Below are 144,179 nucleotides of genomic sequence, written 5' to 3'. Positions count from 1 at the left end.
GTACTAGCACACCCGTTCTACAACTAGTACCTAATTAACCTTGAATTATCCCTAAACTAAATCTAATGGTCTTTAATTAAATACTTTAAAATAAATAAATAAATTTTAAATTTTAAAAGAAATGTAAAATAAGGTGCGATTTAGGAATGTCTAATAAGACCTCCAAAGGAGGGGATCTTATTAGATAAACACCCCTCAGAACTAATATAGATGAAGTTTGAAATACATTTTACCATTTGTTTATTTTTTGGGACGCACACACACAAAAATAGAATATATAGAGATAATAATTAAAAAATTCATCAAATTTGATCAAAAAGAATCTTTAAAACATTCCAAGATTTTTCCAAAAATTTTTAGAATTTTCTAAAAATTTTCAAACATTTTTCTGCTATTTTCTGGAATTTTTAAAGACTTTTTCCTTCATTTTTGATATTTTTATTTTTCAAAATTTTAAAAAATTAAAAATTAATTTTTAAATTAACTAAAATGAATCAGTCCAAACCGAGTCAATTGTTGACCCGAGTCAAACTAAATTTGATCCGGTTGGGGAAAAGTGGCTATGTGTCAGCCAGCGATGGCCAGACGTGGCACTTCTTATTTTGTTTATTATTATTTGTTTTAAATTTTCTGCAACAGGGGTGATGTCACCCTCTACGTGGCAAATTTCAGTTGGTTTTAAGAATTTGACATGAATTGCTAACGTGGCAGTGATCCAACCGCCCAAAGAAAACACAAATTGGATGGCCAGGATTGTGTCACATTGCTCCTAAATGTGCGATCCTAAGGGTGCCACATGTCACCATTCGTAGCGTGACTTGTAACAACCTGCTATTTAACTTGGGTTTTTTTTTTTTATACTATAACATTTATAAAGCTCTGATACCAAACTGAATTAAACCCAACCATTAACCTAAGCAGCGAGAAGCAAAAATCAAATAAACATAACCATATAAAATTATATACAATACCAAAGTGCTAAAAGGTTCCTCAAAATATACATATATGATTGCTTCTCAAAAATACCCTTAACTAGGCTAGGGCTATACAAAAATACTCCCAAAAATACTCACTCTATTGTCAAGGCAATACTAAGGCCCGTCTATCTACGAGTCTGATCTGCTCGCTTACCTGGGTCACTTGAAAAATGTTAAAGTAATGGGATGAGCCAACACTTAGTAAGATAAAATATGCTATTGCTAGTGTGTGGCAAATGAGTTACCATACCATAAAAATCTGTTTCCAATAATAGTCATGTCTAAATGAATATGAGAATACAAGTACAAATAACGTATAAAGCTACCACATGTACCCATGTTGCTTAACATATTTTGCTTTTATAGGTTTTCCATTCATGATACTTCTACTATACATAGGTACACCCAATGCTACTGTAAAACTGTATATACATATAATAACTGAAAACTTCCCTGTGGACAACTGTGTGTCATGATTTAACCCCTCATGACAGGGTTGTGCGGCCCGTAGGTAGGATCTACCCTGGCTGGCCGACCAGGATAAACCAATATACTCCATCAATCTGATCAGCCCTCCTCAACCCATATTTGATGGGGAGCCTGTCCACTCGTGGGTTCTAAATGATCGACTGTTATACCACGTATATCTGAATAGGTGGTTGCACTCTATGCTGTATGTAGCTATGGCACCATGTTCTGTAAACTATAATGGTCCAACAGGGTCTGATACTATATAATACATTTTTGTATATAACTATCTGTTTTACCATGATTCTGTAATAATTGTATTAACCATGACGCTGTGCTAAATTGTATCTGTATCAACTGTATTTCTAATAGGAATTGTAAAACTGTATGTCATGATACTGTAAATTGTATCTGTATCAACTATATAATCATGGTATTATGTAATTACTATAAAATATTTCCTCTGTCTATATATATTCTGTAAAACATAACTCTGAAAAATATTGTAGAGCATGTTTCTGTACAATATCTTTATTCTCAAGCCACACAGTAATTTTAAAGCATATTAATCATACTTGATAAACTGTATAAATTTTTTTTGTAAATACTAATATGGTAGAATATATATAATTTTATACTGAAATCATACTCGAATAACCTAGCATAGCATATTTCCCTTACCTCACTATTAAAAAGCCCTTATCGTATACCGGTCCTATCCCCGCAGGGCTTCCTACACGACACCCTGAAAACAACATTCGCTAGAACAGAATATCAATATTTCTTTACCTGCATCATTTCCTACAACTGCCAGAAGGCCAAAATTTGGCTAAAAGGCCTTACCCTGATTCTGGGGAGAAATTTGACTTGATCCCATCGATGATCCGCGCCCAGCAGACTTGAAGAGAACTCCGCCAGGAGCATCGTGGTGGCCTCAGATCGTCGATCTGGCGACTAACAGGGCTGAAATTGAAGAAAGAAGGGGTAAGGGCCGTAAAGGAGAGAGAAGAGAAGGTTCGGTGAGTTTTCTGAGCAAGAAAACTAAGTTTAGCACTATTAATTTATACTGCAGGATTCATCGACGAACCACGTCACTTCGTCGACGAGTCCTGTAGAAAGTTCGTCGATGAATTTCAGACTTCCGAAAATCCCTCTCGGTATCTTCTCGTCAACGAGACAAGACCTCATTAACGAGATCCTGAAGAACCCTCGTCGACGAAACCCCTATGTTCGTCGACGAGGCCTGGAAAATTTGTTGGAATTATCACCTCCAAAATGCAATGTCGTCGACGAAGTTGACTGCCTCCTTCTGTTACTGTTTCCATTTACCTTCCTCTTTATTATTTAAATATCATTATTCTTTGAGTCATTACATGACACATGTCTCGTTTGTTTATATATAAAAACCCCACTTTTTCCTCTCTTTCTTTTCTTTTCTTTCTCCACTTTTGTTCTCTCTCTTTCCTTCTCTCCCTTCTTCTCTGCTTTCCCCAAATCTCTTTATTTCTCTCTCTCTCTCTCTCTCTCTCTCCATCTCTCTCTCTCTCTCTCTCTCTCTCTCACACACACACACACACACACACACATTCCCTTTTCTACTTTTTCCCTCCTTTCGCATGAATCTCACTCACTCTCTCTCTCTCCCTGCCTCCCCCCCCCTCTCTCTCTCTCTCTCTCTCTTTCACTCCCTTTTTCTCTCTGTTTTCATATGAATATCAGTTTCTCTCTCTCTCCTCCCTCCTCTCTCTCTCTCTCTCTCTCTCTCTCTCTCTCTCTCTCTCTCTCTCTCTCTCTCTCTCTTCTCTCTCTCTCTCTCTCTCTCTCTCTCTCTCTCTCTCAATTTTCTTTTTGTAGATCTTGATTCAAAAACAAGAACAAAGAGCTTCGATTTCTCTAACGCTCTCCCTGATATTCTTTTTGCAGGTCTTAATTCAAAAGTAGGAGCATAGAGCTTTGAACTCTCCACCAACAGATCCTAACCTATAGAGATGAGTATCCACCCCCTTTTTTTTATCCCCTTTCTCTTCTTGTTCTCTCAATCTTTCTTTTTGTTTTGCTTTTCTTTTTCTTTTAATTTTCTTTTCTTCTTTTTTTCCCTATGTTTTCTCTCACTATCCTGCCAATTAAACAAGGGAAATCGAGGTTAAGGTTAACCAAGGTTAGGTTTAGGATTAGGCTACGAGTTTAGGGTTTGGTTAAGTTAGGCTGACTGGGTTAATTTAAGTGATTGGGGTTGAGTTAAGCCAGGGTTAAGGTTGAGCTCAAATTGAAGCAAAGCCCAATTGGGCCTTAATGGTATTTAGGCTTTAGTTGGAGCTGGGCTTCGATTAGACACTGGGCTTTTAGAAATAGGGCTTGAGTGGATAGGGTTAGACCCAGGTCAAGTTGACCTATATCTTTTGGGTCAAATCTAGGAGTATTCGAGTATGGGTATTTGGATCTAGGGTAATCAAGGATGGGTATTTGGATCTAGGTTAATTGGGGATATTTGGATCTAGGGTAATCGGGTATGGATATTCCAAATTCGGGTTAAATACTTGAATCCTACTTAATATATTATTGGGGGGGGGGAATTATTGACTTTTGTTCTGTTTGAATTTAAACTCTAATTATAGAATCAAAATTTAGCATTACCAAAAATTGACTTAAAAAATTAAGCACAAAATTAACAAGTACCTACCTCTGTTCCTGAATCCCCCACTTTGCAATCTTCTCCTCATTTTGTCCAAGCCTCTAGAATCCTTTTCTACAAAACTTTTGCAGTCTAAAACCTTTTGTTCCTCTACTTCTCTTCACTTTCCGATCTCAATCACTCAAACTCTCAACCTTTCTTCTTGCAACTCTTTCTCAAATTTTTAATAAAACAATTCCTTTCTTCCTTTTCTGTTTCTTTATGTCTGTGAGCTTCTTCTGTGTGTCTCTCATTCTTTCTGAAATCCTCTATTTATAGGCCCGATGAGCAACTAGATTTTTATTTGATTAATCAATCAATTTTAAATTGATCAATCAAAATTTAAACTAATTGGCTAAGTAGATTGATTAATTAATTTAAATTGTTCAAATACATTTAGAACCCCGATTGGCCTTTATTCCAATTTCAAGCACATTTAAAAAAGAGATCCTGCATTTGATTCCCTACTAAGTCACCTCTACATTACCTAGTTTCCTAGTGCCACCCAGATACCAATCATAAAAAATAATAATATTTAAAGAAGAGACAAGTTACTTCTTAGCACTTCAACCTTAAAAGTTATAAATGCTAAAAACGAGTTACCTTGCAAATTGAAAGCAACAAAAAGAAATTTATAGTATTTAAATATTTGGTAACTTAAAACCTTTCCCCCATAAACAATAAATTCCTTGCCCATGTAATAAAAAATATTACAAATTTCATAATTATTTGCAAGTAATTCATGACTAACCTATATTTGGTTTGCTAGAAAAAGATAAATAGCCTATACTTACAAATAAATTTCATTTATATCTCTACTTTTAAATATTTTTAAATATTTGTACATAAATTTTTTAAAAAATTTACTTTTAAGTGCATATGTTTGTTCAACAATTTAAAAAATTTTGAACTAGGTCAAAGAGAATTTAGAAAAAAGAAAAGTACATTAGAGAGTAAAAGTAAAAATAGTTAAATTATAAAAATAAATATAAATTAATTAAGTTCATACAAAATTAAATTAAAATGTATGACTTGAGGATTGAAGGGATTTAACGGCTAGTTTAAGAATACATTGTCCCTATATTTGGCAACATGAAATTGTGATCTTAAATTTGGATTTGTCTGGATTTAGATAAAACATAATACAAAATTATATTAACTTTCTATCAAATTCACACAAATTTAAATTAAAATCCTAAAATTTATGCTCCCAAACACTACCTGTGGGTGTTTGATTTGAAAAATGTTACACGCACTCCTGAAATTATTTTTCAGAATATCTCATACATAGGAATATAATTACTATTGCAAAGAATTTTTTTTTTTTCTAATTTTTTATATATTCTAGTAATATAAGATTATAGTATTTGATAAAATATGAGTATCTTAATGTTATTGGAAAAAGTTTAATTCCATGTTCCAAAGCTTCAAATTTGGATATTGATTTTTGATTTATGTAAATTTGAATAAAATGTAGTACAAATTGTATCAAGAGTTTCGTCTAAATTCAGTCATATTAAAACCTAATTCGAGACTTAAAATTGATTGACATCGCAAATACAACATGGTAGAGTGTCCTTTCTGTTGTTTGGCGATATGGTATTTGAACACTGTATTTGGATTTTTTTATGCAAACTTAAACAAAATACATTAGAAAAATATACTGAGTTCCATTAGAATCTACAAAAATCTAAATCTAAGATCCAAAACTTATGATATCAAACATAACTAATAATATCACATATAATCTTGTAATATTGTCAAATTTTTATTAATAATAATTATTATTAATAAACAAGACTAATCTTATTGAGATATTTTTCTTAAAAAATTTTTAATTTTCATAAATTTTTTTAGAAAATTGCATAAATCTGCCAAACTACAAATCACATAATAATTTTATTGTGATTACTAAACCCTTCTATAATTTTCAAAATTATATAAAAGTATGACCGTGTTAAGCCTATTAACCAATGTTTGAAAATATTAAAGTACCGACACATAATAATTAATTAAAATAGAAGCTATTAAGTGTGAATGTACTCAACTAAAAAGTGTAACATAATTTACAAGTTGCTTTATTTTCTCACTTTTTGTGGAACCATGTTAAAATTGATGAGGTGTTAAGATTAATGCAAATTTTATTAATCTTTTTGTACACATACAACTGTACAAGATCATCCCTTTTATAGGAGAAGGAGGCATATAAGGGTATAAGGGTATTTTAGAGAGATATGCTAACATTCCCCCTCAAACTCAAGGTGGTATCGAAGATGACATCTGGAGTTTGCAGAGTAAAGCACGATGACGACCAGGTGGATGAGCTTTCTTGAAGATATCAGTCAACTGATCAACCGAAGGAACTGACAAGAGGCGAAGTGTCCCGTCCTGAAGATGATGACGCACAAAATGACAGTCGATCTCAATGTGTTTGGTGCATTCATGAAAAACATTGTTGTGAGCAATCTGGACAGCACTATGATTGTCACAATAAAGTGGAGTGCTCGAGGGCTAAGGAACACCCATATCTTGGAGAAGCCAAAGAAGCTCAGAAGTAGTATCAGCGAAAGCTCGATACTCAGCCTCGTGCTAGAGCGAGCAACAACAGTCTACTTTTTGCTCCGTCAAGAGATAAGAGAGTCACCAAGTAAAAAAAGAAAACCAGTGGTAGACCAACGATTAGTAAGGTCCCCTTCCCAATCAGCATTTGAATAAACTTGTAACGTCAAGGATGAGGAAAAGGAAAAAAAAAAAAAAAAGTCCATGAAATAATATGCCCTTCAAATATCACAAGATGCGAAGAATAGCTGCATAGTGAACGGAACGAGGAGCTGACATAAATTGGCTAACAAGATGCACAGCATAGGCAATGTCTGGTCGAGTGACAGTGAGATAAATCAAGCTACCAACAAGCTAGCGATAACGAGTGGCATAGGGAAGAAGCTCCCCATCAGTAGGACGAAGCTCGATGTTGGGCTCCAGCAGACTATCAGTTATCTTACAATCGGTGAGACCAGCATGTGTAAGAAGATCAGAGGCATATTTGGCTTGGGTCAAGGAGTAGCCATCAGAGGTAGAGGACACTTCTAAGCCAAGGAAGTAGCGAAGAGAACCAAGGTCTTTCATCTCAAACTGCTGACATATAAATTGCTTAAGCTCATGAATACTAGAAGTATCATCACCGGTAATAATCATATCGTCAACATAAAGTAGTAGAATAGTGATGCCAGTAGCAGTGTGACGGGTAAAAAGGGCTGAATCGTAGGGGCTAGAAGCAAACCCAAGTTGTGCAACAGTGGAGCTGAACTTGGCAAACCAAGCACGGGGAGCTCGCTTAAGCCCATATAGAGCACGGCGGTGACGACAGACCTTACCAGGAGAATGAGGATACCTAGGAGGGGGCTGCATATATACCTCCTCAGCCAAATCACCATGTAAGAAGGCATTCTTGACATCCATATGAAATAACGGCCATCGTTGGGTAGAGGCAACAGCCAAAAGGAAGCGAACGGAGGTAATACGAGCAACATGGGCAAATGTCTCCTCATAATCAATGTCATATTCCTGAGTAAAGCCCTTTGCCACTAAACGAGCTTTATGTCTTACTTCAAAACCGTCGGAGTTTGTTTTCCATTTATACACCCATTTGTTCCCAACTACAGTCTTACCAGGAGGCAGGTAAACCTAGTCCCAAGTATGTGTTTTGTGAAGTGCATCAAGTTCTTCAGACATAACTTGCTACCAAGCAAGAACATAACAAGCTTCGCGATAACTGTGAGGCTCGTGAAGGGATTCAAGAGTAGAAAAATAGTGATAATCACTAAGATAGGTAGGAGGTGCCCTTACCTGACTAGAACGACGGACATCCAAATCAGAGGACTCAGGCGAAGACGAAGCGATGGCATGATCATCAGACGGGCCAGGTTTAGGAGCGGCAGACACGAAGGGATCACTTGATGAGTTTTCATGACCTGCATTAGAAGAGAAAGTGGGAGAGGGATCTATGGTAGGATCAGTGAAAATGGGAGAGAATGAGGGACAATCGGAAGAAAATGGAGAGATACTAGTGAACATTTTGTGTTCCCAAAATCGAACATGCCGAGAGACTCGAAGACACTTGGCTATGGGATCGTAGCACCCCTATCCCTTGTGTTCAATGCCATAACCAAGAAAGTAACAAAGACGAGAGCAAGGTTCAAGTTTGGTATGTTCATGAGATGGGAGCAAAACAAAGCAAGCACAACCAAATACTATGAGAAGATAATAATCAGGTACCTTTCCATAGAAAGCCTCATATGAAGATTTATTGGAAAGAATAGGGGTGGGAACCCGATTAATAGTGTAAATAGTGGTAAGAGCATCTTCACCCCAAAAGGAATTTGGGAGGGATGCAGAGACGAGTTGAGAGCGAACAGTGTCAAGAATGTTGTCGCGACGTCCCGGACCCGACCCAGAGAACCAATCTCTGGTTTAAAAATGGGTTCGGCTTGCGAACTGGGAAAAATGAATGTGTATTTTGAAAATGTGAATTTTCGTGGAAAACGATGTGTGGTGGAGTCGCCACTAACCTTTTGAAGTGTGGTTAGAACACTTGATTGCTACCCCGTTAGGGGTAGAATCGGTCTGCGTCACCAAAGTTAGGCTCGGGAGTATGGTTACGCAAGGGGAAGGTATTAGCACCCCCTACACGCCCGTTCTTACGAATGGTACCAGATTAATAAAGAGTTTTCCCGAAATAAATGTAATAAGCCTTTAAAGATTACTCCCTTTCAAAAGTCAAAAACAAAATGAAAATACTATATAGGTATTCCCTCAGAACCGGGGCAATCTAGTACTCCGAAGAGTCAATGTTCTCGTTTGCAATCATCGGGAAGGAAAATCGAAAATAGGATACAAAATACGCTCCCGAGGATTTTGAAATCTATAGGTTTTTTTTTTTTTTTTAAGTATCAAAAATACTATTTCGGGAGGTTTTTGAGATTGGTTCGGGATTGGAATGAATTTTTCTTGTGCCTAAAAAGATATTTTTGTGATTTTTCCTAAGTGTGAAAATGATTTTTGATATTTTTCCCGAACTTTCAAAATAACACAAATGAAATCAATTGAAACCAAAATGTGAAAATACTTTTGGAATTTTTGAAAATTTCATGATTTTTGTGAATTTTATGGATACAACAACAATATACAAGCGAAATGGAGAAAACTGGGGTGAACCAGTTTGGGAATGGTGAGCCGGTCAAACGTTGACCGGTGTGGGGGGGAAAAACCAGTTTAAGGTCTTGGTCGAGACCAATGATTTTTCGGAATTTTCCAATGTCCTTCCGAATACAACAGAATTTTAGACAACAATCACGAAAGTCATGGTTTTAAAGATATGCCTTTAGAATGTATTTTTGAAAATCTTGAATGTAGGGAAACAAATCTAACCTTTGCCAAACATGTTAGAAACTTTCTTGGATTTTCTTCAAAAATTTTCAAAGGTAAATAAGTTTCAAAGCTTTAAAAATTTTTGAATTTTCTTTGAAAATTTTTCTGAATTTTTGTATCTTTTATGAAAATTTTTTTGTTTTTTTGTTTTTTATGAGTTAAAAGGAAGCTATTTAAAGTAAAGAAAAGTGAAATAAAGTCAAATAAACCAACAGAGGCCGATTAGGGAAAGGGGGACGGAAATGTAACATAGGAAGAGAAAGTTCATTGGTCTTACCTATCGTCTTTTTCTCCTTCGGTCTTCTTCTCCTGTTGATGAGTCTACTAGGGCCGCTCTACAACGTCTTCCCGAGAGTTGTTCTTGAGCTCTGATTTGAGGCACTACGGGGTGCCTTCTTCAAATGGGGTGACTCAACACCGATAGGAAACGGGATTAGTCGACCTCTTGATTTTTACTCAAAAAAAAGACTAACTTCACAAACTCGTGATAGAAAACTTCAATATTTGAAATCTTCTCCTTACCACCACTAAGAGCTCTCCCCTTGTGCTTGAAATGAGAGGGCTATTTATAGGCTTAGCTTGGGGCAAGCATAGGAAAGAAGACATAGGGGAGTCATGATGGGGGGAACCAAGTATGGGAGGAAGAATGATGAAGGGAAATTAGCATGGGAAGAATGATAAAAGGAGAAAACATGACATGTGGTGAGTGATGATGGAGGGAACAAAGTATGGGATGAAGAATAATGAAGGGAATATAGCATGGGAAGATTGATAAAGGGAGGAAACATGACATGTGGTGAGTGATGATGGAGGGAACAAAGTATGGGATAAAGAATAATGAAGAGAATATAGCATGGGAAGATTGATAAAGGGAGGAAACATGACATGTGGTGAGTGATGATGGGGGGACAAGTATGGGATGAAGAATTATGAAGGGAATATAGTATGGGAAGATTGGTAAAGGGAAGAAACATGACATGTGGTGAGTGATGATGGGGGAACAAAGTATGGGATGAAGAATTATGAAGGGAATATAGTATGGGAAGATTGGTAAAGGGAAGAAACATGACATGTAGTGAGTGATGATGGGGGAACAAAGTATGGGATGAAGAATTATGAAGGGAATATAGTATGGGAAGATTGGTAAAGGGAAGAAACATGACATGTGGTGAGTGATGATGGGGGAACAAAGTATGGGATGAAGAATTATGAAGGGAATATAGTATGGGAAGATTGGTAAAGGGAAGAAACATGCCATGTGGTGAGTGATGATGGGGGAACAAAGTATGCTTGCATTTGACAAATTAAAATAAATAAATAAATAATAATAATAATAATAATAATAATAATAATAATATGAGGGTTCTAGAAGCTGTGTGGAGCCCATCGGAGATGTGTGGGTCCCACGCGCCATGTGGGGTCCACAAGCCGTTTGAGGGTTACAAAAGCCCGAGCTAGCAAGGCACCGGATATGTGGATCCGGACTAGCATACCAGAGGGGGTAACGTGCACCGGATGTAGGAATCCGAGCTAGCGTACCAGGAGAAGTGGGGCCCACAAACCGTGTGGGGCCCAATTGAGATATGTGGGGCCCACAAGCCATGTGGGACCTAAAAAGATGTGTAGGGTCCACAAGCCATTTAAGGGTTATAGGAACCCGAGCCAGTAGACACAAGCATGCCAAAAGAGGTAACGTGCATCGGATGTAGGAATCCGAGCTAGCGTACCAGAGCAGGTAACGTGCATCGGATGTAGGAATCCGAGCTAGCGTACCAGAGGGGGTAACGTGCACCGGATGTAGGAATCCGAGCTAGCGTACCAAAGAGGGTAACGTGCATCGGATGTAGGAATCCAAGCTAGCGTACCAGGAGAAGTGGGGTCCACAAACCATGTGGGGCCCAACTGAGATATGTGGGGCCCACAAGCCATGTGGGACCTAAAAGGATGCGGGGTCCACGAACACCATGGGACCTATAAGAATGTGTGGGGTCCACAAGCAGTGTGGGACCTACAAGGGTGTGTGGGGTCCACAACCAATGTGGGACCTACTAGAATGTGTGGGGTCCACAAGCAGTGCGGGACCTACAAGGGTGTGTGGGGTCCACAACCAATGTGGGACCTACTAGAATGTGTGGGGTCCACAAGCATTGTGGGACCTACAAGGGTGTGTGGGGTCCACAACCAATGTGGGACCTACTAGAATATGTGGGGTCCACAACCAGTGTGGAAAGGTTTTGACATGAGGTCTCCTCGGAAAGGCCTGGTTAAAATTGGGGTGTCGACAAATGTGATGACGCTTACGTTGTGCACGCCCATTTTGTTGGGAGGTGAAGGGACATGATCGATGGGATAAGGTGCTAGCCTCTCGAAGTTCTTCAATGAAAGAGGTAGAAGTATATTCCAGGGCATTATTGGACTGAAAGAATTTAATGGTGCAATCAAACCGAGTTTTAATCATCTGCTTAAAGTCACGAAAAGCAATAAGTAACCCAGTGCAATCATGCAAAAGATAAATCCATGTATACCGAGAGTAATCATCGATAAAAATGGCAAAGTAACGAGACCCGCCCTGAGTAAGGATAGGAGCAGGTCCCCAAATATCAGAATGAACCAAATAAAAAGGTGCAGAAGACAAAGAATTACTTTCATTAAAAGGTAAAGCTTTCTGTTTCCGAAGTTGACAAGGCATACAATCAAAATGTTCAAATTTAACATTTCCTAAGCAACCACTAGAAGCTAAATACTGAACATAAGACAACGAGATATGACTGAGACGAGAATGCCAAACATTGGAAGACACTGCAGTAAAAAGAGACAGAGAAGAACACGAATGAGGCAAATGCAGAGATGTGAGCTCGAAAAGGCGACCAATTTTACGCCCAGTCCCAACAAGCTGGCCCGTCTTCGGATCATGCACATCACAACCTTTATGAGAAAAGGTTAAGATCAAACCACTTTCAACAAGTTGACCAACAGAAAGGAGATTAATAGATAAGTTAGGCACAACATATATGTTAAGTACAAAAAAAGTAGGAGTAGAAACATGACCAAGATGACTAACAGACATATGCAAACCATCAACAATATAAATTAAGGGAACAGGAGTTAAAGACTGCTTATGCGTCACTAAAGAGGAATCAGATGTCATATGATTGCAACAAGTAGAGTCAATAAACCAAGATGTAGAGGTACCTATGGAAACCGATAAGGCAGTAGAAGTGCGGGATAGAACCTGGGTGATAATTGCCTCAAGGTCAGCTGCAGAAAGACACAACAAAGGAGGTGCAGAAACTGAGGAGCTGGTAGAAACAGCAGCAACAAGCTTGGAAGAGGAAGATGCCTTAGCCTTGAGAACATCCCTAGCATCCTTGGCCTTCTTCTTAGGACAATCGGAAATACGATGACCGTCTTCCTTACAATAGTGGCACTGGCCATGGAAACGGTGCGGTCTAGAAGCAGCAACAATTGCAGTAGAAGTAGAGGAGCTAGTCGGAGCGGTACCCAAGACCATATCTGGAGAATGAACTCGACGAGTCTGTTGTCGTGTCTCCTCAGAAATGAGCTCCGCAAGAGCAACCTCAAGTGTAGGAAGAGGAGGGCGGTGTAACAAAGAAGCTTGAGTATTTTCAAATTCATCTCGGATATGCATAATAAAGTATAGGAATTGACGACGATCCCAATAGGCAGTAAAAAGCTTAATGGACTGTTCATCAGAAAAAGCAGGGTCAGCTTGAGAAAGCTGATCCCAAATGCCACTAATCTGAGCATGAAACTCGGCAATAGACTGTCCAGGTCCCTGACGCATATGCGAAAGCTTAGTTTCCAACTGAAACTCGAGCTCAACATTAGTGCCACAGTTGTATCGTTTTACCAAAAAATCCCAAGCAAGTTTTGCATTACGAAACTTAGGAAGTAAACTCTGAATAGTAGGAACTGATGTATTAATAAACCAAGAAAAGATCTTACAGTGAGTACTTTGTCATTCATCAATAGCCTCATCAAACTCCTCTATGGATTGCGTGGTAGTTTTGGTTTTGTACCAGTGACAAAACGTCATAATCGCTAACCAATCAAAAAAATTGACATTTGTTGAGCCCAAGTATTGTAGTTAGAGCCATTTAAAACAATCTCGATGGGGCGAGCAACATCAATTAAAGACACCATGAAATGAGTCTCAAAGATACCACCCCAATCTCTTAACCAACTTCTAAAAACTGAAATACCAAAAAAAAAAAATTGATTTTTTTTTTTGTGGACTCCTATACCCTACGCGGAGAATGCTCCTCACACTTAGTGCTGATAAAAGGAACAAATCAATGTAACCGACAGAAGGCTTTCAAAATCAACGAAGCTATATAAACTCAATGGGCAAGCAAAAAATCCATAACATGAACTCATAATTGAAAATCTAAATGGGCAATTTCTGAACAAACCCAATGCCGCCGATTCTTCAAACCCAAGTTCAAATTGGAAAACTCATCGATGGCCATATCATCGCAGCCACTTTTTCGTCTATGTCCGATGCTAGTCTTCAACAAAACAGAGTGAGAAAAAATTTTAATAATTAACCCAGAAGGAAGAAAAAAAAAAAAGGAAAACCAGAGTGATAAATGAACGCAAGGCCCCCAAATTTAAGATGGATAGTGGCTGCTGCCCTTGCAGCACGACGGACGGCTACTGCTGCTCTCGTCGAAGAAGACGACCGAGACGATGAGGGGAGGAGACCGCAAAGAACCACTAAGCACTGCGAACAGAGATAGGGAGAACAGACGGGGAAAACAAAGACTCTCTGCCCCGGGGTGTTGTGCGCCGGACAGAAATGGGGGGCGGTGGACAGAAACGGGGGGCAGGATGGGGAGCTTCAGACGGAGAGCAACGATGGAGAGGCTGAAGCAAATACCAATGATGATGGTGGCCTTGGATTCCGGACGGAGACCAAAGGGAGACGGGACCAGAGGGATGTCGACCAGAAGCGGTTTGGGGGAGGAGATACGATGACAATTGACGCCAGACGGAGACCAGAGGGAGACGGGACCATAGGGATGTCAACCAGCAGCAGTTTGGCGATGATGATGGCGTCCGGAACGGCAGCGAGCAGGAGGTTTAAGAAAAAGAAATTAGGGTTAACTTGGCTCTGATACCATGTTAAGATTAATGCAAATTTTATTAATCTTTTTGTACACATACAACTGTACAAGGTCATCCCTTTTATAGGAGAAGGAGGCATAGTAGGGTATAAGGGTATTTTAGGGAGATATGCTAACATGAGGTATATAAGCATTAGGTGCATTCTTTGGAATTCATTCATAAATTATTCATAATCATAAGAGCTATGTAAAGTAATGAATTCGAATGTTATTTAAGGATATATTTTTTATAAAATAGCACATGCATTTAATATATTATTTTTGTTAAAAAAAGTTAAAAGTTCATAATTTTCTTTTTTGTAATTTTGAAAATTAAAAAATGAACAAAAAATATTGATCTCCATTGAGGTTTGATAAAAATATAAGGACATCTCCTGAGATTTCAAAATTTTAATAAACCTCACTTGAGATTTTAAGTGTCATATACTTTCTTTGATATTTGAATTTTAGGATATTTACACCCTTCAAAAAACTTATCTATTTACAAAAGAAAAAAAAAATAAGGGGAAATTTATGTCTTTTGACAAAACTTTCAGAAAGTTTGTGAAATTTTTGAAATTTTAGGAAAGTTTTAAAATTTTTTAAAACCTTAGAAGATGTGAGTATTTTTGTTGCCTAATTTTAAGAATCGGTGTGATTTGCCTTAAAAAATTAATAATCATAATAAAAGTATTAGATGACTCTTCATTTTTGATTTAATTTACAAGTGTTATGAAATATAGGTGGATGTTCCCCATGTCAATCATGAACTTTCCTCATATATCTACACTAATTCATGTCCCTATGAATCTGTTTCATATGTCTGCACTAATTCATGTCTCTATGAACCTGCCACATATGTCTGCACTAATTATATCCCTATGTGAACTTACCCTATATGTTTGCACTAATAAAGTCAAGATGAGCTAGCTTGTGAAGGTTAAAAGTATACCTCCTCCCACATAGCCAATGTAAAGACCTAGAAAATAATAATAATAATAATAATAATAATAATAATAATAATAATAATAAGGGAAATTTGGTTTGGTATAAGACCAAACCGTCCACAGTTTTTTAAGCTCAGGGGAAACCATTTCTGAGTCCGAACTTCGAGCCTCGGTGTTTTAACCGGAATGGATTCGTCATTTGGGCATCATAAGCACTGCCCTAGAGATAAGATAAGGGAAATAGATTATGTCAGTTATTTTTGGAGTTAACCGATTAAAATGAAGCATGAGATTACAGGAATGTTGTCTATGATTTTCTAAATAATTGGGCATATGAAAATGATGATTTTGGGTTTATTATATATATATATATATATATATATATTATAGTAACCCGAACCCGAAAAATAAAAGAAAATAAATAAAAGAAAAGGAAAAATAAATAAAGGAAAGGAAAAATAAGAAAAAGGATGGAGACAGTTTGGTTTAACACCAATCCGTCAACGGTTTGAGGGGCTCTTAGAAAAACCATCGATAGTTTAATCTTCTGAGGGCATGTTAAGAGCCAAACCGTCCACGGTTTCATCAAGCACAGAAAAACCATTGATGGTTTCCTGCATGGCAACTCACCTATAAATAGAAGTTCACTCATTTTTTTTAAGAAAAATCATTTCCTCTCTCTCTCTCCTCTCTCTCTCTCTCTCTCTCTCTCTCCCCCTCTCTCTCTCCCTCTCCCTCTCTCCCTCTCTCTCTCATCCCTTACGTGACTCTCTCTCATTTATACACACACTTGAAGCTATCCTCACTCCTAGATCACCTCTCTCTTCTCTCTCAAGTTGCCGGTTTAGTTTCGATGGCGAGTGCAAAAAGCTACAGCTTCGCTTTCTCGTTCATCTTAGGGCATTTTCAGGAAAAAAAAAAAAAAACAAGTCAAGGGAATAAGTTATAATAGCTTTTTATTAAATTTGAACTGGTAAAATTCGAGTATGTAAATTTATATATATGAGTATGATTTTCTGAACAGTTCAAGCATTTGAAAAATGATGGTTTTGAATATAATTTATAATTGGGAAAAAACTGAGTATAACCCTCCATAATTAATCGGTTGTGAATATTGCTTGGTTGTGAATACTACTGGATTGTGAATACTATTCGAATGTGAATACTATCTGTTTGTGACTACTGTCTGTTTGTGAATACCGTTCGGTTGTGAATACTGTCTGTTTGAGAATACTGCTAGTTGTGAATATTGTCTGGTTGTGAACATAAATGTGTATGTGAGGTTTGTTTGTGAAAGCTTACTAGGATATACGTAGTAGCCCTATATGGGCCACGTACTGGGTAGTACGCAGTAGCTCTATATGGGCCACGTATTGAGATATACGCAGTAGCCCTGTGTGGGCTACGTATTGAGAAGTATGCAGTAGATTTGTGTGGGCCACGTACTGATAATGGTGGTGGTTGGGGAATGAAGTGAGTAGAATCTTGTGTGGATGTGAATTGAATGGAACGTTTTGTATCCTGTGTGGATGTGTATCATGTGTGGATGTGTATCTTGTGTGGATGTGAATCCTATGTGGATGTGTATCTTTTGTGGATGTGAATCCTGTGTGGATGTGTATCTTGTGTGGATGTGTTGTGATGTATGTATATATGTGGATCTCTAGAAGATAATTAATGTTGGATGTGCATGGGACATGTGTGGGAATTTAATTGCATGAATATTTATGGCGAGGTAAAACTCCCCACCCGAGGGCTTACTAAGTAAGGTGAGTGCCTTGATAAGTATTAGTTATAGTCACACCCGAATTAAATCAGGCAAGGTTGTAAACGGAATCAGAGCAAAGGTGTGATACCCCATGGAAGAAAGACTTAAAAAGGATTTGATATTACTACCCATATCAACAAAGTGCACCTTTCTTTTAGGGAGCCTTCCTATAAGAACTCTACAGTTAAGCGTGCTTCTCTTGGAGTAATCTTGGGATAAGTGACCTTCTGGAAAGTTTTCCCAGGAAGTGTGTGAGTGAGGACATAACACACTGAAAAGGACATGTGTTGGTTTGTAGGGCTAATCATTAGTCTAATAAGGCCCGCCCCCTATTGTCTAGTCTAGGTAGAGGAGGAAAGACACAGTGCTCCCTAGCAGACCCAGGTTGGGACGTTATAAAATGGTATCATGGGTTTGGAAATGTGGATTCGCAATGAGGACGTTTTGTTTAGTAAGTGTGGGAGAATGTGATATCCTGTGGAAGAAAGGCTTAAAAAGGATTTGATGTTACTACCCATATCAATAAGGTGCACTTTTTTTTTCAAGAGCCTTCTTATGAGAACTCCACAGTTAAGCGTGTTTGGCTTAGAGTAGTCTTGGGATGGGTGACCTTCTGAGAAGTTTTCTCAAGAAGTGTGTGAGTGAGAACAAAACACACTGAAAATGACATGTGTTGGTTTATAAGGCCAGTCATTAGTCCGATAAGACCCGCCCCCTTGTTGTCTGGTCCTAGAGGAGGAGAAGAGACACAGTGCTCCCTGGTAAACCTAGGTTGAGGCATTACAAAAGGGGTGTTACATGTATGTGCGTGTAATCTCCCCAATCCTTGAGAACCTTCACTAATAAATAATTGTTGAAAATGGAATCAGAGCAAAAGAGCATTATATGTATGGGCGTGTAATCTCCCCAATCCTCAGGAACCTTCACAAATAAATAATGGTTGAAAATGGAATCAGAGCAAAAGAGCGTTACATGTATGGGCGTGTAATCTCCACAATCCTCAGGAACCTTCCCTGATAAATAATGTTTGCAAAATTGTGAGTACAGTTTGCTTGTGTTTTGTCAGTTGCTCTTGATTAACAAACAACTATATTTTGTATTTACTAAAATCTTCTACCACACATTGTTATAGTTTATTCCATCCTTACTGAGAAGTGTCTCATCCCAGCGAATTATTCATTTTTTCAGGTCCTTCTGGTGATCGAACTTAGAAAGCTCAAGGGGCAGGGTTTAGTTTTGTGTATGTGAGTGGTTGTAAGAACTATTATATGTACAATTTATGTTTTAAATACTGGTTGCGTATTGTGGAGTGAATTGATGCACTTTTTGGGATCTATAGAATAGAACTCTTTATTTGAGGTAGTTATTTATTATTTTTCACTGTGTGATTGATATTATGGTATCAAAGATGTGGTTATATACTAAGCATGGATTTTATACTAGGTACTCAAAACAATGTGAATAATGTAGAGATTGTGAAAATCATGGTGATATACGGGTTTTCTGGAAGTGTTGAAAATGGGTTGAAATATAACATTGGCAAGAAATGAGGAGGTCGTTATATTATCTATCCTGTATGTTGCAATATAACGTTGGCATAAAATGAGGAGGTCGTTATATTGTTTATTACGTAAAGTATAACGTTGGCAGGAAATGAGGAGGTCGTTATATTGTTTAGTATGTAATTTGCAATATATCATTGGCAGGAAATGAAGAGGTCGTTATTTTGTTTATTACTCGCAGTAAGATGTTGGCATGAAATGAGGAGATCATCTTACCGTTTGTTATGTAAATTTATGTAAATGGGACTATTTGTTGAAACAGAGTTATATTTTGCAGGTAAATGTGTAATTTACAATTATGGGTATGAGTTACAGTTATAAATGCAGTATTATCTAAAGTTAAATTAACAGTTTTATTTTGTCTACACTAAAACTCATTTGCCACACACTAATGATAATATATTCCGTCTTATTGAGAGGTGTCTTTAAAACTAAGGTGTGGTCCCAATAGGGGGTGAATTGGGTTTATAAAAGTTTCTTTTAAATCTCTTTACAAATTCACAACCTTTTGTAAATTTAGGAACACACAAGAATGATTTGATTTTTAATTAAACCAACCATAATCCACACTCAATATCAACACAAGCCAAATACCTTCAACAATATCAATCAATCAACCAATTTACCAATCAACAAGTTACCAACACAAAAGTTGCAACAGCACTTCCTTGATTCAAAGTTTGCAAAACGCAGCGTAGAGTTTGATTAAAGCCCTGTATTTATGGATCTTATGCACTTCCTTTTAACAAAGGTTTTCGCAAACGATTGATCAACGTACTCCCTCTAAGGTTTTTGCAAAAGATCAATCAACATACTTCCTTAAATTAAAAGTTTTTCTCAATCTCAATTATTTCAACTTCTTGCACTCAGATACACAACCATGCAATTTATATATATTGAAAAATAAAGAGTAAGGGTAGAGACTCAGATTGAGTTTTTACGAGTTTTGACTTATATCAGCCTACGTCCTCACCTTAGGCAAGACCACCTAAGGATTCCACTATAATGTTCCTTTACGGGCAAAAAAAACTATTACAATCCCTCCTTCAATTAGGGTGGAGCCCCCTCTCCAAGCGATACCCCACACTCGGTACAACGATTCAACCAACCTTGAACTGTCAAAAACTACAAGAGAAACAAGAAATAATTTGATGTACAATGACACTCTCAAAAGAGTAGATTAGTACAATTGAAATCTATATACTTAAATCAAAATCACAATATAGAAAGACGAAACTCAAGAAGATATTACCGGGGTTCTTTCTTAGATTGTAAAACTCAGTTAAGAACACAAGAACCGTGGCCTTTAAATCAGCAAAATCTCATCAAGAGTATGAGCAAGAGTATTCAATGAGAAAGCTTTGAAAATATGAGAATTGAGATTGATTTTCTCGTTAGGTTATTTTAATTCTTCAAATCAACATGTATTTATAGAGTTAAAAAAGTATATTTTCGTGTTGCCCAAGTTGCTTGGAGTGTTTCCCAACTATTAAAAGAGTTTGGAGTCCAAGAAATCTATTTTGTAAATATTCCCTCGCTATTTTAAATTTGAAAAATCGAAGGTCAGTCGCCTGAGGGGTTGGGTCAATTGCCTGAGCCTTTAATTCAGCGTATTTTTGCAACAAAGTATAGGGTCAGTCATCTGACCCTAAGAGATTAGTCGCCTAACCAGGTTCTGTGTGCTTGTCAGTCACCTGAACAAACAAGGATCAGCCGCTTGACAACTTTGACCACCTTTCAGTATTTTGGTCATAACTTTTTCTATACAACTCCAAATTAGATGTTCTTGGTATCAACGGAAACTAAGAGAAAATCCCACAACTTTAAAGTTGAACACTTTTTAAGATAAGGAGTGTTTGATAGAGAAAAATGCACATTAATGCAGATATAGAAAAAATAACAGAATTTGGAAAATCATGTTTTGGTGCTTTTCATTCCAAAAATAATTTTAACCTTTTTGAAATAATTTTTGACCTTATAAAAATATTTTCCAAGTATTTTAAATGGTATATAGGTCCAAGTATTTCATCTAAGAGCTTCATAAAATCTTGTAGCATTAAGTTCGAGCTTTTAACACTCTTGTCAAACACTTGATATTGATCATAATCACTTTGAGTCACTTGATCTTGGATACTTGAGTCCTGAATCATCACTTAACCAAATATGTTAAGTTCCTTTGATTTGTTATCATCAAAACAAGATTTTAAGCCTTATAAGGCCAACATGTCTCACCCCAATAATTACTTCCATTTTTTAGGACTTACAGGGAATCGAGCCTAGTGAGCTTCGGGGCTAGGTTTAGATTTTGTAGTTATTGTAAGTGTAAGCGAGACACTAGTTTATCATGTTTTTTTTTTTTTTTTTTATGTTGGGATGTAATATAAAACATGGAAATACATATGTGGCTATGGTAGTTTTAGTACTCTGGTAATGTATTGGAGTTTTAAATGGTTTTCGCTGCTTGTATGATAGTTGTGGTATCAAAAATTTATTTAAAATAACACTCTGGACCCCAGTTGCGGGTTCGGGGCATTATAGCCAATGAAAGGAAGAAAAGTGGAGTAGATAAAGAGAAGAGAGATATCTTGTACAAGGTCAGTTTCAATATTTAGTACAAGACTAGTTCCAAATCATCTTATAATTCCGCCCATGATAATGAAGTTTTTGATCTCATCTGCCCGTGGAGTAGGCATAGCTGAACCACATAAAATATTTTTCTCGTCTTCATTTATTTTTCTGCTTATCTCTATCTTTGAATCATTTTATAACACATTATTAGCACGAGACTCTAACCAACTAACATATTTCTATATATTTATACCGCTTTAATGACAGTTTTATTTCTGTACCTCATATATATATATATATATATATATATAATACCTATCTCCAAAAGAGATGGTAAAATAGTCCTCTTGAAGAGGCTATATATATTTAATCTCCAAAAGAGATGCTATATATTTACATTTCTCGTCTACATATTTAATCTTCCAAAAAGATAGACCTCTTGAAGAGGGTATATTTTTAACCTCCCGAAGAGATGTTCAAATCAACCTCCTGAAGAGGTGAAATATAGTGACCCAAAGTATTATAGTATTTAAATAATAGAAGAGGGAGAAAAAGGAAATTAAAAAGCGGGCACAGCAGATCCTCACCGAAACGCTTCGCGTTTGTCGACGATATGGCATATTAGGCTCGTCAATAAGAAGATACCGAGAAGCTATTTTCCCATCTCTGAAATTCATCGACGAGGAACAATCATTTGTCGACGAACTTCCTTTGTGACCTTGTCGACGAGGTGGTGTGGCTCGTCGATGAAGGCCAGTGTATAAATAGCCCTAATTCGAATTTTAGTGCAGATTATTCAAGAAAAATCATATTTTCTCTCTCCTCTTCGGTTTCTCTCCCTTCTCTCTAGCTTTCTGGGTCCATTCTTCACCGGATCGACGATTCGAAGCAGCCACGACACTCTTGGGGAGGTTCTCTACAAGTCTGCTGGAGTGGATCGTTGGTGGGGTTAAGTTGGAATTCATCCCAAATTCAGAGTAAGTCTTTTATTCAGTATTTGGCATTCCATATAGTTGTCGAAAACGTAGTACGCGTAGAAATACTGAATTTCTGTTCTGGGGGATATTGTTTTCAGGGTATTGAATGGGGAACCCTGCGAGTGCAGGACTGATTATTTTAGGGGCTTTTTAGGAATCAGGTAAGATAATAAACTAAGCTAGTTGTTTTCGTGAAAATGTATGTATAATTTTACAGTATTTATATTCGGAAATATATATGTATATATATATATATATATGCATTATGTTTGGGAAAATACAGCTGTAAATGAGAATATATTTTGAATATGTGTAATACCCATTTTGTGTGGCATGAGTAGAATTTATTATGACTTACTGATTTTTGGGAATATGATAAATGATACAAAGTTTATTATAATAAATCGGCGTACTGGCCGAGAGTTGTTATTATGATATACTGGCGTACGGGCCAAGAGCTTTGATATGATATACCGGCGTACGGACCGAGGGTTTATGTGATATGTCGGCATACGATCTAAGTTTTGAATATGATATGACGGTGTATGAACCGATAATTAAATATGATATGTAATACGGCGTACAGGCCGTGAATGGAAAAATATGAAATGCTGGCGTACGAGCTGATGATTTTCACGATATATATATATATATATATACACAAAATGATATGATGATATTAACGTGGCAATTGTTATTACAAAATAGCCATGTATTACTGTTTGAAATATGTTATATGTTACTAGAACCTGGTTGGCTTGGTTTAGGCCTACACGTGCACGATACCGTAGTTATGTGTTCATGATCATCATGATATTGAGTTATCGATGTCGTACGGGGTAGTGTGAGGATGGATAGTCGATGTGGTTTATTGAAGTGTTGGCGCCCCTAGTGTACGGACCAGGTCTGGCAGACCCATCGTACTTACAGACATTTATTTTGACTTGGCAGTGGTCGGCCACCCACTGTCAGGTTCTACCTTCGGGCCACATAACCCAGTCATGTGGGGGTAAGACATGACACCAGTTAGCTAACCTTCCAGAGTTGTTTTTGTATTATTATTATATGAGATGAATTATGTTTATGGAAATCCAGTACGTTCTATCATGATATGATTATATATGTTTCCCAGATATGATATAGACAGTTTCACTAAATACGTTTATGTATGGTTTTATGTATAACACGGAAATACTCATGTTGCCACACATCGGTATTAATTTATTTTCCTTTACTGGGAGGTTTCTCACCCCAAAATTATACAACATTTCAGGAGCCCCAGTAGGAGAGCGGATAAAGCTCCGCAGCATTAGAGTTCCACCATTTTACCCTTTCTAAAGGGTAAGTCTGTTACTAGGGTCTGATAGATTTGTGGGTGGCGACCCTATGCCACTTTTGGACATTTTTGGGTTATGTGTATTTTTATGATGTATGTAGTAAACTCTGGTATTGTACTGATTTGATGTTGTGGTATGTATATGACGTTATGTTTCCTACTGCTTAGGCTTCCATGTTGTGTTTCTAATGTATCCCTGGTACCCATAGGTTCAGGTTGATTATGATCTGTTAGATTTATTATGTCAGTTTTATTATTATGGAAAAAAAAATGGCAAAATAAGCAAGTCGTTACATGAAACATTTATGCTCCATATGAAATAACATTTTTAACCTCTAGAAGAGGTGTTAAATTATTACCCAATTTAATATTATAAATTGGGATCATACTTCTGAAGAGTATAAATTGAGAAAAATAAAATAATGTTCCTAAAGAAAGATATTTAAATACCCAGAAGGGTGAAAATAATATTATATTATTATCTTAGTTTTAGTTCAGTTTTTACATTTTGTTTTCTAAATTGTCTTATTATTGTTAATTTATTTAGATGTTGAACCTAAGAAAAGTTGAAATTGTTCCCCTTGATATCAAAGGCAACGATTATTTATCATGGATTATATGATGTTGATATCCATCTAAATGTAATGAATTTGAAATATACTATTTTAGATGAAAATATCGCATCCCTCAAGATCACGTAGAAGCCACGATCTTCCTCACACATGTATGTATGATGGTGAGTGGAAGGTGCATAGATTAAACAGCTTATTAAGAAAATATTATATATATATATATATATATATATATAATCATGCATGAGCTCAAATGTATTTGTCTCTTTTATTTTATATTCAGCTCCCCATCTAATTAATAATTCTTCTCTCTCATTAGAGGAAGAATTAAAGACTGAATACCTCACTGTTAAAAACTCACTTATCCTATGGAAAAATTTTGAAGCATATATTCGACCATCAAATTTTACCAAAAGTTCGATATGAATGGTTGCACCTGAAGTTGCAAAATTTTAAAACAATCAGTAAATATAATTCAACTCTACATAAAATTAGCTCAAAAGTAAAACTATGTGGTGAAAATATTACTAACGAAGACATGCTTGAAAGGACTTATACTACTTTCCATTCCACTAATATGCTCCTGCAGCAGCAATATAGGGATATGAAATTTAGTAAATTTTCTAAATTCATATCATGTCTTGTTGCTGAGTAAAATAACGAGCTTTTGATAAAATATTACCAAACTCATCCAACTGGTTCGACCCTATTCCCTGAAGTGAATATGAACACGTTTCATGGTCAAGGACGAGGTTGCATGTATGGTCGTGGGTATAGTTTTGGTCGTGAAATTATCACTGGCGTCGAGACGTGAAGTTACAATTCCCCAAAAGAAGAATAACCCCCAGAAGAGAGATGACCCCAAGAAGTGGGATAATCAATAGATATCACGTTGAAACTACAAGTGAAGGTAGTAAAGAATTTCTTTATATTACTTCTACTGTTTCTGGAAAGAAACAAATTTTAGAAAAACTGCCAACTTTATGTTCTAATTTGTATTATACAAAAAATTAAAACAATTGAATCAAATAATGTCTTACACCAGAAGTGAAATGACCTAAAGTTATTTACACTTTGACCTGAATATCTTAGACATCTTGGAGATGTAACAATGCGAAGAATATTTGAAAATTCATATGGTCATCCACTAAAGAACAAAATTCTTTTATTAAATGATTTAATGCGTATTGCTTGTTCTTAAAGGAAATTAATTGTCACTTTAATGAAGCAGTATTCCCTACATTATAGGGAGCAAAATCAGTGCCTGAAGCACAACATGAAATCACATAGAATACCAGGAGTTTATCTCATTTAGATTCTCGCACAAATCAAAGTGAACTTGAAGTTCATAAGATTATATATTTGTAAGGGATTGCAAATCAATTACCAAATTCTTTTATAGATACCAAAACCATATTAAAATCTCATATACCTGCTACAAATATTCCAGCACGTATTGATGTCCCTGAAGGACAACAACCAGCTAATGAACCTAAACCACAAGTTAAGCATGGAAGGTTTGTTGGTGCAAAAGCTAAAACTCTCAGAAAGAGAATATTGAAATCTTTAAACACTCCATAAGAGGTTACAGAGGTGGATAATCTATTCGACATTCACAAACTCATTTCTCCTGAAAATGAAATCCCTAATGTGGAACCTCCTGAAGAGGAATCTCCTGAATAGAAAACTCCTGAAGAGACATCCCTTGAAAAGGGATAAGTACCTGAAAATAATAATGAGATCTCAATTCATATAGGTATGATGTTACTACGTCCATAAAAAGCATGCTTAGTCGTTCAGCGACTGTTAGCCCAATTAAGAATCTGAAAAAAAATATGAAAATCCTTTAAGGATTTAAATTTCCTGAAGCAAAACCCAGAAGTTTGCATTTAATTAAACTCCAACATTTTTTTATTTTGGACTAAAGCAATCTGGATGCATGTGGTACAATCGATTAAGTGAGTACCTTGTGAAAAAGGGATTCATAAATGATCCAATTTGTCCATGTGTTTTTATTAAAATATCAGAATCCGAATTTGCTATAATTGTTGTTTATATTGATGATTTGAATTTAGTTGGGACTCCTGAAGAGCTCACTAAAGCTGCTAATAATTTAATGACAGAATTAGAGATGAAAGATTTGGGAAAGACAAAATATTATCTTGGCCTACATATTGAACATGTAAATGGTAGAATTTTTGTTCATCAATCTAAATATACCAAAGAGATATTAAGAAAATTTTATATGGACAAAATTCATCCTTTGGGATCTCCAATGATGGTGCAATCACTTGATGTTAAGAAGGATCCATTTCAACCTCATGATGAGAGGGAGGAATTACTTTGTCTTGAAATACCATATTTAAGTGTTATCGGCTCTCTAATGTATCTGCCCAATTGTACAAGACCTAACATTACATTTGTTGTAAATCTACTAGCAATATACAACTCTGCTCCTACTCGGTGACACTATAATTAAATTAAGCACATTCTACGCTATTTGAGTAAAATAGACGATTACAACAATATCCTCTAATCATTCTGAAATACCAGCTATCCATGTAGCTAGTAGAGAATGTGTGTGACTCAGATTAATGATTTCTTATATCCAAACAAATTGTGGTCTTCAATCAATCAAGTATATTCCAACAGTTTTATATGAAGACAATGCTGCGTGTATAGCTCAACTAAGAAAATGATACATAAAGGGTGACAGAACAAAACACGTCGCTCCAAAATTCTTCTATACAGATGAACTCTAGAAGAATGGTGATATAGATGTTCAGCAGATCTTATCAAGTGATAATCTAGCAAATTTGTTCACTAAAACTTTGCCTACTACAACCTTCAAGAAATTGGTTTATCTCATCAGAATGAGACATTTTAAAGATCTTAGCAAAAGGAGTTAATATATGAGTGATATCTAAGGGGAAGTGTTATGAAATATAGGTGGATGTCCCCCATATCAACCATGAACTTGTCTCATATATCTGTACTAATTCATATCTCTATGAACCTGCTCCATATGTCTGCACTAATTTATGTTCGTATGAATCTGGCTTATATGTCTGCACTAATTATATCCCTATGTGAACCTACCCTATATGTTTGCACTAATAAAGTCAAGATGAGCTAGCTTGTGAAGGTTATAAATACCTCCTCCCACATAGCCAATGAAAGGAAGAAAAGTGGAGTAGATAAAGAGAAGAAATATATCTTGTACAAGGTCGGTTCCGATATTTAGTATAAGGTCGGTTTCAAATCATCTTATAATTCCGCACATGATAGTGAAGTTTTGATTTTATTCGCCCGTGAAGTAGGTATGACCGAATTACGTAAAATCTCTCTCTTGCCTTTATTTATTTTCCTACACATCTTTATCTATTTTATTATTAATTCTTGCAACATTTTGTAACAAAAAGGAAAATTTCTGTAATTTTTTTCTATTTTAATATTACTAAAATTTGAATATTCATGCTTAACGTTCCCAAGCAACTCAATTTCGGGATAATTTCCCGACTGAAGTCCAAGATCTGCCCCGACTCCATCTAGGCGTCAGCGCCTCGCTTTCTCTTCCAAGCCCCGCGCGACGACTCAGCTGCCACCAACGGCAGAAAACGGCCCTCCTTTCTTCTCACTCCGGCAGTAAAAGGTCTCCCTCTCTCTCTCTCCCCCCAGCGCCCTCTTTGGGCACTGAGCTCTTTTGCATTTCTCGAATTTTTTGATCCAGGCAAAGTCAATCAACTTCCCAATACAAAGCATGCTCCACTGAACGATCTCACTTCGTTTACTGTTCTATAATAATTTTTGTTCTCTGACACTTCACCAGGGCCATATGTTGCCAATCGTGCACAACCTAAGATCTGTGTCTTCTTGTTCAAAAACTTTTTTGGGTTTTAATTTCAATCTAACTTCTGGGTTTCATTTGCAGCTTCAACGCTCATGGCTTGGAGAGGACAATTGTCTAGGAATTTGAAGGAACTTAGAATCAATTTCTGCCAAACGTCCCCTGCAAGTTCGCACGCTAGGTATTTTTCTCATTACCCTTTTCCCATATCATTAAAATCACTAGCCAGAAACCCTTCTTTAGTTTTCTCCTACGCTCCTGTCCATCCTGGGATAATAATTCTATGTTAAAAATGCTGATTGTCATTTAGTTAATGTGAATTTTTAGAGCGTTCGTTGAGAGAAATTACAAGGATCTGAAGACACTGAACCCCAAATTTCCAATTTTGATTCGTGAATGCAGTGGGGTTGAACCTCAGCTCTGGGCTAGATACGGTAAGGAATATCAGGATATTGACTCTCACTGCTCGTTTGCTCTCTTGCACCTACCTAAATCATGTCTGTCTTTAGCATTTACCATTTGCATTGGAAGTATATCTGAATGATCTTCTTAAAAATGCAAAAAGTTTCGTTTCGTGACTGGATTATAATCGTTTTTACTAATCTGCAGTATGCTTGCAAATATCCCCAGTGATATACGAAAATTTCTTTATTTGAGTGCACTTGGTGAGTGTTTTCTTGTGGTATCTACAAAGTAATAGAAGAATTCCTGGCATATGGTATAATCTTTCCTTCTTGAAGGCTTAAAAAATCCTTGCCTTTTAGCAGGGACACAAAACTTCTTCCTTGCTTTTTTCCTTTTTTGACTATTATGGTTTTGCGAAAACAGCATGGTATGGAAAGATGCATGGATTTCATCAATCAAATGCATTTCAGGTTTGAGGTTGTATGTGAATAGGTTGCCTATGTTTGGATCTATGTAATTCATCATTGCAACAATTTGAAAATTAAATTCAACTCTAGCCCAAAGTTCAATGTTTACAAAATCTAAGAAATATTCTAAAAATTTAATTTTTGTGGGAAATTATTGTGATTTTATACTTTTGGGTATTTTCATAGGCTTTTTGAATGACATTTTATATGATGGCCTAAAGTATCATGAGACTGTTGTTAGAATTTTAGAAATCTTATGTTTCCTTGTTAGATTTCTGGGAAATTTTGCTTGTGTAACAAGTGTAAGGGAATTTATAAATATGGGGTTGTTAACACCCATGAGATTTATGGTTGTCTATTGTCAATATTATAGGTCAACTATTTATCATGATTGGTTTAAAAAAAAATTATCCTCTCTAGTTCTTTCTATTCTCCTATTATTTATTATATTTTCAAACTCTTCTTCCTTTCTCACTCCTTACTTTCTTCTTTTACAATATTATGGATCAATTATTTATCATGATTGGTTTAATTTTTTTTTTTATCCTTTCTAGTTCTTTCAATTCTCCAATTATTTATTATATTTTCAAACTCTTCTTCCTTTCTCACTCATTTATTCTTTCTTTCCTAAAGTAGGTGATAAGGCTTGGTATACATTGTTGGCTCACAACCTAACATCTTAAGCTTTTAGGTGAAGTGGTAATTTGACATAGTATCAGAGCTGGTAACAAAGAGGTCCTAGGTTTTAGTTTTATTGCCTGTGTTTATTATGTGGTATTTAAAAATTATTGTCTTCCTCGTAATTGGCATTACTTATCGTTTGTTTATCTTTGTACATGCTGTCGGGCTGCATGTGTAGGGGAATGTTAAGGCTTAATATACATTGTTGGCCCACAACCTAACGACTTAATCTTTTAGGTGAAGTGGTAATCTAAGAACAGATATTATCTTCAACCATCATTTTGCTAGAGCTTAGGTTCTATTTCCTTTCTTTCCTTTTTATTTTCTAGGTATAGGGTTAGGGGAAGAGGGATAAAGCTTGAACACAAGACTTAATTCTTGGTACGGACTACCTTTGCTAATTGTGTTGGTCCTTAACTTTGCATTGGATCTCATTCCATCCATACCCGATCATCACCTTTGCATTCAAAGGTTAAAGTTGTTGTGTGGATGGCCTTTCTTAATAGAGTGAAGGCCTTGTAAAGCTTTGGCTCCTGATGTATGTGATCTGTTATGGAAGTGGCGAGACACATGCTCATTTATTTCTCCATTTTTTGTGGAATAAGCTTTTTGTTCTATTTGGAGGGTGTTGGGTGTGTCCTTGCACTTTGGAGGATTTTTCACTTGATTTTTAGAGGATTTGGAAGGTGTATGAATGCTAGGATATTATAGTGTTTTTGTTGTCTTGTGAGGGCTTTAGCTGGAGGAGAATGCTTGTATTTTCTGCTATAGGTTTCATTTTTTTTTTTAATTTGATTTGGGACCGGATTGTCTTCTTTGCTTCACTGTGTGAAGTTTTGCTAAGTTACTTTGTGATTGTGGGTTTCTAGATATATAGTGAGATTGGTTGGCTTTAGTAGTTTTATTTTGGTGTTAATTTTTTTTTCTGATTTGTTTTAGTTTTCTTCTTTCTATCGTGCTTCCTTTATGAGCATTTCTTATCCTCCTTGGGCATGCTTTCTTGTCCTAATAAAGTTTCTTTTTTCCATTTAAAACATTTGAAAAATTGAAAATTCCACCGATTATCACTCAATATCTTTGGGAAAACAAATTTCCATTGATTAGGCTTTAGTGAGCCTTGATAACCATTCACTTAGGGCTTGTAGGTTGTTGCCTTTGTAGCATTGGTGTTTCGATAGGGGTGTTATGTTCGTTTCATGTCCGTGTTCAACAACAACACTCATCAAACACACTTCCAACATGTATTCCACACTTCATGAATGTGTCGACAATTTTAAATTGAAAATTTAGTGTTATGCGCTTCTTCAACAATTCTTAGACACTCCTTTGATGCTTTTTTTAACATGCTTTGGACATATAATAATACATTGTAATTGTTAGAGGTTATTTAAGTCTTTTAGTATTATTATTATTTAGTGTGTTAGTATGTTAATTAGTGAGAGTTAGTAAGGGTATTATTGTCATTAGAATGTATTTGATTTGTATTATAAATAGAGGGAGATACCTATCTTCAAGTTAGGTCATTCATTTTAATCAAATTTCAACATGGTGTCAGAGTGTGATCCAACCTAACCCCTATCATACCCAGTCGTCGTTGGAAAACACATTCTTGTTGCCGCCTTTCTCAGATCCACCTCCACCCTTCATTATTTCACGAAACCAACCATATAGCCAAAAATAGAACCCTTCGAAGCCTACCCCCACAAAACCCCATTGCTGGAGACAGCCCTATGCACCCGCCAATTGCAAACAGTGCCGACCCTATGCGTCGGCACGTGAGAGAGTTTCTGGCCACCTTTTTTTTTTTTCCCTCCTTTACCATGTTCTGATTCCTTCTCTAGACAATATTATCAAGCTATTGGGCATGTTTTTTGCTAAAAAAATTCAACCTTTTTCGAACATGCACTCGCAGTAATCTGGTAATTTATGCTTGGTGTTTGTAAAGGATTCTTTGTGAGTTTCTTGGAGCAGGGGTAATGTTTGCAAGTTAAGTTGTGAGGTTGTGGTAGTGCTATATCAGTAGGTGAGTTGTTCACCTCGTCCGTGATTGTGTCGGTGCTTCAGATAGTTTGTTATTGTGCCAATTAGTTTTGATTGTTCTTTGTATTTGACCTCGTTCACCTCATCCGTGATTGTTTCGGTGCTTCACATAGTTTGTGAGTGTGCCAATTAGTTTTGATTGTTCTTCTTATTTGACATTGGTGTGGTTGCAAGTTTTTTAGTGTTAGGATGGAGTCTATGAATCCCACAAATATGTTTCCTACATTGCTGCGACATAGTACAACTCAAAAGTTGGATGGAAAGAATTATGTTCAATGGTATAAAGTTGGTTGAGTTTATTTAGCAGGATTAGGAAAATCTAACCACTTACTCCCATCTAATCCATTTGATGAGAAGAGAAAAGAAGTGTGGATTCAAGAAGATGCCTTGATTGTTTCCCTCATGTGGAATTCGATGGAGCCACATGTTGCACGGATGTATATGCATCTTGATACGTGCAAGGAGATTTGGGATTATGCCAAGCTTCTATACTCTAGTAACATTACACATGTATGTTTTATCCTAAAAGTACTTTTAGTTACAACAAGGAGATAGGATCATTGTAGATTATTTTGGAGAGATGAAGCATATTCATGAAGAGCTCAACGTCATGCAATCTGTGACTGCCAACGTTCATGAGATGCAAAAGCAGAGGGAGCAGATGACAATCCTTAATGTTCTAGAGGGCTCGAGACCCGAGTTTGAGGCAACTAGTCCTAGATATTTAATAGTGCTGAGTTGCCATCATTTGCCAATGTTTATTCTCTTGTTCTTCGCGCTTCTTTTAGCACACATTCTCCTGCTCTTCCATTTGGCTCTGAGGGAACAACCTTTGCTACACAAGGTGATTCTAGTTCCTTATTAGACAATTGCTGAAGTTATCGAGGTGGTTCTAGGCATCCAGCAGTTGTGGTGGTAGATATGGACGAGGTAGAGTTACTCCTTACAAGTGCACTCATTGTGGACGGAGTAATCATACTATTGAGCAGCATTGGGATCTCCATGGTAGGCCTTCACATGTTGCCAATGCAGCCACCACCAACTTCACACCTATAGGGGTTGCCAATGCAGGCACCATCGACTCTACACCTTTGGGGCCAAGTGGGGGTTAACGTATTATATCCATGTCAAAGGAAGAGTATTCATAGTTCTAGCAGTATCAAGCGTCACACTTCCCTTTGCATCTCTTGCCCAATCAAGTAATCCCATCAAGTAATCCCATAGTATGCCTATCATCTAGTACTTTTAGTCCTAGTCCTTGAGTCATAGACTCCACTACCGCTAATTATATCACAGAAATATCTAATTTCTTCTCTACTCTTTAATATTCTGCGAATTTACCTTGTGTTATTCTTGTTGATGGATCCACCACTACATTCAAGGGAATTAGGACTATAAATCCCATTTCTTCTATTTCCCTTCCTTCAGTTTTGTATTTTCTTAAGTTTCCTTTCAATCTTATGTCCATTAGCTAGATTACTAAATCCATGAATTGTTTACTAACATTCTTCCCTGATTCTATGGTTATTCAGGATTTGAAGATTAGGAAGATGATTGGCAGAGGGCATGAAGCTCGTAGACTTTATCAGTTTGAGGCGCTATCTCCATTTACTGCCTACACTGGTACTGCCAGTAGCCACACCTCTCCAAATTCATTGCCGTCTTATCATCCTTCACTAGACAAGTTGAAACGTCTTGTTCCTTATTTGAGTCCTGTGTCTAGTCTTGATTGTGAGTCTTGTTAGTTGGGAAAGCACCATCATGTCCCTTTTTCTTCCCAAGCCAATAAACGAGCTACAAGCCCTTTCATGTTAGTCCATTATGTTTGGAGTCTTAGTAGAGTTGTGTCCAAGTTGGGTTTTTGATACTTTGTAACCTTTGTGGATGATTATTCAAAAATGACTTGGCTATATTTAATAAAAGATTGTTCTAAATTATTTCATATATTTTGTGCCTTTTGTTCTGAAATAAAGACTCAATTTGGTTTGTCAGTTCGAATACTTCAAAGTGATAATGCTAAATTGTATTTTAGTTCACAATTTGTTACTTTATGACTCAGTTTGGTATTTTCCATCAATCATCCTATGCCCACACTCCTCAACAAAATGGGGTTGTAGAGAGGGAAAATAGACATATCTTTGAAATCACTCACACCTTACTTTATCAAATGCATGTACTTAAAGTGTTTTGGAGTGATGTTGTACTTATTGCTTGCTATCTAATCAATAGGATTTCATCTTATGTTCTTAGTGGTAAAATTCCCTATTCCATTCTCTTTCCTAATTCACCTTTATTCCTCTTCCTCGTATATATTCGAGTGTGTGTCCTTTGTTCATCAATTAACTCCTGGGGTGGATAAGTTGGATCCTCGTGCTTTAAAATGTGCCTTTCTGAGCTACTCATATGCTCAAAAGGGATATCGTTGTTATAGTCCTATGTTGCATCGCTTCTTTGTTTCTGCAGATGTTACCTTCTTTGAGTCTACACATTACTACACCCAGTACCTGGGTGCTTCTGAGCTCAATAAGTCTCTTTCTTTGCCTAATCTTCTATATTCTATTTTGTTGTCCTTGCCCAACCATCTGAGTCTCCATGTAGTTGCAGTTCGTCTTATCGTCTTGATCATCCTAATTTGTAGGTGTATTCACAATGGCAGCTTCAAGGAAGAGAGTCCCCTCTAGCTTTTACTACCATGCCTTTTGTTTCCTCGTTTGATGATCATATTTCCCATGATGTTGATCCTTCCATTGTTGTTTGGAAAGGTAAACGTGCATGTACCCAACATCCCATTTCCAACTATACGTGTTATGACTTCCCTTCCTAAATCTGTTTTTGAAGCCTTAGTCTACTCTGGGTTATGACTTCTTATCACCCTCCTATTATTGTTTTGTTATTGCTCTATCATCTACTACCCTACCTAAATTTGTTTCTGAAGTCTTAGCCCCACTCTGGGTGGAGGAATGTTATGGTTGATGAGTTGAATGTTTTACAGTATAATGGCACTTGGGACTATGTATGTTTTTCCTCCTAACAAGTCTGTGGTTGGTTGTCACTGGGTATACACTATGAAAGTCAACCCTCATGGTTATGTGGCTCTTCCAAAGGCCTGTCTTGTTGCTAAGGGGTATACTCAAGTGTATGGTTTGAATTATTTGACACCTTTTCTCCGGTTGCCAAACTTACATTAGTACGTCTGTTCATCTCCTTGGCTACTACTTGCCACTAGCCTCTGCATTAGTTAGATGTGAAGAATGCCTTCTTGCATGGTGATCTAAGGAGGGGGTCTGTGTGGAGCAACCACCTGGGTTTGCTGCTCAGGGGGAGGTAGGCTTAGTGTGTAGGCTTAAGAAGGCACTATATGATTTAAAACAGTCTCCTAAAGCATGGTTTGGTCGTTTCAGTGTTGTAGTACTTGAGTTTGGTCTTCGACGGTGTGCTATGGATCATTCTATTTTATCGTCATACTATATCGGGTAGAATCCTTCTTGTTGTTTATATGGATGATATTGTTATAATAGGTGATGATGATAAAGGTATTTAGAGTCTCAAACTTTTTCTACAAACTAAGTTTCAAACCAAATATTTGGGACCATTGAAATATTTCTTGGGTATAGAAGTATGTAGATCTCATATGGAAACTGTTTTGTCATAGAGGAATTATGTTCTTGACCTATTAGATGAAACTGGATTGTTGGGATCCAAACTTGTTAATACACCCATGGATCCTAGTAGCAAGTTAATTTCGGATATGTGTGATTTGCTGCGTAATCCTGGACAATATTAGAGACTTGTTGGAAAGTTGAATTATCTCACAGTCACTTGGCTAGATATATCTTTTGCAACAAGTGTTGTGAGTCCGTTTTTAGATTCTTCGAGGATAAGTCATCGGGACACAATCATTCGCATCTTGAGATATCTCAAAGGTGCACTTAGGAGAGGTCTTTTATATCATAATTAGGGTCACACTTATTATATTCATGGATATACAAGTGTAGATTCAACTAGAATCGCTGTTGGATTGCCTTCCGACAGGAGATCCACAATCGGGTGATGTATCTTGGTTGGTGGTAATTTGGTTTCTTGGAATAGTAAGAAACAAACTGTGGTGGCTAGGTCCAGTGCTAAATCAGAATATAGAGTTATGACTCACACTACTAGTGAACTTGTCTAGTTGAAGAACATGTTGGAAGAATTGGGTTTTTCACATTATCAGCCTATGAAATTGATGTGTGATAATCAAGTTGCTTTTCATATTGTCTCCAACCTTGTGTTTCATGAGCGAACGAAACACATTGAAGTTGATTGCCGCTTTGTTCAGTAGAAACTTGTGCAGAAGCTCATTACTACCGCTTATGTGAAGTCTGATATGCAGCTTGCTGATTTGTTTACCAAAGCTTTGGGGGGTGTTTGTTAAATTTATTTGTAACAAGCTAAGAGCATACGACATTTATGCTCCAACTTGAGGGGGAGTGTTAGAGGTTATTTATATCTTTTAGTATTATTATTATTATTATTATTATTATTATTATTAAGTATGTTAGTATGTTTGTTAGTGAGAGTTAGTAAGGGTAGTCATTAGAATGTATTTGATTTATATTATAAATAAAGGGAGAGACCTATCTTCAAGTTAGGTTATTCATTTTAATCAAAATATCAACACTAATATAGCTTGTAGTTATTTTATTCATGAAAATCATAATTATAATAGAAGAAAAACCACAATGTTGGGTTTTTTTGAAAAAAAAAATTATAATAAATTTTTTATGAATATTTAGAAATAATGTTTTGTCAAACTTAAGATATTTTAAGCATAATAGAAGGAGTTGGGTGTTGAATGCTTCTCAGAACTTACATTAATATGTCTGTTCATCTCATCTCCTTGGCTACTACTTGCCACTGGCCTCTGCATTTGTTAGATGTGAAGAATGCCTTCTTGCATGGTGATCTTGAGGAGGGGATCTGTGTGGAGCAACCATCTGGGTTTGCTTCTCAGGGGGAGGTAGGCTTAGTGTGTAGGCTTAAGAAGACACTATATGGTTTAAAAGTCTCCCAGAGCATGGTTTGGTCATTTCAGTGTTGTAGTACTTGAGTTTGGTCTTTGACGGTGTGCTATGGATCATTCTGTTTTATCGTCATACTTCATCGGGTAGAATCCTTCTTGTTTATATGGATGATATTGTTATAATAGGTGATGATGATAAAGGTATTTAGAGTCTAAACTTTTTCTATAGACTAAGTTTCAAACTAAAGATTTGGGACCATTGAAATATTTCTCAGGTATAGAAGTATGTAGATCTCATATGGAAACTGTTTTGTCATAGAGGAACTTTGTTCTTGATCTGTTGGATGAAATTGGATTATTGGGACCCAAACTAGTTAATACACCCATGGATCCTAGCAGCAAGTTAATGTCGGATATGTGTGATTTGCTGCCTAATCCTGGACAATATTAGAGGCTTGTTGGAAAGTTGAATTATCTCACAGTCACTTGGCTAGATATATCTTTTGCAACAAGTGTTGTGAGTCAATTTTTAGATTCTTCGAGGATAAGTCATCGGGACACAATCATTCGCATCTTGAGATATCTCAAAGGTGCACTTAGGAGAGGTCTTTTATATCATAATTAGAGTCATACTTATTATATTCATGGATATACAAATGTAGATTCGGCTGGAATCGCCGCTGGATTGCCTTCCGACAGGAGATCCACAATCGGGTGATGTATCTTGGTTGGTGGTAATTTAGTTTCTTGGAAAAGTAAGAAACAAACTGTGGTGGCTAGGTCCAGTGCTAAATCAGAATATAGAGTTATGACTCACACTAGTGAACTTGTCTAGTTGAAGAACATGTTGGAAGAATTGGGTTTTTCACATTCTCAGCCCATAAAATTGATGTGTGATAATCAAATTGCTTTTCATATTGTCTCCAACCTGGTCTTTCATGAGCGAACGAAACACATTGAAGTTGATTGCCGCTTTGTTCGGTAGAAACTTGTGTAGAAGCTCATTACTACCTCTTATGTGAAGTTTGATATGTAGCTTGCTGATTTGTTTACCAAAGCTTTGTGGGGTGCTTGTTAAATTCGTTTGTAACAAGCTAAGAGCATATGACATTTATGCTCCAGCTTGAGGGGGAGTGTTAGAGGTTATTTATTTCTTTTAGTATTATTATTATTATTAAGTATGTTAGTATGTTTGTTAGTGAGAGTTAGTAAGGGTATTATTGTTATTAGAATGTATTTGATTTATATTATAAATAAAGCGAGAGACCTATCTTCAAGTTAGGTTATTCATTTTAATCAAATTATCAACACTAATATAGCTTGTAGTTATTTTATTCATGAAAATCATAATTATAATAGAAGAAAATCACAATGTTGGGTTTTTTTGAAAAAAAAAAAATTATAATAATTTTTTTTTGAATATTAAGAAATAATGTTTATCAAACTTAAGATATTTTAAGCATAATAGGAGTTGGGTGTTGAATGCTTCTCTTTTTTTTTTTTTTTTTTTGAAAATTTTATTAGAAATAGGCATCAAGAGGATGCCACCCAAGTACAATGGAAAACAACAAGAGAGAAACATACCTTACTAAAAGGTGTCAAGAAAATCAAGGATTACAAAGGGGTCATTCCCCACCAGCCCATAATGCCAGCTTGAGATCATAGCCATCCACTGGTCCATGATGGACTGAATAGGAGAAGTAGTTTCTGAAGCTCTTTTGTTCCTTTCTCTGCACACCTCCCAAAAAATAGAAAGGGGGATAAAGGAGAGAGATCTTCTTCCTTATTTTATCTGATTCCTTTCTAAGCCCATAGCTCATCTTTCACTGTTGCTACAATGACCCGCTTATGATTAACGAGAGAGATGGCTAAGTTCCATAATTTCTTGGTCCATGAACAATGCAAAAGGATGTGATCAACCGATTCCTCCTGCTCCAAGCATAAAAAGCATCTATTGACAAGAGAAACCTTTCTTCTATGGATTGTCCATGGTAAGGAGTTTTCTAAGAGTAGCTTCCAAATGAAAAGGGCAACCTCTGAAGGGGTTTCCATTTTCCAAATCAGCTTCCAATGGAAGTTAGTGTTGCTTTAGCCAAGGGACAAATGTGTTTGTAGAAAGAGCTGATAATGAATTTCCCATCTTTGCTCGAAGCCCGTTAGGCTCATCTAAATTAACCTGACAATGAGTCTTATAGAAGCTGCTGAAAAAATCTGTAAAAGTATCAAGTTCCCAATCCCAAGCATTTCTGTTCATGGGAATATCCCAAAGAATACCTTGACTAGGGAGTTCCTTGTGTTTGCAAGTAAGGGCATCTTTGCCAAACGCAAACCTAAAGATGGAAGGGAAAGAGGATTTGAGTTGGGATTTGCCACACTAAATGTCATGCCCAAAGAACACATCCTCTCCATTCCCCACTTGAAAGCAGATGGGAGGGAAGAAAATCTCCTGTATTTTTCTAATATATTTCCGAACACTTGTATCGTGAGTTTCCTTAGAAATTTTTGAGATCCCACCATTGTGATGGAGGCCATACTTGACAGCAATAACATCCCTTCAAAAGTGATTTTTCTCTATCATGAATCTCCAATGCCGTTTGCCCAAAAGAGCCCTATTAAAGATAATAAGACTGAGGCCAAGGCTGCCCTTTTGTGAAGGTTGTTCAACCATTCCCCACTTAACAAGATGATAATTGAAAACCTCACCCATGTTTCCACAAGGGAATCTTCTTTGGATGCCCTCCAATTGCTTGGCAACTGCGCAAGGGATGGGGAAAATAGACATGAAGTATACTGGGAGGTTAGACTTAGTACTTTTTATGAGAGTGAATCTGCCACCTTTTGACAAAAAAGTTCCTTTTCTAACCACCCAGTTTCTTTTCAAACCTGCCGACAATGGGATCCCAAATACCCTTATCTGTTAACTTGGCTTCTAAGGGGAGGCCAAGATTGGAAATAGGGAAGACTCCGAGCTTACAGCAAAGGACCACTATCACAAATCCCTATTAGAATGATTTCATTTTTTCCCAAATTTACTTTTTAGCCTGAAACCACTCAAAACCAAGGAGGACGTATCTTAAATTAAGAATTTGCAACAGCTCATCCTCACAAAAGATAATAACATTATTTGCAAAAAGGAGGTGGGTGATTTCCATAGAGTCTTTAAGCCTTTGAATGCTAAGTACCTTAAGAAGACCGCCTTCATTTGCATTAGTTAGCATAAGACTCAGCACTTCCATGACCATGATAAATAAAATAGGGGAAAGGGGGGTCACCTTATCTTTGACCACAAAACGATTTGAAGAGACCAAAAGGGCAACCATTCACCAGAATCGAAAAAAATGAGGTTGAGATACACGGACGGATCCATCTGCACCATGAATCCCCCAAACCCATTTGTTTGAGAATGTACAGTAGAAAGTTCATATAACATGGTAAGGCCTTCTCCATATCTAGCTTGCACATCACTCCTCTTTTCCTTTTCTCTAGTTCTTTTAATTTGGAATATTAAGATGCTTTATAAGATGAAAGCTTTCACTTGGACTACAATCTTCAGTAGGATTAATATTAATGATTGGATTCAGAGATAAAGCACTTTCCCCTAATACATGTGTGCTTTGTTATGGGAGTTGGATATTTGTTCTCATTTTTCCTTGCATTATTAACTTTTCTGGGTATTTCAAACAACTTGTTTAGCATTTTTGGGAGCATGGGTTTGCCTGCCCTCATTGGATTGGATAGGTTTTTACCACCTTCATTTTAAGGGATTTGGGAAGAAGATGGATAAAAGGTCGACTTTCTCAAAGTGTGCTAGGTTAGCACTTATTGAGGATATATAAAACAAGCACCCTTACTAATAAAGCGGCAACAAGCACCTTCTTTCTCAAAGTCAAGTTCTATTTCTACTTTGCTTTGATACTCTTATCAAATTATTGTTGGATTCTTTAGAGGAGTATCTTAACTTTTGAGTAACTTGTAGCGAGATTGGGAACGTTTCTCCCGTTAGTTTTTGGTGTTACGAAGATTTTTGCTTTTATCTTAATTTAGAGGATACCTTATCCTCTCTATATTTCCTCTTTATTTTCTCAATAAATTTCTTACTGAAAATGAAAAAATAAACATTTAGATGCAGGAGTATAGTCGCACGTTGTTGGAGAATATTTTCTCTAGTGAATATAAGGTCATTGCTAGAGGTATTATTTGTTAGTCTGGAAATTTGTGCTCTATTCTAACAACCAAACACTACACATAAGAAATTGAGTTTTAGGCATGCTAAGTGGGTAAAAATCTTGAATGAGTACACCATTTTCTCAACATTAGGTGTTGAGAATAAGATTTCTTGTGGTCCTAGCTGAGTGGTAACTATTCATTTGACGAGTGTTGAGGTCACAAGATTTGAGAGGTTGAAGGATAAGTATTTGACTTGTCATGATTTCAAGGTCGTCTTTTCATAAGCAAGTATTTGTAATTGTACTAGCTATGTTGTTTTTTTCATCCATAAGGGTTACCTATTTAAGGGCACTAGACTATGCATCCCGCACTTCATTTAGAGATTTTTGGTTTGGAGTTGCAAGTTGTTTAGCTGGCCGTTTAGGTAGAGATAACATCATTGTCCTTGTTGAGGATGGCTTTTATCGATCTTCTTTAGAAGTGAAGGATCGCTAGGATGGTTTCCTATTGTCTCACTTGTTGCTTAGCAAAAAGTAGAAAATAAAACACTCAACTTCATACAACTCTTCCTTTGCCACAAATGCTATGGAAAGACCTGAGTATGACTTTTATCCTACGAGTGCCTAAAACAATGTGAGGTCTGACTCCATTCTTGTAGGAGTTGATTGTTTCTCTAAGAGGACATATTTTATTGCTTGCAATAAGACTTTTGATGCTTTGTGTGTTGTCTAGCTATTCTTTAGGAAGTTATCAAACTACATGGTTGGCTTAGCTTTCTCATAGAAATCTAAAGTCTATAAGTTACTTTTGGAAGTTGTGTTGCACTAAATGATTGTTTTTTCTTGGTATTTCACCCGGAAATTGTGGTCAAATTTGGGCTGTTAATCATAATCTAAGTGATTTCTTAGGCATGCACTTTGATTTTGTATTGGCATATTGCCTATTGTAGAGTTTCCTTATAACAATTTAATGAATAGGGTCTATAGGTAAGAGTCCACTTGGGTGTCTTGAATACAGAGCCCCATGTTGATAATGTTCCTTTACCACCTAATGCTTGAGCCTGTTGAGTCTTTTGTGCGGCATTTCCATTGCATGTTGAGGTTTGCACAAACTTTCCATGAGTAATGTAGATTATAAGTTGAGTCTCCGTGCTTCTGTCTATGAAACAAAATTATGGGTAGCCCCGGTATCAACCATAGCCTGAGTGCTCGTCCTATTAATCCATAGATCCATAAACATGAACACTTTAACCTAGTTAACTTTTGGTTCTTTCATCTGCCTCTCCAATGCATTGACTAACCACATCGCGCCCATCCTTGGGCTTTCCTCCACCTCATCATCATCATCATTTTGCAAAGCCCCCTTTGCGATGGAAGCTTGTAGGGCATTGAGTGATGACTTATAAGGGCACTCGACAACTCTGTGAAGACCCGGACATAAGAAGCATGCCATCTTACCCTAACCATTGGGAATGATCAAGAATGTGAAGCTTCTTTTGAAGTTGATGTCATGGTGTAGGCTCCCTCATTTTTGGATTTGTCCTTGAAAGACTTTCGTTTATTTCCACCCATGCCACTCTCTTTGAATGTTATGGAAATCTCTCTAGCATAGTCAATCCAATGTTCTGCAACAGCTTGTGTGGTAGGCAAGTCCTAAACTCTTTGTCAATGAAGTTTTGTCCTTGCTCACAATTTCAACCCCTTAAGAAAATAGAACTTGTCTTTCTCTAACATGTCCTTGATACCCAATATCAATGAAGAAAACTATTTCACATACTCCCTATTTGAACCATTGTGCTTAAGGTCCCTTAGCTTAAACATTCTTAAGAAAGAATTGGGCCTTGAGTTCACTCTTCAAGTATGCCCAACAACTGATTACACAACGTCTATTCTCAATTTCATCATACTTGGTACGTCATCACAAATTAGTGTCACCAACTAAGTACATTATTGAAGTGGTTATTTTCACCTATTTTGAGTCGGTCCTCATTGCATGTAAGTACTGCTCCATATCAAATAAGAAGTTCTCCAACTCCTAGCATCAAGTGCACCTAATAGTTTGAACACTGGCACCTTGGTTCCTTTATACTCCATAACATTGGAGTTTACCATAGAAAGAACTATCTAGTTCATTTTGGTAGTCATTTTTGTCATTTGAGCCTATGAAGTTTCTACAATATGGTGAAGGTCCTCCAATGTTTCCATTATAAAATTTTGTTGATGTTTTTGTGATCCTTCCAAAGCATCAAAACATTCAACAAGCTTGACCATCTCCATGGCCACATTGTTGGTTGTATTAGCTTGCGCTTCTAGCACTTCAATTCTCTCGGTATTGGTTGGCATGCTCTCTTACCAATGCTTAACACAGTCCCACAATGAAGGCTACTAAATTCACATAGCAAGTAACCAAGCTCTGATACCGTCACAGGCTAAATATTTCACACCTTGAGAAGGGTCACGCGGCACTAGCTAAATCACTTGTGCTTAACTAAACTAGTCAGCCAAAAATTACCGCGGTTTATCACATGAACACATTTTTACAGAACTTGAATAAAAATTAAGCGGAAGTAATAAGCAATTCATTAAAGCAGATGACAAGCAAATGGTAAACATTAAAGTGACGTAATTCATTAATGAACACCTCTATAAGCAATTTGTGTTTAGCGAGGGAAGTAAGTAGGCTAAACATGTTTACAAAAGCTGGTGGGTTTTGCAAGATTGATGAAACTCGCCCTCCTCCATCCTTCCCTTTTACACTAAGTCTTAAACCTACTCAAAGCGTATACTAGAATTTACATGATGGTAACCCATCCCGTTCATACAAGACAAGCAGTCACGGGCAAGCATACTGCCCTGAACAAGCTTTGCTCATGACGTTAGGTGGCGAGAGGGAAATCATTCAATTTTAGATTGGATAAATTGGAGAAAAGGGGATTTTTTATTTGTTCTTGAGCACTTTGGAGTCATACGGCAAGGATCTCTTTTGTTGCAGCGAGAGGTGGTTCTCTGATGGTTTCTCTTTGATTTATGATATGTTGGAAGATGTTTAATCCATGGAAATGGGAAATTTTGGAGTTAGGATTGGACTTGAATGGGAAATGTTGTTGTTGTTATTTTTAAAAAAAAAAATTTTTAATTAAATGTCTACACCAAATGTTTCTAAAAGAGACTGATGGAACATATTTGTGCAAGAATTTTGTTCTATGGATGAGTCTGTTTTTGCGACCAGTATGGTTTAAGATTGCAACGAGAACACTGAAAAGGGGGTTTACAACAAGAACAAAAAAAAGAAAAGCTCCTTTGTGGAGTAGGTCGTGATGGCATATAGAAAACGATTGTGTGAGGTGCGGTGAGGACTACTAAACATTGACATTTTGAAAGCCTAAAGTGTTGGTATCCAACACATGTCAGATACCGACGCCTGCCCAACACATGCCCAAAACTTTTTATTTACTTATTTATTTATAAATTTTGGACACAAGTGAAGCACTTCATGACACTTCTTGACATGGAGAGGACACGTTCAGAACATTTCTTGTGGCGAATGCTGCGTTTTGTTGCCCCTTCAATTCTGTTAACAGAACCAAACAAAACAACAAAAAAGAAAAAATTAAAAAAAAAACAACAAGAGATTGAGAATTATGAGGTTCTTTAAGATTAGAGTGGTTGGACTTTGGAGCCTGTAACCACTGCGATAGCCTTGCAGAACATGTAGCCTCCCAGCCCCCAAAATTTCCCCTCTCTCTAAGGCCATTACAAGTCCACCACTCTCTGTTAATCCTTCTAAAAAAAAATGAGGAGCCATGCCCATCGCCCATCATCTGTCATGCACTTTGCGAGTTGTTTCTTTGTTGTTGGACCAATATTATCTAATTTGAATGCAGTTAATGATTGTACATTTGCAGTTTGTAAAATGTGCAATCAATCATTGTGAATGAATGACGCTCATATTCATTTTAAATTAAGAAACCCTAAATATTTGTCGTCTGAAAGGAAAAACTTGCCTCCTAATATATATATACACACTTGTGTGTGTGTGTGTGTGTGTGTGTGTGTATACCAATTAATTTAAGCATCCCTGCCCTGTTTTATTCTCATTTTTTTCATAATTTCTGTATCACCTACTCCATATCATGTCACCCTGTGTTGTGTGTGATATCAGTGCCTTCTAGGGTGGAGAGATGCTGGTGGAGTGGAAGAGTAGTTCAATGCTGGTGGGCAATGATATGTGTATGAGGAATGCAAGATTTGCTTCAGTGATGGCCAGGGTTTCTGCGGGAGAAGGTCACAGGATGATGATGGGCTGGGTGCACTGGCATGCTTAACTGTTGTGTTGGATTTAACCCAGATGTTTGGTTAGAAGAGGAATTAGTTGCTCCAGGCGGGTCAGCAGAGCTTGCTTAATAAACAGGCCAACATGGTGATGATAGGCCCATAATAAGGATTTTACTGAGCAGGCCTGCAACCAATGTAGAAACAAGGCTGTCCATCACTGGAATATTTTTAGGATCCAAAAGGGCAGAACTTTGCTAACAAGTTCTGTATGCAAGGTGCTAAGGGTTTGATATGGATGCGGAGCAGAGATTAGGTTTATACTCAGCAGGTGAATAAATGTTTAAAGAATATGGGTGGTTTTTATTGTTTTGAGGAAGTTTTTAATGACTTGAAGGAAGGTTCAGAAGATAGTTCAAGGAAAAAAAACATAGGGATGATGCTTCTGATAGCCGGAGTGAGTTGCTTGTGATGTGGGACTCCTTTTGGATGAGTCTCGTGAACATCCTCTAATGTAATAGGAGATATTTCCCATGTATCAGCAGCACTGCTTCAAGATTTAGAGGGTATGCCTACTTTTGAGGATAATGGGATGGATAAAAGTAGCAGGTGAGTGGTCATATTAGGGATGGCATTCTGTCTATTCCCATCTCTCCTGCAGTGGAGATTAATGGAAGGATTTAGAAGCTCAACAACTATCAGAGAAGTTGGGTTTGTGACTGTCTGATTGGGGAGGTTGAGAAGTTTGATTAGATGAGGCCAGCAGAAGTCAGCAAATTTTCTGTGGTTGAATCAATTACAACGTAAAGGGTTTTATTTGGGGTTTTGTTAATTATTTTTTTGTTTATTTTTGTTCTGGTTTCTCTTTTGAGGACTTCTTGTCCTCTCAGAGCTTGTAATTTCTTTATCTTAATACATTCTTTTTTTCTTCTTAAAAAAGTTTTAAGCTTGTTTGGATCAAAGATTTTGTGAGAGAGAAGAAGAGAATGAGAAAATAAGAATGAAACCAAACTTCGTTTTTTTTTTTTTCCTATCTCTGATATTATTAAAAATGATAAGTTATTCAAATGAGGTTGCAAATTGTAAATGGTGGTTTTTGGATGTGATGTGAGGCAGAGTGCATAAAAATAATGGGATGTATTGGAGAAAGAGAGGAGAAACAAATGATCCATAGGAGCTCAAGCGGGCGAGATGATGAATTAGCAATGATGCTAAGGTAAGAGAGATGCCTGTACTCCATGGGTGGAGGGAAAGGACATCCTTGGTTGTATGGGAGCAGGGATGATGGCTATGGAGAGAAGCTCTGCAGTAGAAAGAGTTTCTTGTGAGAATGAAGGCCAAAAGATGCAAAATGGGGCAAAAGAGGGGCTATTTGATCTAACCAGGGATGTTGTTATTATCCAATAAAGCGTGGTTGTATAGAAGGCTTTGGACAGCAGGAAAAAATGATTGAATTATCCAATGGCATAGCGACACTTGAGTTTGGTACGCAAGGGTAGAATTCACTCTGGAACATTCGGATTATTCAACGCTGCCACCCATTCACATCTTAGAACAACTTTGCACTTTCTTTGTGTTCTCTTTTAATATATTTCTTTTTTTGTAATCTAAAAAGAAAAAAGAAAGAAAAAAAAATACATTGGATTAAGAATTTTGTGAGAGAAAAGAAAGAGGACAAGGAAATAAGAAGGAAACTGTAGATATGGGTTCTTGGATGTAAATTGGAGGCCATGTTGCCTACAAGTAATTGAATGTATTGCTGAGAGAGGAGAAATGGAGCAGTCCTTAGGAGCTCAAGCATCAGGTGGTTGAAGGATGACATAGATGATGCAAGGTTAAGGGAGGAACTTCCTTACACCATGGATGATGTTGAAGGATGTCCTTAGTAGTACAATGTCAAGGATGATGCAAGATTTTTGAAAGAGGGGATATAGGTTAGAGAGATAATTTCTAGTGTTAATGGAGGCCAAAAGATCCCAAAATGGGGTGAAAAGGAGGTGTTTTATAGCGCTAGTGAGGGGCAACCAGCAAGGGGAGGGTATGGTCGTGTGCAAGGCTTCTATTTGAATTATCCACTCATTTAGCAGCACTTAGCCAAAAGAAGCAAAAAGGGTGACACTTAAGTTGGTTCAGGGTTAAGGGGGTTGTGCCAGCCTCACTAGACCTTTTCAAGCCCACAAAACCAAATTTCTCTACAACATTCTGAGACTTGGGATTGACCGAGATGGCCACATATCCTGTGACCAATCCTCATTGTGCATGTGGAGGGTCGAGTCCCATGCAAAAATTAAAGAATTTAAAGCTAGTAAAGCAAGCAATTAATATTTGATCGTAAACTGAATTTATGTAATATTATGTGATTGTATGGAGATAAAAAAAGGTATCTACAAAACCAAAGTTTATTCTATTTTCTCTCTTATCTCAAATAATATTAAAAGTGATAATTTGTTCAAGGGTTAGAATCAATTAAATCCACCAACTTTTTGTTAGTTACAAATTAGTCCACTAATTTTAACTTGATGCAAAAAAGACCTACTATTACAATTAAGGGAGTCCATCTTTCGATTAAACTTTTGATTAAAAAATAACAGTTAAATCATTAAAAACTAACTTTCCTACTAATCAACCCACCAACTTTAATTCAGTATAAAAAAAATCACTGAGCACACCAGTACATTGAATTAGCTTATTTTGTTAAGTTATTTTATTGTCTTATTCATTGTTAGGAGTTTCTTTTTTACAATTTTTCTTTTATAAGATGACGTTTTTATGACCACCTAATTTCTTTAAACTCATTTCAATATGCAATTAAAGTATGATTTTCTTTTTATAAAGATATAACTCATGGAAAATCGTATCAGTTATTATTATATATTGTACTTGTGAAAATTATTAACTAAAAACTCATTAGATTTTTCTTATATTTTTGTGCAATAAACTTATAAATAATTTTGGTTATAATTGATGGTGTGTGTGTGTGTGTGTGTGCGTGTGCACGCGCACATGTATCTTTAAGTTTAATTTAAAATTATATTCTACATTTAAGAATTTCCATAAGAATAATTAGATTGCCATGTATATTTTAAGTACTCATTGTTTTGAAAAGCGAATGCATTAAGGCAAAGGCATTACCCATAGAAGGTGAAGTGTAAGCCTTAAGGCATTGAAAAAAGTAAGAAAATTACTAGTTGGCATGGAAGGCAAGACATTTACCCTAAATAAATGACATATATTATTAAAAATAAAGAAAAAAATCTAAGAAAACTACAATAATAATAATAATAACAATAATAATATTTGCAAACTACTTGTTGGCCTAAGAAAATTACACATAAGACAGGAAAAAGGAAAATCAAATATAATTTGTAAACAACTCATTGGCCATTCAAAAATACTAATTTGAGTTCAATGAAATCATGCCAAGACATAGCTATTACATTAGGAAGTTCAAATTATTTTCAAGATATGCAACTCTCAATAATGCTGGAAAAGTTGGGGTTCAAGAGTCTTCAAAATCATCTCATAGTACATCATTCTTTTTGTATAAACACGCTAAATTTTCTATTCTTATCCAACTTGAGATCGTGGCTCAATCTAAAATGCCAAATTCCAAAAAGGCTAATGCATTACATGCTGAGGTGTATGCTTTTTTACCAAAGCCATGCCTGTTGCACCTTTTTAGATGAAGTTTATGCATTTTGGGTGTGATTCTCAAGTTAGAATTGATTAGAAAATTTTAACTGCATGTTTGTATTAAAAAAAATATCATAATATGAGTTGATTTCCAAAACTCTTGAATCTCAACCTTTCCAAAACAGCCGAGTTGTATCTTAGATCATGAAAATAGTTTGAACTTTTTGATAGTATAGCCATCTCTTGTCATGATTTATGTCATGCATTCAACTAGCAATTTATGAATGGCCAACAAGAAGCTTGCAAAGTAGATCTAATTTTTCTTTTTTATATTATAGTTGTGATTTTCTTAATTTTTTTTTAAAATATAATTTATTTACATATATTCTCAAAAAGCTTATGCCCCAATGCCTTAAGGCTTATGCCTTGCTTCTTAAGGACTAAAACATCTTGTCTTATGCCTTCACCTTTTAAAACATTGATATATATATGTGTGTGTGTGTGTGTGTGTGTGAGCGTGCTGGTGATGCAGAAATTGGAGATCTTGAATAATATGCTGATGAAGACTATGGTTTGATTCGTTTTTGTCCTTCATAGGACAATGTCTATAAATGGAAGTATTTTAGTTGATATGACAGGAGGAGAGACCTTCAATTTTCATTTATTTTCCTTTAACGATAAAATTAAAATTTGGAAACATCCAAATTTTGTCTCCATGCATTCTAGTAGTTTTGAAGCATTGTGCTTAAGTTAACGATGTCTAGGGAATGCAATAAGCTTTGGATAATAGAATGAAATTAAAGAATCCATTGGTGCAAAGACTTCTCTTCAGTTAATTTGGAAGTGAGTAGGAGGGGTGTTGGACTTTGAAAAATTAGCAATCTCGTTTTGAAGCAATAGAATGATTGTAGTGGAGAGCAACATTGGCTTGTTTTCCAACATACACATGGCATACTTGAAAATACAAATGTATATAATATTGATCCTATGTTTGGTTAGCGCAATAGATTAGTTGTAATGAGTTGGTTACAATTAGTTATACAAAAAATTATGTTGATACCATAAGCAAATAATAATATCAAATTTTTTATGATTACATAATAAGGAATAGACAAAGAATAATAACTATTTCCAAATTTTATTGTAAAAATGTATATTCCTTTCTTATTTCATGTTGAGTGAAATAATAATGAACATACAAGGAATAACTATTATCTACATTTTCAAAATTTTTACTATATTTCATCGTATTCCAAACAATACTTGTCCCGCAAACCAAACGAGGCATTGACTGCTAGGATTTGATTTAAAACTCCATTGTAGGAACCGATATGCCCCAAGAGTTTATAGTATTGTCACCGAGATGCCCTGGCTGCTATTTTCTACACTTGTTTTATGTCATCGTGCCATTGATACTTTGATGTTTGCAGACATGGGTGTTGAAAGGAGCATTCGTTTGGAAGGCATGACAGAGACACAGATCTCTAGGGCAATTGAGGAGCTCGTCAAAGTGGGGGCTGCGCTTAAAGCTTCCTTCATATAGTACCAATGCTGCATTTGCTACATTTCCCTTGGCTCATGGATCAGCAATCTTTCGTTTTTTTTTTCTGTTTTATGCAAGTCAAGGTCTATATATATTTCGCCAGCATTTGTCGATTATGATAAGCTGCAAGGCATTTGATTTGGTCAGCATTTGTCTGAGGATGTAACACAATAATGGTTTAAACGCTTGTGCTGCTAGACCTTTCCAACTGTTATGGAAGCATCCTTGACTTTTAGTTGTTGTGCTTCAATCTTACACAAGCTTTCCGATTGCAAAAGTTCATCACAGCTAGCATGATTTAAATAATAATAATAATAATAATAATAATAATAATAGCAGGCCCATATGATAAAACCAAGCCATGGATCCTAGAAAATTTAATTCCCATGTTATTAGAACTGGTTAGAAGTATCATCTAAAAAGATAAAAGCAGCTCAATATCACTAATGAAAAAGCCCGTTCAATTTTGTGCGACCCCATACTCAACTCAAGGAGCCAACTCAAAAGTTTCAAGATAGAGCTCTTGCCTCATCATTAAGGCATAGCTCTTTATATCATTACCAAAATTTTACTTTGATTCAACCGTGAATAAATTGCAACGGGCAACAAAAAACCAGTCTAACCAATGGCCTTGCATGAGCAATTCTTGGTTTTAGTTGTATGTATGCTTTTGTATACTTATTACTCATCAAGATGCAAAGGCAATGAAAATTAAAATTTTGTAATGTTAGTTTGTATACAATTCAACACCAAGTCAATTGCATGATTTAGGACTATCAGTGCAATAAAGTAAAGCTCTAAAACTGAAGTGTGACCATTCACGAGGTTACTTGTACATTTAACCTTCAAGACTAATTGAAATAGCCTTCTAAAGAAAATAATCATGCAAGGCTTGCACAAAATATTTGAAGACTATTTTCCTTGCCATGAGCCCCAAAAAATGCAGGCTAAATTCATGGAAACCAGCCCATTAACTGTACATTTAGCACATAAGAATAAAATGGAATGTATGGAATTGAATTTATCACTAAATTTCATCATACTCTTCATTCAATTGTTCATTCCATTCATTTCCTATCCCATTCAATTTTGAAAACTAAACATGACGTAAATGGAGAATCAAAACTTTCAAGAGTCTCAACAAATGGTGTATATCATTGATGATTCCAAAAATGCTTGGATTGTCTGACAGATAGAGCAAAAGAGCCAAACCCTTCCAATATTACTACAGTGAAGACTCTGAAGCGGCTGCAGCAATTTTTTGGTCCTCCCTTCCCTTCAATATCTTGTCAATCATATGGAGTGAAGAGAGTCCAAAACCTTGGATTTTAGTTCATCACGACCACTTAAAATGCAAATATGGTCTACATTCCAGCTCTTGTTCAGTACACTCAGCAAAAAAACAGTAAAGTATTTTATTCCCCCACCTCTTTTTCCCAATGATCATCTTTTCATGTGAACAAGCTGCATAAAAATGTTGATGGAATAGGGACATCCTAAGCTTGACCTTAGTAACCCAATAATGAATTAAAAAAAATTAAATGAAAAAATAAAATACAAACTGTCTGCAAAAACACCAAGTGACAATCACAATGAAGAAACTAATGGCTGTGTTGAGCTTGATTCCGAGCTTGATTCTGATGCCAACAAGTTCACTGGTGTTAAACAAGGTGGACGATAGGCATTGAGAGCATTCTCATAGTTTATTTCCATCAGACCACCCTTTTTGTCAAGTTCATCATTTTCCACAGCTTTCTGAGAAGCAGCAGTAATTCAATCAGGATTATAGGTAAATATATTCAGTTCAGTTTGCAATACCATTGTTGCTAGTAACTATAAACCGAAACATAAATATTATATCTTCATCAGCATGAGCCTTTCCAGATTCCTGGCAACTATCCAACATTTCCCATAGGGAACCATCCTTCTTATACCATAATGGGAAGGAATACATGGCGAGCAAACCTGAAAAAAATTTCATAGAACAGAAAATCCAAAACTACACAGCTTGGCATCCACTTTACAATTTGGATCCTAGTCTTATTTTGCAAGGATTCGATTTCATAGTACCCCCAAATAAAATTGAAATGACAATAAAAATTTGAGAACATTCAAAAATGAAATGAAGTTTGGAAAATTACATTATACTGCCTTTTTTTTTCCACAATGTACTGAATGTAGATTATGCCACATTCATCAACTATTTCAGAGAGCAAATAAATTACAAATAATTCAGTTAAAACGAATGATAAAATAAAATCGTTTCAATTTTCGCATCCATGGCTGGTACGAAGAGAAGGATGATAAAATATATTTGAGTCCTAGATTTCTATGGGGTTGGAAAGGATGAGAGATTTAAGAAAGGTCTTGAATAAACAAAACTTGAAGATTTCCAATGATTTCTACAAAATGAGCCCTAACAAACATCTTTTGCTACTAAAAGGAGAACTTGGGTTTTCATAAAACTAAAGTTTTTCATTAAAACACTTGCCTTCTAAGTAGACCTAGTAAAGTGGATCGTGTTGAATAATCCATATCTGACTCAATTAAGTAGCAGATTTATTGCGGTTCGGGTTGGATAATCTGTGGCAAATGGTGGATAATTTGTTATTTCCATCCCTAGTATACTTTTTTTTTTACCATCCGATGAACAATTTATCTTCCAACATGGTGATTGAAGTTATTTTTAAAATTATAATTTGGTAAATTGTTAAACATTTAATAACCAATCACAAAATTATAATAATAATAATAATAATAATAATTATTATTTTTTAAGATCATGAATTTAGAGCTTTTGTTTTGATCATGAGAATTGAGTAATTGAACTTGAGTTTGAATGTGGGCATAGGGCAAACCCAAAGATGCATATGGTGGTGGAAGGGTTGGGAGTGTGGGACTAGGTCTTGGCCAATTGGATTTATGTTGTTTGATTGATGGCTAATAAGTATGGGCACATGAGATTATTTATGAATTTGGACATTAACTATTAAAAAATAGACAGATATACACAGGATAAAATCTCAAATCTGCCAACCGACTCATTTAAGGGAGGATAAAAAAAAATTTAAACCATATTCGAGTCAATTAATGTGTGGATCGATTATAATTCAATTTGAGTGGGTCGGATTTGGTTCGGATTAACATATTTTCATCTATTTTTCCAGGTCTACTTCAAAGTTTTATGGCCATGCAATCAGCATTTTAAATTGATAGCAATATTATTATTATTATTATTATTATTATTTATAACAAAAATGATTGTCTCACTAAAGAAGGAAGAATGAATGAAAAGAAGAATAAAAAATCCCCCTAAACAAAATAGAAAAAAACAAGAAGCAGAAAGAACAAAGGAAGAAACATTAATCAATCCAACAAAGATAGCCTATTCCTTTGGATCTCAGAGAATCTCACTCCTTTGAAGCACCAACAGGCAAAAACCAACACACCAGAGCAATTCTAAGTAATAAATCTTATCCCATAGCAAAGAAATAATCAGCTTCTTCCCATAAAATATATGCACTTCACATTCCAACTGTAAACCCCATACCACTGCAAAAAATGCACATCTCCATAATGCTACTGTATCCTTTTTCTACCAAAACAAGAAAAAGAGATAACCAAGACATTCTCCACTGTGTCCATGCAAACCCGATGTTCTCCCAATAAACCAGAAAGCTTGTTCCACATTTTCTAAGCAAAATCGCAATGCAAAAAACAAATGAGAAACTGTTTCTCAACTGTTAAAGCATTAAAAGAAAAAAAAGACACAGACACATAGACACACACATCTGGAGAAATTGCCCTTAAAGGTCTCCTATTCTGCAACATATATGTTGTTTGTGTTAACTTTGTTAAGCAAAACCTTCCAAATTTTGGGGGAACTTTGGCCTTCCAAATTATTTTATGCAGTGGAAAGGAGAAATTAGCACTACCCAAAGGATCAAAAAAAGATTTGCAAGAATAAACCCCTAAAGAATCCAAAGACAATGAAGGACTATCCATTCCAAAGAAGATATGACAATTACCCAACATCATCTACAAAGAAGAAAGCTCCTTTGCCTCCCTATTATTACGAGATCTATGCAAAAATGGAAATCCAAAGAAGGCATAGGACCATCTAAAACCAAAAAACAAGAAATAAACATTATGCCCCAAGGTCAAGCATTAAACATGAGGAAAATAATTGGACAAAGCAGCCACCCAAATATCTTCCCAAAAATGAATTTGAGAACTCTCATTGAGAACAAACTTAGAATGAGGAATGAAAGATTCTAAATCTAAGAAGTGGACCTCCACATACTTTCTGAAGATCATCTAGATCCAAAGCTAGTATCCCAAGAATTTACATGCAATCCAAACTTACTTTTCATGATTTTTAATGATTCTATGCCAAATAGAGGAATCCTCTAAGGGGAATTGCCAATGCCATTTACCTAGGAGGGTAGTGTTTTTAGACACCAACTTTCTAAGATCCAAAGCCCTATGTATTTTAGACCAACACGGCACATCCCATCTGACCAAAAGATCCCTCTTCTTCTCAAAATCAGACCAAAGAAAATTTCTCATGAGATTGTTCATCTTACTAGCAATATGCACTGAAATCCTAAGGATAGACAAGTAATAAAAAGGTAGCAAGACAAGATTGAATAAGTGTAATGCGACCTCCTAATGAAAATAGCATGCCTTTCCACCCATCTTGTTAGCACCGGAGGAGTCTATGGGTAGGCTTGATACACATGGGTGAGCACTAACTTGATCCAAAAGCTTAAGCCTATTAGGTCTTGGACCTAACCATGTATATAAGCACCCATCATCCACTCTATTTTTCCAATATAGGACAAACTCGCAAGTGGAATTCTCAACAATCTCCCCTTCACTTGTAAGTTTCAACCGCTCCCCCTTGAACAGAAACTGTCTCTTCCTCATGAGAGTAAGCCCAATTTTCCAACAACTGCTTAAGTGAATTTCACCACCACACCTTACATGCCTTAGACTGCATTCCACGTGCCTTTGAACCCAATCCTACCTCCCATAATCTGAACCTATTCAAATCCATCTACCAAGCCTAGATGATCCTTATTGACCTCGGTCACACACTTAGTCCTCCAAATGTTAACATGCCAGGAGAATTAGTTTCACACCTCAACTTTATGATATCGTTCGCCCAGAGTTATGAACCATCAGCTCTTATACCACTTGTTACTGTCAAAGTATTGTGTGAATGGCCGAATGGTTTGGCCTTGAGTTCTGTATATTATATATAGACTTTACAAGAATGCTATACATGGAAAGTAAATAAGTTCTAGCATGATTCTAGCCCTATACATGTAAACTATAATTTGTGAAGCCCTATACATGTAAACTAAATATATGCTAACTGTACAAAATAATGAATGGAGAAATAAGGAAATAATTGTGGGCTGAAATAAGGAAAGAAATCTTTTGCTGTTTGCTGCTCCATTGACAGCCCCCCCTCAAATTGATGCAGGTTGATCAACAAGCATCAATTTGCTACTTAGGAAGCAATGTTGATGACGAGTGAGAGCCTTAGTGAAGATATCAACAATTTATAATTCAGTGGAAATATGTGGAAGAGTGATAACACGAGCTTCAAATGCTTCATGGATAAAGTGACAATCGACTTCAATATGCTTCGTGCGCTCATGATAAACAGCATTGGCCGTGATCTAGATAGCACTCGTATTATCGGCATGTAGAGGTGTAGGATCGGTTCAGAAAAATCTAGCTCAGCAAGCAAACCTCGAAGCCAAATAATTTCAGAACAATCAAGAGATATCGCCTGGTATTTAGATTTCGTCAACGAATTAGAAACTTTGTCTTGCTTCTTACTCTTCCAAGAGATCAATGCATCACCTAAGAACACACACCAACCAGTGATAAAGCGACGTGTATCTGCACAACCAGCCCAATCAGCATTGCTATAAGCAACAAGGCGAGTAGAATTGCTTGCAAGGAAGAATAAACCACGGGCAAAAGTGCCCTGAACATGGCATATGATACTACGGACAGCAGCTAAATGAAGATGACGAGGGGTCTGAACAAACTAGATGACTTGCTGTACAGCAAAAGAAATGTCCGGTCTAATCATGCTGAGATAGACAAGACTACCCATTAACTTCCAGTATAAACAGGGATCAGCAAGTCACCCTCCTCTTTGCAAAACTTGACATTTAATTCCATGGGAGTATCAACAAAAGTACCCTCTTGAAGGCCAACTGTAGCCACCAAGTCACTAGCATACTAATGTTGATTGAGTGAAATACTAGAGGGACAATGATTCACCTCAAGACCAAGAAAATATGTTGAGAGACCCCTGAGAAATGAGTCTTGAGCTAATCAAGTAAAGCAGAATCGGAACCAGTAATCACAATATCATCAACATAAACCAAAAGAACAACAATACCCATGTCTGATTTCCAAAGAAACAATGAAGTGTCATACTTGCTCTGCTTGAATGAAAATTGTAATAAAGTGGTCCAGAATCTATCAAACCAGGCCCTGGAGCTTGTTTGAGACCATAAAGAGAGCGACGAAGCTTACACACATGTGAAGTTGAAAAGGAAAACAAGCTCGGGGGTGGTTCATATAAATACACTCTTCAAGATCTCTGTGAAGAAAAGCATTATTGACATCCATTTGATATAGTGGCTAGTCATTGGAAGCAGCAATCGCTAGAATCGTACGAACATTAGTCATCTTAGCCACAAGAGGAAAGGTCTCTTCATAATTGACACCATATTCCTAATTATTCCCAAGTGCAACAAGGCAAGCTTTGTAACGATCTAGACTTCCATCAGATCGGACCTTGACTAAGTAAACCCATTTACAACCCAGAGGAACAATGGTGGGAGAACAAGGCTCAATGTCCTAGGTGTGATTGGCCTCTAGAGCGGCAATTTCTTCATGCATAGCTTGTCGCCAACAATCATGCTTGGCTGTGTGTGAGTAAGATGTGGGAATATCTAAATTGGACAATGCAGCAGTACGAGCTGAAACAAACTTGCCAGAACTGGAAGAGGGAAGCCCATACCTATCTGGGGGTACCGACACTCGAGAATAGTGATGTACCAAAGGCTTTGGAGGTGCTACAACTGACTAAATTTGGAGCGTGGCAAGATCAAATATTGGATGAGCCACCGGAAGAGACTGTGGGCGGGAGCGTCGTGTATACACAATACCTAGTTTAAAACGAGAACCGACTTGATGAGGATCCGAGAACTGCTCCTCAAAGGAGGGGAGAATCACAGTAGAAGAGGAGGGTACAGAAGACACAAGAAAGAAATGTTGATTTTCAAAGAAAATAACATTCCTAGAAATGCATGTACGTCATAATGTAGGATCATAGCAAACAAATCCATTTTGACACACTAATTATCCCAAGAATGCACATCGAACAGATTGAGCAAATAATTTATGTCGCTCATGAGGAGGTAGATGAACAAAACATACACAACCCAAGGTACGAAGGTTATCGTAACTAGGTTGCTTAGCAAATAAGCAAAAATAGGGAGACTCCATAGGTAGGACTTAAGAAGGTAAACGATTAATCAAGTAAGTAGAAGTTTTCAAAGCCTCAACCGAGAACAAGGATGAAATGGAGGATTCTAGCAAGAGAGTACATACCACATCTAGGAGATGACAATTTTTGTGTTCAGCTACTCCATTCTATTGGGGAGTAGCGGGACATGAAAGTTGATGAATTATTTAGAAGCCAAAAATGTCTAAAACTTAGTATACAAATATTCACCACTGGAATCTGTGCGTAATGTCTTAATAGAAACAGAAAATTGATTGTCAACATACGCTAAAAACTCAGTGAAAGTACGAAAAATCTCAGATTTAGAGCAAAGAAAGTAGACCCAAGTAAATCTGCTATGATCATCAATGAAAGTCATATAGTATTTAAATTTTTCATGTGAACTAAGCGGAGAATGTCCCCAAACATCACTATGGATAAGATCAAAGCACTGAGAAGCTCTACTAGCACGCAAAGGGAAGGGAAGAGTTTTGCTCTTACCAAGTTTGCAGGAAGCACACTCAAGAGATAAAGAAGAATGTTCTTTATTACCAAGTAAACCAAAGTTCAATAAGTGGGATATTTGAGTATTGGGATGGCCTAAACAATGATGCCACACCATTCTAAGATCTGAAACATTATTACAAACAAAAGACTTAATAGAAGAAACTGGAGAAAGTGCAGGAACAGGAAAAAGTAATGGAAACAAGCGCCCCACTTTAGGTCCCTTCGCGATTGGCTCCCCTGTTACCTGGTCTTGCACAACACAACCATCACCAGAAAAATTAATAGCACAATTGTTATCAACTAATTGACCAACAGAAATAAGATTCGTGGAAAGCTGAGGAGTAAGAAACACATCAGTGAACTTAGAAGAGGCATCTTCGATAGCAGCTATTGGCAAAGAACTACCATTGGTAGCCTGAATAGCATATTGACCATCGTAGGGCCAAAAATGACACAGAGTAGTGGGATTATTCGTCATGTGATTAGAGGCACCCGAGTCCACATACGAGCGTTTAGTAGAACTGTTAGCTTGGAGTCCCATTGCTGATAATGCCGAAATTAGCATCCATTGCACCATTTCGTGTGCAATAATTCGTTGTAGGAGGTGCAGGAATAGAGGAGTTACCTGAAGAAGAGCCAGGGGCCGCAAAAATCACTGTTGGGCGGGGGGGGGGGGGTATAATAACAGAAGTCTGTAATCCCCGGGCTTGATGATTTCGCGGGCGGATACGACGGTCTTTGATAATGTGACCCTTCTTCTTGCAATAAGAGCAGTATTTTTTGGAACAATTACCAACTATATGCCCAAATTCTTTCGAGAAAAAACACTGCAAGGTGCTAGAATGCGCAGGGGGTCCTCGTCGTTGACCAACATAAGCCACAAGGACGGACCCTGGACCACAATGAGATTATGCTAGAGTAGCTTAAGTACTAAGTCGTTGTTCTTCACGAAGTAACTCACCCAAACAAACATCAAGAGAAGGAACAGAAGAGCGATTCAGCAGAGAAGAGTGAACAAATTCATACTCGGGGCAGAGTTTCATAAGGAACTGATCATGATGACTAGTCTCATGAAGAGGAAGAGAGGCGACAGGAACATCTGCGGTAACCAGATCAGAATATTTGTTCCAAAGAGTCAGAAAAACCGAATAATAGTCTTGGATGGAACAATTGTCATGTTGAAACATGGAAATCGCATGCTCTAACTGAAAACGACGAGTACCGTTATCTTGATGATATACTGTTTTTAAATAAGCCACATGGATTGAGCGGTGTGATAAGGTCGCAAGTTGGGGACAATATGTGGCTCAACCGAGCCAAGAAGCCAAGACATAATCCTAGCATCAAGCACAACTCATGAAGGACAAGCCGCTGAATCCTTGGCATCAAGCACAACCCATGAAGGACAAGCCTCTGAATCCTTGGATTTATCAAGATTGGGTGCACAATCTGTGCCATCAATATGACCCCAAAGATCTTTTCTCTTCAGGAAAAGTTCAAATTGAAAAGCCCACGTAGAATAATTGTTGCCCGTAAACTTGGCACATACTGGTGCGGAGTCCATGCTAAATAAAGGAGAAAATCAAGAAGCCCAAAAAAAAAAACAGAATATGCCAAAAGAAAAATACTACCAAAAAATAAATCAACACAGGTACAAAGAAAAGCAAGATCAACCTGCCTGCACTAAAAAATAAATCTTGAACCAAGAAACCTGCAGTGCCGAGAGTCACAAGGATAGAGAAGCACCAAAAATAGCAATAGAAAGAACCAAGATCAACCTTCATGCACTAAAAAATAAATCTTGAACCAAGAAACCTATTGTGCCGAGAATCACAAGGACAAAGAAGCACCATAAATAGCAATAGAAAGCTGTTACGATCGACCTGCCATCACTAAAAATAAATTGCAACCCAAGAAACCTGTTGTGCCGAGATTCACAAGGATAGAGAAGCACCAGAACAGCAACAGAAAGTTGTTCCAACAGCCACTCAGCCACAGAAATACCGAAAGACAGAGAACAAAAAAATTCCATAAGAGAATAGACCCACAACAACCACACAAACAAAAGACACCTCCGAAACCGAGAAGACAAAAAAAACAAAATTCAAAGGGAAAAAAAATTAGCAGTTGGCAGGCTTTGATACCATGTCAAAGTATTGTGTGAATGGACGAATGGTTTGGCCTTGAGTTCTGTATATTATATATTGACTTTACAAGAATGCTATACATGGAAAGTAAATAAGTTCTAGCATGATTCTAGCCCTATACATGTAAACTATAATTTGTCAAGCCCTATACATGTAAACTAAATATATGCTAACTGTACAAAACAATGAATGGAGAAATAAGGAAATAATTGTGGGTTGAAATAAGGAAAGAAATCTTTTGCTGTTTGTTGTTCCGTTGACAATTAGCATCGAAGGAGTCCATGGGTAGGCTTGATACACATGGTTAAGCACCAGCTTGACCCAAAAGCTTAAGCCTATTGGGTCTTGGGCCTAACCATGTATATAAGCACCCATCATCCACTCTATTTTTCCAATGTGGAACAAACTCGCAAGTGAAATTCTCAACACATCAAAACATTTAGACACCCTCCCCACCACTTGGTCCCACAAGCCTCTGACCTACGTTTGCCACCCAAAGAACCACTATATAAGAAAGGACCAATCCAGAATACCACAACCTACTAACGAGGCCAACTCCCTAAATCTACTAGCGATCAAATTAATAGCAGCAATACCACTCTTACCAAGTTAATTTTAAGCCCAGAAACCAGCTAGCAATATTACAATTTTATTCGAGCTGCACTAACCATTATTTTCTATTTTACCCTCCATCTTTTCTTTTTCTTCCTCTAGTTAACAAAAACCAGTGTACAAAACGTGCAATAAAGAAGGTTACAAATATTTTAGGCTTATCAAAGTTGGACCATAGTGTTATTGGCACGAAGCTTATCATGTTTTTAACCAATACGAAATTATTTTGGCTACAACATATCTTCTGTATCGTCATTATTTTATCCAAGACACTGAGTTTCTAAACCTTTCATTGATGGCCTTGAGTGCACAACTAGTTTAGGATATCACTGTAAGCTTGAATGACCTTTTCAAAAGAGACAGACTGGGCATTATAAAAGGAAGGAACCATATGCCATTCTGATAGAAGTTTGACAATAGCAAAAACAATTAGGGTGAGAAAGAACCCCCTCCTCCCCACTCCTCTTCCCCAACAATATATGTAGAGAGAGAGAGAGAGAGAGAGAGAGAGAGAGAGAAGAAAAAACTAGTAGAAAACACTACGACCACTTGAGGAATGTAGGTGTTTGATGACATTGTTATTTGAACACTAATTAGTAAAACACAGTAGGAAGCACTAGTGAAAGCATAAATAAAGCATGTGAGAGGCAGAAGGGGGATGAGTAATTCAAACCAAAGCCTTAGATGACACTGTTTTTTCTGATTCTGATAAAATAGATGATTTACAAGAAGGGCAAGGCTGGGCATATTGGATGAGTGAACAAAAAATGGAGTGCTTTTGGTAAATCAAACCAAATCCCATAATATAAGGATCTAATATTTTACATAAGAAAATGTGTTTTTATCATAAAAGAAATGACAAGGAAAAAAAAATTGTTAATCTATGGCATGGAATAGAAAAGGATTGACTATTCCCTACTTTAACAATGGGAATGTCTATTGCTATCATATCCATCCATATCTAATGGAATAACACAAACTTTTGCATAAGGGACCTTGTTTCTAAATTATTATATCTTGCACAATTTTTATTCCATTCTATTATTAAGAATATACATTCTATGAAGCAAATTTAACCTTACAACCTTAACAAGCAATACTGAAGGAAAATTTGAGTATGGGATTTTATTGCTCAAGTTACCTGTCAAGATATAATAAAGAAAGGTGGCAACTAATAAATGATTTTGACTGGGCTCAATTGCCACCATAGTGAAGGCATATGATAACACACACCTACAAATGTATATACAGAATGTGAAACTTGAAAATCTATAATAATGAGGCACAAGAAATACTTCAAGGTTGCTGAGATTTGGAGGCCTTTAATCCTCCAACCAAGGAAATCAATCACCTTGAAGATTCAACACAAAAGGCAAAACAGAATAATGAATGAAGATTTTCTTTTCTCATTTTTTTTTTGGGGTGGGGGTGGGGGGATGGGTAGCTGGAGAGAGGCAAGTAGTAGGAAACCTGAAACAGTCACTAGCAATAATGGAGCCTACATAATATATGAAATGGATTGGAGCAGTGCAAATAATTAACTGATGAAGAGAGAGTAGTAGAGGCAATTGCCAACATTTGTACTCGGATTTTGATATTTTCATATTTATGTAGGAGGAGAGAGAGGGCTATAAAACCATGAAAACATGGGATAATATGGGATCCAAAAATTTTTTCCTAATTAATTCATAGAAAAAAAAAAATTCTTCAAAACTTTTCAACAAGTTCTCAATCTCAATTCTGAAATAAAAAAATATATCGTCTCTGGGACAAAATATTTTTCCTGACATGGAGGAGGAGAAAATGATAGGTGGAAGGCTTGTAACTATGTTCAAAACTCCTTGAAGGAGAGGGAGATTAGATCCAAGTATCCACATCAATCAAATAGGGCAAAACACCTCCACATTGTTAGGACCGGAGGAACCCATGGGTGGACTTGATACACATGGATGAACACCAACTTGACTCAAAAGCTTAAGCCTATTGGGTCTTGGGCCCAACCATGTATATAAGCACCCATCATCCACTCAAATTTTTCCAATGCAAGTGGAATTCTCAAGAATCTCCCCCTTACTTGTGAGTTCCAACTGCTCCCCCTTGAACGAAAACTGTCTCCCTTATGAGAGTAACCCTAATTCCCCAACAGTTGCTCAAGTGGGCCTTACCACTGGCGCCTTACGTGCCTTGGATTGCATTCCACATGCCTCCAAACCAATCCTACCTCCCACGTATTGACCCTATTCGGATCCATCCCCAGGCTGGATGATCCTTATTGGCCTCGGTCACGCACTTGGTTCTCCAATTGTTAGCATGTCAGGAGAATTAGCTTCACAATAGGGATGTGAGGTATTTTACGATGTCGCTGACCCAGAGTTACAAACCGTCGGCTTTGATACCACTTGTTAGGACTGGAGGAACCCATAGGTGGGCTTGATACACATGGATGAACACCAACTTGACCCAAAAGCTTAAGCCTATTGGGTATTGGGCCCAACCATGTATATAAGCACCCATCATCCACTCAAATTTTTCCAATGTGGGACAAACTCACAAGTGGAATTCTCAACACACATCTCCAGTCTCAATTCAAACACAGAAAGCAATCACTTAACCTAATCCTTCTCCTAAAGAATAAACTGCAATATTGCATCATAAAAAATGACCATAGAAACCCAAAAAACTGTGTTCCCTATGTCACAGTCACCAATCCTTGAATTTGTCCTTGAGTTTGCTTTCCCTGGACCCTCCCTTCAGCCTATGGAGAGGTGCCTTTTGCAACATCTCGTAATTACTTGGGGGGGGAATACTAATTGCAGAAACGCACTAAATACCAGATAGCCATCAGAACACAGAAATAGAATGATATGAGTGATGAAAAGCACAATAAGAAACAAACAATTAACAAGAATTAAAGTTCAAAAAAGAATTCATGATACTAGTGGGACTTAAGCCTTGTTGTTGTTATTATAAAGTTCAAAAAAGACCATGTGTTCCCTTAAATCTGTCATTTTCAACATATAATAGTCATCATAGATTCATACTCAACTACCAAAATTGAAACACACACACACACATATATATACGCAAATTCAAAGAACAAAAAGTTACCTGGATAGAGTATTGAGAAAATGTTGGAAGAAAACGAATCTTGCAGTACTCATTAAACATCAAAGTGAACAAAAGAAGTGGTACAGTGGAAATGGATGCAGCTGGTTTTGACTTCAGTCCAAAAAGACCAATCATTGTGATTTGCATGAGAATGATTGCAATAAGAATATAATGATGAATGCATGGCCAATATTGTCCACATGTCTCATAAACAGTCTCATACACATCTTGAATCTGCAAGAAATTAGTGTTCTTTTTATTGTTATCCATGAGATTTCTAGTGCCTTATTATCAAAATGTAGAAATAAACAGAGGAATACAATAGGCAAGAAGGTAGCAACCATGAGCAAAACAGATACTGTGCTGCAATTGTGCAAAACACTAGCTGAAGCAAAACACTCTTACATGTGCAAGTATGAAGCAACACAACAAAAATATTTAACTTTCAAGTTGTATATGCATTCTTGGCATTTAAAAAATTCTAATATTTTATTGAAAAAATAATATCACATTGTTGCCAATTAGTTTAGAGGTGGTTAAGAATGGATCAAATAGGATAGAAGTAATTTTTAGGGTTTTGGTGGTTGTTTAGAGGGTGTTGTATGCTCTGATTGGAAAAGAAAAATAGATTTATTGAAAAAATTACAAAATACAAAATAATTATAATTGGTGGTTAAGAATGGATCAAATAGGGTGCAAGTTATCTCTAGAATTTTGATGACTGTTTAGAAGATTGGAAGGGCAACTACAGAATAACAGCCGAAAAAAAGAAAAAGGCAAAGTAAGAATGAGATAATGGAGATTCTTGTGGGGGAGGGGGATAATCTCAACCACTGATTAATATGTGAGTAGAAAAAAGCTTTTTCTCATTCAACCCTGCACGAACATGAACAGAACATGCTCCACTAACATGCTATTGCAACAATTTTTGCTACCCAATCGGACCCAAAACAAAATAGCTGAATAACTACTATTTACAATTTTTTTGGGACAAAAATCTTCCTTCAAGTGGGGCCTAAAACTTTAGTTTGGGCTTCCAAAGCGTGTATGTATTTTCCAACCAACAAAAAGCTCTGGCATCAGAAATGGCAAATTTACAAAGCATATGAGCATATAGGAGTTCAACATAAAACTTAGTTGCGCATAACATAATCCCTGCAAGTTCCAAACTCCACAGGAATCTAATGGATTTTGTGAAGTTTGAAATTCTGAGTAATATTGCCTATGCAGTGAAATGATGTGTCATTCCGAGGTGCATCCAACTCAGGAATTTAACTGGATAGAAAAAGGGTCCATTATAAAGCTCAAACAAATTGTTTTTACTGTAAGTTATTAGTTTATAACTGAAACCTAAGTCCACTCCCCTCCAGACAAGGGGAAGTGCAACCCCTCAATGCTATATATGTGTGGTTCCAACCCTCTTTCTATGGTAATATAATAAGGTGCATTAAGTCATGGCTCCAACCTATACAAGGGGCAAGCAAAAAGCAGCTGTAGGAAGAGCTTCATGGTCTTATCTTTAAAGGGCGTAGCATCAGGATCTCCATCCTGCCTTATTAAATGTGGACAAATCTACATTTTTCAGAAATTAGGTACAGCACAGAAGATGTGATTATCTCTGCATTATATGGAATTAAATAATCATTGGGATCTTAATTTCAATTATAATATGTGCATCGAATTAGAACTGAGCTACCACATGATGTAGAAGTGCTGTCATGGATGGCAGGGGGTCCATAGTACCCAAAGCAATGGAATGATCCAGTATCAGGGAAGAGGCCTAGAAGTGCCTATTGCCACATGTCCACACACAGTTGGCTCTACATCTATAGCTAACCTCTGTCCAGGGCCTAGCAGATCTAAAGGGGGCTTTAAACCCTACTCCTTATTCCCATCTATATCAGTTTGACAGCACTATGGTGAAGCTTGGGATAGATAGTATAACATTATTCAAATGAGACACTCAATTACACAAATAAACTACTATGAAGTTTTCAAGTAGGATACATTGCAGTAACTTGGTTGAAAAAAAAAACAGGTGAAGAGGTAAACCTGGTTAACATAAACGGCATAGCCTAAAAAGAAGTAGCCAACAAGAAATGGAAGCAGCAATGGTGAGACAACTGCATATATCATGCCAATCAGAATTGAGAGGGAAACAAAAGGAATAACTCTGAAGTATGGTAGCATATAAAGATAAGGATTTTTCTTCTTCCCATAGCCATATGTATATGTCTTTATAAGATCCCATAGAAGTAGTGTGGGTTGTAGAACCTCCAAAGAAAACCCTGATAACCCATCTGCCAAGATGTATGTCATAAAGAAATCTGCCTGGAAAGAACCAAAAAAAAAAAACAGTAAGACAAGATAATATATTTTGGAGCATCCTTAGCATTTATTCTCAGTCCAAATGTATATTAAATTATCTATAACAAAAACAAAAAAGTAATTTACACATTGGGTCATAATTAGGAGGAGCAGTTCTAGATATCATCAAAGGCTTGATTTGTTGGCAGACAACTGAAGAGCTTTTTGCTGAAATGGTAACCTAAGATGGTATTAGAGCCATGATTGGATCATGGGTTCTATTCTTTTTGCTAGTGTTTGTTGTCAGTTTGTTAAAAACTTTGTGCCAGTATGCCCCATAATGAAATTCATTCATTGTTTTCTTTACCTCACCATGTGCAATCAAGCTATGAATCTGGAGTGTTGAAGGCTTGGCATGCATTTTTGGCCCACAACCTAACAACTTAAGCTCTTAGATGAAGTGGTAGTCCAACACATGTCAAGGTCATGGCATATTTAAGTTATTAAGCGTATACAGGTAAACCAAAGTGCCAAAATTAACCCATCTGGTAATCCTGTCAAGGACGCCATGTATAATTACAACCTGCTTATTAGATTCTTTCCCAAACAATGGTGCAAACTAGTTTAACCATTACTAAACAGGTTAAATTGGGGTACAGCTGACAAGTAACAAATAGGTTGCTACAGATTCATACCATTATTTGAATTTAATGATCAGTTTGTATCAGCAGAGTCCATTTATTTATTTTTTTAAATTATATGAAATTAATTACAATAAAATGTACAAACCTACACCTAATTCATACGAAACTATATCATGATATTTTATTAAAAAAAATTACTGTTTCTATTTTATAAACTTAAATAATTGTCTTAAATAGGCAGATCCGCCATGGTCTTTTTTTCACACCACATATATATTTAACACCTCTCAAATTTTCAAATTTGGACAAATGTATTTAGATTGGCCTAAGCCAAAAAAAGACTTTTCAATTTTAAAGGGATGGACAGACCCACTGATTTTCTCTCAATCTAGTGCTTAGTGGGTCATGTCAAATATTGCCATGCTTCTTGCAACATTTTTCCTGTCTGTTCATTCTGGTTGTGTAGTTTTATCATACTATCCAAACACAGCTATAGAAAATGATATAATGTATGACAATAATGTGCAGAGAAAATCAACAAAGATTAGCAAAGCTTACTTGAGCAGATACTGCTCTTGCTAGATGACTTGGAATATTTCTAGGATGGCTCACAGATTCTCCAATTTCTTCAAGTAAAGATCCGGACAACAAGCTCAAGAAGAACACATTCCCCATTAGAAAATAAAAGACCATGTTGCAAGCCTTTATATCCCTATTGCTTGTTGAGATACAACCTGCTAGGTTAGACAATGCAAGCATGGCAAATGGAATAGTGTATATAAATCCATTGAGAATGACACTTGGAAGATAGCCTGTCACAATGGACCTTAGCCCTGGTCTGTAGCATAATTGATCAGTCAGTCATAAACTGAGTAATTATCTTGTAACCTGCAAGTAAATAACTAGGAGAAGCACATTTCAGAATGTAAGAACTACTATCATTCTTAACGACCAATGAGTATCCTAACAAAAAAATTTTAAAACTTAAAAAAAGTAATTTATGTAAAATAGAATAACAACTAATTCTTCCTCTTTATGTTAAAAGAACCTTATCATCGTTGGTTCTTGAATTGATGCACGGACAAGTAAAAAAAAAAGCACATAAGGACATCCTCTCTCAGTGTAAATATTCTCTCTTGATTGAAAGCTGTCCCTCCATCCAAATAAATGCCCAATTTTACAAAGAAAACTGAAATAATATATGAATATCCAGACATGCAAGATTTGTAATCTACATTTCATTTCGTTGGATCTGTAATAATAATCATCCAAGATCTCCAATAATCTGCATTGCATGCATGTAGGAACTTATAAGCTCAAGACCTTAGAGAGACCTTAGGGAAGATGCTGGATTTTTTCGATAGGATAGAAAGACCTTAGGTCCCTAAACAAATGCACAAACAGTCCCCATATCACTTACATAATCAGGGGAATTAATTGACTTAAAAATGGACTAAATAGGCAAAATTTGTGAGAGGTCGGGCCACCGAACCCATCATGTTCAAAACACCTCGAGCGCCCGAACCGCTGAGAAGTCAGCGGGTTGACCAGGTTTCAGACGACCGAACCAAAAATGAGTGCATCTCCCTTGGGCGACCGAACCCATATCAAAGTGCTTTTCACCAACCCGGGCACCCGAACCTTTGCGTTCAAAAGGGCCTCGGGTGACCGAACTTGCTAGTTTGGTTAACCAAACTTAGCTTCGGGCACCCGAACCGCGGACAGAAAGTTTCTGTCTTTGGTTTAGCCAACCAACCCTGACGTCGGGCACCCGAACCTTTAAAAATTGAATTTCTGAATGAGTCTATTCGGGCACCCGAACCTCAAGACTAGGCACCCAAATCTCGCAGGTTAAATTATTTTTTACCGAGATTAAATTTAACTAAACAGGGTTAATTTTCTTAAACCATCAATTTTAAGAATACCCTTGGTGTTCCCAACAGTAATAATTTTGCCTATGCCTATATATATCTCTTTATTTGAAAAATTAAGAAATTATTAGCAAATAGGATTAAGCCAAAATTCTCTGAAAAATTCAAAATCTTATTTTCTCCTAATTAGTCCATAACACTCAAATACCTTCATTCCTTTGAGAAATCTTACTTTTTGAGTGTTTTATTAATTGTTTTTAAATTGCTAAGAAACCCTCACTTGCTTTGCTTGTGATTTTCATATTGAGGGTTTAGCTTGATTTTTCCCCCGATTTTATTTGATAAATCTTTGTGTGGGAAAAATCTTATAGCTAAGTGAGTCTTTGCATTGTCATTGCAAGACTCACTAGAGCTTATATTTTGTGTGCAAAAATATTTTTACAAAGCTATAATATTTTCAAACTACTCTTGTGCCTATTTCATTGAAGGAAAATATTTTGAGTTAGTTTGAATATTTGATTAGCTTGTTAGAACACTCTACGCATATTAGAGATTATACATCTTATTGAGTGTTGATTGCACACGTAGAGCACTGAGCTTATAGTTCATACATACTTGAGGTGCATTGATTATACTGTGCATATTGTAGTACATATTTGCTTAGTGTGAGAAGCATATTTCCGTATACATAAAAATTATATTTCATTATTGTATTCCAGGCACAGGCCTGAAGAGGGAGACTAGTCCTGTTGAATAGTCCCGGACTGGCTTAGACCCAGTTAGGAAAGCTAGGTGCGCCATCTTGGTAAGGCGTGTTGGTTGAGGTCAACCCCTTGAATTGACCTGGTTATAACCGGTGTCGCTCCACCCGTTAAGTGAGCAGTAGTGGAATCCTTATGTTGGTGTAGCCAAGGCAAGGACGTAGGCAGTATTGGTCAAACCCCTATAACATATCGTGTGTCTGTTTTTATTTCAGCACTTTATATTTACCGCACATGTATGTTATAGTGTAAATGATGTGCATGATTTAAATTCTGCATATTAAACTTATCTGCGCATTTGGGTAGACAGACCCTAGGTTGTGTAATACTACAAATGTCTAGTTAAACCTAGGAAGAAATTTAAAATTCCAATTCACCCCCCTGCTTGGGAATACACCAAAGCTAACACTACTTGTTCTTGCCAACGGCGAAGGACGTTTAGGACGCTGTTCGTGAGACGTATTCTGACGTTGAGAGTTGCTCTCAGATCTTCAAGATAAAGAACCGACTGTGGCAAATGAGGCAAGGCGAGAGAGACGTTACCGAGTACTACATGGAGATGACCCATCTCTGGCAGGACCTTGATTTGAGCATTGAGGAGGAGTGGGAATGCTCCGGCAACAGCACACGCTACAAGAGACGAGTCAAGAACGAATGGGTCTTCCAGTCCTTGGCCTGCCTCAACAGTGATCTAGACGAAGTGTGGGGAAGAATCATTGGCCGACGACCCCTGCCATCAACCCGAGAGGTGTTCGCAAAAGTGAGGCGTGAGGAGAGCAGAAGACACGTGATGTTGAGACAACCGATAGGCCATATTGGGCCTAAAGTACCAGCCCCGAATTTGAAGTCAAATGGGCCTGAAGCCTCGGTCCTAATTTCAAAAGGCCCTACGGGATTTGGGCAAAAATCAAGAAAGGGAAAATTATGGTGCGAGCACTGTCGTAACCCAGGTCATTCAAAAGATACCTACTGGGAGATTCATGGAAAGCTTGCAGATTGGAAGCCGAGGCAATATCAAAAAAATCGTGGCTATCAGGCTACTACTGATAATTCAAATAAGAAGTCCCAAGGCGAGAGAAATAACAATACCACAGCAAGTGGTGTATTCAGTCCAGAGCAGTTGGACCAGCTATATAAAATGTTTTCCTTATCAATTCAAACATCGGATCAGTCTTCCACTAGTTCTTTAGCCCACTGAGGTAATTTTTTATTAGCCTTAAATTTTCATCTCATTACAAATCACCATGGATAATTGACTCAAGTGCCTCTGATCATATGACTGATTCTTATCAATTGTTCTCATCCTATTCACCATATGCTGGAAACTTGAAAGTTAAAATTGTAGATGGATCTCTCTCACCGGTAGCAGGCAAGGAAGTATTCGCATATCTGATTCTATAACTTTAAAATCTGTCCTACATGTCCCTAAATTATCTTGCAATTTGTTATCCATTAGCCAGTTGACAAAAGATTTCAATTGCTCTGCTAAATTTGTTTCATCTCACTATGTTTTCCAGGACCTATCATTGGGGAAGATGATTGGCAGTGCTAAGGCGTGTGAGGGACTCTACAACTTTGAAGAGGCAAATACAAGTGAACAATGTAATACTACAATTTGTGATTCTGCATCTATTTATAGAGATAGTGAACTTTTGTTATGGCATTCTAGGATGGGTCATCCAAATTTTCAATATTTAAGACGTTTATTTCCTTCTATTTGTTCAAATAAAACGTCTTCTGATTTTCAATGTGAAGTTTGTGAGCTTGCAAAATACCAGCATAATTCTTTCCCAAAATCCACATACAAACCATCTCGTCCATTTACTATGATTCACAGTAATTTATGGGGGCCCTCACGCTCCCCTAATCGCACTCGTACTAAATGGTTTGTTACTTTTATTGATGATCATACTCGTATTTGTTAGGTTTACTTGTTGAAAGATAAAACTGAAATCCGTTCTATTTTTTGTTAGTTTTCACTCCATGATTCAAACACAATTCCAAACTCGCATTCAAATTTTACGTACTGATAATGGTACAAAATATTTTAATGATATCCTAGGACATTATCTTCAATAAAATGGAATTATTCATCAGAGTTTTTGTGTGGATACCCCTCAACAAAATGGGGTTGCTAAACTAAAAAACAGACATATACTTAAAGTACTGCATTTGTTCATGTTCATGCTCACAATCGGGATAAATTGGAACCTCGTGCCATTAAATGCGTCTTTATTGGTTACTCTCCTATGCAGAAAGGCTACAAATGTTATGACCCTGTCTTAAAAAAAATGTTTGTCAGCCTTGATGTCAAGTTCTTTGAAACCACTCCTCATTTCCCAAAGCCCTCTCTTCAGGGGGAGAAGTGGAGCGAAGATTGGTTCTTTGATTTCTCTACTACTGAATTTGTGCCATCTAATGAGTCTCTTATTGCATCATTCCCTGGCCCATCTACTGAGTCTCCCATTGCTGAGTCTCCCATTGCATCATGTCCTGACCTGTCATATACAAACAATCACTTAAACTCAGGGGGAGATGCAGAAAAACAAAAGGAAATACTTGTTTACTCAAGAAAGGCCAAAACAAAGAACATGGAGAATCTCATACCTGAGGCACCAAATGAGTTGGAACTGGTGATAGCTCCGAGCAACCATGAGTCCACGCCCAGTCCCAGTCAGGTAATCAATGACCATGAGCTTTCTTATGCTAAGTCTGCACCTGATGACATCAATTTACCCATTGTAGTCAGAAAATAAACTAGGTCATGTACTCTATATCCCTGGTCAAAATACATGTCCTATAAAACTCTGACTACAGGGTATCGTACTTTTACCTCTAACCTTGACAGGATAAAAATTCCAAATAATATTCACGAAGCCCTGGAAAATTCCTGAATGGAGGGAAGTCGTTATGGAAGAAATGTGGGCCCTAGAAAAAAAAATGGAACTTGGAATGTTATGAACTTGCTGAGAGGAAAGAAACTAGTAGGCTACAAATGGGTCTTCACAGTGAAATATAGAGTTGATGGGGCAGTTGAACGATATAAAGCTAGACTCATTGCAAAAGGGTTTACACAGACTTATGGCATTAACTACACGGAGACATTTGCACCAATGGCAAAATTGAACACAATTCGGGTACTCCTATCTTTGGCAGTAAACTTAGACTGGCCACTACAGAAACTCGACATTAAGAGTGCATTTCTAAATGGTGAGCTAGAAGAAGAAGTCCACATGACTATACCACCATGTTTTAGTAAGAAAGGAGAAGAAATCAGAGTATGCAAACTCAAGAAGTCCTTGTATGGACCCAAACAATCTCTCAGAGCGTGGTTCGACAGATTTGCAAAAGTGATTAAAAATTAGGGATATCGACAAGGACAATCAGATCACACTTGTTCTTCCAACAGTCTGAAAGTTGTAAGAAAACAATTCTGATAGTATATGTTGATGATATAATCCTAACTGGAGATGATACAGTGGAGATGGAAAGATTAAAGAAAGTCCTACTGCTGAGTTTGAAGTTAAAGACCCGAGACAAATGCAGTACTTCTTGGGAATGGAAATTGCTAGATCAAAAAAGGGTATCAATGTCTCTCAGCGAAAGTATATTCTTGATCTCCTAACCGAAACCAGCATGCTTGGCTACAAACCTAGTGAAACTCCGATTGAAGCAGTAAAGAGGGTCGAAGAATGTGGGATACCAGTTGAAAAAGAAAGGTATCAGAGATTGGTTTGTAAACTAATCTACCTATCGCATACCAAACCCGACATTGCATTTGCGGTAAGTGTGGTAAGCCAACACATGCATTCACCGAAAAAGACTCACCTAGATGCTGTGTATAAGATCCTCAGGTACCTCAAGGGTTCTCTGGGCAAAGGACTTTTCTTCAAAAAATGTGAAAGCAAGGAAATAGAAATTTTCACAGATGCGGATTGGGCAGGAACAACAGAAGACAGAAGGTCTACCACTGGATATTGCACCTTTGTATGGGGAAATTTGGTAACTTGGAGGAGCAAAAAGCAGAATGTAGTGGCTCGAAGCAACGCTAAAACTGAATTTAGAGCAGTTGCACAAGGAATATGTGAAGGATTGTGGTTACGGAAACTCTTGAAAGAGTTACAAATTCAGGTGAAATTCCCTATCAAACTCTATTGTGACAACAAAGCAGCCATCAGTATCTCTCTCAATCCAGTTTAACATGATAGGACTAAACGTGTGGAAGTAAATCGACATTTTATCAAAGAGAAGGTTGAAGAAGGAACCATCTGTATGACTTATGTACCTACCAAGGAACAAACTGCAGACATCTTTACTAAAGGGTTAACACAACAGAACTTTGATGATTTCTTTGGCAAGTTGGATATGATTAAATATTAATGATCCAACTTGAGGGGGAGTGTTGAAATCCTGAGTATCCTTGGGTATATTGAGTAAATTAGGAAAGTAGTAAATGTAAAAGATTGTATATTATTCTGTAGGAAGACTGTTTACTTATTTAGAATCTTTGATTGTATTATATATTGTAAGATTGGGATATACAAAATATTCAATTGAAGATATACAGAAATTGAATTCTGTCTTCAATACAGCATTCCCAATATCTAACAGTAGAAAATACAGATAAATTAACAGTAGAAGAGAACTGAATAAGAACTTATCAAATTATTGCTAAAATATGAAAGATTCACCATAATCAACAATGCCCAAGAGGTGCAGTATAAAAGCAAGGTCCTTACATTAATTGTACAGCCATTGCTGGGGGAAACCATTTCCTTAGTTTTTCAAATTTTGCAATTCCTTGTACTGCAGTGACTGGTATGGCAAAGAAAACTGTAAGAATTAGAGTAGCAAGAAAGACTGCAATTTTATAAAGTGGCAGATGTCTGTATGGAATTTCCAGATTCCTCCATATTACATCCCTTGGTTCTGGAGCCATTTCAGTTATAAAAAGCAGTGGATTTGAGTGCTGCTGACTTTGGGCAGCCAGTGCAGTGCCCCACCGTGAGTTAAATGTAACAAAAGCAACAGGCAACTCCTACAAAAAGGAATTATCCCATAATGAGAAATTTGTAATTATTCCAGAAAATATACTGAAAAGGATAAAATCTATGTGCCTTCACATTTTTTGTCTATTGAAACATTTCATAATCATGCATCCTATGTTTACAGCAAGAACATAGAAGGCACGTTCCTGCATGTCTCTCACCAGACAATTATTCTATAAACTTTCTTCTTTAAAATTTACTTTATTTACAAGGTGACCACTTCTAATAAAATGTACATATGCAATTGCTCCAGAATATTTCATTTGAAAACTCCAACGACAATCATGCCGAAACAGGAGCATCGACAGTTATACAGATTCAGGTTTCAGGTCTCATCTTGTAATTTCCAGTTCACTTGCAACTATATTCCAACAAGAAAAAAGTACTTAAATTTATTGTGTATTTTTTCTTGGGCATTGTACAAACTCTCTCTCCTGACACTGCATGGGCCATATGCCTGCAACACAACAGCAGCCCCAAATGAACTTCTATGTTGCTGAGACTTGTGTATGAGTGTTGAGTGTGGCTGCATGTCTAAATGCTGACTTCCCACTATTTTCATTAATTTCAAAGTTTCGCAGGAGTAGCCACATCCCTTAGCCAAGTCTAACCAAGTGTTGGACATCAGTATTCCAATGGAAATTCCACATTTCAGTGGCAAGTGAGATCTGAGTCGGCTGAACCTAATGCACTAATGATCAGAGAAGATTCCCATCACATCAAATCACTATTCCACCCATCAGAACTCTATATTATTCAATTATCCCATAACCAAGGGGAAAAAGAACCAGATATGAACAAAAAAAACACAAATTATGTCTTGTCTAAAAGAAAAATGAGGACTAATCTTGTCTGTTGATCCATACCTAGAGCAGGGTATATCTCTGGGGTCATTATAGGGATGCAGGGAGAGGGCAGACCACTTAGCCTGGTAAGTGGGTTTGCACTGACTAAATAAAATATAAGATCACTTGCTTTCCCCAGTACACTCATCTATATGTATTATGTAATTTGTGTGTTTCAATTTTTTCATACTATTTCTTCATTTCTTTTTTTGATTGAATAAATTTAAGAAATTGAGTTGCCATTTTTGGTAAATCAGATTGTGTTATCTTCACAACCCAGGATGTATAAAAACAGTGTCACTTAGTGTGCCCCTTATGCATTTTTGAGAAGCTAAATCAGAAAACACGAAAGCAATTAAGCAATGAATGTCCAAAGAAAGAGGACAAGAAAACAAATGATACAGCCAGGGTTTATGATTTAATATTCTCCTGGATGATAAAGAAGATTATACCCTAAAAATGAGTCTGTACATGTGTTTTTGTGTGTTTGTATGCATGTTAGGCAAATACTCTCACTGCCAGTGCCCCAATTCTAAATAATGCAACACAACTGCAGCCACCATATAATTTACCTGATGTGTGAGTATATTTTCACACTGTGCAATGCGTATTTTACGATAAAATTCTTGAAGCCTTTCCTCAAGCTGTGATATTTCCGCAGCATATTCTTGAAATGCTCCAAAGAACAAGAATATTTTTTTACGTTTCTTACACATGGACCTGTGTCTCAAATCCTCTATTTTTCTTGCAATAGATTTTGCCTGTAACTAGAGTAAAAGTTTCTGTAAGGGGAAAATGTTTAACCAGAGAGCGAGAGAAAGAGAGGTTGGGAGAGGGGGGGGGGGGGGGGAAATGAAACTTAAGAGTATCTCATGTAACAGCAACAAAATATTATTTATATTCAAGCTATTATTTATATCCATAGTCATACTATATGCTAAATGTGGCACAAAGTTTGAGATGAAGGAAACTCAACTGAATATGCAACAAAGACCAATTAAAGCATCAAAACAAAGGCGGGAGTTGATTCAAGTTGAAGCTGGCACAAAGACAAGAGGAGGGTTTAAACATACATGCATTGATGGTGAGAAACGAAAACATTGCTTATGATACCTCAGACAGAGCTCAGTGGTAAAAAGAATATCCATAGCAAGTCTCTGGTACTGGAGGCTATGTTGAGTCATACATAGAACCCAATGGATCATTTCAAGACAAAATTACGATGGTATAGTTGCAATTTTAAGTCATTCCTAGCAACATTTATAACAGGAAAATATAATGGAATACACTCCATGGCCAGCCAATTTTCTTTTAGAGTTCTCTTGAAAAGTTTATTTTAAACTTCTTCCATATGTCCAAAACAGATAGAGCTTTTGAGCCCTCTAACTAGCGCCCAAAGAAATTGCTGATAAACTTGGTATAACTGCAGAACTGCCAACGCATCAAGAAAGTTATGACTTATGAGTAAATAAAAGACATGAAAACAGAATCCTAAAGAAAATTTTGGATCCATGAAACGAAGTTTAGTTCAAGAAAGAGATTATGGTTAACATGGACAAAGTAAGTACTTATATTACACATTAATGCTCATCTACATTATGGTATCATAAACAAACATATGGCAACTTATTTTCTCTTTTTCTCATTTGGATCGTTGTCTGCAGATCCTGCAAGCCCTAGACTATGATCTGAATGCCAAACAGAAAAAAAATAAGATGGTGAAAAAAAAAAAAAACCAAACAACACAAACTAAATATGTTGTTCGGCTTCAAAGCCTATATTGATGGGTGAAGACTGTGAGAAATTTCCTTAAGAATGGAGAATAATTAACAAATAGCTCCTTAACCTCAAACCTTAACCTTAACCCTCTTAGTGAGTTTCGCCAACATAATAAATTTTATCTTACACAATAACACCTGCAGTCAAGATTGGAAACCATAAAATCCATTCAGGCTGCCCAAAGAAAACAACAGCTAAATTTCGAAAAAAAATTGATAAAACCATACTCCCCCCCCCCCCCCCCCACCTTTTCTTTCTGGGCTAACATTCACTAAATTTTGAAATTTCAAAAGAAGAAAAGAAGAGAGATCCACAATTTCATGGGAAAAAAACAAATGTCCTGCTCCTCAGTTCTCCTGTCCCTTTCTTCTGACCATCCCTAGAAGATAGAGGCGAAAAATTAAAAAGAAAGTCTGCAGCTTTAAAAACTAATATTTTTTAAGCGATAATGCAACATAAGTTTATAAATTTAGATGAAACCAAATGCGTTCCCAACTTTTTAAATGAAAATAAAACTTAAAATAAAACCACCAGCATGCCAATTTGCACAGGATGCTTATCACATCAGCCTAATAAGCAAAATTGAAAGAAATCTTATTTTATCAATAGATCCTTACCAACAAATTCTCAATGTAATTCCCCTCATATAATATTTGATATGATTGATAAGAGTATGGATGGTGTTTAGAGAAGAAGTGATCTACAGAACACCCTTGAGCCTGATGTTCAACGCAAAAGGGAATTTCTCGAACCAATATAGCGAATTGATCAGGCTGATGCCTGCAGTTTCGAAGTTGTTGAATCCTTTTCTCCAATATCTCACTATATTCCTGGAGATCAAAATGAAGGAGGGAGTCACATATTATGTCATTATTCCTAAACATTAAGTCCAAAAAGAAGCAACTACAATTTCTAATTTTTCCCACTGCCACTACAAAATGATATATTTTAATGTTATAATGATATATGTATGCATACAGAAGGTTTAAGGCCAACAATAAAGTCAGTGCCTACAATGGCAACTATGTCTCTCTGACTGAGTAACAATATGTGTCACCCACCCAGATTTATTAGTAGATAATTTGCGGTTTCTGCTCAGAAAGTGCATTAGGGAAAAAATAAAATTAGGAAAACAGATGCATAAAGGAATCCAGGAAGTATTTTTGCACTACAAATTCATCCATCACAATACTCAGATGAATGATCTAACAAAATTCTGATTTCTAAAAGCATTCTACATGGTTTCTCATTTAATATAGTAATATCTCGCTGCAGGTGTGATGAATGTGCAAAGACGTTAGGGTCTAAAAAACTGTGACTCATGTCATGTAGCATGTTTGAAGAACAAGTTAGTTGATTGGGTGGGTGCTTCAAATCAATATTTGACAGTTTTGTTAACAGAGGATAGAGGTTCTTTGCTTTTTACTTTTGTATATGCTAAATGTTATTATATTGAGAGAAGAGAATTATGGGAACGGCTTCAGGGGATGTCGAGTTTTGATGTAGCTTGGGTTGTTATGGGAGATTTTAATGTAATTCGGTCATATGAGGAAAGGGTGGGAGGTCGACCTCGCTTGGGTTCGTCTATGGCTGAATTCAATGGTTGTATTAATAGATGTGGATTATTGGACCTCAAATTCGAAGGAAGCCAGTTTTTATGGTGCAATGGCCATCAAGGATTGACGAGAAGTTGGGCGAAACTTGATAGGGTGCTGATTATTCATGCTTTTTCTGTAAAATATGGTTAAGGTAAGACATCATTGTTGAAAAGAAATACTTCAAATCATTCGCCTATCATATTACAGCTGGGTGTGAGTATGGAGAGGTATAGGCCAGCACCTTTTAGATTTCAAAACATGTGGACGTCGCATAGGGATTTTTTGAAAATGGTTGAATCATCTTGGAGAGAACACATTGTGGCGGATTCAGGATTTTGTAAATTGACGGGTAAATTGAAAAGGCTAAAACAAAGGCTTAGGGTGTGAGATAAACAGGCTTTCGGTCGTGTTGGTGGTATTATTCAAGAGTTGGAGGAAAGGGTGGAAAAGTATGAGAATTTACTGCAGACGAAGTACTCAGAATCAGTTGAAGAAGAGTTCCTTGTTTCTAAGGCTGAATTGGAGGTATGGTATAGAAGGGAAGAGGTTAGGTTGGCGCAGCAAGCAAAGATGAAATGGTTGACTGATGGTGATCATAATTCAAATTTTTTCCATGCGGTGATTACGCAAAGAAGGCGGAACTCTTGTGTGAACTCAATGGTGCTTTCTGATGGTTCGGTGTTGGAAAATAAGCAGATGGTCCATGATGAGGCTGTGAATTATTTTGAGCAATTCTTGAGGCAGAATAGTTCAGTGCAAAGGTCAAATTTGGATGGTATTATCCAATCGGTGGTTTCTGAGGATTCTATAGGACAGTTGAAGGAAGAACAGACTGAGGAGGTTTATGCAGCTATTTCTTCTATTTCTGTGAACAGTAGCCTAGAACCTGATGGGTTTGAGTCTTCTTTCTATATTACTAGCTGGAAGATTATTAAAAATGATGTGATGGATGCAGTAAGGGAGTTCTTCAAAGGTAACATGTTGCCTCGGTATTTTTGTTCTTCTTACATAGTTCTTATTCCAAAAGTAAAGGATCCTCAATCTTTTGATAATTTTAGCCGATAAGCCTTCGTAACGTAATCTATAAATTTTCTCCAAAGTCCTTGTTGGCAAGCTTTCATTGGTGATGGGTGATTTAATATCTCTTAAGCAAGGTGCTTTTGTGAAAGGAAGGAGTATTTTTGAAAATATAACGCTTGCTCAAGAGATGACAAAATTATTACATAGGCGGGTCAGAGGAGGTAATATGATGCTAAAGCTCGACATGAGCAAAGCGTATGATCGAGTGGAGTAGCAGGTGGTAGATCAGATTTTCCATGCTCTTGGTTTTCCAGATTGGTTTTGTAAGTTGATTCAGAATTGTATTTCTACTCCATGGTTTTTTGTTATAATGCATGGCACTTACAGGGGTTTTTTCAAGTCAAAAAGGGGGCTTGAGGCAAGGGGACCCGTTGTTGCCGTATATTTTCATCATCATGGAAGAAATTCTTTCTAAATTAATCCAAAAAAAGTTAACTGAGAAGCGGATTTTACCATTTGCACATCCAAGTGTTGCACCTATTATATCGCATTTAATGTATACGGATGATGTTATTATATTTGCTAATGCTGGTAAAAAATCTGTTAGACAGTTAATGGAGGTTATTAAGGAGTTTGAAAACTAAACTAGCCAAAGGGTGAATAAAGATAAATCAGCTATTTTTTTCTCAAAGAAGTTGGGTGCTCAGAGGAAGGGAGAAATTCTTCAAGAAACTAGTTTTATTGAAGGTAAATTTCCTTTTATGTATTTGGGTGTGCCTATAGTGGATGGTAAATTGAAGGGCTGTCATTTTGATCCTTTAATTCAAAAAATCAATAAGAGAGTTAAGGGCTGGAAAAGTAGATTGTTGTCTCAAAGAGGTTGTCTAATTTTGTTGAGACATGTGCTTTCGAGCATGTCATTGCATCTGTTAGCTATTCTAAATGTCTCGAAACTAGTGATAAAAAAGATATAAGGTATGTTTGCTTCTTTTTTCTAGGGATTTAAGGAAGGAAAAGAAAAAATGAAATGGAGGGCTTCGAAGAAATTGTGTGCTCCTGTGGAGGAGGGGGGTATAGGAGTAAAGGACATTTCGAAAGTGCAATGGTCTTTGTTCATGAAGTTTGGTTGGCAATTATTAACACAAAATTCTTTATGGGCTAGATTTTTTAAAGCTAAATATGTTAAAGGTGGACATATTGCTCTTTGCAGGCCACATGGATCAAATTCTTCTTTCTGGAGGAAAGTTCTACAATGTATGCCTGAGCTGTTAAGTAAATCTAGGTGGAAGGTTAGAGAAGGAGATGTAAAATTGTGGTATGATAAGTTTCTGGATTTGGGACCTTTGTTTTCAGAATGTCCAGATGGTGCACATTCACATATCAGATTAAAAGATTTGGTTATCAATAATGCGTGGGATGTGGAAAATTTGCAAAGGATCTTGGGATTTAATAAAGCGGAAGAAGTGATGGAAAGAGTTGGAAAACTTAGAAACTCTTCGAACATACTGCTATAGCTCCCGGAAAAGGATGGTTGCTTTAATACAAAGTCGGCTTGGGATGTTATCAGAGTTAGAGCTCCAAAATTTGATTGGGCAAAGTGGGTTTGGAACAAATGGTTACCCAAAAAAATGACTATCTGTATGTGGAAGCCTACCTTTGAGTGCTTAAGCATTGATGAAAAAGTGAGAAAGGTGGGGGTATCACTTGCTTCGGCGTGTAATTATTGTGAGATGAGACAACCAGAAGATATGGAACACATTTTAAATAAGGGAGATCTGGCTGCTAATGTATGGAGGAAGGTTTCGGTGGAGGTAGGTGTACCTTTCTTTGGGCAACAAAGTTGGAAAGAAAGAGTCCAAATGTGGTTTAATAGGGCTTCTCGATACTCTCAATTGGGAACATTGATGGGTTTGATTGCTTGTTTAATAGTTTGGAGGTTGTGGATAAGGAGATGTGTGGCTAGAATGGAGGGGAAATTGGAGAGTAGTACAGATGTGTGGTTGTCCATTAAGTATTGGGTGGGGGTTTTGAGTAAGAACATGACAGGAATGGCTCAGTTAAAGGATGCTGATATTCGGATATTGCAGAATCTGGAAGTGCAAATTGTGAATAAAAGAAATAAAACTATGCAAGGTGTGAGATGGCTAAAACCGAGACAAGGGAGGTTGAAACTAAATTTGGATGAGAGCAGCTTGGGAAACCTAGGACCGGCGGGTGGTGGTGGCATCCTTAAAGACTGTACAGGTTCTTTTATTTTTGGTTTTTCAAAATATTTTGGTTCTTGTTCAAATAATGAAGCTGAATTGAGAGCTGTGGTGGAAGGAATAAAGATTTGCAAACATTTAGGACATACCAGTATTGATATCAAATGTGCTTCGAATATTGTAGTAAATTAGATAAGATCCAGTAAGTGCTCCTTGTGGTATTTGTGGGATTTTTGGGAGCAGCGTATTGGTTTATTGGAGGGAGTAAACTTTTTTATAAATCATTTGTATAGAGAAGGGAACAAAGTGGCAGATGCATTGACTCGACAAGGTGCTATGGGTAGGAATAGTTTGTTTACAAATAGTAGCCAACTTCCTAGAGTTATCAATGGTTTGTATAAACTGGATAAGATGGGTACGGTTTGTTTTTTTTTCTTTTGTTTGGTTTGATGTGTGGGATGTTTTATTGGTTAGTTGGTCCTCGTTTTCATTTGTTTGGACTTGTAGTCCTGTTTTGGTTGCATGTTGATGTTGTTTTTGGGAGGCCTTTAAATTTTTTTCTATATGTTATCTTCTATTGCTTGTCTTTTTTATATGGTATTCCTCCACCAAGAGTGAGGGTATATTAATAAATAAATGGAGGTGCTGCTCTTCTTTAAAAAAAAAAAAAAATGTGTGAAGAACAAGTTGTAGTCATGAGAATAATCCAATTTTCGCATCTATCATTGCGTGATGAAGTAGCATAAGGAAGACAAGTGGTCATCACAAGGACCATCCAAGCATTTGGTCCTCTTTTTGGAATAGGTTAACATTTCAGTTCAAACTTGTACTTGTTAAAGCTGTTAACTGTTTGTTTATTGATTCTTAAAACAGATCTTGAATTGCATGGTATTTATTAGCAATGCTAAAGCTGTCTAGTGCAGGGGTACAATTCTCAAGTCATCAAGCCAAGTATGAAGGTTCGAGTCTAGAGTGACCAGTTCAGGAAAAAAGTTGTGGGTTGACCGTATACAACTCACCCATCCTAGGACCTTGCTTGGTGGGACAAAATGGGTAATGGATTTTTTTATCTTTAATAATCCGCTTCTTTCTAGTCCATTCTTGTTTTTTCGCCACAAACTATTTCATTCACCAGCTTCTCAAGAATTTGTTGCATAATCTTGGTTGGGCACATATACAACAACAACAACAAGCAGCCTTAAGTTCCACTAGGTGGGGTCAGTTACATAAATCCTTCTCCGCCAATTCACTTGATCGAGAGTGTTTTCTTCTATTAGATTAAGGGCTATAAAATTCTTCCTCACTACCTCATTCCAAGTTATTTTAGGCCTATCCCTACCCCTTTTCATGCCAAAAACAATAACTAACTTACTCCTCCTCACAAGTGCTCTACTAGGCTTTTGTTTCAAATGTCCAAACCATCTAAGCCACCCCTCCCTTATCTTGTTTTCAACCGATTCTATGCCTAAATTATTGCATATATGCTCGTTTTTACTTATTTTTTAATGTTAAACCACTTATCCACCTTAACGAATGCATTTGAGCAACCTTTACTTTTTGTCTATGTTGTTTCTTAGTTGCTCAACATTCTAAACCACAAAGCATAGATGGTCTTATAGCCGTCTTACAAAACTTTCCTTTTAATTTTAAGGGTATTCTACGATGATACAACACTCCTGACGCACTCGTCCATTTTACCTAACCTGTTTTAATTCTATGTACTACATCTTCTTCAATTCCCCCTTCAACTTGCATAATAGATCTAAGATATCTAAATCTATTAGTGCTATTAATCTCTTGATTTCAAGTTTAATCTTCCCTCCATTGCTACTCCTTATATTCCTGAAATGACATTTCATATATTCTGTCTTATTCCTACTTATCCTAAACCTTTTAGATTCTATTGTGCCTCTCCAAAGTTCTAGCTTAAATTCCACTCTGCTCCAACAATCATCAATCAACACAATATCATCTACAAACAAAATACACCAAGGGATCTCATTTTGGATATTCCTAGTAAGTTCATCAATTACTAAAGTAAAAAGATAAGGACTCAAAGTAGAACCTTAATGTACACCTATTATGGTTGCAAAATCTCTAGATTCCCCCTCCTATAACCCTAACGCTAGTCACTACTATATCATACATATCCTTAATGGCTATCTACTGCAAATCCTCTTCTTGTCTAAAGCCCACCAAAGAGCTTCCCTAGGTACTTAGTCATATGCTTTCTCTAGGTCAATAAAAACCATATACAAGTCCCTCTTCTTTTCCCTAAACTTTTCCATTGAACTTCTTAAAAGATAAATAACTTTTGTTGTTGATCTCCCAGGAATAAAGAGTCAAAAAAAGGTTTTGAAAGGCTTACACTTCTCTTATAATCGAAGGTATAAATACCCACTGTACAAGGTAGGATCCTAAAGTTTAGGATCATGATGGACTAATCTAGGAAAGCAATAAATACCTAGATACAAACTAACAATCACAGAGATCCTAATCTATTATGTACAGCTAACAACGAAGGAAACAAAAAAGGAAAGAAGGAGACAATCTTGGCTTATGGACAGAGATGTAACAGCTTGGAGATAATCACTCAAAATGCCAACACTCCCCCTCAAGTTGGTGCATAGATATCACTCATACCCAACTTGTCGAGACAGCTGTTAAACGTTTGTTTGGACACTACCTTGGTCAGCACATCAGCAAGCTGGTCTTGAGATCGAACATGAGGAACTTCAATAAGCTTTGCTTCTAGTTTCTCCTTGATAAAATGCCTATCGACCTCAACATGTTTAGTTCGATCATGTTGAACTGGGTTGTGGGCAATATCACATGCTGTCTTGTTATCGCAATATAGTTTCATAGGACTTATCTGCTCAATATGTAACTCTTGCATTAGATTCTTGATCCATAATAATTCGTATACTGCCTTGGCCATTCCCCTGTACTCAGCTTCAGCGTTGGATCTAGCAACCACCTCTTGTTTCTTACTTTGCCAAGTAACTAAATTTCTGCCTACAAATGTGAAGTATCCAGATGTAGATTGTCTATCCTTGATTGACCCAGACCAATCAGCATCAATATAACCTTCAATATTCAGGTTATCCCTTTTTTAAACAGAATTCCCTTTCCTAGAGATGATTTCAAGTAGCCCAAGATCCAGATGATAGCATTCATATGTTCTTCTTCTGGAGAGTGCATGAACTAACTGACCACACTTAGTACATAAGCTAAATTAGGTCTATTATGCGCGAGGTACATTAACCTCCCAACTAGTCTCTGATAACGTTCCTTGTTAGCATGTACTTGATTTGGCTAGATACCTAGTGTCAAATTTTCTTCCATAGGAGTGCTGGCTAGACTACATGTTGTCATACCAGTTTCTTTCAACAGATCTAAGGTATATTTTCATTGAGACAGAAAAATCCCTTTCTTTGATCTTGACACTTCAATTCCAAGGAAGTATTTTAATTGACCGAGATCTTTCATTTCAGACTCGGGCAAGATGACTCTGCAACACCTTCTTTTCTTCAGGATCATTTCCAGCCACTATCATATCATCAACATACATAATAAGAGCTATGATGGCTTCTTTATTATTCTTCAAGAAGAGAGTATGATCTGAGTTGCTTTGCTTGTATCCAATAGACTTCATAAAGTTCGTGAACCTTCCAAACAACGCCCTAGGGGACTACTTCAAACCATATATGGACTTCCTCAATTTACAAACCTATTTGCTTCCTTTGGTCTGCATAATACACCTAGGAGGCAGCTCCATATATACTTCTTCTTGGAGATCTCCGTGCAAAAAAGCATTCTTTACATCGAATTGTTGTAAGGGCTAGTCAAGATTCATAACTAGAGATAGTAGAATACAAACAATATTGACTTTGGCCACGGGTGCGAATGTCTCCATATAATCAATCCCATAGGTTTGAGTATATCCCTTGGCAACAAACTTGCTTTGAACCGTTCAATGGTACTATCAACTTTGTATTTAATAGTGAAAACCCACTTACATCCAATGGGTGTCTTCCTTATAGGTAAGTCAACCACTTCCCATGTTGAATTCTTGTGGAGGGACCTCATTTCTTCATTCATTGCTTCCCTCCATCTAGGATCTTTCAAAGCCTCCTGCACGCTACTAGGAATAGATAAAGTAAATAATTGATTCACAAATGCTTCACTTTCCTTTGATAATCTATCGTAAGACATAAAATTACTTATAGGATACTGAGACTTAGCATTAAGAAGAGGTTCATAGTTTACTCTAGGTTTTCCTCTTGTGGTTCGATTGGGTAGTACCTTTAGTTGGGTTTCAGAAGTTACTTGAGACTTGGACATGGGCTCGGCTGTTTAAAGCACTTGATCAATTGGTACATCATAGAAGGGGGAAGTAGTTGGCTGAGTAACTGGTTGTACCACTTCTATTTGATCTTGACTATCCTCATCCTCCAAATTGTACTCATTTCTATTATCTGGACATTCATTGTTGTTATCCAAATATTCACCACTTGGCCACTCACCATTTGGACATTCACCACTCTCATCCAATTTTTCACCACTCATAAGATCCAAGTTGTCCAGAGGATGAATAAGGGTCTACAATTCGTAACCATTCTCCCCCTAAATTGAAGACTTGGTAGTAGAATAATGCATGTTGTCCTTGTGAAATTCAACATCAAGAGTGACATACAGCTTGTGAGAAGAGGGGTGATAGCACCAATAGCCTTTTTGATGTTGAGCATAGCCAACAAATATGAAAATAGAATGGAATTTCTGTATTTCTTGAATTAATTTTGTACAAACCAATATACAATATTTAAAAAACAATCAGAAGATCTAAATATGGAAATAAACTCCTAAACAAATCTCTCTCAATAATATACAATATATACTTCCCTAAATTACTCCAACAAATTCAAAGATACTCGGGATTTCTACACTCCCCCTCAAGTTGGATCATAGATATTGATCATATCCAACTAGCGAATGAAATCATCGAAGTTCTGTCGGGCTAACCCTTTAGTAAATAGGTCTATAGTTTGTTCCTTGGTAGGTACATAAGTCATACAAACGGTTCCTTCTTCAACCTTCTCTTTGATAAAATGTCAGTCCACTTCTACATGCTTAGTCTTGTCATGTTGAACTGGATTGAGAGAGATACAGATGGCTACTTTGTTGTCACAATAGAGTTTGATAGGGAATTTCACTGGGATTTGTAATTCTTATAAGAGTTTCCGTAACCACAGTCCTTCACATATCCCTTGGGAAACTGCCCTGAATTCAGCTTCAGCACTGCTTCGAGCCACTACATTTGTTTTTTGATCCTCAGTTACCAAATTTCCCCATACAAAGGTGTAACATCAGGTGGTAGACCTTCTATCTTCCGCTGATCCCGCCTAATCCACATCTGTGAAAATTTCTACTTCCTTGCTTTCACATTTCTTGAAGAAGAGTCCTTTGCCCGGAGAACCCTTGAGGTACCTAAGGATCTTATACACAACATCTAGGTAAGTATTTTTTGGTGAATGCATGTGTTGACTTACCACACTTACCGCAAATGCAATGTCGGGTCTAGTATGCGATAGATAAATTAGTTTACCAACCAATCTCTGATACCTCTCCTTTTCAACTAGTATTCCGTAGTCTTCGACCCTCTTTACTACTTCAATCGGGGTTTCACTAGGTTTGCATCCAAGCATGCCAATTTCGGTTAGGAGATCAAGGATATACTTTCGTTGAGAGACACTGATACCCTTTTTTTATCTAGCAACTTCCATTCCCAAGAAGTACCGCATTTGTCCCAGGTCTTTAACTTCAAACTCAGCAGTTAGGACTTTCTTTAATCTTTCCATCTCCACTGTATCATCTCTAGTTAGAATTATATCATCAATATACACTATAAAAATTGTTCTCTTACCACTTTCAGATTGTTGGAAGAACATAGTGTGATTTGATTGCCCTTGTCGATATCCTTGATTCTTTATCACTTTTGCAAATTTGTCGAACCATGCTCTATGAGATTGCTTGAGTCCATACAAGGACTTTTTGAGTTTACATGCTCTATTTTCTTCACCTTTCTTACTAAAACCTGGTGGTATCGTCATGTAGACTTCTTCTTCTTCTAACTTGCTATTTAGAAATGCATTCTTAATGTCAAGTTGCTGTAGTGACCAATCTAAGTTAGCTGCCAAGGACAGAAGAACCCAAACTGTATTCAATTTTGCCACTAGTGCAAATGTCTCCGTGTAGTCAATGCCATATGTCTGTGTAAACCCTTTTGCAACGAGTCTGGTTTTATATCGTTCAACTATCCCATCAGCTCTATATTTCATTGTGAAGACCCATTTGCAGCCTACTGGCTTCTTTCCTCTCGGCAAATTCATGACGTCCCAAGTTCCATTTTTTTCCCAGGGCCCACATTTCTTCCATGATAGCTTCCCTCCATTCAGGAATTTTGAGGGCTTCCTGAATATTCTTTGGAATTTTTATCCTGTCAAGATTAGAGATAAAAGCACAATACCCTGTAAACAGAGTTTTATAAGACATGTATTTTGACCAAGGATATAGAGCACATGACCAAGTTTGTTTTCTGATTGCAATGGATAAATTGATGTCATCAGGTGCAGACTTATTAGAAGGAAGCTCATGGCCATTTATTACTTGACTGGGACTGGGTGTGGACTCATGGTTGCTCAGAGCTATCACCGGTTCCAACTCTCTTGGTGCCTCAGGTATGAGATTCTCCCTATTCTTTGTTTTTGGCTTTCTTAAGTAAACAAGTATTTCTTTATTATTTTGTTTTTCTGCATCTCCACCTGAGTTTAAGTAATCATTTGCACATGACAGGTCAGGAAATGATGCAATGGGAGACTTAGTAGATGGCACGGATTAGAGAAATCAAAGAACCGATCTTCACTCCACTTCTCTCCCTGAAGAGAGGGCTTTTGGAAACAAGGAGTGGTTTCAAAGAATGTGACATCAAGACTAACAAACAATTTTTTTGTGACAGGGTCATAACATTTGTAGCCTTTCTAAGTAGGAGAGTAACCAATAAAGACACATTTAATGGCACGAGGTTCCAATTTATCCTGATTGTGAGCATGGACATGAACAAATGCAGCACATCCAAAGATTTTCAGAGAGATTGGAGTGGAGCCGAGAGTTGGGAAAACATTCTTGGAATTTATGGAGAGGAGTGGCAAAAGAAAGAACTCAACTCGATATTCGATTAATGAGATGACACAGCTGTTAAAATGGCATCGCCCCAAAAATATTTTTTCACATTTGTAGTAAACATCAATGCCCGAGCTACTTCAAGTATATGCCTATTTTTATGTTCAGCAACCCCATTTTGTTGAGAGGTATCCACAAAAGAACTCTGATGAACAATTCAATTTTCTTGAAGATAATGTCCCAAGATATCATTGAAATATTCCGTACCATTATCAGTACGTAAAATTTGGATGTGAGTTTGGAATTGTGTTTGAATCATGGAGTGGAAACTGACAAAAATCAAACGGACTTCAGTTTTATCTTTCAACGAGTAAACCCAACAAATACGAGTATGATCATCAATAAAAGTAACAAACCATTTCATATGAGTGCGGTTAAGAGAGCGTGAGGGCCCCCATAAATCATTGTGAATCATAGTAAATGGGCAAGATGGTTTGTATGTGGACTTCGGAAAGGAATTACGTTGGTGTTTTGCAAGTTCACAAATTTCACATTGAAAATCCGAAAACGATTTATTTGAACAAATTGAAGGAAACAAACGTCTTACATATTGAAAATTTGGATGACCCATCCTAGAATGTCATAACAAAATTTCACTATCTCTAAAAATAGATGCAGAATCACAAATAACAGTTTTACATTGTTCGTTCGTATTTTCCTCCTTAAAGTAGTAGAGTCTCTCACACGCCTTAGCACTGCCAATCGTTTTCCCCGATGACAGGTCCTAGAAAACACAGTGAGAGAAAACAAATTTAGTAAAACAATTGGAATCTTTTGTCAAGTGGCTAATGGATAACAAATTGCAAGACAACTTAGGGACATGTAGGACAAATTTTAGAATTATAGAATCAGATATTCGAATACTTCCTTTGCCCACAACAGATGAGAGTGATCCATCTGCAATTTTTACTTTCAAGTTTCCAGCACATGGTGAATAGGATGAGAATAGATGATAAGAATCAGTCATATAATTAGAGGCACCAGAGTCAATTATCCATGGTGATTTGTAATGAGATATAGTATTTAAGGCTGTCAAAAAGTTACCTCAGTGGGCTAAAGAACCAGTGGAAGACTGACCCGATGCTTGAATGGTAGAGAATATTTTATAGAGTTGCTCCAACTGCTCTGGACTAAATGCGCCACTTGGAGTGGTATTGGTATTTTTCTCACCTTGTGATTTTTCAGCTGGATTATCAACATCGGGCTGATAGCCACGATTTTTTTTAATTCTATCTCGGCTTCCAATCTGCAAGCTTCCCATGCATTTCCCAACAAGTGTCCTTTGAATGGCCTGGCTCGCGGCAATGCTCGCACCATGATCTCCTTTTATGTGTCTTTTGGCCTGTACTTGCAGAATTTAATGAAATTAGGGCCGGTGCTTCATTATTTCTCGAGATTAGGGCTGATATTTCATTCCCTGTATGTCCGGTCAGTGCCTTCATCATAACACTACAACGGCTTTCTTCACGCCTCACCACTGCGAAGACCTCTCGAGTCAAAGGTAGGGGGTGTCGGCCAAGAATCCTTCCTCGCACATCGTCCAGGTCGCAGTTGAGGCCAGCAAAGAACTCAAAGACTTGTTCATTCTCAAGTCTCTTCTTATAGCGAATACTGTCACTAGGGCATTCCTACTCTTCATCGATGCTTAGGTCAAGCTCCTGCCAAAGAGTTTGTCATCTCCATGAAGTAATGGGTGACATCCCTCTCTCCTTGCCGCAGTTGCCACAATCGAGTCTTTATATCAAAGATCTGGGAGTAGCTTTCGGCATCGGAGTACATCTCGCAAACAACGTCCCAGACATCCTTCGCCGTTGGTAAGAATAGATTAATCTTGCCGATTGAAGGCTTCATTGAATTTACGAGCCACGCAGTCACCATGGAATTCTCAGACTTCCATTTTTGCAGAGCTGCGACGTTGGTTGAGGCAGGCTTCTTCCTCTCGTCGGTAAAATATCCTAACCTTCCTTTGCCTTCAATCACAAGCTTGATGGACTAAGCCCATTCACGGAAATTTTTTCCATTCAATTTCTCCACCGAGAGTGGAAAGGCCAAGTTGTCTAGCCCATGCGAACCCATGATGGAGGTGGCTTCAGAGTCGCCATCGAGAGTTTCAGAGGAGCTCGACCCTCTGCTATTGATGGCGCCATCTGCCATTGTTAACTAAGGTTTAGAAACTCTAGCTCTGATACCATGAAAACAGAATGTAATTTCTGTATTTCTTGAATTGAATTTGTACAGACCAATATACAATATTTATAAAACAATCAGAAGATCTAAATATGGAAATAATCTCCTAAACAAATCTCTCTCAATAATATACAATATATACTTCCCTAAATTACTCCAAGATATTCGAAGATACTTGGGATTTCTACACTCCCCCTCAAGTTGGATCACAGATATTGATCTTATCCAACTTGCGAATGAAATCATCAAAGTTCTGTCGGGCTAACCCTTTAGTGAAGATGTCTGCAGTTTGTTCCTTGGTAGGTACATAAGTCATACAGATGGTTCCTTCTTCAACCTTCTCTTTGATAAAATGTCGGTCCACTTCTACATGCTTAGATACACTTAAGAGCTCGAGGTTCCAACTTATTTCTTAATAGTGTATGAAGATGCACAAAGGGTACACACCCAAATACTCTAGGTGGCAGATTCGACACAGTAGGCGAACTCACGACCTCATGAAGGGCATTAAAAGGGGTTTGAAACTGTAATGCACTAGAAGGTATATGATTGATGAGGTAAGTTGCATCGGTGATAGCTTTACCCCAATAACTGGTAGGCATATGAGCTTCAAACAAGGAAGCACGTACAACTTCAAGAAGGTGACGATTCTTGCGCTCTGCAACCCCATTTTGCTGGGGGGTGGAAGGGCAAGTTGTCTGATGGGTAATGTCGTGAACCTCTAGATATTGTTTCAGATCTTGATTAACAAACTCTCCACCATTATCACTGCGGAGAACCTATATATTAGATTGATACTGGGTGGCTATCATTTTTTGAAATTTCTGGAACAATGAACAAACTTCATTTTTCGATTTCATTAAGCAAATCCAAGTCATACGGGTGTGATCATCAATAAATGAAACAAGCCGACATTTACCACCAATAGAAGAGGTATTTGCTGGACCCCATACATCAGAGTGAATAACCATAAATGGTGATGGACTTTTATTCATATTTGTTGGAAATGGAACACGATGGCCTTTAGCTAGTTCACAAATGTCACACTTAAAATCTGAAATAGCTAACTGAGTAAAGAGCTTTGGAAACAATTTCTTCAAGTATCCAAAAGATGCATGACCTAACAGTCTGTGCCACAACAAGATTTTAGAATTTTGTGTTGTTGCAGACTTATTCACTAAGAAAGCTTAAGCTAACTGATGGAAGCTTGCTGGCATTAGATCAAGATAATAGAGCTACCCCCTTCTAGTACCATAACCAATTGTCTTCTAAGTTCGGATGTCCTTAAAAACATAAAGTTTAGGCCAAAAAATCACAATACAATGCGAAGTGAGTGTTATTTGAGAAATGGACAATAAGTTATGGTTGAGGGTAGGAACATCCAGAACATAATCTAGACTCAAATTTTCAGTAAGAGTTATAGAACCTTCTCCAACAACAATAGAGGTGAAAAGTAAGATGTATTCCCTAGGGGGGGTGAATTGGGATTTAAAAATTTTTTTTTACCTTATTTAATTAATTCTTTTTAAGTTCAGCAACCACACATGCAAAGTTGATTTACAATCATAAGTTCAACGGAAAATTAATTTAGTTAAAACCTTTATGAATGAATATACCAATTTGAATATCCCTTCCAGCAATTTTAATTTAATCCAACCAAGATAACCAAAAACAAGATTCACAATAAGGAATGATTCCGGCAATACTTCCAAGATTTAGCAATTAAGTAACTCAAAGTAGAGTTTAAGTATGTAGCAGATAAAAATCCCTGTATTAATAAATTTGATTTCTCAATATGAAGCACAATTGAAACTTCCAACACTCTTCCAAAACTCAGAATTTAAATAAACTTTCAATTAATGAGGCTTGGGTGTTAATCAATCAACGTACTCCCTTAAGGTTTCCGCAATAAGTATTGATCAACCAACCCTTTTTGGTTTCCACAATCCCAAATTCAAATTAATTTTTAGTTTATTTAAGATCCAATCCACGTAATTTATATGAGCAAAAAATTAAAATCCAACCACAGTTTATATGAGCAGAAAATTAAATGTAGTAGGGAAGAGAGTGACACCACAAGTTTTGCGAGGTTCGGCTATTCCCGCTTATGTCCTAGCCTTAGGCAACACACCTAAGGATTCCACTATACCACTCCTTTACGGGTAGGAGCAACCTTACACACTCCTTTGCGGGCAGGAGCAACCTTACAATCTCTCCTTCAATAGGCTAGAGTTCGTCTCTCCAAACGATACCCCACGCTTGGTCCAACAATGATTCAAAGATTTGAACCGTCTACAAAACAAGAACAAATTTGGTGTACAAAGACACTCTCAACAAGAGCTGATTAGTACAACAATAAAGCACAATATATACTTCAATTCAAAATAATAACAGAACGAATTTGAAGCCTTAGAACTTAGAAGTATATCACCGTGAGCTTTCTTTCTTGATTAAAAGAATTCAGAATATGCTCAGAAATTCGTGAGTTTCACAGCAAAACTCAGTAGGGAACTTCACAGAGTTTGAAAGCAAGAGAGCTTTGAAAGTTTTGAGAGCAAGAGAGCTTGATTGCTGTGTATTGCTTAGTGTATTGAATTCTTAGCCTTGGGAGGTATTTATAGATGTTTAGAAAGGAGTATTTCGTGTTCCCCAAGTGACTTGGAGTGTTTCCTAAGTTTTCATAACATTTAGAATTCAAAAACTCAATTTTGGAAACTTCCTGTTATTTTTAAAATTTGAATTCTCGAAGAGTCAGTCGATTGGGTACGAGGAGTCAGTCGCCTAGATCATTAAAACACTGAGAATTTCAAAGGCCGTAAGGAGTCAGTCGACTAGGTCGTTACAAGTCAGTTGCCTGGGTCCTCTCGGGTTCTCTTAAAATCATTCTGTTTATTTGTCAATCGTCTGGATCAACACTGTCAGGCGCCTGGACAGACCAAAAAACTGAATTTTCATTTTGTTTCCAAATTCTTTTTGCTCTTTTGCTTTTCCCAAAATAATTTAAGACTTTTGAAAAATATTTTCCAGGGTTTTTCAAAATATGTTCTCCAAGTCAATGAGTTTCTTAAAAAGCTTCAAATCCAATCATATCATCATTTGAATGAAATACTTACATAGAGACTCTCTTAAGACTTTAAACATATTCTAAGCTTGGAGTCTTCATGCTTGTCATTTGCTTATTCCATCTTGCCTTTGAGCTTCAATTCTCTAAGCTTCTTCAATTCTCTAAGCTTTCATCATGTCATCTTTGGAATTTATGCTTTCATGTCCTTTAAGCTCTTATTCTCTTTTGTAGTCTTGTAATGAGCTTCATGATTAAAGGCTTGATTCCTGAAGTATCATCACTTTCACCAAAACATGTTAAATTACCTTTGATTTGTTATCATCAAAATAAGATTAGCAAGCTATGTTAGGCCAACAAGAGGGAATACCATTTGCTGTGGATACTATATGTTGTTCAGATGGCTTCATAGACTAAATATGATGATTGTCAAAGGTCATGTGGTCAGTAGCACCCGAATCAATTATCCATTCACTATTACTAATAGGAGCAGAAGTATGAAGAACCTTACCAGATGTAGCAATTAAAGATGAGGCTTCCTCGGGAGTGTTGGTGGAAGGTTCGGCCACTGCAACTGAAGCATGGTGGTTTGATTTTGAGTTTCGTTTGTAAGGTGCCTTTGCAGGATCCCACCATTCTGGATACCCAATCAGTTCATAGCATCGTGACTTAGTATGCCCAGTTGCACCACAATGAGTACAAGTACGTTATGATCTTGCTGTTTTAATTTCATAGCTACAATTATGCGATCTAGATGACTGATTTTGGTCAGTGATGGGACCAGCTACTCGATCTGGTTTAGGCTTGGCCTAGCGAGCCACCATGGCAGATGACTCAATACAATCAAGTTCACTATTTAGTGTCGCTCTACGAACAGTCACAATGTACGTATGCATAGGCTTCTTCAAGATTTAGTAGAGGATCCCTCCTGAGAATCTCACCTTGGATCTGTTCAAATTCTGCATCCAGTCCATTCAGGAAGATGTGTACACGCAATCATTCAACTGATTTTCTATAGTCGATAACATTATCATAATCTTTCATTACAATCCTATCACGATGATCTAATTCTTGGAAGATTTCTACAAGATCACCATAATAGATTGATAGAGGGCGTCTAACCTGTTTGGCTGAAAAGGCTCGCTGATTCAGTAAAAAAAGTTGCGATTCGTCTGACCCATCATAGAAAGCTTTGGCAAGAGCACCCCATATTTCGCGTGCGGTGCACAATCGAATATAGCGCTTCACAATCTCCAACAACATAGAAGTGAGCAACCATCCCTTGACTTTCAGCATACCACTTCGCATAGGAAACACCGATAGTCTGTGGAAGGGATGTTTTGCCCATAATATACTCAAACTTCTCACATCTTGCCATCAGCATCTCCATGATTTGGGACCATACATCATAATTGACTTCAGTAAGAATGACGCTAGTTGTGAAACCACTGTTTTCTGTTTGAACATGGATAATTGGTGTTGAGGTTGATTCAGGTTTGTCATTAGACATGGTGCAAAGAATATAAGATATAGCAGTATGAGATTCAGTAGTGATATGAACCTGCTCTGATACCAAGTCAAAAAAAGGTTTTGAAAGGCTTACACTTCTCTTCTAATCGAAGGTATAAATAGCCATTGTACAGGGTAGGATCCTAAAGTTTAGGATCATGATGGACTAATCTAGGAAAGCAATAAATACCTAGATACAAACTAATAATCACAGAGATCCTAATCTATTATGTGCAACTAACAACAAAGGAAACAAAAAATGAAAGGAGACAATCTTGGATTATGGACAGAGATGTAACAGCTTGGAAATAATCACTCAAAATGTCAACATAAAGCCAAATTGATTTTATGAAATCTTTGTTTCTAGTCTTATTCTATGTTCAATTACCCTTTTCCATAATTTCAGCGTATTGACTCATAATCTTAATTCCATGATAGTTATTACAGTTTTGAATATCGCCTTCTTTTTTTTTGTATAAAGGTACTAACAAACATTTCCTCCATTCTTCTAGCATTTTCTTGGTTTCTATAATGGCGTTGAATAGATTAGTTAACCAAATATTTCCTTTATCCCTAGACATTTCCAAACTTCATTGGCATTTTATCTAGTCCTATATATTTCCTATTATTCATTTTTTTAATGTCATCTTAACTTCAAGGACTCTAACTTTGCTAATAAATCTCCTATTTTTAGTCTTCTCCTTATTTGTCACTTCCAAGCATGGTCTTAAATTTCCACGAAATTGTCGAAATTTTCGATTTCCGTCACCCTAGAAATCGAAATGGCAGTCGATTTCCGTCTTGCAAAATTTCCATTGAAATTTCAACGGATTATCCGAAATTTATCAAAATCTCGAAATTTGTCGAAATTTTAACTATACAATGAAATTTTATCAAAATTCAAATGAGAGATTTAAGAGTGAAGTGAAATTTCTCTTTTAATTTATTTTATTTATTTTATCGAAACAAAAGATTATTACAAATTCTTTTGAAATTATATGAAAAAATAAACTTACAGTAACATTTTATTTAGCCATTCATGTCTACATTATCATTATTTGTATAAGAAATAATATTTAAATTATTTATGAATTTCATTTGTATTAACTGAATATGTTTAATGTGCATTATCTTACAAATATGTTTGATACACATACTATTTTACAACTTTTCCACCTCATACAAAACAAAGATGTATTTAATTTGTAATATATTAGTCCTAAAACTTATATTATTATGTTTGTTAACCATTTCTAAAGTTTCACAAAGAATTCCATGCTTTACTACTAATTTCCGTTATTTTTTCAAATTGACATCGAAATCAAAATTTCCGTACTTTTGGAGCTTCAAAATTTGAGTTGAAATCAAAATTTAAGACCTTGCTTCCACGTTCAATTTTCATTTTTGATTTTTATTAAACAACTTATCAAAGTATCTTAACCACCCCTCGTTTATGTCTTATTTCTCTAATTAAGACATTATCATTCTCGTCCTTTTACATCTACATCATCTAAATCTTTGCATTTTCTTTCTCTAGCTCCAGCAAGTTTATAATGTCTTTTTCTCCTTCTTTTGTATCTAGTTTAGCATATAAGTGTCATAAGCTCTATGTTTATCTTCACTAATAGTCTTTTTTGCATTTTTCTCACTTCTTTATATTTTTCAAGATTTTCTATATTTATACAATTTTGTCATATCTTATACCAATTTCTTTTTGTACAATAACAACAACAAAAAAACCAAGCCTTAAGTCCCACTAGGTGGGGTCGCTATATGAATCTTTTTCTACCAATTTATGCGATCATGGACCAATTTTTTTTTTGACAAATTCAATGCTACTAAATCCTTACCCATTATCTCATTCCAAGTTATTTTAGGTCTACCCCTATCCCTTTTATTGCCCCCTACAATAACTCACTCACTCTTCCTCACTAGCGCACTATGTGGCCTACGTTGCAAGTGCCCAAACAATCTAAGTCGTCCCTCGCTTATCTTATCTTCTATAAGAGCTAAACCTAACAAACTGTGAATATGTACATTCCTTTATTTATCTTTCAGTGTTATACCATTCATCCATCTAAGCATTCTCATCTTGGCAACTTTTACTTTTTGGATAATCTGTTTTTCATCGCCCAACATTCTTATCCATATAGGATAGCTGGTCTTATAATTGTCCTATAAAACTTTTCTTTTAATTTTTAGGGTATTCTACGATCACAAAGCACACTTGTATTAACGGATTTTTTAACTTCTTGATCCCACCACCAACTTTCTTTATTACTCGAGTATCTTCCTTTGGACTCACCTAAAATCTTTTTTGCTATCCTTCCAAAAGAATTACTCATTTTATTCCAAACAGTATTTGCATCTACCTTACCCCCATAATCAAATCACACTTACTAATAATTTCGTCTTTGAATTTTACTATATTATCTCCCTTCAAGTTCCACCATCTAGTCCTCTTACGTTGATTTATGTTACTCCTTCTCTTCCATTTTTTAATGTGTATATCTAACACTAAGACTCTATGTTGGTTAGCCAAAACTTCACCTAGGATAATTGTTGTGAATTGTGGCTCACATTCTACGGGAAAGCATGAAGGAAATCAGGGTGCAGCAGGGAAACCGTTGCTAAACCATCAACGGTTTGGTAGCAGAGTTTAGGCAATTTACATTCTACCTGAAAACGTTGACGGTTTGGCTCGGAACAAAAAGAGCAGATTTTGAATTTTGAATATTTGGACATTAAAATGGTTGGGTTTCGGGGGGGAAACCTCCAAGGAGGCTTATATATACATAGAATACATTGTATATAGTGAGTAAAAGTGTGGTTGAGAGAGAATTGAGAGGATTCTTGTATTACTCTTGTAATTTACACAAGAAGATAGTGAATCCTTGCCATTTGCTCCCGTGGATGTAGGCATTGTCGAACCATGTAATTCCTGGTGTCATTGTTATTATTATTGCTTTCATTTACTTGCTATGGTTGTGGAATTGTTTTGTATTCACCATTAAAGCGCTGCATTGTGTGTTTGATCCTTTCACATATAAATATACATTCTGTTGTGCATATTTCAGGGTTTTACACAACAATTGGTATCAAAGCATTGTTGTAATGGCCTCTGCATCTTCATCTGCGAAATTTGACATTGTCAAGTTTGATGGAACTGAGAATTTCGGTTTTTGGCAGAGAAGGATGAAGGATCTTTTGGTGCAGCAAGGCATGGTGAAGGTTTTATATGGAATTCAATTGGATAGCATGGATGAAGCGAACTGAAATGAATTGGGGGCAACGACGGTATCAACCATCCGACTTTGTTTGGCTGATGACATGTTGTATCACATCATATGGATGAGGATTCTCCGGCATCAGAGTGGCGAAAACTAGAAAGTCGATATATGTCTAAGGGTCCGTCAAAATCTGCAAATGTAGTGGAGGAAGATTCAAAATGCAGTGATGGGGATAAGCTATGTGTTTCATTGGGTTCGAAGTGCTTCACGGATCATTCTTGGATCCTAGATACTGGATGCTCATATCACATGAAAGCAAATAGAAAATGGTTCGACATCTACAGGTCAGTTAATACTGGTTGTGTTTTGATGGGAAGTGATATTTCATGCAAAATAGTTGGTATTGGAAATGTCAAAATCAATATGTATGATAGTGTTGTAAGAACCATATGTGATGTAAGGCATGTATCGAGTCTAAGGAAGGATATAATTTCATCAGGCACTTTAGATTGTAACGGATATAGTTACAAGTCTGAAAGTGGGGAAATGAAAGTGTGTGAAGACAACTCGATAATGATGAAAGAAGAAAAGGTAGCATGAAAAATCTATGCACTGCAAGGTGTTACGGTTGTAGGTGGAGCTGCAACTATAGAATCTGAGTTAGATATTCTGTTTGGGGACCGGTGAGGATAGCATCACGGGACAAACATATGTTTTTCGTGGGTTTATCACGAAAGGTCTTAGTTTATCTCATGTGACACAAGCCTGATGTATTTCCCAAACTTAACTTGTGGTTGAAATGGAGAACTAGATCGGAAGAGAGATCTTCAGGTCAGACATTGGGGCTGAGTACGCTGGTTTCGTTCAAGAAGTCATTTGTAGCGCTTGCAGGGTACTTCTTAGTGACGTCAGTGAGTATATCGAGTTTCTCGTGTGACCGATCACCAAAGGTATCACTAGATGGTAGAGTTGCAGGTGAATTGTGGGCAGGCTTTGTGGTAGACTACTCGGGTGTGAGTGGATGTCCACTGGTGCACTATTATACTGGAGGATTTAGGCTTGGTGTTATGTCAGGACAGTACATCTTTATAGGGTATAAAAAAGGTGGGTGCAAGCTAGATGATCCTATGGCAAACAAAAAGGGTGATCGAGGACATGACTTATGGTGACAAAGTCATGGGGCAGCGTACTCAAGTAAAGGAAGAGAAACTAATGCCAAAAAACTGTGGTAGCAGAAAACATGTAATTCAGGTGGAGTTAGATATTCAGGGCAGAAATGCGGGGAGTCCTATCTCGGGTCAACAGTATCACAGTTTAAATGGGCATGTGATGCAGGTGGAGCTACAGACTCAGGGTAGAGTTGACATTGTTTATATTACAGGGAGTTTCAGCTTGGGAGACTAGCAGAATCACGGTGGACCCATATGCACTATCAGACCACCATTCAAGTATAAATTTGACATTTTGGTGTTTTATGCATTCATTACTACCAGCAACAAGGTTCCTACTATTTTTCAAGTTGCAACGCATGGCAAAGGGAAAAATAGGTGGATGAGTGCTATGGTGGAGGAAATGAAAGTATTGCATATGTACCAAGTGTATGAGTTTGTGAGGCTTCCAGTGTGAAAGTCTGTTGTGTGTGAATGACATGTTATTGACTGGAAAGGCTTTGACTGAAGCTTATTAGTTGGGAACTCTATTGAAAGGTTTTGACATGAATATGTTGGGTATAGGGTCTTGGTTTGAAGATTCGCATAGACAAGGTTGTAGGGAGATTAGTGTTATCTTAGGGTGGCCTTGTGGATGGAACCGCAGGGAGACTTTGTTTGCTGTCTCAATGGGGTTTTGTGGAGAATCAATATGGAATTTCAACCGCTCGATACCCAAGGATGGGCTGTGATGTCCGAGATATGTCAAAGGTCCCTCATGATGATGTAATGGGGTGTTTCGGCAGGCAACAGAGTGGACCGTCAATTGTGAGATTTGTTGAAGACTATGCAGGGGGCTTTGGTGATAGAAGGCTTGCAGCAACATTTGTATTTATTGTTGTGGGAAAGCCTTTTAGAAGCCTAGGGCAAATTCTCAGATTCTTGCATCTAAACTATATCAAGGTTGATGGTAGAAGCCGAAGCTGCCATCGGCAAGTTCAAGCGGCTTTGCTTGGACTTGGTGTTTGTCTCCGTTGCTAGATGGGAGGTGGTCCCAACCTAATGTCCCAAAGTTCAAGGTGGAGCAACGGGTTCATGTTTTCGGTTTCTCCTAAGGGGCGTATGTTCACCAAGGTGGAGTTTCTTGTGAAGGGAAAGCATGAAGGAAATCATGGTGAAGCGGTGCAACAGGGAAACCGTCGACGGTTTGGCAGCAGATTTGAGGCAATTTACATTCTGCCTGAACCGTTGACGATTTGGCTTGAGACACCCAATGCAGATTTTGAATTTTGAATATTTGTACGTTAATATGGTCGGGTTTCGGGGGGAAACCTCCGAGGCGGCTTATATATATACATAGAATACGTTGTATATAGTGAGTAAAAGTGTGGTTGAGAGAGAATTGAGAGGATTCTTGTATTACTCTTGTAATTTACACAAGAAGATAGTGAATCCTTGTCGTTTGCTCCCGTGGATGTAGGCATAATTCCTGGTGTCATTGTTATTATTATTGCTTTCATTTACTTGTTTTGGTTATGGAATTGTTCTGTATTCACCATTAAAGTGTTGCATTGTGTGTTTAATCATTTTACATATAAATATGCATTCCGCTATGCATATTTGGGGGTTTTACACAACAATAATTTTATAATCCTTACAAGATAGATGATCCCCATCCCTAATTAAGAAGAAATCTATTTGGAATTTATTATATCCACTATTGAAAGTTATTTAAGAGTTTTTCTCTTTTTATAAAAAGAGATGTATCACAAGCCTCATTTTTATCTCCATATCCATGTCCTCCATGTATCCTCTCATATCCTATATTATCCTTTCCAATGTGACCATTCAAATCAGCTCCTATGTCTTTTCAGACATTGGTACCCCTTGTAAAATACTATACATATCTTCCCAAAATTGTATTTTAAGATTTTCTGCTAAGCCTATTTAGGGAGCATATGCACTAATGACGTCCACTATTTCCAGGTCTAAAGCTATCTTGATTTTAATGATCCTAGCCCTTACTCTTTTAACTTCTACCATATTATCTTTTAGGTCTTTGTCTACAATAATTCCCACTCCATTTTTATGTTTTCTTTTACCAGTATACCAAAGTTTAAATCCTAATTTTTCAATTTCTCTAGCTTTCTCTCCTACCCATTTTGTTCCTTGAAAGCAGATTAAGTTAATTTTCCTTCTAAACATTGTCTCCACTATTTCCATACTTTATCCCATAAGAATCCCTATATTCCAAGTTGCTAATCTAATCTTACTTTCTTGTACTAACTTATTAACCCTCTCCCTTCTATGCTAACCAAGTTTATTCCCTTGACCTAGTTGAATTTGATAAGAATTCATGATAATAAGTTCTGACAAAGTTTTACGCTAGCTATCAACTACGTAACACAACCTTACTCCTTTTTTGGGGCTTGGGACCGGTATGTGTACAAAGAACTTTTGTTACACAAGCGAAGTACACATTTTTTTTTTTTAAGCGAAGTACACGTTTGAATTTTTTTTTTTTTTTTTAAGGACAATTTTCTAAATCACACCATACAACTAGTAGAAACCACACACATAATACAATGCATTAAAAAAAAAATCCAAAGCATACAATTTTGGTTGTGAATCCAAGCTAGACTAAAATTTAAAAAAAAAAAACATGCAATAGTACTTTTTGAAAAATCTTGTATATTCCAAGACTTGCAAATGAAAAACAAGACAACCCAAAAATGCATATATTAAGCCTACAAATCATAAACACAAAATCTCCACTACTAACCAACTATTGGATAATAATAGAAATAACAAGAGAGGAGAAGATCTCACAGGTGGTTGAAACTAAATGACAACCGACTGAAAATACTACAGCAAGTACCCTTTGGCGCAGGAAATTTGATGCTGCTAACGAAAATCAATCGAAGAATATTTAAGCAACAAGAGTTGCAAGAATTCTTCTACTAAATTCAAGATTCAAATTCAAGAATATTGAAGAAACATCATTCCTCAACCCATAAAAATTAAGGCTGTGTCATTAAAGAGAACCCTTTGGTTCTTTTATATGGTTATATTAAGATTTAAGGCTTTCATTAAAGAGAATGATTTATTGGCATGTGAAATAATAAAAAACTCATTAGTTGCCAAACTGAATCTTGATAACAACGATGCTAGAATCTTGATCCTTCTTCCTCTCCAAGAACCAAGAAATTTTAGCACTGCAAGACTTGGCAATCTCAATGAAGATCAGATAAGAAACCGCCATCAAGAACACCAAACCAATGGTGAGGGAGGGAGGAGAATGGAGGGTGGAGGGGTTAGGGTTTGGCTAGCAAAGGCGGAGGGTGTCTAGGTCTCCTGGAAGTGGCTTCGCCTTCTTGAAGCAGGTCAAAGAGCGAGGAGTCCACCAGCAAATCCAAGTGGTACACCCATGAAGGCTAGAAGAATCTCAAGCTGAAACCAGAAAGTCTCTTCAAGTGCTACATAGGAAGCTTCTTGGAATCGTGCTCAAATGCAGAACTTTCAGGAAGAGTAACAAGATTTGAGATCAAGACTCAAGGTCGGACTGGTCCAAGGAATGAGATCAAGATCTTAAGCACAGGACCTTGTGGGAGAGGGAAGGCTTTCTAGAGAACTCTCACCAATTGGGATCAAGATTGCTGAGGTGCTGTAGAGTCATTTACTTGCGCCCAATCAAAATGGAGGGCAGGTGTTCTTCGAGAGAGCCCAGCTTCGGAAGATGAGGCAGCACAATTTGATATCAACCAAGATTTGAAAAATACATAAGAGAAATCGAATCTGATTGCAAGAAATAAAATATTTTTGCAAGATTTTGAAGAATACTTGAGAGAAATTGAATATGATCATGAGAATCAAGGATTTTTGTGAGCTTTTCACAATACTGAGGAGAAATTGGTCCCGCACACTTCCGTTCCAGATTTGCTGATCCTGGCTGAAGCCGTTTCAGTCAAGTAACTGAATTTAGATATAGAGAGAGAATTGAGAAAGAATTAAGCAGTTTCAGTCAAGCACTTGGTTGGGCACATATGCTCTATCAGAATCATTTCTTCCAATTGAAGCATGTCTTTTACTTCCTAATGCTCAAATAACTACATCATTAGAAGAATCAAGTTATTTTCTTATTGCCAGCTTCTGTGCATCTGGAGTGAAGTCTAGACTCTCTATGTTCAATTTCTAAAGAAGAATTGTTTACCTTATTCACCAATTTCAACACCTATAACTCACGCTAGCATTATCCAATTGTAATTGCCACTGCTTTAATTTGAGCAATAGTCAAATCATTCAAAGTCACTCTTTTCTTTGTTAGCTACCAGAGCTACTCCCAAGTTTCTTAAATTTTCTCCACATAAATTATCTCCCCCATGACCATTACAAGTCAACAACAAATCTGGGCATTTAATCATCAACGCCCGTATCAAAACTCAATCTATGCTGCAGGCACCATCTTAAGAAGTTTGCATCTGTTAGACACAAAAGACCATGGTAATGACAACATTATAACATTATATATTTTCTAAGTAAAATCTACTCCCCCAGATTGTGCTGTATCATTACTTTCTGGTCCAAAACTACATTCCATTAGGTTGCATGATATTTTATTTTTTTGAGTAAAATCCTCCATTTAGAAATTGCAATAAGATGTGTGTGTGTGTGTGTGTGTGTGTGTATTTCATAAGTAGATCTAAAAACAGAATAACCTAAAAGCACGTTTCAATTTAGCACTTACCCTAGCTTTGGAGGTAAAATAGCCAAGCACATTTCATCCAAATCAAAACTCAAGCCCTTGGGAACTACTTGTCTATTGGTCTTAACCCATGAAGGACAAAAACTTGCCACTTGGGTGGAGCGTTGGCATGTCTTAACCCATGTTGGAGACAGAAATGCAAACACTGTCTTACATGTGAGATTGCATGTTCAAACCATAAATTTTGAGCTTCTCATGGGCTGCACACAGTAAACAAAAGCCATGGCAACTTGGCAGTGAATTGATGGTGGCTATTCTGGAAGCTTTCATACAACATAATCAAAATTAATAAAAAGTTCATTTATTCTTGCAATTTCCCTGCAAGCGTGGAGCACAAGAAGTTGATAAAACAAACTGGTTGTGGCCATTCTGGAAGCTTTCACACCACATAATCAAAACTAATAAAAATAATTTTATTCTTGCGGTGTCTATGGAAGCATAGAGCACAAGAAGATAAAACAAAGAATGTACATGAGAAAGGCATGCTCAGAAATACTATAACGAAATAGATTTTGGCTTTATCTCAATTAACCATGTTGTTTTGTAGTGAACACTGAACAGTTCATATATGTGAATAGCAAGCAACATGACTACTTGAATAATACGCCAGTACAGTCTGCATCTGTCTCAGCTTAATAAACAATAATAAAGCTGCAAATGCTTTTTTAGAGTAATTTCTCAATAAAATGGCTAACAAAAATATCACCTTATATAGTAAGTATAGTGCATAGAGAGATATAAAGCACAAGCATGAATAATGCACCCAAAGCCTGCAGAAATGGTGAAAAAATAGTTAATGGTGCTTTGATTTGTTTTGTTTTCAACATGAAAATATATTCAGATGCCTGCAAGGAAAAACTTAGTTAAATGTGTGTCAATACATGTATATACTGATTTAGAAGGCATTGAGCCATACTAAGAGACAGAATAAGTACAAAAATGGAGGATAACACATCCTTCACCAAAGAGAAAAGCAACAACAGAAAAAGAAGAAAACAAAGCATAGTTACAAAACAACTAGCGGATAACAGCTCGCAGTCCCTGTGCAGATCATACAATGAAACTCCTCTGAAGAAACCATTAGCAAAAAGTCAGAGAAGACAAAAACACCACCCTACACCATTTATGGTTACTAACAGAACCCTTACTAAAGATTTTTGCCTCACATATTTCAGTAAATTATTTCACCCTACACCATATCTAATTATTCATGCAGAAAAATGTTATCAAATACCAATTATGAACCATAATTCAGATTTCAATATAAAAGAAAAAAGAACAAAAACAATGATTACATAAATTTGCAACATATTTCAGTCATTCATGTATTGGGGCAGCTTCTTGGATTGCTGTCAGACTTAAATCCATGGGGCAGGGCAGGGTCATGTAAGGAATCTGTAGAGATTTTTTATTAAATGAATGACCTAACTCAAAGATAGGTCTCACCCTCCATTTATATTACATATCAACTACATTCTAATGACCATACTAACTCAAAGATAGGTCTCTCCCTCTATTTATATTACAGATCAAATATATTATAATGACCATAATGCCCTAAGTAGCTCCACTAATTAACATAACACTAACACACTTGATAATACTAAAAGACTAAAATAACCATAATACTCCCCCTCAAGTTGGAGCATAGATATCATATGCTCCTAGCTTGTTACAAATAAATTTAACACGAGCACCCCCCACCCCCAAAAAGTTTGCTAAAAAATTTAGAAAGTTGCATATTAGGCTTCAAATAAGTTATAGTAATAAGCTTCTGCACAAGCTTCTCCCGAATGAAATGGCAATTAACTTCAATGTGGTTCATTCGTTCATGGAAGATTGGGTTGGAGGCAAAATGAAGAGCATTTGGATTATCACAAATCAACTCCATAGGCTGAGAATGTGGAAAACCCAATTCTTCCAACATGTTATTCTACCAAACAAGTTCACACATAGTGTGAGCCATAGCTCTATACTCTAATTTGAAATCAGAATAGAATTTTCTATATTTCTTGAATTATTTTGTACAAGTCAATACAAACTACTTATAATACAATCTCTACTCTAACTATGGAAACAATCTCCTAAAAGAATCTCACTCAATAATATACAATAAATACCCCCTAAATCTCTCCAATATACAATGGATTTCTACATTCCCCCTCAAGTTGGATCATGGATATTGATCATGTCCAACTTGCAGATGAAATCATCGAAACTCTGTTGGGCTAACCCTTTGGTAAAGATGTCTGTGATTTGTTCCTTGGTAGGTGTTGGCCTAACATGGCTTTCAAATCTTATTTTGATGATAACAAATCAAGTTAAATTTAACATGTTGTGGTTTAAGTGATGATGTTTTAGGAAACCAAGTCTATGAAGTTCAAAAGTTCAAGTATTAAGAGTCCAAGATCACAAGTGATTATTAAAAGCTCATACTCCAACAACAAGTGATCAAAAGGAAGCTTAAAGGATCAAAGACAGACAAATCTTATGGAAGCTCAAAGGATATTGAAGCTTAAGACAAGAAGGACTCAAAGCAAAGATATACATGAAGCCTTCAAGTTTTAGAAAGTCTTAAAGTCTTAAGGAAGTCTTGTGTTAGTACTTCATTTAAATATCAAAATGAATGCTTTGAAACTCATTAGGGTTAATTATGGACTTAAGAGACCTTATTTTGAAAACCCTGGAAAATGTCTTTGAAAAGTCTCAAAACAAGTTGCCAAGAGTTTTTGGAAACAAACTTTAAAAATAGTGTTTTTAACTATTAAGGTGACTGACCCTTGTGTGGTCAGGCGACTGAAAATTTTTGCTGAATTAAATTTGGAAGATAGTATAGGATCAGGCGATTGACCCTTGTGAGTTCAGGTGATTGACCCTGTTCTGACCTTGAAAATACGTTGATTTCAAAGATCAGGCAATTGACCCCAATGAGTTCAGGCGCTAGACCTTCGTAATGGCTAGTTTTAAAACAGCGTTTTAAAGTTTCCAAATTGAGTTGCTTGTGCCCCAAACTTTGTAAAAACTTGAGAAACACTCCAAGTAACTTGGGCAACACGAATTTATGACTTTTTAGCTCTATAAATACATGATTTCTCAAATCAAATTGAATACCAAGAATTGAAAATCTGATTTCAAGCCTATATTGCTCATACTCTCTCAAAGCCTTCTTGCACACATCTACTTGCTGAGATTTTCTGAGAATTACTGAGTTATTGTCACCGACTCTGAGCAAAACTTTTGAGTTTTGAATCAATCAAAGAAAGAATCCCAGTGATATACTCTTTGAGCTTTAATACTATTCTTCATTGATATTTACATTGAAGTATTGATCAGCTGAGCTATATTTTGTACTAATCTGCTCTATTAGAGAGTAATTCTTGTACGCAAGAATTTTTTCTTGTTTTCTTATTTTCTTAACGGTTCAGGGCTGTTGAATCGTTGTACCAAGCATGTGGTATCGTTTGGAGAGGTGTACTCTAGCCTATTGAAGGAGGGATTGTAAGGTTGCTCCAACCCGTAAAGGAGTGTTATAGTGGAATCCTTAGGTGGTGTTGCCTAAGGCGAGGATGTAGGCAGGTATAGCCGAACCTCGTAAAAAATCGGTCTCACTCTCTTTTCCTAAACTCTCTTTAATTTTCAGCACATATATAACTGCGTGGTTGTTTATTTCAAATCTATAAACTGTGTGGATTGGATATTAAATAAACCGAAAATTAATTTAACTTTAGGATTGCGGAAACCAAACGGGAGTACATTGGTTGATCAATACTTATTACAGAAACCATAAGGGAGTACGTTGATTGATTAACACCCAAGACTCATTAATTGAAAGTTTATTTAAATTCTGAATTTTGGAAGAGTGTTGAAAATTTTAATTGTGCTTCATTAAATCTATCAACATAGGGCTTTATCAAACTCTACTTTGAGTTATTCAATCACTGAATCTCAGAAGCTTTGCTGAATTCATTCTATAGTGGGAATCTTGTTTTGATTATCTTGTTAAGTGGATTGAAATATTCAAAAGCTGAAAGTATTACATTGTGAATTCATTGGTTGGGTGTTGATTGAAATTACTACAAGATCAAGTTGGCATACTCATTCATAGAGGCTTAAAATTTGAATTCAATTTTCAGCTGGACTAAGTGATTAAAACTTAAAACATTACATTTGTACTTGTTGAATATAAAAAGGTTAAGAAAGAATTTATAAAAAGATTCTTAAAGAAACTTTTAAAACCAATTCACCCCACTCTTGGGACTACACCTTAGTTTTCAGCAGGTACATACGTCATACAAATGGTTCCTTCTTCAACCTTTTCTTTGATAAAGTGTCGGTCCACTTCTACATGCTTAGTCCTATCATGTTGAACTGGATTGAGAGAGATACAGATAGCTGCTTTGTTTTCACAGTAGAGTTTGATAGGGAATTTCACCAGGATCTGTAATTCTTCCAAGAGTTACCGTAACCACAATCCTTCACATATTGCTTGTGCAGCTGCCCTAAATTCAGCCTCAGCACTACTTTGAGCCACTGCATTCTGTTTTTTACTCCTCCAAGTCACCAAATTTCCCCATACAAAGGTGCAATATGCGGTGGTAGACCTTTTATCTTCTGTTGATCCTACCCAATCTGCATCAATGAAAACTTTTACTTCCTTGCTTTCACACTTCTTGAAGAAGGGTCCTTTGCCCGGAGAGCCCATGAGATACCTAAGGATCTTGTACAAGACATCTAGGTGAGTCTTTTTGGGTGAATGCATGTGTTGGCTTACCACACTAACTGCAAATGCAATGTCGGGTCTGGTATGTGATAAATAGATGAGTTTACCAACCAATCTCTAATACCTTTCCTTTGCAACTGATATTCCGCAGTCTTCAACTCTCTTTACTGCTTCAATGGGGGTTTCACTAGGTTTGCATCCAAGCATGCCATGTTTGGTTAGGAGATCAAGGATATATACTTTCGCTGAGAGACACTGATACCCTTTTTTTATCTAACTTCCATTCCTAAGAAGTATCGCATTTGTCCAGGTCTTTAACTTCAAACTCAGCAGCTAGGAATTTCTTTAATCTTTCCATCTCCACTGTATCATCTCCAGTTAGGATTATATTATCAACATACACAATCAGAATTGTTTTCTTACCACTTTCAGACTGAATAAAAAACATAGTGTGATCACCTTCGCAAATCTATCGAACCATCCTCTAAGAGATTGCTTGAGTCCATACAGGGACTTCTTGAGTTTACATACCCTATTTTCTTCACCTCTCTTACTGAAACCTGGAGGTATCTTCATGTCGATTTCTTCTTCTAAATCGCCATTTAGAAACACATTCTTAATATTGGGTTGCTGTAGTGGCCAATCCAAGTTGGCTGCCAAGGACAAGAGGACCCAAACTGTATTCAATTTTACCACTGGTGCAAATGTCTCCATGCAGTCAATGCCACAAGTCTGTGTAAACCTTTTTGCAACAAGTCGGGCTTTATACCGTTCAACTGTCCCATCAACTCTATATTTCACTGTGAAGACCCATTTACATCCAAATGGCTTCTTCCCTCTCGGAAAATTCATAACGTCCCAAGTTCCATTCTTTTCCAGAGCCCACATTTCCTCCATTACAGTTCCCTCCATTCAAGAATCTTCAAGGCTTCCTAGATATTCTTTGGAATTTTTATCCTGTCAAGGTTAGAAGTAAAAGCACGATATTTTGTAGACAAGCTTTTATAAGACATGCATTTTGACCAAGGATATTGAGTACATGACCTAGTTTGTTTTCTGACTGCAATGCGTAAATTAATGTCATCAAGTGCAGGCTTATCAGAATGGAGCTCATGGCAATCTATTACCTGATTGGGATTGGGTGTGAACTCATGATTGCTCGGAGGTATCACCGGTTCCAACTCTCTTGGTGCCTCTGGTATAAGATTCTCCCTATTCTTTGTGTTTGGCTTTCTTGAGTAAACAAGTATTTCTGTGTTGTTTTTTTTTTCTGCATCTCCCCTTGAGTTTAAGCGATCTTTTGTACATGACAGGTCATGAAATGATGCAATGGTAGACTCAGTGTACGGCACAGATTCATCAATAGAGAAATCAAAGAACCGATCTTCACTCCCTTTCTCCCCCTGAAGAGAGGGCTTTGGGAAGTAAGGAGTGGTTTCAAAGAACGTGACATCAAGGCTAACAAACATTTTTTTTGTGACAGGATCATAACATTTGTAATTTTTCTGAGTAGGAGAGTAACCAATAAAAACACACTTGATGGCATGAGGTTCCAATTTATCCCGATTGTGAGCATGAACATGAACAAATGTAGTACATCCAAAGATTTTCAGAAAGAGATTGGAGTCAATCCGAGAGTTGGGAAAACGTTCCTGGAATTTCTGGAGAGGAGTGGCAAAAGAAAGAACTCGACTAGGCATTCGATTAATAAGATATGTAGTTGTTAAAATGGCATCACCCCAAAAATATTTTTTCATATTTGTAGTAAACATTAATGCTCGAGCTACTTCAAGAATATGCCTATTTTTACGTTCAACAACCCCATTTTGTTGAGGGATATCTACACAGGAACTTTGATGAACAATTCCACTTTCTTGAAGATAATGTCCCAAGATATCATTGAAATATTTCGTAACATTATCAGTACGTAAAATTTGAATGTGAGTTTGGAATTGTGTTTGAATCATGGAGTGGAAACTGACAAAAATAGAACGGACTTCGGTTTTATCTTTCAACAAGTAAACCCAACAAATACAAGTATGATCATCAATAAAAGTAACAAACCATCTCGTGTGAGTGCAATTAAGAGAGAGTGAGGGCCCCCAAAAATCACTGTGAATCATAGTAAAGGGTCTGGATGGTTTGTATGTGGATTTTGTAAAGGAATTACGCTAGTGTTTTGCAAGTTCACAGATCTCACACTAAAATTTAGAAGCTGTTTAGTTGAACAAATGGAAGGAAATAAATGTCTTAGATATTGAAAATTTGGATGACTCATCCTAGAATGTCATAACAGAATTTCATTATCCCTAGAAACAGATGCAGAATCACAAATAGCAGTTTTACATTATTCACTCACATTTGCCTCCTCAAAGTAGTTGAGTCCCTCACACTCCTTAGCACTGCCAATGGTCTTCCCCGATGCTAGGTCCTAAAAAACACAATGAGAGGGAAGAAATTTAGCAGAACAATTGGAATTCTTAGTCAACTGGCTAATGGATGGTAAGTTGCAGGATAAATTAGGAACATGAAGAACGAACTCTAGTGTGATGGAGTCAGAAAGTCGGATATTCCCTTTGCTTGCGATAGAGAAGAGTGATCCATCTGCAATTTTAACTTTCAAATTTCTAGCACAGGGTGAATACGATGAGACCAGATGAAAGGCATCAGTCATGTGGTCAGAAGCACTAGAATCAATAATCCAACGAGTTTTGGATCTAGAAATTATACTCAAGGCTTGCAAAAAATTGCCTTTTTGGGCTAAAGAACACGAAGAAATATTTGAGGAAGAAGCCAATACCTCGGTTAGCCCTTCGTAAGGAAAAATTACCTTAGGCCCTGAAAGTGCTTTTCCCCCAAATGGCAATCTAGCGATTCAGATCCGGAGAGCGTCATCCTCGTGAAAGAGGTCAGGTTCAGTGTTTGATGCCAGATTCAGCCTATCTCCACTCTTTACTCCCATCTGCTCCACCGTCGAGAATCCTCCCCAGACTTCGTTTCCTCGGCCGCCAGCTTTCACTTCGACTTTGCCCTCATCCGCAGCCTTTAGGGCAAGCCTGTCAGTCTCCAAGTCTCTGTATTTTCGCCTCTCCGAAAATCTCTCAAACGAACCACACAAGTCCTCGGTCTATCTCCACTTCGTGTCCGACCAAGACAACTCAGGGCTCACTCTCTCGTGCGTGCTTGGAGAGGGTTTTGGCATGGTAGGAATCATCCTTGATGATGATGATGTTGATGAAATTGAAGCTTTGCGACACAAGATCGAGCGGTCTCTGAGAATCCCATCTCGGTCATCGTCCGGCAATGCAACCAGGATGCCAGATGTCTCCACCTGCAGGATCCCACGATGACGTCGGCAGTGCGCCTGATTCATGCCAGCGTCACCAATTCAGAAGATGTTGTCTACATCGAGCTTGTCGCCATCGCCGCCACCGATTGCAGTTTTCAGTTGAGATAAAGAGCAGATGTTGAGGAATCGATCGGACGACGAAGTAGTGCTGTTAACGGCGCCGTCTGCCATTGCTAACTGAGGTTTAGAAACCCTACCTCTGATACCATGAAATCAGAAAAATTTTCTGTATTTCTTGAATTATTTTGTACAAGCCAATACAAACTACTTATGATACAATCTCTACTCTAAATATGGAAACAATCTCCTAAAAGAATCTCACTCAATAATATACAATAAATACCCCCTAAATCTCTCCAATATACACAGGATTTCTGCATAATTCAACACTTGAGTTGGGCATCACAGTTTGTTTCTTACTCTTCCAAGAAACCAAATTACCACTAACCATGATACAGTACCAAGTTATGGATCTTCAATTAGAAAGGGACCTGGCCCAATATGCACCTGTATATCCCTGAATATAAGTGATCTTGATCTCTATATGAGAGACCTCTCCCAGGTGCACCTTTGAGATTTGGATCCCAACAACCCAGTCTTATCCAACAAATCAAGAACATACTTCCTATGTGACAAAAAAATTCCCATATAAGATGTGGATACTTCTATACCCAAGAAGTATTTCAATGGTCCCAAATCTTTGGTTTGAAACTTAGTCTATAGAAAATGTTTAAGACTATTAATACCTTGATCACCATCATCTGTAATTACAATGTCATCCATATACACAATAAGAAGGATCCTACCCAATGAAGTATGACGATAAAATACAGAGTTATCCACTACACACAGTCGAAGGCCAAACTCAAGTACTACAACACTGAATCAACTAAACCATGCTTTGGGAGACTGTTTTAAACCATATAGTGCCTTCTTGAGCCGACATACTAAGCGTGACTCCCAAATAGCAACAAATCCAAGTGGTTACTCCATATAGACCTCCTCTTGAAGATCACTTGTAAGAAGCCATTCTTCATATTTAACTAATGCAACGGCTAGTGAAAAATGGTGGTTGAGGAGATGAACAGATATACTGATGTAAGTTGGCAACTAGGGAAAAAGCCTCAAAATAATATAAATGATACACCTAAGTATATCCATTAGCAACAAGACGTGCCTTCAAACAAGCCACAGAACCATCAAGTTTGACTTTCACAATATTATACCCAGCAACAACCAACCACGGATTTGTCAGGAGGAAGAGATACCAATTTCCAAGTATCATTCTCTTGTAAAGTATCCATCTCTTCAACCATGGCGTTCCTCCACCTAGAGTGGGCTAAGGCTTCTAAAACAGATTTAGGAAAAGCAACAGATGATTGAGTAGTAAAAAAACAATAATAGAAGGGTGATAAGAAGCCCTAGCAAACATGATTGGAGATGACATGTTGTGTACATCTGCATTTACCTTTCTGAACAGCAATGGAAGGATCAACATCATAGGGGACTATGATCATCAGACAAGGAAACCAAAAGCGCAGTAGTAAAAGCTAGGGGACTATTGTCCTTGGATCCGCCATCGTGAATACACCTGCAAATTAAGACGATCGAGACAATGAGAAGGGCTCAAAACTACATGGAGACACAAGTGGTTGATTGGGTAAGGACAACAAACTAGAGTCTAGAACATTAGGCAACAGAAGAGACTCATTGAGATCAAAAGCACTCAGGGATTGATTGTAGTATGGTGTACTCTCAAAGAAGGTAACATTTGCAAAAACAAAGAAGCGATGCAAAATAAGGCTATAACAATAATATCCCTTTTAAGTATATGGGTAGCCTAGAAAGACACATTCTATTGCATAAAGAACCAACTTATCTACCCTGAGAGTTAGTTTAAGAGCAAAGGATGCACACTCAAATATATGAGAAAGTGGAGACAATAAAAGTGAATTAGGAAAGAGAAAGGAACTAAGAACAAAGGATGGCTACCTGTTGATAAGATAGCAAGCTGAAAGTACAGCATCACCACAAAACACTTCAGTTACATGCATATGATAAAGTAAGGTGCGAGTGATTTCAAGGATACGTTTATTTTTGCTCTCTGCAACCCCATTTGTTAAGGAGTGTGGGCACAGGATGGTTGACGAACAATACCAACCTCAGTCATATAAGTAGTGAATTAAGTATTGAAATACTCTTTATCATTATCACTTTGAAGTATTCGAACTGACAAACCAAATTGAGACTTTATTTAGAACAAAAGGCACCAAATATATGAAATAAATTAGAACAATCTTTTATTATATATAGTTAAATCATCCTTAAATAATCATCCACAAAGGTTTCAAAGTACTGGAAACCCAACTTGGGCACAACTCTACTAGGACCTCAAACATCACAATGAACTAACATGAAAGGGTTTGCAGCCCGTTTATTGACTCGAGAAGCAAAAAGGACATTGAAAACTAAGGTGTAGTCCCAAGAGGGGGGGTGAATTGGGTTTTAAAAATTTTCTTTTAATTCTTTGCAAGAATTCTTAACCCCTTGTTAATTTACCAATTACTCAGCAAAGTTTAGTTTATTACTCAAACACACAATCCAATATTTAACACAACACAAGTAAATCAAAACTTAAACATTCAACCAATCAACAACCAAAGTGTTTAATCCATAAAATACAATATTCAGCACTTTGACAATTCTTAGCTTTTGTATGTAGCCCTGTGTATATGAATTTGATTAAAGCCTTGTAGAGAATGAAATTGATTTCTCAATTTGCTACACAATCAACACTCTTTCCAAAAGGTTAGACTTTAAATAAACTTTCAATTAATATGTCTTGGGTGTTGAATCAATCAACATACTCCCTTACGGTTTCCACAATTTATTGATCAACCAACATACTTCCTTTCGGTTTCCGCAAGTCCCAAAAACAAATTTAACTTCAGCTTATTTAAAATCCAATCCACATAGTCTTGTGATTAAGAAATTAAAACATCCACGCAGTTTAAATGTTTGCTGGAATTTAAAGAGAATAAGGGAAATAGAAGGAGACCAAGGTTTTTACAAGGTTCGGCTTATCCCCAGCCTACGTCCTCACCTTAGGCAAACCACCTAAGGATTCCACTATACCAGTTCCTTTCCGGGTGGAACAAAACAGTTACACACTCCTTCAATAGGCTAGAGCACCGCCTCTCCAAGTGATACCCCACGCTCGGTCACTCCTTCAATAGGCTAGAACTGCACCTCTCCAAGTGATACCCCACACTTGGACAACGATCCAACAACCTAGAATCGTCAAAGAAACAAGAAACAAGAGTTGCGTACAATAATGCTTTCACACAAAGCAGATTAGTACAATTTCAATCACTATGCACTTCAATATTCAAATATCAATATAAAAAAAATTGAAGCTCAAGTATAGAATTCACCAATTCCTTCTCTAGATGAATATCAGCAGTAGGAACTAGGAGTAGGATGGATCAACAACTCAGAAATTCAGCAAATCGGATTTTGCAATGAGTGAGCAAGAGAGAACTTTGTTTGCAAGATTGCTTGCAGCAGATTTTTTAATTCTTGGTGAGTTTTGATTTATAAAACCATGTATTTATACGCTTAGAAAAGTATTTTTGTGATGCCCAAGTTTACTTTGAGTATTTCCCAAGTTTTCATTAATTTTGGGGCTCAAGCAACCTTAATTTGAAATTTAAAACATTTAAAATTTTTACCGTTAATAGTGTTCAGACGCCTGAGGTATCGAGTTCAGTCATTTGAGATTCCTTAATGCTTTGAAAAATTTGAACTGGACATAGGGTCAGACGTCTGAAGCGTAGGTTCAGACTTCTGAAGTTCCCGTTCAGACGACTGAACTGAGCGTTCAAACATCTGAAGGTGTTCTTCCTGTTCTGTGTTTCAAAAATAAAATCTTCAGTCTTCTGAATCAAATCTTCAGCCTTCCGAAGAAATTCTTCAGTCATTTGAGGATTCTCCTCAGTCGTCTGGGCAGACCACTTTCAAAAATTTCAGTTTTGTTTTCAAAATTCCTTTTTGCTCTCTTACTTTGATTTGTTATAAAATATTTTCCGGATTTTGAAATAAGGTCTCTAAGTCAACATTTAACCCTAAAATAGCTTCAAACATATTTCCATAAGATATTTAAAATATGAAGTACTTTCATAAAGATTTCCTATGACTTTAGACAGTCTAAGTGCTTCAGTCTTCATGCTTGTTTTTCTTTGAGCTCTCTTGCTTTTCTTCAAGCTTTGATATACTTTAAGCTCTTTAACATTCAAGCTCTCATATTCTTCAAGCTTTGATAAGTCATCCTTAAATCCGTGCTTTAAGCTTCATACGATCATCCTTCTTTGAAATATAAACTTTTATGAATCCTTCTGAACACTTGACCTTGCTTTCTCATAGTTGAGTCCTGAAATGTCATCACTTAACCAAATATGTTAAGTTCCACTTGTTTGTTAGCATCAAAATAGGATGTTAAGCCTTGTAAGGCCAACAGAAATGATGATGCTTTCCTGATTGACAAGACTCACAATCAACTAGACACTCAACTCAAATCAAGAATTAGACGCTTCAACTTTTCCAATGAAGGATGACCAGGTCAACAATGAATTTTGAGAGGTGTGGCAATAGAAAGAGATAGCGGCTCAAAGGGATAAAGTCCACTAACTTCATGCCCTTCACCAATTGTCTTCCTCGTCTTCAAATCCTGAATAATAGCAAAATCAGGGAAGAATGTTACTGAACAATTCATGGATTTTGAAATCTTGCTAACTGATATAAGATTGAAAGGATACTTAGGAATATACAATATTGAAGGAAGATAAATAGACGAAGTGGGATTTATAGTCCCAAATCCCTAAATGAAAGTGGTGGATCCATCAACAAGAGTAACACAAGGTAAGTTTTTAGGATATTAAAGAGTGGAGAAGAAATTAGGCATGCCTGTAATATGATCGGTGGTAGTGCAGTCTATAACCCAAGGACTAGGACGAGAAGTATTGGATGATAGGCATGTTATGGGATTGACTGTTTAGGCAAGAGATGCAATGGGAAGAAAAGCTTATTGTGACGTTTGATTTTGTTGGAACTTGGAATACTCTTCCTCTAACATAGATACAGTACATTGCCCCCAACTTGGCTCCAAAAGGTGTGGGGTCGATGGTGGTTGCATTGGCTGCCCCTGAACGTGTGAAGTCGGTGGTGTCTCCATTGGCAACATGTGAAGTTTTATCATGGAGATCCCAACACTACTCAATAGTACAATTACCTCGTCCATAATAAGTGCATTTGTGAGGAGTGCCTCTCCCTTGTGCATCTTTACCACCACAATAGCTCAAATCACCCCAATAACTTATGTGGTTGCTTGGTTAAAAATTAGAATCACCATGCATGGCAAACGTTGTCCTCTTAAAGCCAAATGCTAGAGCAGGAAAATGTGTGTTGAAGGAAGCACGAAAGACACAAGAATAAACATCGGCAAATGATGGCAACTCTGCACTACTAAGTATTTGGGATCGGACCGCCTCAAATCAAGTTTCAAACCCGCAAGAACCCGAAGAACTTTCATCTACTCCCTTTGCTTCTGCATCTCACGAACATCGGCCATTATGGATTCCACGAGGTTAAATTCCTCATGATTACATTTTATCTCTCCAAAATAATCTATAATGCTCCTATCTCTTTGTTGTAACTGAAAGTACTCCTAGCATAAATCATACATACATGTAATGTTACTAGAGTACAGAAGCTTGGCATAATCCCAAATCTCCTTGCCTGTATCTAGATGCATGCACATCCATGCAATCTGTGACTCCATTGAATTCCACAAGAGGAAAACTATTGAATAATTAGGTAAAATGAAAGACCACACATTAATGATAGGTCTCTCCCTCTATTTATAATATATGTCAGGTACAATTGGAATGACCATAATACCCTTACTAACTCACACTTATTACTAAGACAACTTACACAACTCTAACACATAATAATAATGTTAAATGACTAAATAATCATTAACACTCCCCCTCAAGCTGGAGCATATATATCATATGCTCCTAGCTTATTATGAATGAATTTCACACGAGCACCTCCCAAGGCATTAGTAAATAAATCAGCAAGATAAAACTCATACTTCACATAAGTGGTTGTAAAGAGATTCTGTACAAGTTTCTTCCAAATAAAGTGGCAATCAACTTCAATGTGCTCTATTCGCTCATGGAAGATCGGGTTGGAGGCAATACGAATAGCAGCTCGATTATCACATATCAACTCCATACGCTAAGAATGTGGAAAATCTAGTTCTTTCAACATGTTCTTCAACCAAACAAGTTCAAATGTAGTGTGCGCTATAGCCCTACCTAGCACTCGACATAGCCACCGTAGTTTGCTTCTTACTCCAAGACACCAAATTATCACTGACAGAGATACAATACCCGATTGTGGATCTTAGGCCGGAAGGTGACCCAGCCCAATCTGCATCTGTATATCCTTAACGACCTAGCCCAATCTACATCTGTATAAGTGTGACCAGTCTTGATATAAGGGACCTCTCCTTGGTTCACCTTTGAGATATCTTAAAATGTGATTACTGCATCCTAGTGACTTGTTTTCAGGGAATTGAGTTACTCACTCACAACACTTACTGCAAAGGATATATCTAGTCGAGTGACTATGAGATAATTTAAATTCCTAGAGATGAGATTTCAGTGGGGGATCTTTGAGCAACAAACATGCACAATAGCTTGATAATAAGGTATGGGAAAGAGATCAGAATAGGGTGGAGTAAAAAAATAAAATAAGTGGCCTAAAACAATCTCACATGCCAGCGCGTGGGGAGGTTTCCAATGATGATATTTTGTAGGGTTATGCTTCAGTGGGTTCTGTTTTTGGCTGTATGGTTGGTTTTGTGAAATAATGAAGGGTTGTGATGGTTCTAAGAAGGGCAGCAACAGGAGGTTGTTTTCTGGCAGCAGCTGAGTTTGGTTCGTGATAGGGTTTAGGTTGGATCATGCTCTAATACCATGATGAGAATTTTGATTAAATGAATGACCTAACTCAAAAATAGGTCTCTCCCTCTATTTATATTACATATCAAATACATTCCAATGACAAATATACCCTTACTAACTCTCACTAATTAACATAACACTAACATACTTAATAATACTAAAAACTAACATAACCATTAACAGATTCAAAAACAGAGTTTATTCTTTATGCATAAATAATATGTAAGTCAGCAGTGTGTCCATAATAATACTAAAAGACTAAAATAATCATTAACAGAGTCAAAAACAGAGTTTATTCTTTATGCATAAATAATATGTAACTCAGCAGTGTGTCTGCTCAAATTCATCAATTTATAATTAGCTTGCAGGCAAATATTTTTACTTTTAGAAGTACAACCTTGCAGATCATATTTGTGAAAAACTAATTAAGCAGGTTGGACTGTTCTCATTTCATGTAACACTTTTTACTTTTAACTTTGGACCATGATATATAAGGAAAAAAAAAAAAGACGGGTTAGCTAATATTACCGCATCTCCAAAAAAACTCCATGTTTATTCAAAAACTCAAGATAAAAGAAAAAAACATAAGCTTAAAATAATGGAGTCATTAACTTTACAAAACTGCAGGTAAGATTGGTGGGCAAATAAATGATAAAGACCCAAAGGCAGCTATTTTTGAGATAGTACCAGATTAGGTGAAACAGTCAAACAACATGCCCTGAAACATTTATTCCCAAGGCTTATACAGTTTTTCAGACACGCTGCACAAATATGGCCTGTTTAAATGCAGACTCACAGAATTTCAGTACATGTGATGACTTGTTCACGTACTCATCCATAAGTGAATTATATTGGAAAAATAGAAAATTATAAATTTCCTATGCATGTTGAAAGAAAATGGAGGCTTGCTGGACCTCTACAAAACTAGAACTAAGTAACCATCCCAACTAATTCAAGCTACAGTAAGAGTGGAAATCTTATCTCTGCTGGTCGAAGAACAAGGTACCCACACAAAACAAAATTCAATGCTCGACGATGGAAGCTTAAAAGCACAAAAATAAAATCTTCCAAGTCAAACTCATCAGGATCCTTCATTTTTTCCAATGTTCACTTTCCAAGTTATGGTAATAAAAAATCTGTAATGAACCCACTTGAAATGGAATCAACTCAACACAATTTGTAATGAACTCACGTGAGTGATAATTCCTTGATTGAATGAATTACTTGCAAGGGAACGAAATTACAGAGATAAACTGAATTGAATACCTCAATGCATACAAGGAAATGGAAATAAGAAAGAACAGGTTGGCTGGTTCGAGAGAGCCACTCTCCAGAAATAGAAAAACAAATTGATTCCCAATTTTCTACCCCCCTGTATTCCCGCTAACCCCTAGCTTTATACATAACAAACTCTAACTACTATTCTGGAAATACCCCATGTGCTCTACTGCAGTTCGGCCCATGTGCTCTACTGCAGTTCGGCCCAGCCCCAGCCCTGCCATGCCTCGGCCCAGGACGACTAGGGCTGCGAAGAGCTGACCCGCAAGTGGCCGACCTACCCCAGCTCCCCACTCGGTTCGGCTTCTTCTACCAACCTCAGCTCCAACCCCTCAGTCCGAGCTCCCCTACGCCCACTTCTGCCAATCTGAGCCAAGCTCCCTTGCGCCTTCTTCTACCAACCTCAGCTCCGGACTCTCAGTCCGAGCTCCCCTGCGCCCACTTCTGCCAACCTCAGCTCTGAACCCTCGGTCCGAGCTCCCCTGCACCCAGTCATTTCGTCCGAACCCTCAAGCCCTCTGTTCGAGCTCCCCTGTAACGAACCGCCTCTTCCGAGCCCTTCAACCTACCCTGCATCTTCAATCTGACGATCAGCTCGGACCCTTTCTGTTCGAGCTCCCCTGTAGCTAACCACCTCATCCGAGCCCTTCGATCTGCTCAGATTCCCTTATGGTCGGTATCTCCGACCTTATTCATGACAATACCCTCCCCTTCAGAGCACCTTGCCCACAAGGTGAGGGAATTTCTCCTTCATCATGTGGTACCACTCCCATGTCGCCTCTTCCTTCTCCTGTCCCTCCCACCGAACTAGTATCTCTGTTGCTGGAAGGTTCCCCCTTTTTTTCACACGCCGTTCTAAGATCTCTTCCGGCTCTGGGCTGAGGGTTCCATGGGAATCTGTGGGGGGAAGCCGTGGGTTTACCCGAGCAGATGCCCCAAGATGTGGCTTGAGCTGAGATACATGAAAAACCGGATGGATCTGGGTTTCCTCTGGGAGTTCCAGTCAGTAGGCTACTTCTCCAATTTTTTGTACCACCCGAAAGGGTCCGTAGAATCTTGGTGACAATTTCAAGCTCCGCCGAACTGCTACGGTTGTTTGTCGGTAAGGTTGGAGTCAAAGGTACACCCAGTCGCCTACTGAAAACTTTCGTTCCCTTCTCTTTAGGTCAGCATACTTTTTCATTCGCTGCTGCGCTTGTTGCAAATTATGTTTAAGGAGATCTAGGGTGACCTCCCTATCCCTGAGGTACTCATCTACCATTGCCACCTTGGTGGTCCCCGGGATATAGCTGATCAAGGATGGTGGTGGTACACCATACACAATCTGGAAGGGGGTAGTTTTCGCCGAGGTGTGGTAAGATGTATTGTACCAATATTCAGCTAATGGTAAGAGCTTCACCTAATTTTTTGGCATATCTCCCACAAAACACCTAAGGTATCCTTCCAAGCACTTGTTCACCACCTCTGTTTGGCCGTCCGTCTGTGGATGGTAAGCCGTACTGAATTTCAGTTGGACTCCTTGTAGACTAAAGAGTTCTTGCCAGACTTTACTTAAAAATGTGGTTCCCCTGTCGGAGATAATTGATCTTGGCATGCCATGTAACTTGAAAATGTTCTGAATGAAACTCTGTGCTACTTGACTTGCCGTGTATGGATGACTTAGAGGTAGGAAATGAGCATACTTAGAGAGCCGGTCTACCATGACTAGAATGACATCTTTTCCATGTGAAGGGGGTAAACCTTCTATGAAATCCTTGCTGAGATCTGTCCACACCTCTCCTGGAATAGGAAGTGGCTGTAGTAAGCCTATGGGGTAAGTATTTTCTCCTTTCATTTGCTGACAAATGGGGCATTCCTTGATGAACTGCTTAACTTCTCTCTTCATGCGACGCCAATAGAAATCTCTTCTGGCTCTTTGGATTGTCTTTTCATATCCCTCATGTCCTGCTACTGCATTGCCATGAACTGTTTGTAACACTTGTTGCTTGATCTATTCATTTCGGCCTATAAACAGCTTACCCTTATAAAATAATAATCCATCCCTCAAAGTGAACCCTTCTACTAGTGTGCCCGAATGGATTTGTTGCTGGATATTTTGTATTTCAGCGTCTTCAGCATATGAGGCTTTTAAATCTTCTATCCACCCAAGCGTGGGGATAGAAATAACCATTATACTAGCCTCATTGTTTGTTGCGTGATCGTCTGTTGGGTTGAGGGTGTCACCTTCTGAATCTTTTCTAGACAGAGCATCTGCTACTCGATTTTCTTGCCCCCTTTTGTACTGTACTATGAAATCATATCCCAGTAGTTTAGTGATCCACTTCTGTTGCACAGGAGTACCCATTCTTTGTTCCAACATGAATTTTAAACTCTGTTGATCTGTTTTGACAATGAATGGCAGCCCTAAGATATATGGTCTCCACTTCTTAACTGCTGTCACTAAAGCTACCAATTCTTTCTCATAGGTTGACATGAGAAGGGTTCTGCCCTTCAGGGCTTGACTAAAGTATGCTATGGGCTGCCCTTGTTGCATGAGTACAGCCCCAATCCCCTTGCCTGATGCATCACATTCAATTGTGAATTTCTTCGTGAAGTCAGGTAGGGCTAGAACAGGGGGAGTAGACATGGCCTACTTTAACTCCCTAAAAGCCTTCTCAGCTTCCTCGTTCCATTGGAACCCATTTTTCTTAAGTAAATTGGTCAAAGGTGCGGCTATGGCTCCATACCCCTTAATGAATCTTCTGTAATACCCGATCAAACCTAGGAACCCTCTTAGAGCCTTGAGAGTCTTAGGTGAAGGCCAGTCAATCATAGCTTGTAATTTGTAGGGATCTGCTCTCACCCCCCTACCCGATACCAAATGTCCTAGATACTCCACCTCTCGACAGCCAAATTTACATTTACTTCTTTTGGCAAACAGTTGTTGATCAAGTAGAATTTGTAAGGTCGTTCTTAGGTGGTTGAGGTGTTCTTCCATAGATTTTCTGTACACCAGAATGTCATCAAAGAAACCAGAATGAATTTTCTAAGATGTGGTCGGAATACCTCATTCATCAAACCTTGGAAGGTTGATGGTGCATTGGTCAGTCCAAAGGGCATTACGAGAAACTCGTAGTGTCCTTCGTGTGTCCGGAAAGTGGTCTTAGGGATGTCCTCTGCCCTTACCCTTATCTGATGATACCCGGATCTCAGATCCAGTTTTGAGAAGACCTCAGCCCCATGTAGCTCATCCAGCAGCTCTTCAATCACAGGCATAGGGAATTTATCCTTAATGGTAACCTGGTTCAGAGCACGATAGTCCACACACATTCTCCAGGTGCCATCGGCCTTTCTTACCAGCAAAACAGGAGAGGAGTAAGGACTATGGCTCGGCCGTATGGTTCCTAACTCCAACAGCTCCCGAACAATCCTTTCTATCTCCTCTTTTTGAAAATAAGGATATCTATAGGGTCTTACACTGATAGGAGAAGTTCCCTCCTTAAAGGTGATCCCATGGTCACATGACCTAATGGGCGGTAATCAACTAGGCTCTGCAAAGACTTGCTGAAATTCCTCCAATAGGGAGGTTAGAGGCGGGGAGATGCTGTCCATTGCCTCTTCTTTTATCCCTTCCAATGGTTGTAGCAGGATTCCCTTTCTCTCCAAGCAAGAGAGTTTTCCCTCCACTCCTTCTTCCACTAACGCCTGGGAAGTGAGTCCTTTCAAACAAACAGTTTGGCCATTATGGTGGAACTTCATAGTAAGTTCTACAAAATTCCACATGATTTCGCCCAGCATACTGAGCCACTGAATTCCCAATACAATATCACAGCCCCCTAAAACCAGGGAGTACATATCAGCTTCAAATCTAGTCCCTTGCACCACAAAGCTACTGCTGGGCATCTTCCCTCACACCGGATCTCCTCTCCATTGGCTACTTTCACCTTCACCTTCTCCCCACTATCCAAGGTCAGCTTAAGTCTCCTGACCAGAGCTGGATCAATAAAATTGTGAGTGCTTCCTGTATCTACCAGTATCACAAAGGATTGTCCCCTAACACAACCAACCACTCTCATTGTTTTAGAGTGAGGGGATCCCGTCAGGGCGTGTAGGGTAATTTCCACTTTGTCCTCTCCCGGTTGTTGCTCCAACCCTGCCTCTCCCGAACAATCATGCCCTACGAACTCAGGGGATTCCTCCTCCTCGTTAAAACAGTTGAGCTCATTTCCTTCCAACAAGAAAAGTTTAGCAGCCCCACATTTATGCCCTGGATGCCATTTGGCATCACAATTAAAACATAACCCCTTGCTTTTCTTTTCTCTTATCTGCTCCGGGGAGTATTTGTGGACCTGAGTGTTCGGTTTGGCTGCTGGTTTGGTCACAGCCAGGTGATGAGATGGGGCAGAGTGCTTGGGTATGATATACTTCTTAGTCGCTAGGAGGTTTTCTTCTTGTATCCGTGCCTTGCCATAAGCCATGTGAACATTGATTGGGTTCAAGAGTTTCACTGCCCACCTAATCTCCTCCTTCAATCCCCCCATGAACAAACTGAGCCGGTGGCCTTCATCAAGGTCTCTGACTCTATTGGACAATTCCTCGAACCGTTCCTTGAATGAGGTTACAGTGGAGGTTTGTTTTAGGTTGGATAACTGCTCCAACGGGTCGTCATAAGGAGCGACTCCAAACCGGGTGTGCAAGGCTCGTTCGAATGCCTCCCAGCTCGTTAATAGACCAGACCTCTCCAGGTCCTGGAACCAGATTAAAGCCTTGTCCTCCATGTGGAAGGAGGCCAACAGAACCCTTTGATGGGGTGGAGTTTCATGAAACAGGAAAAAATGATTGACCCTATAGAGCCAACCTGCTGGATCCGAACCATTGAATCTAGGGAAATCAACTCTCACCATTTTAGTTTGAATACCTGCTCTGTGTTGCTCCCCATTGAAGCTCTCATGTTGTTGGTATCCAAAGTCGTGGCTCGATGTCTCTCCTGGCCCTTCCTAGTCGATTTTCTGCTTGCCGAGATTCTTCACAGCATCGGAGAGAGCTCCTAACTGTTGAGTCACGGTGTTGAGTTGCTTCTGCTGTTCGGCTTGAGTGATTGCTGCTCTTCTTGTAATCTCCTCAGGGCAGCGATGGACTCCAACATCTGGTTCATGCGAGTTCCCTCTCCCATGGTGGTAGGAGTTTGGCTCTGATACCAATTGTAATGAACCCACTTGAAATGGAATCAACTCAACACAATTTGTAATGAACTCACGTGAGTGATAATTCCTTGATTGAATGAATTACTTGCAAGGGAACGAAATTACAGAGATAAACTGAATTGAATACCTCAATGCATACAAGGAAATGGAAATAAGAAAGAACAGGTTGGCTGGCTCGAGAGAGCCACTCTCCAGAAACAGAAAAACAAATTGATTCCCAATTTTCTACCCCCCTGTATTCCCGTTGACCCCTAGCTTTATACATAACAAACTCTAACTACTATTCTGGAAATACCCCATGTGCTCTACTGCAGTTCGGCCCAGCCCCAGCCCTGCCATGCCTCGGCCCAGGACGACTCGGGCTGCGAAGAGCTGACCCGCAAGTGGCCGACCTGCCCCAGCTCCCCACTCGGTTCGGCTTCTTCTACCAACCTCAGCTTCGACCCCTCAGTCCGAGCTCCCCTGCGCCCACTTCTGCCAATCTGAGCCGAGCTCCCTTGCGCCTTCTTCTACCAACCTCAGCTCCGGACTCTCAGTCCGAGCTCCCCTGCGCCCACTTCTGCCAACCTCAGCTCTGAACCCTCGGTCCGAGCTCCCCTGCACCCAGTCATTTCGTCTGAACCCTCAAGCCCTCTGTTCAAGCTCCCCTATAACGAACCGCCTCTTCCGAGCCCTTCAACCTACCCTGCATCTTCAATCTGACGATCAGCTCGGACCCTTTCTGTTCGAGCTCCCCTGTAGCTAACCACCTCATCCGAGCCCTTCGATCTGCTCAGATTCCCTTATGGTCGGTATCTCCGACCTTATTCATGACAAAATCCATTGCGGTAATTCAAACTTCACTTGATGTTTGCCCTAACTTCATCAGCACAAGGCAATTAACCTCTTGCATTTGAATTAGATGGTTTGAAATTTCTTTGAGTCAAAATATATACATAGTATAGAAGATAATAACTAAAATGGTGTACAGTACCAACAAAAACAGGTAATATAGCAACCAGTAGAAAATGATGACAGTTTTGTTTCATGAATAGTAATCAATTCAGTGATTTAAGTCAAAGACCATGCAATATGATCTTAAATTTCTTGTAAAAAGTTTCAGAAGCTATTTGCACAGTGAAACATATGAACATATTTTCTCCAAAAAAACTGCAAATTTTTTTAATCTCATTAATTAAAGAAAAAAAAACAAGACTCCTATCATCTTTCCATATGAGCAGTAAATTATATCACACACACACACACATATATGTATATAAGAGCACTGAAATGCTGCGATTTCCATGGTTTTCTATTCTTTCTAAGGGTTTCACATGAAAATTAGCCAGTCACCTGTTGGATCCTCTACTAATATTGGATATTGTAAAAGAATCCATGCAGTTGGAACTTGAACTTGCAGGTGCCCCTTCAAGATAATTGACTGGGAGAAGTACCAACAATCCAACAGCAGAACACACCGTAAAGAAATTGATGCTGCAAAAACACACTTGGAGTCAATGAAAATATGTAGGGAAATTAATACAAAATTCCCAAATCCTGCGAGAAACAAAATAGAGAGAAACACACACCAAAAAAAAAAAATCAATCACATGCACAAGACAATATTTATGTGGTTCGAAAATTTTGCCTACGTCCACAGAGTTGCAGGGATTTCACTATTATCAGGAAGAAAATACAGAGAGTGTGCCATACAATTTTTCTCTCACTCTCTCTCTCTCTCTCAGTGTGACGGCCACCACTAACTCTAATCACCATAATAGCGAATTAATATCCTGCGCACAGCAATGGGCTACAAAACAAGCCCAAAAAATTTCGGCCCAAGCCTTCGCTCCATGGACTAAGCCTTAGGATAGAAATCTCTCAATTAAACAACATCCGGATCAAACGCAACTAGGCTCCACAAAGCCCAACAAACTATACATCATGGTTTTAAATCGCGGTAGCGGGTAGCGTAACGTAACGGTAACAGGTGTAACGGGAAGCAGGGGTAGTAGGTGTTACATAACGGGAAGCGGGTGTAATGGCCGTGAATTTTTTTGAAGCACGCACAACCTTGTGCATATTAGCGTACTTGCATGTTTGAAGCTTTTGGCCATTCTTAGAAAGGGTTTTAGTGTATTTTGGACCCTTTAGTTCGAGTAACTAAGTTATTTGGTAAGGGCAACAAGTTTACATTTGTTTTAAACCATCATTGATAGAAAATTACGTGTGTGTGCGTATTTATACTTCTCATTGTTCTTATCTGTGATAAATTCTTATGTGTGCTAAATGAATTAATAAAATAAAATACATTATACACTCCATTAATCTATTAGACACATAAGACATACGAATAATATAAATATAAAATAGTTAGAAAAGAAAAAAGGTTGAAGTTGAAAAATAAAGAACATAAATATCACATTACTAATATTATTAAAAAAAAAAATTCCTAACAAGTTAGTATTTTGAAATTGTTAATTAATGCATCTATTGTGAGTATTTAAAGAAAAAGTAAATTTTGTATCATTGTCATCCTCATTATAATTTTTTCCCCCTTGCCACTTGGTATATTGAGAATGATATATGAAAGAGAGAGAAAAAGTGAGAAGAAAAAGTAAAAAATAAAATATTTTTTTGGTGTAACAGTCCTGTAGCGGTTACATAACGGCCGTAGCGGCCTTTACATAATGGTCGCGGTCCGTAACGGCCGCTACGGCCGTGATTTTTCTTCCCACCGATTTCGCGGTGTGTAACGGTATCGGTAACCCAAAAAACCTTTACGTAACGGCGTTACGTAACGGTCACGGCCTTTATTTAAAACCATGCTATACATGCAACATACACAAAATTTGTCCTGATTAGTTTTGGTTGTTCTTATTTTTTGACATTGGTGCGGTACCTAATTTATGAGTGTTGGATGGAATCTATGAATCCCAAAAATTTGTTTCCTACATTACTGCCACAAATAACGACTCAAAAGTTGGATGGAAAGAAATATGTTCAATGGCCTAAAGTTGTTTGGGTTTATTTAGCAGGATTAGGAAAATTTGATCACTTGCTCCAATCTAATCCTTCTATTGAGAAGAAAAAAGACATGTGGGTTCAAGAACATGCCTTGATTGCTTCCCTCTTATGGAATTCTATAGAGCCACAGATTGCACAGATGTGTAAGCATCTAGATACATGCAAGGAGATTTGGGATTATATCAAACTTCTATACTCTAGTAACATAACACGTATGACGTATGTATGATTTATCCCAGGAGTACTTTCACTTACAACAAAAACATAGGATTATTGCAGACTATTTTGGAGAGATGAAGCGAATTCATGAGGAGCTTAATGTTGTGTAACCTATGACTGCCAATGTTTATGAGATGCAGAAGCAGAGGGAGCAGTTGAAGGTTCTTCGTGTTCTAGCAGGCTTGAGACCCGAGTTTGAGGAAATCCGGTCACAGAAACTTAGTAGTGCCGAGCTGCCATCATTTTCCGATGTTTATTCTCGTTTCCTTCATGCTTCCTTTAGCATGCATTCTCCTACTCTTGCATCTAGCCCAAAGAGGATAGTCTTTGCTACAAACGGTTATTCTAGTTCTTTACCACACAACCGCAAAAGTTATCGAGGTGGTTCGAGTAGTCATGATGGTAGAGACGGATGAGGTAGAGGTAGTCCTCACAAGTGCACTCATTGTGGACAGAGTAATCATACTATTGAGCAGTGTTGGGATCTCTGTGGTAAACCTTTTCACGTTGCTAATGCAACCACCATCGACTTCACACCTTTGGGGGCAGCCAATGCAGCCACCATTGAATCCACACCATTGAGGCCGGCAATGTACTATGTCCACATCAGAGGAAGAGTTTTCCATGTCCCAGTAATATCAAGCGTTAGAACAAGCTTCTCTTCCCATTGCATCTCTTGCCTAAACAAGTAATCCCATAGTATGCCTATCATCCAATACTTCTCGTCCTAGTCCTTGGGTTATAGACTCCGCTACCATTGATCATATCACAGGTATACCTAACTTCTTCTCTACTCTTCAATATCTTGCAAACTCTTGCTGATGGATGCACCACTGCAGTCAAGGAAATTGGGACTATAAATCCCACTTCTTCTATTTCTCTTCCTTCAATTTTATATATTCCTAAATTTCCCTTCAATCTTATGTCTGTTAGCAAAATTACTAAATCAATGAATTGTTCAGTGACATTCTTCCTTGATTCTGTAGTTATTCAAGATTTGAAGATAAGGAAGACAATCGGCGGAGGGCGTGGAGCTAGTGGACTCCATCACTTTGAGTCGCTGTCCTTCTACTACCTGCACTACGGCTGCCACACCTTTCCAGATTCATTGTCGCCTTGGTCATCCTTCATTAGAAAAGTTATGTCTTGTTCGTGGTTTGAGTTTTGGGTCTAGTCCGGCTTATGAGTCTTGTCAATAGGGAAAGCACCATCATGTTCCTTTAGCACCATCATGTTCCTTTCGCTTCTTGAATCAATAAATGGGCTGCAAGCCCTTTTATGTTAGTTCATTCTAATGTTTGGGTTCCTAGTAGGGTTGTGTCCAAGTTGGGTTTCCAATACTCTGCAACCTTTTTGGATGATTATTCAAGAATGACTTGGTTATATTTAATAACAGATTGTTTTGAGTTATTTGATGTGTTTTGTGCCTTTTGCTATGAAATAAAGACTCAAATTTGTTTGCCAGTTCAAATACTTTGAAGTGATAATGCTAAAGAGTATTTCAGTGTACAATTCACTATTTATACGATTTAGTTTGGTATTGTTCATCAATCATCCTGTACACTCACTCCTCAACAAAATGGGGTTACAGAGAGGAAAAATAGACATCTTCTTGAAATCATTCTCACATAACTTTATCAAATGCATGTGTGTTTAGAGTGATGTTGTACTTACTGCTTGTTATCTGATCAATAGAATGCCAACCTCTGTTCTTAGTGGTAAAATTCCTTACTCCACTTTCTTTCCTAATTCACCTTTATTTTCTCTCCCTCCTCATATATTTTGGTGTGTGTCCTTTGTTCATCAACTAACTCCTAGGGTGGATAAGTTGGATCCTCGTGCTATAAAATGTGTCTTTCTAGGCCACTTGTATAGTCAAAAGGGATATTGTTATTATAATCTTGTGTTGCATTGCTTCTTTTTTTGTGTTGATGTTACCTTCTTTGAGTCTACGCCTTACTAAACCCAATCACTGAGTGCTTCTGAGCTCAATGAGTCTCTTCCTTCGCCTAATCTTCTAGCCTCTACTTTGCTATCCTTGCCCAACCAACCATCTAAGTCTCCATGTAGCTTAAGTCCTTCTCATCATCTTGATCATCCTCATTTCCAGGTGTATTTACAATGGCGACTCCAAGGAAAAGAGTCCCCTTTCACTTCTACTACCATGCCTTTGATTTCCTCATCTAATGATCATACTCCTCGTGATGTTGATCCTCCTATTGCTGTTTGGAAAGGTAAACGCACATGTACTTAACATTCCATTTCCAACTATGTTTGTTATGACTCCTTATCACCCTCCTATTATTATTTCATTACTGCTCTATCATCTACTATCTTTCCTAAATCTATTTTGGAAGCCTTAGCCCATTCTGGATAGAGGGATGCTATGGTTGAAGGGATGAATGATTTACATGACAATGGCACTTGGGACTTGGTTCGTGTAGTTGGTTGTCGCTGAGTTTACACTGTGAAAGTCAACCCTAATGGTTCTATGGCTCGTCTAAAGGCCCATCTTGTTGCTAAGAGATACACTCACGTATATAGTCTATATTATTCTGATACTTTTTCTCCTGTTACCAAACTTACATCAATATGTCTATTCATCTCCTTGGCTACTTCTTGTCACTGACCCCTGCATCAATTAGATGGGAAAAATGCCTCTTGCGTAATGACCTTGAGGAGGAGGTTTATATGGAGCAACCACTTGGGTTGGTTGCTTCGGGGGAATCAGGCTTGGTGTATCAACTCAAAAAGGTTTTATATGGTTTAAAACAGTCTCCTAGAGCATGGTTTGGTTGTTTCAGTGTTGTAGCACTTGAGTTCGGTCTTCGACAGTGTGTTGTGTATCATTATGTGTTTTATCGTCATACTTCATTAAATAGGATCCTTCTTGTTGTTTATGTGGATGATATTGTTATTATAGGTGATCTGAGGGTCACTACCTCTCCCTCTGCCTAAGCGCATAATTCCATTTTCTTCTGCTCGGATAAAGGTATTTAGAGTCTCAAACTTTTTCTACAAACTAAAATTCAAATCAAAGATTTGGGACTATTGAAATACTTCTTGGGTATAGAAGTATCTAGATCCCGTATGGGAACTATTTTGTCACAGAGGAAGTATGTTCTTGATCTGTTGGATAAAATTAGATTGTTGGGATCTAAACTGGTTGATATACCCATGGATTCTAACAGCAAGTTAGTGCCGAATATGGGTGATTTGCTACCTAATCCTAGACAATACCAGAGACTTGTTGGAAAGTTGAATTATCTCATAGTCACTCAGCTGGATATTTCTATTGCAATAAGTGTTGTGAATCAATTTCTAGATTCTCTGAGAACAAGTTAATGGGACGCAAAAATTCGCATATGAAGATATCTCAAAGGTGCACCCAAGAGAGTATACATGGATATACAGATGCATATTGGGCTGGGTCGCCTTTCGACTGGAGATCCATAACTTAGTAATGTATCTTGGTTGGTGGTAATTTAGTTTGTTGGAAGAGTAAGAACAAGCTGTTGTGACAAGGTCAAGTGCTAAATCAAAATATAGAGCTATGACTCACACTGCTTGTGAACTTTTCTAGTCGAAGAATATGATGGAAGAATTGGATATTTCTCACTCTTAGCCTATAAAGTTGATGTATGACAATCAATCTGCTCTTCATAATGCCTCCAACCCGGTCTTTCATCAGCAGACGAAGCACATTGAAGTTGATTGCGACTTTGTTCAGGAGAAACTTGTGCAGAAGGCTAGAAACTCATTACTACCACTTATGTGAAGTCAAATATGCAGCTTGCTGATTTGTGTACCAAAGCATTGGGGGGTGCTCGTGTTAAATTCATTTGTAACAAGTTAGGAGCATACAACGTTTATGGTCCAACTTGAGGGGGAGTGTTAGAGGTTATTTATGTCTTTTAGAATTATTATTATTAAGTGTGTTAGTATGTTAATTAGTGAGAGTTAGTAAGGGTATTATTGTCATTAGAACATATTTAATTTGAACTATAAATAGAGGGAGAGTATATAATTTGACTATAAATAGAGGGAGAGACCTATCTTCAAGTTAGTTCATTCACTTTAATCAAATCTTAACAACTTGTTTGATTGTTTTTAGGAACAAGTCATATTCTCCTATATTTGTATTCTCTCTCTTACCTATTAATGGATCTTTTTCTATATAGAAACGGTTAATGAAATAACAAACATGCCTTAGGTTCCTTGTAGTCGTGGTACATTTTTCCATTTAGGATGTGCTTGTTTCACAAGTTTCAATTAAACAAAACTAGGCTATGCTACTCAACTATAACAATTATCCTATATCGTTGGTCCATTGTGTTGTTTTTTGTCCCACATTGGTAGAATAGTTCCACATTAGTATAAAAAGTTGTTTTGAATTTTTTGTATTATTTGTCCCACATTGGAAAGAAGTGTTTTTTGGACTTGAAATTAAAACTATATAAAGAGCTCAACTCTTCATTTGTAAAGCACACCTCAAAGTTGTACTTTGTCAAGAAGTAGTGGATTGATCATCTGCGCCCGAGGACGTAGGTAATTTTATACCGAACCTCGTCAATTTCTTGTCTTATTCTTTTTACTGTTTTATTATTAGTTTATGCATTACTTTAATTTCTTATATATTCAATAGCAATAATTGTAATATTGGTGTTTGGCACAAGTGGGGTGCCCAGCACAACAATTAAGATCAGAGCTAGGTTGAATAGTGTCGATACAGAGGTGTTCCTCTGTTAGGATCCTTGATTCCATGTTTGATGACTAAGAAATACCTTGTCTAAGCGAGTGCTCAGAGACCATTGCAGCTCAGTCCCTCCCTGGAGGTCGGCCTAGTCAAAGTGGAATTTCATAGGATAAAACAAAGTAGACACAGTTAGTACGTACTATTCATCCTAGGCCTTTTGCTTTGTTGGTTGCTATTGAATATATAGAAGATGGTAGAAACTACTACACCGGTAGAAGAAACTTTGTCCACACGAACTCCAACCCCTTCGGCTTTGACATCATCATCGAAGACGATAGCTAATGCTCGGTTTGAGGTGGAGAAATTTGTTGGTACCAATAATTTTGGTATGTGGCAATGTGAGGTGATGGACATCTTGTATCAGCAAGAACGAGATATTGCTTTGGATGATAAACTAATAGATATGGGTGACAGAGATTGGGAAAAGATCAATCGTCAGGCATGTGGTACGATTCGTCTGTGTCTCGCTAAAAATAAAAAATATTGTGTTATGAGGGAGACATCTGCAAAGAAATTGTGGAAGACATTGGAAGATACATTTATGACCAAGAGTCTGGAAAATCGGCTTCATTTGAAAAAGAAATTGTTTCGCTTCTAGTATCAACCAGGTATTTCGATTAATGACCACATAAATGCTTTCAAAAAATTTTTGGCTAATTTGTTAAATTTGGATGAAAAGGTGAAAGATGAGGATAAAACCATATTGTTACTGAATTCTCTCCCTGATGATTATGAACATTTGACCACCACTTTACTGTATGAGAAAGATAAAGTTACTTATGATGATGTTTGTACTGCATTGATTAGTACTGAATGCAGAAAGAAGGATCAGAGGGTCCATAAGAAAACAACAGAAGCATTAACAATAAGGGGACGTTCTCAGAGTTGTATGCCTGGAAGGAAAAGTAAATCTCATGAGAGGAGTAAATCTCGTGGGAGACCTGCTAAAGATGAATGCGCCTTTTGTCGTGAGAGAGGGCATTGGAAGAAAGATTGCCCTAAATTACAGCAGAAGAATAAAGGCAAAGCACATTCTAATGCCAATATAGCCAATGATGATAGAAGTAAGTCAGATTTTTCTCTTGTTAGAACATCTTCGTCACATTATTTTGGTGAGTGGATTTTGGATTCTGGTTGTTCCTATCACATGTGTCCCAATGGGGAATGGTTTTCTAATTTTGAAGAATTAGATGGTGGGGTTGGTTTTACAGGAAATGATAATACTTGTAAAATAATTGGAATAGGATCAATACAGTTGAAATGTCAAGATGGAACTATTAAGACTTTGACTGATGTTAGGTATGTTCCAAGCCTAAAGAAGAATTTGATTTCATTGGGTGCCTTAAAGATCCTTAAAGATTAAATCAGGTGCGCTGGTGGTGATGAGGAATAAGGAAAAATAACTTGTATTATTTACAAGGTAGTACAGTTATTGGCTCAGCAACTCTTGTTTCTAAGAAAGATGCAAGTTTAGATACAACCAGGTTATGGAATATGCGATTAACACATGCCGGAGAAAAATCCTTGCGACAATTAGCTAAGCGAGGTTTGTTAAAGGGTGCAAAGGTGTGCAAATTTGAATTTTGTGAGCATTGCATTCTGGGAAAACAGACTAGAGTGAAATTTGACACTGCAATACAGTTATTGGCTCAGCAGCTCTTGTTTCTAAGAAAAACACAAGTTTAGATACAACCAGTTTATGGAATATGCGATTAACACATGCAGGAGAAAAATCCTTACAACAATTAGCTAAGCGAGGTTTGTTAAAGGGTGCAAAGGTGTGCAAATTTGAATTTTGTGAGCATTGCATTCTGGGAAAACAGACTAAAGTGAAATTTGGCACTGCAATCCACCATACTGAAGGTATTTTAGACTACATCCATACAGATGTATGGGGGCCCGCAAAAATGGTTTCGTTGGGTGGTATGCATTATTTTGTCACTTTTGTTGATGATTTTTCCAGAAGAGTTTGGGTATATTTTATGAAGCATAAAAATGAAGTGTGTGATATTTTCCTTAAGTGGAAAAAATTAGTTGAAACTCAAACTGGCAAAAAGATTAAACGGCTTAGATCAGATAATGGTGGTGAATACACAAGTGACCCATTTATGAAGGTATGTCAGGATGAAGGTATTGCTCGACACTTTACAGTTTGAGATACACCACAGTAGAATGGGGTGGCAGAGCGCATGAATTGGACTTGGCTAGAGAAAGTTCGATTTATGTTGTCTAATGTTGGGTTAGACAAAAGGTTTTGGGCTGAGGCTGTTAGGTATGCGTGTCATCTCATCAATCGTCTACCATCATCTGCAATAGGAAGAAAAACACCCTATAAGGTATGGTATGAAAAGTCTGCTAGTAATTATGATTCTTTACATGTATTTCGTACTATGGCTTATTATCATATTAAAGAATCTAAGTCAGACCCAAGAGTCAAGAAAGCAATATTCTTGGGGATAAGTGTAGGAGTCAAAGGATACCATCTTTGGTGTCTAGAGACGAAAAAAATGATTTTAAGTAGGGATGTGACTTTTGATGAACTTACGATGATGAAGAAAACAATACGCAAGGAGTCACGAATTGAAGAGAAGACCAGTGGTACTCAACAACAGGTGGAGGTTGAGACAATTTTGGGAAACCTAATGAGAAATGAGACTACACAAGGTAACTCTCCAGTTACGGTGGGGAATAGTGTACAAGAAGAAGAGATTTCAATTCGAGAATCTTCACAACAACAAGAATCAATTGTTTCTCAGAGGCCAAGATAAGAAATTCGAAAACCTGCTCGGTATACTGATATGGTGGCCTATGCACTTCCAGTTGTGGATGATAATGTTCCTTACACTTCCAAAGAAGCAATGAGGAACTCTAAATCAGACAAGTGGAAAAAAGCGATGGATGAAGAAATGCAGTCTCTTCATCAGAATCAGACTTGGGAGCTAGCCCAGCTGCCAAAGGGTAAGAAAGCAATTGGTTGCAAATGGGTTCAAATGGGTTTATGTAAAGAAAGAAGAATTTGTAGATACAAATAATGTTCGCTACAAAGCTAGATTGGTAGCTAAGGGCTACGCACAGAAGGAAGGCATTGATTATAATGAGGTATTTTCTCCAATTGTTAAACATTCTTCCATTCGAATTTTGTTGGCTTTGGTAGCACAATTTGATCTTGAACTAGTTCAGCTCGATGTAAAAACTATATTTTTACATGGTGATTTAGAAGAGGAAATCTATATAACTCAGCCAGATGAATTTCAGGTTGCTGGAAAAGAAAATTGGGTATGTAAACTGGGTAAATTGTTGTATGGTTTAAAACAGTCTCCAAGACAGTGGTACAAACGATTTCATCAATTTATGATGGGTTGGAAATACATTAGAAATAAACATGATCATTGAGTTTATTTTCGCAGACTACAAAAAGGATTTTTATATATTTACTCTTGTATGTTGATGATATGTTGATAGCTTCAAAGAATAGGGAAGAAATCAACAAGTTGAAAAGTCACTTAAATCAAGAGTTTAAGATGAAAGATCTTGGTGAAGCAAAGAAGATACTTGGCATGGAGATTCGCAGAGACAGAATGAGAGGAAGAGTTAGTTTGTCTCAGAAACAGTATTTAAAGAAGGTAGTATAGAGTTTTGGTATGTTTGAGCAGTCAAAACCAGTAAGCACTCCTCTTACTCCTCATTTCAAACTTAGTGTGGCTTTATCTCCTAAATCAGATGAGGAACGTAAGTATATGTCATAGGTTCCTTATGCAAGTGTTGTTGGTAGTCTGATGTATGTAATGGTTTGTACTAGACCTAATATTTCACAAGCTATTAGCATGATGAGCAGGTATATGCATGATCCGGGTAAAGGACATTGGCAAACTATGAAATAGATTTTGAGATATATTATGAATACAATTGAAGTTGGTATAGTATTTGAGAAAAATAATACTATTGATCAACGTGTTGTTGGATATGTAGATTCTAATTTTGCAGGTGATTTGGATAAACGTCGATCAACTACTAGATATGTTTTTACATTTGCTAATAGTCCAGTGAGTTGGAGGTCTACCTTACAGTCTACCATTGCCTTATCTACAACAGAAGCAGAGTACATGGCAACTTTAGAGGCTGTTAAGGAAGCTATTTGGTTGCAGGGTTTACTTGAAAATTTGGGAGTTGTTTAGAAGCATATTGTTGTGTTCTGTGATAGCCAGAGTGCTATTCATTTGGCAAAGAACCAAGTCTACCATGCACGAACGAAGCAAATCGACATTCGGTTTCATTTTATGCGAGATATTATTGATGGAGGCAAGATACTTCTTCAGAAGATTGCGACAACTGAAAATCCCGCAGATATATTGACCAAAATTGTGACAACAATCAAATTCAAACATTATTTGGACTTGATCAATATCCTGCAAGTCTGAATATTTTTTGAAGGCGCCAATAATGTGGAACTCCAGAAAATGTTGGTGACTGAAAAATTTGTCAAGGTGGAGATTTGTTGTTTTTTGTCCCACATTGGTAGAATAGTTCCACATTAGTATAAAAAGTTGTTTTGAATTTTTTGTATTATTTGTCCCACATTGGAAAGAAGTATTTTTTGGACTTGAGCTTGAAGCTATATAAAGAGCTCAACTCTTCATTTGTAAAACACACCTCAAAGTTGTACTTTATCAAGAAGTAGTGGATTGATCATCGGCGCCCAAGGACGTAGGTAATTCTATACTGAACCTCGTTAATTTCTTGTCTTGTTATTTTTACTATTTTATTATTAGTTTCTACATTACTTTAGTTTCTTATATATTCAATAACAATAATTGTAGTATTTGTGTTTGACACAAGTGGGGTGCCTGGCACAACACATTGTATATAAGGGATTTTTCCATTGAGGATGCGGTTGTTTCACAAGTTACGATTAAACAAAATTGGACTAGGCTACTCAACTATAACAATTATCCTATATCGTTGGTCCATTGTATATAAGGGACAAGATAAGGACACAAGTACAAATACTTATTTATTTATTTTGTTTTTACACACACACAACTTTTAGCCTTCGTTAATTAGCTGGTGTTGCGTTTTTAGTGGATCTAAAAAAACAATAAAAAATAATTTGAGTAGAAATGTGAATCCAATGTCACTCTCCTAAGGAGATTCAAGCCCTCTATTGTTTATGCTTAGCCCATGAACTAGTAAGAAATCATTGACTTGTCTCCCTTAAAATACACATGCCCACATAGATCATATGATTCTAAACCATAGAGTTGCTCCACTTAAGAATCAACACTTTCTTCCTTGTTAGTCAATTTCTCTAGGACTTAGGTTAGTAAATAATTATGTTGAAATGAGACGAAGTGAAATACTAATGCCACAGGATCTGTCTATAGATGTAACCATCTTCAATATATAAACTTAACTAATATGAAATTATTTTGAAATAAATTAGTACATGTGTACATTAAAAGTACATTCTAGATATCAATATTTGAAATTCACAAATCTTGGAAATTCATGAATCAATGACTTAATAAATTGAATATGTATTTTTATTTCCAAAAGACATTTCCCTTTACTAAGATGCATTCACCCATAAATATGAATTTATCAACATTAAAATGCACCTACAACTGGTGAACTAGCCAGCTCTAACACATGCATGGAACAAGGATCTCAATCCCTTAACCAGTCCAATCATTAACTTTGGCCACACCAGCTACAGGTTTATAATTGCTTGGTCATGCCTATCTACCTTAGCCCACAAAATCCACAAATGCATGATTGTAGTATTGCAGCATCTTAATGGGGTTAAAATGCGATACTTCCTAGCTAGCTGAAGACCACAAGTTTCTAAAGTTTGCATCAAGCAGTGAGTCTCTGTTTAGAAAATTTCTCTCCTAGAAACTTCTCTCTCTGCCTCTCTACGAATTTCTCTCTATCTCTACAAAAATCCAAGATGACCATCTCAAGTCAGTTTGGCAATGGCAACCGACTTATTCAATTGCTATATGTGTATGTGCATGTGTGCGTGCATACAAAGAAGTTTGTGCATGTTGTGAGCAAGAAAATCAGACAAGTATAATTAGTAAGCGCAAGAGAGTGAGTGTTATGTGGGCGCTGATCACCAATCTTTGTCATTGGGCGTGTTTGTGAGTTTGGGTGTGAGTATTTTTCTTGTGAGTCCAAGTGAGGGTGTGGGCTTCTAATTCATTTCCATAAATTAAGAGTTAAATTTTGTTGTGGTCCAACACCCTCCATTCCAAATGGTTGAAAAATTGCATAAACAATATCTTTTTTTTATTTTTTATCTATGTCTATTTTCAAAAAAAAAAAAAACTCACACTTTGCTACTCACTTTTCATTTCCTCAAATACCTACACATAATTATTGGTTGAATAATAATGATATATAAAAATGTTAAGCAGTCTATAACAACATTAACACATAAAAATGTATAGATCAAACAAACCATAACTATTTCATAAATCATAAGTACAATTTATTTTTCTTTGATGCACGTCTATATGTATTTTAATAGTGGGACTTAAGGCTTGGTTTTGTTTTTTATTTTTGTTATTGTATTATATGAGAAAATATTATACCAAGCCAATAAAAAATCAACATCAATATCAAAAGTGGCCCGGTGCTAATAAGTTGAATATCAAACCAGGAAAACTCCTTCCCGCGACAACGGAGGATTGGTCGAGTCTATACACACGGTGCACCTAATAATTACTCTAATTTTACTAGTAAAATCCATAACGGCATACAAATTTAGCCTCTATTTCTTTTTTTTTTCTTTTTTTTTTCCAATTGTAAAATAAAAATCAAGAAATAAATTTGTCATTTAACACGTGAAAAACTAATTGTGAACTATCAGGTAATATTTTTTAAAGTAATTGTGAAAAACTAATTTGTCAATAGAACTTTCCTTTTTATATTCATAAACACTCCAATAAATTTTAAATTTCTATAAAAAAAAAAATATTTTAGTAGATCATTCAACAACTTACTCTAATTATACTAGGAACATAAAAGAAAATGAATTTAGCAAAGTCATAAAAATAGACAAAAAATAAAGTTATGAGCAATCCAATTAAATCAATTAAGAGAAAGAAGTAATATAATGAATTGAACTGACCCAAATTTGAAAAGCCTGATGATGACGAGAGCATCGAGGCCAGAGGTGGCGATGATTTCGTCTTCGGAGACGCGAAAGGCGCGGGGAATCCATGAGACGGAGGGGAGGAAGCGGAGGAGCGAGGGGGGCTGGAAGGGTGGCAGGCGGAGGCGGTGGGAGAGGAGACGGGCGTAGTAGATGGGGGCGGTGGAAGGCTGCTTCTTCAGAATCGAGAACAGCGAGAGAATCACCATCGACATGCCGATGTTGATCGCCGCAGACGCCAATAAGCTCTCCGTCTTCATCGTTCCCAACCTAGACAGAGAGAGAGCTCAGTCAGGACTGTGCTTTTGCTGCCAACTTCAGAGGAACAGAGAGAGAGTGAAGAGGTGGCGGCAGTTGCCAGGTGTGTTGGAACGTGGCAAGCGGGCATAGGAGGAGGCCGTTCCGGCATGCATAGCTGACGCTACGGAAGACCCGAGGACCCGCGCGGATTGTCTGACCACGGGCCTGCAACTGGAAACCCAGTGTAAGTTAGGGAGGTTGGGCCTCTAGGCCCAATGGACTGGGATTGCTTGGAATCCTAGGTTCGGTTTTCGAAAAATTAATAAATATTGTCATTATAAAATATATGAATGTAAATTTTTTATGGATTCATAAAATAGAATAGTTAAAAACCATTTAATATTACCATAAAAAATTATAAATTAACTGAATATAAAATATAAAATTAGAAAATCAAAATTTTAAAAATATTATAGAAACTAATTATTATTATAATTATTTTATTTTACAACTCATTTTTAATGCGAAAGGCAATCTTATTGAATATGACAATTTTAAAATAGTAAAATAGTTGAATGACTTCTATTATTTTATTCAAAGTTCTAAAAATTATATAGATTTTTTGTTTTAGTTATATTTTAAAGTCACAAAATCAAAATACTGTATAGAGCAAATAATTTGACCAATCAAAGCCAATTTGGATATTATATAAAGAATTTCACATTGATTAAGTAAAGCAAACCTTTACATATTGACTTTTGTTTTTCTAAATTATTACATCTATATATAATCTTTACTATATTTCTATCTTATTCCATTATTTTATTAAGAATCCACATTTCACAAAATCAAACATAACACAAATTTCCCAAGGTGCAATTGATCCAGGGGGGCTAGTTTAGCTAAAGATCCTTATATCATATTTGGTGTAATACACCAATAGAACTTGACTAGTTAAATAGGGGAACTTAGCCCTTTCAAGTGGAAGAGGGTTGGTTATGTTGTAATATGTGGCTCATATGTTGAGTGGAATACATGTACAAATGAGAAATTATGGTAGAAAACAACGACTATGGTTTGCAGGAGCAAATCATCAACGGTTTGGTTTGGTTACCCAATGCTTGCTTTCAAAATTTGAATAGGGAAGTTATATAAGTTGGGTTTCAAGAGGAAAACCTCTGAGAGGTTTATATATGTATGTTATATGTTGTAACTCTCATGTCTTTAGACACAAGATAATGAAAAAATCATTGTCGTTTACTCTCATGGATGTAGGCATTACTGAACCACGTAATTCTTCATGTCATTATTTTATTACTTTTTTTTTAATCTGTGTGATTGTGTTTTCTATATATTTCACTATTAGTTGCTACGTTGTAAGATCGTTTGTTTCTGCCAGCATTAATTTGCACAACAAATTAGTATTAGAGCATTGTTGTAATGGCTTCTCGAATTTCTTCTGCAAAGTTTGATGTTGTTAAGTTCGATGGAACGAGAAACTTTGGACTATGGTAGAGAAGGGTTAAAGATGTGTTAGTGCAAAAAGGTATCGTGAAGGCTTTATACGGAGGTCAATTGGAGGGCATGGATGATACAAGTTGAAAGGAATTGGAAGCAAAGGTTGCGACAACTATCAGACTTTTTCTGACTGATGAATTA

The 144,179-nt window shown here is 37.3% G+C and overlaps 2 protein-coding genes across 4 annotated transcripts; one reads left to right on the top strand and one right to left on the bottom strand.

Moving 5' to 3' along the window:
• Positions 1-27,844: 27,844 nt before the first annotated feature.
• On the top strand, positions 27,845-50,690 carry LOC131159226 (NADH dehydrogenase [ubiquinone] 1 alpha subcomplex subunit 2). The gene is made up of 4 exons (XM_058113958.1): positions 27,845-28,051; positions 28,331-28,427; positions 28,574-28,680; positions 50,343-50,690. Exons 2-4 carry the CDS (start codon positions 28,342-28,344, stop codon positions 50,453-50,455), a joined length of 306 nt encoding a protein of 101 aa, XP_057969941.1. The 5' UTR covers positions 27,845-28,051; positions 28,331-28,341; the 3' UTR covers positions 50,456-50,690.
• A 902-nt stretch (positions 50,691-51,592) lies between these two features.
• On the bottom strand, positions 51,593-142,616 carry LOC131159224 (CSC1-like protein At3g54510). Of its 3 annotated transcripts, none has more exons than XM_058113955.1 (10): positions 142,257-142,616; positions 128,476-128,616; positions 106,289-106,352; positions 78,242-78,454; positions 76,418-76,612; positions 74,692-74,990; positions 67,879-68,158; positions 66,422-66,700; positions 64,370-64,603; positions 51,593-52,210 (listed from the first exon to the last, which is right to left on the bottom strand). In XM_058113955.1, exons 1-10 carry the CDS (start codon positions 142,538-142,540, stop codon positions 52,043-52,045), a joined length of 2,157 nt encoding a protein of 718 aa, XP_057969938.1. In that variant the 5' UTR covers positions 142,541-142,616; the 3' UTR covers positions 51,593-52,042. The 3 variants fall into 3 exon arrangements, with proteins under 3 accessions (XP_057969938.1, XP_057969939.1, XP_057969940.1); XM_058113956.1 differs by having other exon boundaries at positions 76,418-76,606; XM_058113957.1 differs by lacking the exon at positions 76,418-76,612.
• Positions 142,617-144,179: the final 1,563 nt, after the last annotated feature.

Source organism: Malania oleifera, chromosome 7 (assembly GCF_029873635.1).
Source record: "Malania oleifera isolate guangnan ecotype guangnan chromosome 7, ASM2987363v1, whole genome shotgun sequence".
In the NCBI taxonomy this organism is placed as follows: Eukaryota; Viridiplantae; Streptophyta; class Magnoliopsida; order Santalales; family Ximeniaceae; genus Malania; species Malania oleifera.
This window is presented reverse-complemented; position numbering and strand designations above follow the sequence as displayed.

What these genes read in the sequence shown, in the direction of transcription:
- LOC131159224 (XM_058113955.1), bottom strand. Translation starts at nt 142,540, where the DNA reads ATGAAGACGGAGAGCTTATTGGCGTCTGCGGCGATCAACATCGGCATG. An exon ending in ATCAGGCTTTTCAAATTTGG is followed by an intron (nt 128,617 to 142,256) that starts GTCAGTTCAATT and finishes GTGTTTTTGCAG; the next exon opens with CATCAATTTCTTTACGGTGT. An exon ending in ATGCCGTTTATGTTAACCAG is followed by an intron (nt 64,604 to 66,421) that starts GTTTACCTCTTC and finishes AATTTCTTGCAG; the next exon opens with ATTCAAGATGTGTATGAGAC.
- LOC131159226 (XM_058113958.1), top strand. Translation starts at nt 28,342, where the DNA reads ATGGCTTGGAGAGGACAATTGTCTAGGAATTTGAAGGAACTTAGAATC. An exon ending in CCTGCAAGTTCGCACGCTAG is followed by an intron (nt 28,428 to 28,573) that starts GTATTTTTCTCA and finishes GTGAATTTTTAG; the next exon opens with AGCGTTCGTTGAGAGAAATT. An exon ending in TCAGCTCTGGGCTAGATACG is followed by an intron (nt 28,681 to 50,342) that starts GTAAGGAATATC and finishes TGATGTTTGCAG; the next exon opens with ACATGGGTGTTGAAAGGAGC.